At 41.8% G+C, this 144,179-nt stretch overlaps 3 protein-coding genes across 5 annotated transcripts; all 3 read left to right on the top strand.

Moving 5' to 3' along the window:
• The first annotated feature begins 78,599 nt into the window (after positions 1-78,599).
• LOC308301325 (deoxyribonuclease-1-like) lies at positions 78,600-98,601 on the top strand. Of its 3 annotated transcripts, none has more exons than XM_080745277.1 (10): positions 78,600-78,842; positions 81,502-81,601; positions 83,247-83,451; positions 84,757-84,857; positions 85,167-85,253; positions 91,131-91,246; positions 93,387-93,475; positions 94,253-94,428; positions 95,704-95,848; positions 98,295-98,601. In XM_080745277.1, exons 2-10 carry the CDS (start codon positions 81,591-81,593, stop codon positions 98,340-98,342), a joined length of 978 nt encoding a protein of 325 aa, XP_080601403.1. In that variant the 5' UTR covers positions 78,600-78,842; positions 81,502-81,590; the 3' UTR covers positions 98,343-98,601. The 3 variants fall into 3 exon arrangements, with proteins under 3 accessions (XP_080601403.1, XP_080601401.1, XP_080601402.1); XM_080745275.1 differs by having other exon boundaries at positions 78,601-78,842; positions 93,387-93,520; XM_080745276.1 differs by lacking the exon at positions 81,502-81,601 and having other exon boundaries at positions 78,602-78,842; positions 93,387-93,520.
• A 2,857-nt stretch (positions 98,602-101,458) lies between these two features.
• Positions 101,459-108,540, top strand: LOC308301326 (deoxyribonuclease-1-like). The gene is made up of 8 exons (XM_080745278.1): positions 101,459-101,629; positions 101,780-101,883; positions 103,454-103,513; positions 104,411-104,514; positions 104,988-105,121; positions 106,579-106,730; positions 106,979-107,075; positions 107,895-108,540. Exons 1-8 carry the CDS (start codon positions 101,471-101,473, stop codon positions 107,940-107,942), a joined length of 858 nt encoding a protein of 285 aa, XP_080601404.1. The 5' UTR covers positions 101,459-101,470; the 3' UTR covers positions 107,943-108,540.
• A 5,691-nt stretch (positions 108,541-114,231) lies between these two features.
• LOC308300810 (deoxyribonuclease-1-like) lies at positions 114,232-120,994 on the top strand (the record flags this gene model as incomplete). Its single annotated transcript, XM_080744709.1, has 4 exons — positions 114,232-114,435; positions 116,229-116,329; positions 116,662-116,748; positions 120,988-120,994. The coding sequence occupies 4 exons, from the start codon at positions 114,232-114,234 to the stop codon at positions 120,992-120,994; spliced, it is 399 nt and encodes a 132-aa protein (XP_080600835.1).
• Positions 120,995-144,179: the final 23,185 nt, after the last annotated feature.

Raw genomic sequence — 144,179 nt, 5'->3', positions numbered from 1 at the left:
CCCGTCTACTATATGACTGATAGATAAATAAATAATGACAATATCTAAAGTGTGCTCGCCTTATAGGCGAGCCCACAATGACAATATCTAGAGTGTGCTCGCCTTATAGGCGAGCCCACAACTAGAATTGACAGAGTCAATTTTGACAAGTGTGCCTGCAGCTCGCTAAATGCGCGAGTTTGGACGGTGAGGCAATCCACCAAGTCGTCTGTGTTAAGTTTTGAGAGGGTCGTTCCACCTGAAAAACGCATTCTGGCGCGAAACGGTTACGTTTGGCGCGTTTGTGACGCCCCCTACGGGTCGAAGTGGAAAATTGACAGAGTCAATTTTGACAAGTGTGCCTGCAGCTCGCTAAATGCGCGAGTTTGGACGGTGAGGCAATCCACCAAGTCGTCTGTGTTAAGTTTTGAGAGGGTCGTTCCACCTGAAAAACGCATTCTGGCGCGAAACGGTTACGTTTGGCGCGTTTGTGACGCCCCCTATGGGTCGAAGTGGAAATGCTTTTGGGTATCTGTTGAGTATGCCACCCACGACCTGTGGTTGAAATTCAGTGTTGACTCGACCTTTTGTTTGTGATTTATGGCTATCGTTTGCAAAACGGGCCCCTCCCGCTAACTCTGGAAGCCCGCTACGAACGAACGGTATGGACTATCGACATATCCCTTGACTATGTTCATTGCATGGGTTAGTAGATCATGTGTACCCATTTTTGTGACATTTGAAGAAAATATGTAGGAAAAGGAGCAAAAAGTGTGTTTTGGAGAAAACTCGAAATGGTGAAAAATCTCGCCCTGTTCAAATTCGCGTGGCCTATATGGAGAGATGCGTCGTGACCCAAGGAATCCAGGGAAAAAAGAATTATCATTTTACGATCTACGGTTAAAGAGTTAGGGGGCAAAACGTAAAGTGGGCAGTTATAGTGCCACCATGAGGCCGAGTGATGTAATTATTTATCGATTCATTCTTAAAATTATTATGAATCTCCTCTCTGAGTTTTAAAACTGTAGCCCATATGGTTTGCAAGAGAAAAATACTTGAATGTGAATTTTTGCATTCGGCCATTTTAATGATAAGCCGTGATAAGCCTTACCCTGGTCTAGTATTAGAACCAGTTTTTCACGTTTTTGCCGACTAATAAATTAATATCAATTAAACTATAGAACCTTTCTCTTAGCAAGTTAATAGCACACGATTCCCGAGTAAGCCGGTCGATTTGACATATGGCGCGAGTGTGTGGTGCCAAAACTCTGGGAGGAGTAGCGTGCCAAACTTTGGGGAAAAGTATGGACAGAAAGAAAGACTGACTTAAATAAATATGAGCGATAACAATAAGTTGCCCATGCTATGCATAGGCACACTTAATAATGACAATATCTAAAGTGTGCTCGCCTTACAGGCGAGCCCACAATAAATTATGTGGTTTTGCATAATCAGATTATAGCCTATACCCCTAAAATGGTATTCAGCCTTCTGAAACTGCTATCACACATTTTATCACTTTATCAAACAAAATTAGGCCTATATGTATGTTGCCTCTTATAATGGTACTGATATAGGAAAATGAGGGGTCTGGCCTATGGACTAGCTGCGTGGATGTTGGTGCCATAGGAGTGATAACAATTCTTCTACATTCACTAATTGTGTAGACTTCTTGTAAATTAAGTAATGCAGCCAGATGTTTAACAAACTCTCGAGAGCCCTCTCAACCCTCTCAAGAGTCAAAGATCTATGAGGGTCCATTTGTTACCAAGTCTCCATCATTCAGCTGGGGACCACCTGGAACCCCCTGGACCACTGGTGGTCCCTGGACCACTGGTTGAGAACCACTGGTCGAGAGAGAGAGAGAGAGAGAGAGAGAGAGAGAGAGAGAGAGAGAGAGAGAGAGAGAGAGAGAGAGACGCACGCACGCACGCACGCACGCACACACACACACACACACACACACACACACACAGTGTACTGCATGTACTTTCCTAAATCACCACTAGAGGGCAGCATTACCCCATTGGATTGATACACTGGGCTTGATCAGCCTGCCGTTAAAAACTAGGAACAGGGTTTTTCACTGACGAGAACTAAACTAAGATTAAATGCATTGATGATTTTTCAACAAATAAAAACTAGACTACAATGTTAGGGAGGGACTGGTGGAGAAGAGATCCAGTAGAACTAAAAGACAAGACACACTATTTTATTTTTGCTACAGGCTATTGTATTCTTTTCCTTTCTGATTTTGGACTGTTATTAGTGTTATATTTATTATTATTATTATTATTATGTTCATGTCTGTAACGTGAATCATGAATGAATTGAGCCTACAAAGAAAGGAAGAAAGGACCCCAATTCTTGGGTTTAAATCCTATTAGATCTTGTATCTGAACTGTACTGTACTGTCATGTGATGTGCTTTTTTAATGCAAACTGCTAATAAAATACTCAATCAATATAAAAAATAATACAAAAAACAAGACAAAAAAAAAAACAGCATTTTTGTTATTGCTGCGGGGCCGGAACTTGGAGTAGGCTAGTGTGTGTGCTTCCACACGGACAAGTTAGAGGGGAGAACGGGGACCTTTGCCGTCCCTCTCTCTCGTCCGAGTTGAAACACACCGTAAACAGAGCAGAGAGTAGTTTCTAAACAGTGGAGACTCACTAGAATCTTTACTTTAGAGCTGTGTTAAAGTGTGTTTCTACCAGGAGACATTCTTGGAGAAGGTATGTTTTTCTTTCTTTCTTTCTTTCTTGTTACTTTTGTTTATATAGGCCTACAACACAACACCAGAGGCAGCTCCACTAATATTGTTCAACGTAGATTTAACAGTAAACAAGGCTCTAATTCGTTCTCCACCAACACCACCAACACTGCAGGCCTTAAAGGAGTGCAAATCCCTAGCCTGCCTCCTTCAAAAGTGGTATGCAAAGCCACCTTCAGGCGGCTGCTACTAGTGGCTTGTAAATAGACTAGCCGCAAATTGCAACACTAGATTTTTTTTATAATCGGATGAATCTAGGGTTGCAATACCTCCCATAGGCAGCAAATGCATCAAAACAGTTTTTTTGCTATCTGATTGTATTAAACGACTTCAAACTCACCAATATTGTGGCTCTATGGAAAGCTTGGAATTTACTCTTGCTATCTGCAAAGTGTTTGTTTCTGAAAAATCCACCGTATAATTGTTATGATTTATTTTCTGTCAAGAAATCCGAGCAGACATGGTTTATTTTCTAAGTGTTGAACTTCGGAAGCGCTTGTCTTCTATAACGCCATGTCCCGCTGCCTCTTGCATAATGTGACATTTAGAACCAGGTGGTCACAGGACCGTTGAGGGATTTTCCACGAGCGCTTCCAAACTCCAGGACTTAGAACAAATAATCACTTGAACCAAATTTCTTGGATAGAAAGTAACTCATAACATGTTTACTGTGGATTTTTCTGAAACAAACACTTTGCAGATAGAAAAAGTAAATTCCAAGCTTTCCATAGAGCCACAATATTGGTGAGTTTGAAGTCGTTTAATACAATCAGATAGAAAAAAACTGTTTTGATGCATTGGCTGCCTATGGGAGGTCTTGCAACCCTAGATTCATCCGATTATAAAAGAATCTAGTGTTGCAATTTGTGGCTATACATAGACTATGGCCCCCATGCCCCCTCCCCCCTTTTCCTCTGCATTTCTGCTTTTGTAGTTGATGTTATCCTATGTTAAGTACTTTGTTCTATCCGTCTGTCTTTCAATGTTATATGGGATACATAAAGTGGTTCCTGTGTAAATTTAAAGCTCTAGGATCTCCTTTTAGTTGACCTTGTACTAGTGATTTGTGCTGTCATGAAACTGTACTTTTTTCTATTGCAAACTGCTAATAATCAATCAATCAATCAATCAATAGAATAAGAATGTAACTTGGAAGAAAAGGTTATTTCACTATTATGGTAGGCTACTATTAGTGAACCTGAACAACAGTATTATGGGGGGAAACACCTTAGTAATAATAGTAATATTAGTATTTCATTTGCCCAAATCATGACTAAATAATGTAGTTATATTTTTTCTTCTTCATTCTGCTTACCTTTTTTAAAGAGGGAACATTGTCTATTAGAGAGAGAATAACATTGATTGATTGATTGATTGATTGATTGAAGACTTCATTAGAAGTTTGCATAGGAAAAGGTACAGTTTCATGACAGTACAGTTCACTGGTACAAGGTAAACTAAAAGGAGATCCTAGTAAGCTTTTCGGCTTATTTACACAGGAAACCTTTATGTATCTAGGAGGCGGGGGGATGGCTAGTTAAATCATCATTATCTCGTTTCAATAGTTATAGCTGTGTCGTTGAATTATTTGGTATAATTGTTGCTGGGGTTAGGCATAAAAGACAGCATGGTCGCAGAAACATTAAAAGCAGATACTACTTTCACCTCATTCATGTCAGAGTTCTCAACGGGCCTGAAAATTAAAGCCCGGCCCTAACTGGGCAGGCCCGAGGCCCTACCCGGCCCTACTAGTTGCGACCGTAGGTCGCATTTACCACCAAAACCTCCACAGGCTGTCTGTGAGTGAGTGAGTCCGTCAGTCCGTCAGTCCGTCACACTTTTGCCCTGCTCATATCTCCACAACCGTTGCCCCCATCCATGCCACATTTTGCACACACACTCCTTGACTGCCAAACTACAACCTCCAAGGACCCCCGGAGCCCCAGGGACCCCCAGGTCCCTGGGGGACCCCCAGATGTAAAAAATGACCAAATGTGCAAAAATGACCACCCCAACGGGGCTGCTCACGGGGAATTCCCGGGGACCACCGACTCCTGGTGCTCCAGAACGGATGCAAAAGTGGTGGCGCCCCCAGTGGAGGACCCCCTGCCACTGCAGCGCACATAAAATGCCGTAACTCGGGCTAGGAGCGTCCGGGAGAGCCGGGGCCGGTACCTATTCGTCCGCCAAGGCAACGCGGAGACCCCACCCCTCATTTCTCACATGGCCCTAATACGAATATCACTACACAGCATGTCTACACTCATGTCATCAACATGGATCAGGAAGATTTTGGAAAAACACATTTTTGCCCTATTTGTGGAGATAAGCCACCTACGGTCGCTTATCTCCCGATTAGGGAGTCTTACTGGTTAGCATACATTCTAGGCCCTACCCGGCTCGAAAACATCGGGTATGGTCGGGTCTATCATATAGTAATAGTAATAAAATAAATAAAAACAAATATTTAATTTTTTCATTGAACCCGAGGCCCTAGCCGGCCCGACTAATTAGCATACATTTTAGGCCCTACCCTTCCCTAAATGTCGTTGGGGTTCGGGTATGGTCGGGTTTGGGCAGAATTTGAGACTCTAATTCATGTTAGACCATTGTTTGCATACTATTGACACCACTAGGTGTGAAGTTATTAAAGTCCTTGTTGAATTGCTTGAATTTGCTTCATTTCAGAGCGGTGTGTGGAGTCCAGACTGCAGGTGAAGATGAACTCTCCAGACTCTGCCAGGACCATTTCTATTAAACAGGAGGAACCTGAAGATCAGTCACACTTCAGTAAGTTCAACCACTTGAACCCTAGCCTCGCTATGCAGGGGGAACATGTGCTGAAGAGTCAATCTACAAGCTCACACCTTAACCATTTTATGGTTGAAATTAAATATTGCTGTAACATGTATAAACGAATCATCCTAAATGTGGTGTTACCTTGATTCAAGCAGTGCCAACTAAGCATTAGGGGACGTGCAGCGATGGTTAATGCCAGATGTATACTCTGTGCACGTCGTGCACAGAAAAGAGATGATCTACAAGCTCACAGCGCGGCAGGTCGCGTTGCCTTGTGATCTTGTAGGTTGGCTATTTTTGCTGTGCAACAGGCAGCTAACGTTAATGTGAAGTCGTGAGGATGAGCTTTATGAGGCTAAAGTTAGCAGCACCTCATTCACCTTCACAATAGAGGTCTGCAGCGGGAGCAAACGCCTGCGGGACTGCAAGGCCCGACGCAAATAGTTGCTGTGCACGCTGTATTTTAATCCCTGCGGGCGGGAGCATGCGGTCAAAATAAAGCCAGCCGACCCTGCACAATAAGCCAGCTTATATCTATACTTTAGCAAGATGTGAATATGTAGAGAACGTCATTTCCCCTGCTGAGGACAACGCACGCACCCACCTACAGTATGTGGAGTTAGTCGGGGAGCCACAGGCCCAAAAGCTCAAAGAATAGGGTTATACCTGTGACGTCATGACATACTTTTTATTTTTGTTTTTTCTATTCATTTGGTCATTAAGGTACACAGAATGAGAGGCCTGCTCTGCCGGAAAACATTGCGAAAAAAGGTTATGGACATTTGTATTCACTGTCCCATCGACTTCACTATACAGGAAGAATACAAAAAAGTAAATCTGCTTTAAGGAGCATGTGAGGCGTCAAACTAGGGGTTCTTCATGATTCTGAATTCATTGCAATCTAGCCTTTTTCATGCAAAACAAATGCTTGCAATGGATTCAGAATCATGATTCATGAAGAACCCCTAGTTTGACCCCTCACATGCTACTTAAAGCAGAATTCTTTTTTTATTGTTTTCCTGTATAGTGACGTCGATAGGACTTTGTTTTTCTCACAATGTTTCCTTCAGAGCAGGCCTCTCATTCTGTGTACCTTATTCACCAAATTAATAGAAAAAACTAAAATAAAATTAAAAAGTATGATATTACATCACAGGTCCTCTCAAATTTTGGTCTAAGTCTCTTTCTTTCTCTCTCTCTCTCGCTATCTCTCCCTCGCCCACTCCCTCTCCTTCTCTCTCTCTAACTCTCCCTCTCTCTCATTTGTTCTCACACTACCCTGTGCGCTGCTTGTCACAGCGGCATTGTCACTATAATATAGCTTTATGGCCATTCTTTTTTTTTGCGATATTACAGTACCCCGCAATATATCGCAATATACAATAATATTGTATATAATCCCATGCCCAATCTGAGTTCCCAGAGATCCCATGCCTAATTCTGTTAAGTGTGGTATGGCATATGTGGCCTCCATATATGGGTATTCCCATATGAAGTGCTGTTAGATATGGTGTAACGGCCCCCTTTGTCTAGGGGTAAGGACGTTGTGACACAATTCTTTACTGACACCAGGATTGCAACAATATATGGTTTATTACAACAATAGGCCTAGTTTAAAATAGTGAATTTACAAGTCATACAGTATGATGTTGTTCTTTTACTTAATTTACAATGATGTTAAATACTTGGCTTTTACCCAAAGGCAAGATATCTCTGGCTCAAAATGAACTAAGTAATAAACCAAAGAAAAATAAACAAACAAATGACTGACTAACGAACCAAAAGATTAACGGAACTGACAAACAAAAAGTGGGCTGTTAACTGAGCAAAATACTTAACTAACTCATTACAGAATACAACCTTTCTGAAGGGTTCAACTCATAGGACAAAACAACAGTATGGGTCAGCGGGAGAGACAGCAGACGTGGAAGGTGCTGCTCTGCTAACAGTCTGTCTCAGAATGGCTTTTATACGTAGCCTTGGTCTCAGTGAGTGGTGGCCACCCACTCTCCGTTGTGAGACTTCAATGAACTGGTTCGCTCAACTCGTTGTAGAATTTGACGTATTTCTGGGTTTCTTGGGTGCGGAATTCGGGATAACAGTAGAAGAGAAGCAACCCGCACTCACGTTTTCAATCATAAGAGTCTTTTTTAATAGTGGAACAGCAGCAGCAGTAGTCAGGAGGAGGACAGACGCGTTTCGGCCCTCAGGCCATCATCAGTGTTACTGAGTAACATGCAGCGGAAGTGACGTATATAGAATACAAGGTATTGTTGATTATACGTAATATATTACAGCTGTGTCTCATTATCAAATGACAATACTAAATAAGAAAATTAAAAACATTCATTGTTTAGAAATGTAGAAAATAGAAAATAACAAATCCCACAGAGAATATACACAATTACATTTATAGAAAACAGGTTAGTATTAATTCTTCATTTAAACCTTTAGGGAACTCTGTGTTCATGTAGTGGATCCAATAAGCCTCTCTTTGTAATAGCAACCGGTCTCTGTCTCCTCCTCTCTTAAGGGGTTTAACAAATTCTATACCTTGGAACTTCAATGTACAAATATCGTGTCCTGTGTCATTAAAATGTCGAGCTATAGGTGATTCTCTCCGTTGCAATGGTTGCTGGTGGCACGGTGACCAATCAGTGGGGGAAAAGGTGGGACGTTCGCTAACAAATCGAGTCTTTTGAATGGCTCTTTGAAATGAACGATGGCGATCCGGTTCGCAGCAGGGAGCTGTTCCTTTCTAATGAACAGTGGTGGGAAAAGAACAAAAAAAATCTTTACTTAAGTACTGCAATGTATAAATACTCTGCCACAAGTAGAAGTGCGGAATTTAAATGTACTTGAGTAAGAGTAAAAAGGTATTGGTATCAAAATGTACTTAATACTTAAAGTACCAAAGTACTCATTATGCAAAATGTCCCGTGTCACATGTTTTCCAATGAATAAAATGTAGGGAAAAAAAAATACAATGAAAACATTTCAAAATCTGCGACGCATTGTGAGCTTGTAGATTGTTTATTTTCAAATGGCGGAAAGGTATATGGCCAAAATGTATACAGGGTTGAATTGATTTGTAATTATAATAACAATCTACAAAGTAACTACATAATTAAAGTAACTAAATAACTGAAGTAACTAAAATTAGCCAGTCTTTTGAAAGGAACGGATCCCAGATATACTTCAAAGGGCATATGGGCATAAAAGGGATTTGGTTCCCCTGGCATCACAGGGATCTCCATATATCTCCATATATGAGCATAAAAGGGATTTGGTCCCCAGGTATCACAGGGATCTCCATACAGTATATGGTAGTGTTGTAGTCGAGTCCACCTAAAGCCTAAAGTCATATGAGGTTCGAGTCCGAGTCAAGAGCCCCTGGGAGGGGGTCGAGTCTGAGTCGAGTCCAAGACCAACAGGGATCGAGGCCGAGTCGAGTCCGAGACCAATGGGGGTCGAGACCGAGCATAGTCTTTTTTTTTCTTCTTTTTTTTAGGGAGGTAGGCCAAATTAATGGCTCGTCTTCAAATTAAAACAATAGATCTCCTTTGGTTGCTGTGGTTTAGGTTTGATGGAGTTTTACACTAAATAAATCAGTAGTAGTAGGCTACTCCATTGCTGAATGTGACGTTGTGAACCAAAATGCAATTGTAAATGGACTGAGTTCAGTGTGTTGTCTCCGTAATTGTTGTGGGGCTTGTTGGCTGCTGCTGCAGCAGGGCTGTGTGTGTGTGTGTGTGTGTGTGTGTGTGTGTGTGTGTGTGTGTGTGTGTGTGTGTGTGTGTGTGTGTGTGTGTGTGTGTGTGTGTGTGTGTGTGTGTGTGTGTGTGTGTGTGTGTGAAAGAGAGAGAAACTGTGAGTGTGTCTATGCGCGGTCAGATACACTCTGTTACTTTCAGCTCTCATATGGATATAATACATTTATTCCATTGCATTGTAGTGACTCGAGTGGACTCGGTGGGGGGGGCGAGTCCCGAGTCAATTGGTCCGAGACCGAGACGAGTCCAAGTCAAATTAAGGGCAAGACCGAGACGAGACCGAGTCAATGAAAATTTGGACTTGAGTCCTGACTCGAGACGAGTCAATGACTCGAGTCCTACAACACTAGTATATGGCAATAAAAGGGATTTGGTTCCCCTGACATAACCGTGTCAAAGTTGTTTTATGTGGTGCGGGCCTTTGAAAAAAACTAGTGAAAAGACTTGATTGTCAGTAAATGAGATAAGCAGCTGATACCTTATTTTGTACATGAAGGATAATGACGTACACTTAAGGAATCCAGTGTTATCTATCATGTTGTTGTTTTTTCTGCTCCTAGACATCCTGCGCATGGTTGTGGGTAAAGAGGAGGTTTCTCCTGAACAGGAGAGGAGCTCCAGTCAAAGACCAGAGGAGCCTGATGGGTCAACGTCGACATCAGCAGCAGTGAAAAGTGAAGACAATGATGAAGACATATCTAAACACTGTTCTGAAGTTGAAGTCCAGCTTGAATCTGACACTGAAGTCACTGAAGACAGTGATGAACGGGAGGAGACCAAAGGAGGTCAGTGCTAACACTATGGACTGCCATAGTTTTACCATAACTAATGTAGATTGGCTGCCAAGGCTTTTTCCTTTTGTATTTACCAGGATGTCGGTGACATCTGCGTGCACGTTGCGTAGGTGGGTGTTCTCGTCTGCAGTCTTTTCTTCCATGCAAAGAAGAATAAATAAAACCGCTATGTGTGTGTTTCTAACTTTTTATAGCGTAAATAGAGCACTTATGGCTCGAACACACTGCACGATTTTGCATGGTCAGCGAGGCATCAGATCATTAGAGTATTTCACAGTGAACGTTTGACTTTCTTGAAATCGTCTCGTTGTGGTTTTCGCCGACAAGCTTGATCACCGACAGATCACTGACAAGGGATCACACACTGCCAGATATTTCACCAGGATGCATCGCCGATCCATAGCCAATATTACATTTGTTTTTAATTCTAATTGTGCACGAGAGCGGGAACTAATGATTTTCCCCTCTCGCTGCACGCACGCACACACACACACACACACACACAACCACACTAGGTGCGCGATAGGCTCTGAGCGTCATCCAAATCCGCCCACAAAATTAATCAACCATTATCCTACCGCATTAATTATATGATTTATATCATCCAATTTACAGAACCAAACGCAACAGCCATAATGTCAAATTATTCATATTGTCTGGTAGGCTATTCTCAGTTTTCTTAGATCACAGAAATGGATTCAAGCCTAGAATGTCCGTTCGTCTTTTTTCCTTTTTTTTATGAATCGGTGATTCGCTGCGTTGCGAGAGGAGGACACTCTAATAAATGAACTTAAATATGCAATAGCAGCAGTAAACACAGTTGTCAACTAAGCCTATGCTACTTCAAACTTGTAGGCTACTGTAAGCATTTTTTATTTTATGAATGAATGAGTTCAACTTCTCACACAACAGACAGGCAGACGGGACGGGAGGAGGAAGGCAGGATTCAGAATGCACGCACATTCAGCGCGCGCGCGCACACACACACACACACACACACACACACACACACACACACACACACACACACACAGATAGAGACAGCACCGCAAGGCAGAGAGAACGAGAGAAAAAGAGAGAGAAATGGATCCCCACCGTACAGACTGTCGGCGAGCGCCAAAAATGGTCGGCGACAGCACAATCGGCTCAAAAATTCGGGCAGTGTGTTCGAGCCATTAGACGATTAATTATGCTGGACCTGAGACCTGACCAGTGCTGGACGGACAAGTTAAACCAGGGTTTCCACAGTGGAACGTCTGTTGAAGAGAGGTTAAAATAAATCCAAAGCCAAGACAACTCGGTCTGGAACTGGCAGGCAAGCTCACAAGCTAAGTAGCTAACTGCTAACTAATAAGCTAACCAACACTCTGATGTGCTTTCTCTTATTATGTTCGTTCATTGATTGTGCTCGTGCTCCCGTGCAAAGTCTGCCTTGCAGTGTTTGCAAGTAACTTGGTTTTGCTTGTTAACAGTGAAATCCTCCCAGCTTTTAGACGTTTTGGCACGTCAACGTTCGCGAGCCAGTGATGCACTGGACACCGCCAGTGTACTATGTTATGTTATGATGATGCGCGGTTGCTAGTGCGCATGCACAGCTCTCCTAGTAGCCTGCGGGAAGATAGCGGTCTCGTCTCCTGCTCGTCTCCCCCTTACCTTAGCAGCCATAAACTACATTTAATGTCTCAAAACATCCGCATTCATTGCCTATAAAATGTGCCTGCAGCTCGTTAAGTGTGTGCAAACTTGTGTAGCGGTTGTTGTTAGCATTAGCAATAGAATTTAACATTAGCATTTTTAGCATTAGCTTTAACATTAGCATTTTTAGCATTATCATTTTTATTAGCATTAGCTTTAGCATTTTTAACATTAGCATTAGCATGTTAACATTAGCATTTGTATCATTAGCTAGCATTAGCATTTGTTAGCATTAGTATTTTTTTGCATTATCATTTTAGCATTAGCATTTTTAGCATTAGCAATAAAATTAGCATTTTTAGCTTAGCATTAGCGGAAGTATCAGTTAGCATTAGCGGTTAGCCGTTGGGACTATGGGACAACCCACTGAGTTTGAAACCAGTAACGTGTTGGGAAGTGGAGTTATGGGTGTTTAAAGGACAATTTTAGTTTTTTACAACAAGGGTTCATATTTTAGATTCCAATTAAAAAATATAAAAGATTAGTGTTAAAATTATTTCATTTACTTCTTTCTATTGTTTTAGAGATTCTTATTTCAGTGGTTGGGGGCATGCGTACAAGTGGCTAAATATGTAATTTTGCATGTAATCATGAGCAGCATGTGTGTCCACTGCAGCCTGCTTGTTTAGCGTTCTGTGCTAAGATAAACACATCTCTGAATCTGATCACCCAATGTTGCCAGGTTTTGTTTTTGAGAGAGAAAAAAGCAACCAGGGGGGTTGCTTGTTGATACTGATGACAGTATAAAAACAGAAAGGATTACCAAGCCAATTTCACCAGCATATTAATAACAATGATAATAATAATAGTTAAATAATAATAATACATTTTATAATATTAAAAAAATATATATGTTAATTCATGAATTTATATATTTTTTTAATATCATTTTTGGGGACGGATTACATTCATTTGGGGACAGTTACATTTGAAGTTTGGGTATGGTCCTGGGACGTTGGTGAAAAAAGTTAGTCTGGAGCCCTGGCCTTTACAGTGTGACAATCTGTGGCTTTTGAATATGCACACTACCACAATATTTACTTTACAATTGCAATGCATGCCATGCACTCACTGTTACTGTGAAAGAAACACATTACTGTGAAAGAAAGTGTAGTTATTTCTTCCAGACAGTTGATAGCTAATTTTTTCATTTGTGTATTTTTCTTTAAATAAAAATACATTTTTTGCACTAAATTCTCTGTGGTTGCGTGGTATCGAAAATGGTATAGAGTATCGAAATGTTTCAAAATATCGTATCGAAGTTGAAAATCCAGTATCGTGACAACACTACAGGGAAGCCATAATTTCTCCTAATTTTTTATTAACAGGGAAGCCATAATTTCTCCTCATTTTATACTCACCAGTTTTAACCTGCCTCTCTTATTCTCTCCCCTCCCCTTCTCTCTCTCTCTCTCTCTCTCTCTCTCTCTCTCTCTCTCTCTCTCTCTCTCTCTCTCTTAGGAGACACTAAAGAAAAAACATACCACTGTGAACATTGTGACATGAGTTTCAGGTTCCCGGGTTCCCTGGAGACACACCAGCGTAGCCACACTGGAGAAAAACCTTTTCACTGTAAACATTGTGACAAGAGTTTCAGTGAGTCATCTAACCTGAAGAGACACCAACGTACCCACACTGGAGAAAAACCTTTTAGCTGTAAACATTGTGACAAGAGTTTCAGTGTGTCATCTAGCCTGAAGTCACACCAGCGTACTCACACTGGAGAAAAACCTTTTCACTGTAAACATTGTGACAAGAGTTTCAGTAACTCATCTAACCTGAACTCACACCAGCGTATCCACACTGGAGAAAAACCTTTTCACTGTAAACATTGTGACAAGAGTTACAGTGATTTATCTAACCTGAAGAGCCACCAGCGTGTCCACACTGGAGAAAAATCTTTTCACTGTAAACATTGTGACAAGAGTTTCAGTGATTCCTCTAACCTGAAGACACACCAGCGTGTCCACACTGGAGAAAAACCTTTTCACTGTCAACATTGTGACAAAAGTTTCAGTGTGTCATCTAGCCTGAGGAACCACCAGCGTATCCACACTGGAGAAAAACCTTTTCACTGTGAACATTGTGACAAGAGTTTCAATCAGTCAGGTCAACTGAAGAACCACCAGCGTATCCACACTGGAGAAAAACCTTTTCACTGTGAACATTGTGACAAGAGTTTCAATCAGTCAGGTCTACTGAAGAACCACCAGCGTACCCACACTGGAGAAAAACCTTTTCACTGTGAAGATTGTGACAAGAGTTTCAGTAGGTCCTCTGGCCTGAGGTACCACCAGTGTGTCCAGACTGGAGAAAAAGCTGATTGATGTCAGCAGTGTAACAAGTTTTTCAGTGGGCCAAGTAGTCTGAAGGCACCTTTCCAGCATTCACATTGTGACAATAGTTTCAGTAGTTGTTATAATTTAACTAATTTACTGTAAACATTGATTTTCGACTTACCACGCTTTCTAAGATATTTTCACTAACCTTTGAAAAACATATTCCACGTTGCTATAATCATAATGGATAATCATCCATTATGATTATATCTCCCCTCAAACACCTTTTCTACCATTCCCGACAAAAGTTGAGATTTCAAAAACCAGCCGTGTTGTGCTTATCCCGATGAAGGTCAGGATATCATATTATATTAAATAACACTAGCGTTGGGTCATTGGGACTAGAGGTGGGATCAGACCCATTGTTTCTGTCCGTTCCAAAACGTGTCCGTCAGTTTTCTGTCCGCCCCAAATCTACGACCCGTGCCGAGGCCCGAACCTTAGTTTTCACCGCTTTTTTCTCCTCATTTCTTTTTCTTTGAGAAAGCCACTGATTTACACTCGATAGCAAACTTGTTCTAATGTGCAGTGCGTGCCTGCTTGTTACCCTTAATGTGAATATTAAGCCACACTGTGGCTTGTGAAAGTGTTTAAATAGTAGGTGTAGAACTCTTTTCTGCTGTAAATAAGTGTTCAAATGTTTATCATAGTAAAAAATAGTGAATTGGTAAAATGGGCCAATTCTATGTGCTCTGTGGACTAAGTCATGAAACAAAAGGCAGCATGTGGCGGGTAGTTCCCTTCCTCCCTACGTCTGTGAGAGGGGGAAGAGGTCATAAAGCTTGTATGTCTCTACCAGATAACTTGAGGCAGATCAACCCCCACTACCCCCGCCTCCCCCTTTCTGGCTCCCAGACCACGCCCCCGACCGTCGAGATTGGCTGGCTGTACTTCCTGGCCGTGTCCTGTGTTTTCTGTTGCTCTCACATCGCTCTAGTCTAGTGTGTAGAAGGCTATGCATGCCCAAATACTGGCTACAATGCTATAGTACTCTAAAGAATGTATGAATACGCGGAGACCGCTGTCTTCTCCGTTTGTCCAAATGAAAATGCGCGTGTCTATTCTTACTGTTGATTTACAATTCGATTACTGTACCACATGAATAGCGTTGATATCGATTTGCAGTTTATAGCTTAATGTTTTGTAATATAGCTAGGCTAATAAATCCATCTTCAGACAACACAGTGTGACATAAACAATTAACCTATTACAAAAAGATATAGCTCTAGGAGAACAAGTTTCATCTCCCGGTCCCCATATTTTGGGAAGAGAGAGGGGAAAAAATGTAAAAAGTAGGTTACCAATAGCAGTTCATTCATAAGTCTGCACTAGTCCAACTTTGATCTGCTGGTCCAAATAGATCCAGGCTATTTTGTCGCTGTCTTTTTTGAGGGAGGGTCGCATTTTATCAGTTGATGGAAATAGAGATATTGTCATTTTCATGTATTAATCATAGACTTGGGGTGATGCTGATGTGGAAGAAGACTCTACTTTGCCAAATACCGTCGCAAAATACCCTCTAATGATGTATCAAAGTTGGACTAGTACAGACTTATGAATGAACTGCTAGTGTATTGGTAGCCAACCTTTACTTTTACTTTTTAGAAATACATTTAGGAGACTACTTTTCCCACGCTGGCTACTTAGAGCAGAGGCTCCAGTCTCCAGACATTTTTTTCCCCTCTCTCTCTCTTCCCAAAATTGGCCTTGCACTTGCTATGGGGAGTCGGGGACAGAGAGATTAAACTTGCTCTCCTATAGACCTATATCTTTTTATAGGTTAATTGTTTATGTCACGCCGTGTTGTCTGAAAAATAAACCCCAAACGATGGATTGTAACCTATTCGGAAGCAGAATCACCACGGCCCAACAACAACAACAACACCATCATCGGTCGGCCGCGTTGTAAATCAACAGTAAGAAAAGACACGCACATTTTCATTTTGACAAACGGAGAAGACGGCGGTCTCCGCGTATTCATACATTTGTTTTAGTACTATAGCATTGTAGCCAGTATTATGGCATGCGTAGCCTTCTACACTAGAGCGATGTGAGAGCAACAGAACACACACGGCACGGCCAGGAAGTACAGCCAGCCAATCGCGACGGTCGGGGGCGTGGTCTGGGAGCCAGAAAGGGGTGAAAAGTTAGTAATCAATGCCTTGGTGTCTGTGTGTAACTAATTGTACAGTACATGTTCCTTGTTCTTTTTCCTTTCCTATTGTATGATGTAGTGAAAAGAATTGTGTTGTGGGTGGAAGTTTATGGGACACTTACCAAATCCAGCTGTAGTGTTATTCCAAATGAGTTTAGAAGTCTAAACATTAATGAGTAAGCTTTACCTGGGTGTGAGCAAAAGAACCTTATATTTGATGTAAAGACTAAAGATTTTGTAGTAAGTGTTTGTTGTTTGTTATGTTTAAATAAAAGCATAAACAGACACACTAGTGACGTTATTAAGAGAATCAACTTTACAAAGCAAGCAGCACTGAGTATTTTCCAGATAAAGCTGTTCTTGGTCGCCCGCTCGTCGGTGAGCATATAGCTAGCCACAAAACGTGGACCAGCCAAAATAACCTAACAGTAGGCTATGTCGATTATTAAATACAAATAATAACGTGCGCTGCGCTGGACGTCTGCCTGCAGTGATTCTGACTGCTCATTATGCAAGTGTCTGTGCCTGGAAACAACAGTAGTCGAACTAGGAACACAAGCTAGGAGCTCCATTCACTTCCAACTAAACCACAACAACGCGTTTACCTCAGCGTGGGACTTTTCTCCATGCTCATCAGAGTTATGTCTCCGTGGCTGCAGCATTAGTGCGAGCAGCACACACACAGTGCTACACACAGGACTTGTACGCAGCGTTGCATCATCAGAGAGAGAGTGCATGATGCATGTCATAGGTAGGCAGAGGCTATATAAAAAATATGTCCGACCCGAATCGACATCCGACCATTAATTATGAAAATGCGTCCGCCCCTTGCCAGTCGGGCTTGTCGGGCCCCACGGGTTTTCGGTCGGGTATCCCAGCTCTAATTGTTTCGGTCGGGTATCCCAGCTCTAATTGGGACCCGTGGGTGAAAGAAAACTCAATCTCCCGTGATCCTTTGGGTGATGATGTCATCAGGAATGGAATAATCTCCATGGGCTTTAATACGTTGCAAGATCAGGGGTTCCCAAACTTTTTTGTCTCAGGGCACCCCATACATATTTTTTTAATCTGAGACACCCCTACATTATAATTTTCACTCCCAGCACCTAATATTTATAGCATATCGTCATTGTCGGGTGGAAATCTTGTATGTCCAAAACCGTTCGTTTTGTATTTATCATCTATAAAATGTAGCCTACTAAACTAGTGAAAACAGCCGATCTACAATCATCCGCTGTTTTCACTAGTTTTGTGCAACGGTCTTGTATGATGAAGCAGAGCTTTGCTTTACCAAAAGACGTACACATTTGAAACATGGAGATACAAGGTTTCTGCCCGACAGAGACGATATTTTAGTGATTATGTTACGAGGAAAACCTAGATAATAGCCTTTTTGGTTAGAACTGACTGAAAATAACTTTGTACTTCAAGTTTAATATTATACTAAATATTTTCTCAAGTGTCCATTGTCCAAATAAATTCCAAATATTATCAAATTATCTCGCGGCACCCCTGGACTGCCGTCACGGCACCCCAGGGTGCCCCGTCACCCACTTTGAAAACCCCTGCCTTAGATACCAACTCTGAGGGGCCTTTTCCCACCAAAAGAACCTTGGTTCCAGAACCAGTGCCGGTTCAACTTTCTTGGAACCTTGGTTCGTTCTTGCAAACCGGCTTGCGTTTCCACCAGTTTGAACCATGATTAAACCAGAGGAACCAAGGATTCCCGTTCGGAACTAACTTTTACGGTTCCGAACAAACTCTGGTTCTCGGTGGAAAAGCACACATCTGGTTCATCCCGAAGGCGGGAGAAAGAACCAGAACCGGTTCTTTGCCGGTGGAAAAGGCCTCTCAGAGAGTAGGCCTACATGGCTTCCACATTGTCTCTTCCAGTCCTGTGTCATGATATCTTTAAAGATCCTGTTCTCCTGTCATGTAGCCACAGCTTCTGCAATGCTTGTCTGCAATAAAGCAATTAGTAAGGGGACCATAAGAAAATCTGCAAAATATGTTGTTACCAAGACATTTCTTCACCAATTTGTTTCTAAAGTTTTGTAATAATATGTACTAAAAGGTTGAAATTCAACTCCCGGGGGAAACCTCGTAAAAAAAAGATTTGTGTTTGTGTCCATGCATGAACTTTACTATACAGGAAAAAATACAAAAAATAAATATGCTTTAAGTAGCATGTGAGGGGTCAAACTAGGGGTTTTTCATGATGCTGAATCCATTGCAAGCATTTGTTTTGCACAAAGAACATTCCGTGGGCTACAAATGGCCCCTACAAAACGGTGAAAAGTGATGATTCATCACTAAGCCATCGTTTTGTGGGGCCATTTGTAGCCCAAGGAATGAAAACGATGGTTTAGTGATGAAAAGTGATGTGTCATCATTTTTCATCAGTTTTCTGGGGCCATTTGTAGCCCAAGGAATGTTTTTCATGCAAAACAAATGCTTGCAATGGATTCAGCATCATGAAAAACCCCTAGTTTGACCCCTCACATGCTACGTAAAGCATATTTATTTTTTGTATTTTTTTCCTGAATAGTAAATTAATGGGACACAAACACAAATCAGTTTTCTCCCGGGAGTTGAATTTCAACCTTTTAGTACATATTATTACACACCTTTAGAAACACATTGGTGAAGAAATTTCTTGGTAACGATTTACTTCGCAGATTGGTCAAATATCTTATAAAATCCCCTTGTTTGTAAAGAAATACATCCAACAGATCATCTACTCTGTAACCTGGCTCTGAAGAACCTGTGTGAGCCCTTCATACATGAGAGACAGAGCTTCAAAACGTAAGAGAACGTCTTCAGGGTCTGAGGATCTCTGCAGTCTGCATGCTGAGAAACTCAAACTGTTCTGTCAGGAATGTCAACAGACAGTGTGTCTTGTGTGTCGAGATTCTAAAAAACACACCAACCACAGTTTCAGAGCCATCGATGAAGCTGCTCTGGAGCACAGGGAGGAAGTCCAGAAATGACTGAAGCCTCTAGAGGAGAAACTGAAGGTATTTAATGAATTCAAATAGAAAAGTGACCAAACAGCGAAATACGTTAAGGCCCAGGCCCGGCACACAGAGACACCGATTAAGGAACAGTTTAGGAAGAGGCATCAGTTTCTACATGAGGAGGCCAGCATCACTGCACTGAGGGAGGAAGAGCAGCAGAAGACTCAGATGATGAAGGAGAACATTGAGGTTCTGAACAGAGACATATGAACTCTTTCAAACATCAGAGCCATAAAGGATCGGAGCTGAGAGCTGAACACATCTCATTCCTGCAGAACTACAAGACCACAGTGGAAAGAGTCCAGTTCACACTGCAGGACCCACAGCCGGTCTCAGGACCACTGATAGACGTGAGCAAACACCTGGGCAACCTGACCTTCAGAGTCTGGAACAAGATGAAGGACATTGTCTCCTACACTCCTGTCATTCTGGACCACTTTCCATGGAGAATACACCCTGATCTGACCAGTGTGAGAGTTGTGGGATTGAATAAGCTTCCTGACAACCCAGAGAGATTTGACCTCTGGTCCGTTGTCCTGGGTTCTGAGGGCTTTAACTCAGGGACTCACAGCGTGGATGTTGAGGTTGGAAACAATGCATGCTGGGAAGTGGGTGTCTTAGCAGACTCTTGCCAGAGGAAGGGAGACAGAGATGGCCAACAATGGAGCATGAGGTTAGATAAAGGTGAATACAGTACATATGTGCATGTGACTTTTCAGGAGAGCTCTATGAAGGTGAATATGAAGGTGATTACACAGCTGGCTCCAGACTAGCGTCAGTCACTGATCTTTCCCTGGAGCAGAAACCTCAGAGGATCAGAGTCCAGCTGGACTGGGATGTAGGAACATTGTCATTCTCTGATCCTGATAATAACGCACCCTTTCTAATACATACCTTCACACACACTTTCACTGACACACTCTTTCCATACATTGGCATTGGCACTGGAGATTCTCTGAAGATGTTACCTGGAAAGATCAGCGTAACCGTGGATGATGATGATGACATTGAGAGTCTTTAAAGGGGGATATTCCTTTTTTTATATGATTGTGTCGTTAATGACACGTTAACTAGTGTTTCATGTAGTGGCTCTCAGTTTATTTTGCCGTGGACCCCATCTTAAAATATGTTGTGCCAAGGACCCCCGTTTCCTAGAAGATGTAAAGATGTTGCTAAAAGATGTAACATTTTTTTAATATATTTTTCAATAATCTTGATTAAACCTTGATGTGAACTTTGAATTCTTGCCTGATCATTTCTGTGTTGTACTGTCTGAGTCACTGAATGTTACATAGAGTTCACATTTACAACAAATATGTTGAATATCCAACTTTTTTATTGTGAGTAATATATCATGAGTCAATAATTCACTTGAGGTTTTCCCCCTGTTTTATCATAGTAGGTGTGACTCCCTTTTTTGCCGGTCTTTCAATCCGCTTATTAGGTTATGTATCAATTAATTAATTATTTGGACGCACCTGATTCCAATAACTATCTGTATTGATGTGATTACTATGGAGTGCATGCATAGCCGTGTGTAATGGTCACCGTTTGACAGGTAACACCTGTCACAATCAATATAGATTTAAATGACAAAGGGATAATATGCAACAGTCAGCAGAATTGAGCGTAGACATACAGATTAGAGCTTTGGAATCAGGTGCGTCCAAATAATAATTAATTAATTGATACGTGCACTGTGCATGTAGGTCATGAGTCATGATGTCCCGATATAGCCTAGGCCTACATCATAGCATTTGATTTTGAATATTATCATAGGCCTACTGCTGCTATGCTTTGTGGTGAAGAAGGTTTGTAAAATATAGATAGGATATGCAGCAAATGTTCTGGAGGGAGGCGCGCAGATCAACCCCGCAAGCATAAACTTTCTGTGTCTGGTTCTGGTGGTGCGCTCACCGCTCTCCTCTGCTCTGTGCCAAATTATGTCTGTCTGTCTGTCTGTCTGTCTGTCTGTCTGTCTGTCTGTGTGATTTTCTGCAGTACTTTTTATTTCTGTTTTATCTATTATTTTGGTCATTAAGGTCCACAGAATGAGAGGCCTGCTCTGCCGGAAAAATCGTGAGAAAAAGGTTATGGCCATTTGCATATTGACTCTCCCATTGACTCCACTACATTGTGACTACACAGGAAAAGAAAACTATTTAAAAAAGAAAAGAATCTGCTTTAAGTAGCATGTGAGGGGTCAAACTGGGGGTTCTTCATGATTCTGAATCCATTGCAAGCATTTGTTTTGCATGAAAAACGTTCCTTGGGCTACTTAAAGCCGATTTTTTCCTTTTTTAAATATTTTTCTTTTCCTGTGTAGTCACAGTGTAGGCCTAGTGAAGTCAATGGGAGAGAGAATGGCCATAACTTTTTTTCGCGATGTTTCCGGCAGAGCAGGCCTCTCATTCTGTGGACCTTAATGACCAAACTAATAGATAAAACAGAAATAAAAAGTACGGCAGAAAATCACAGGTCATCTCACATCCCCTAGGGGTGGGTCCCTGACGGTAGCCAGATAAGACGACCTCTTTTCAAGTCGACCTTAGTCGCGGAAAAGTCACTCGGAGTCGGGAAGTGTCGACCCCCATTCTAGGAAATCACGACCTAAAAAATTGGAAGTGTCAACCCCAGTAGGCTATAGGGAATCCCCGACCTCATGAAAATCACGAAAATTGGAAATCTCATCCCCCATTATATGAAATCCCGACCCGAATATTTTCTCCCAGCACGCAGCAGCTGTGTGAGACACAGAGGGGAGACTGAGAGGGAGAGAGAAGTTTAGGCGTTCTCTGTTTGAAAGAGAAAATATTATAACCTCTCTCTCTCCCCATCTTTCATTGCTGTGACTCATTTACAGCCAAAGCCTTATTTGAAAATAGCTGATCTATAAGCATCACACACTCAAAGTGGATATGACTTCTCTCTCCCTCACGCGTTATTGGAAATGACACCCGAGCTCCAGGCGGAGCCGCTCGATTGTCCACGACACTGCAAGCGGCGCGCAGGCCAGCGGACCTTGGTCCTGCTCTTCGCCCCCGAGCGCCGCAGGCGCGAGTGGCCGTGAAGAGCGGGCCAGGGAGTTACGAAGCCGTGGTGAATGCAAGGCAAGCCCACGACAAACGCCCTGTCCAAGCGACTACAATGGAGCGCTCCCTAGCTCAGGTAAAAGCTCATAGCTGCATGATTACGTTCGTAATACGTTGAATAAGCATCTGATCGTTTAGGTGGGAATGCGTTCTGCCCCCCCCCCCCCCCCCCCCCCCAGCGCGGACAGAGAGGGGAGAGAGAAGGGGAGAGAGAGAGGTTATAATATTTTCTCTTTCAAACAGAGAACGCCTAAACTTCTCTCTCCCTGTGTCTCTCTCCCCCTCTCTGTCTCCCCTCTGTGTCTCGAAAATATTCGGGTCGGGATTTCATATAATGGGTGATGAGATTTCCAATTTTCTCCTGGGTGGGTTTTCTCTGGTCCTGGGATGACTTCTCCCAACACTAGGTTGACTATTCCGTGCCCTGGGATGACATATCCAATTTAAAAAAGGTATGACTTTGAAAAGGGATGACTCTTCTGGCATTCGTCCCTGACTAGGCCTATATGCAAACTTCTAATCAATCATGTCATGTCCTTTGGTAAAACAAAACACATCAGAAATGTGCATACAGTACAAGTTAATATTTTTGGAGTTTAAACAACAATAAATTATGTGGTTTTGCATAATCAGATTATAGCCTATACCCCTAAAATGGTATTCAGCCTTCTGAAACTGCTATCACACATTTTATCAGTTTATCAAACAAAATTAGGCCTATATGTATGTTGCCTCTTATAATGGTACTGATATAGGACAATGAGGGGTCTGGCCTATGGACTAGCTGCGTGGATTTTGGTGCCATAGGAGTGATAACAATTCTTCTACATTCACTAATTGTGTAGACTTCTTGTAAATTAAGTAATGCAGCCAGATGTTTAACAAACTCTCGAGAGCCCTCTCAACCCTCTCAAGAGTCAAAGATCTATGAGGGTCCATTTGTTACCAAGTCTCCATCATTCAGCTGGGGACCACCTGGAACCCCCTGGACCACTGGTGGTCCCTGGACCACTGGTTGAGAACCACTGGTCGAGAGAGAGAGAGAGAGAGAGAGAGAGAGAGAGAGAGAGAGAGAGAGAGAGAGAGACGCACGCGCGCGCGCACACACACACACACACACACACACACACACACACACACACACACACACACACACACACACATACACACACACACACACACACACAGTGTACTGCATGTACTTTCCTAAATCACCACTAGAGGGCAGCATTGCCCCATTGATACACTGAGCTTGAGCAGCCTGCCGTTAAAAACTAGGAACAGGGTTTTTCACTAGCCTCGCAAGCCATCCTGAGTTACGTCATCACCAATGTGCTTCTGGCTGTTGCGAGGCTAGTTTTTCACTGACGAGAACTAAACTAAGATTAAATGCATTGATGATTTTTCAACAAATAAAAACTAGACTACAATGTTGGGGAGGGACTGGTGGAGAAGTGATCCAGTAAAACTAAAAGACAAGACACACTATTTTATTTTTGCTATAGGCTATTGTATTCTTTTCCTTTCTGATTTTGGACTGTTATTAGTGTTATATTTATTATTATTATTATTATGTTCATGTCTGTAACGTGAATCATGAATGAATTGAGCCTACAAAGAAAGGACCCCAATTCTTGGGTTTAAATCCTATTAGATCTTGTATCTGAATTGTACTGTACTGTACCTACTGTCATGTGATGTGCTTTTTTAATGTAAACTGCTAATAAAATACTCAATCAATATAAACTAGACCAGGTCAACCTGGTTGTGCCAGACCCCGGTTCTGCCAACCCCCTGTCTATCATCATCATTTATGACATCATGCCTTTTGTAGGCATGTCATCATCATGTCATCATCATATATACCCTTTATATAGAAAAGGGACAGACCGACATTTGCTTATGTAGGCCTACCCATTTCATGGGTCTGGCAAAAATAATACAAAAAACAAGACAAAAAAAACTGAATTTTTGTTATTGCTGCGGGGCCGGAACTTGGAGTAGGCTAGTGTGTGTGCTTCCACACGGACAAGTTAGAGGGGAGAACGGGGACCTTTGCCGTCCCTCTCTCTCGTCCGAGTTGAAACACACCGTAAACAGAGCAGAGAGTAGTTTCTAAACAGTGGAGACTCACTAGAATCTTTACTTTAGAGCTGTGTTAAAGTGTGTTTCTACCAGGAGACATTCTTGGAGAAGGTATGTTTTTCTTTCTTTCTTTCTTTCTTGTTACTTTTGTTTATATAAGCCTACAACACAACACCAGAGGCAGCTCCACTAATAATGTTCAACGTAGATTTAACACTAAACAAGGCTCTAATTCGTTCTCCACCAACACCACCAACACTGCAGGCCTTAAAGGAGTGCAAATCCCTAGCCTGCCTCCTTCAAAAGTGGTATGCAAAGCCACCTTCAGGCGGCTGCTACTAGTGGCTTGTAAATAGACTAGCCGCAAATTGCAACACTAGATTTTTTTTATAATCGGATGAATCTAGGGTTGCAATACCTCCCATAGGCAGCAAATGCATCAAAACAGTTTTTTTGCTATCTGATTGTATTAAACGACTTCAAACTCACCAATATTGTGGCTCTATGGAAAGCTTGGAATTTACTCTTGCTATCTGCAAAGTGTTTGTTTCTGAAAAATCCACCGTATAATTGTTATGATTTATTTTCTGTCAAGAAATCCGAGCAGACATGGTTTATTTTCTAAGTGTTGAACTTCGGAAGTGCTTTGTCTTCTAAAACGCCATGTCCCGCTGCCTCTTGCATAATGTGACATTTAGAACCAGGTGGTCACAGGACCGTTGAGGGATTTTCCAAACTCCAGGACTTAGAACAAATAATCACTTGAACCAAATTTCTTGGATAGAAAGTAACTCATAACATGTTTACTGTGGATTTTTCTGAAACAAACACTTTGCAGATAGAAAGAGTAAATTCCAAGCTTTCCATAGAGCCACAATATTGGTGAGTTTGAAGTCGTTTAATACAATCAGATAGAAAAAAAAATGTTTTGATGCATTGGCTGCCTATGGGAGGTATTGCAACCCTAGATTCATCCGATTATAAAAGAATCTAGTGTTGCAATTTATTTGTGGCTATACATAGACTATGGCCCCCATGCCCCCTCCCCCTTTTTCCTCTGCATTTCTGCTTTTGTAATTGATGTTATCCTATGTTAAGTACTTTGTTCTATCCGTCTGTCTTTCAATGTTATATGGGATACATAAAGTGGTTCCTGTGTACATTTAAAGCTCTAGGATCTCCTTTTAGTTGACCTTGTACTATTGATTTGTGCTGTCATGAAACTGTACTTTTTTCTATTGCAAACTACTAATAAACTCTTCAATCAATCAATCAATCAATCAATAGAATAAGAATGTAACTTGGAAGAAAAGGTTATTTCACTATTATGGTAGACTACTATTAGTGAACCTGAACAGGGTTATGGGGGGAAAGATCTTAGTAATAATAGTAATATTAGTATTTAATTTGCCCAAATCATGACTGAATAATTTTTCTTCTTCATTCTGCTTACCTTTTTTTAAAGAGGGAACATTGTCTATTAGAGAGAGAGAATAACATTGATTGATTGATTGATTGATTGATTGATTGAAGACTTCATTAGAAGTTTGCATAGGAAAAGGTACAGTTTCATGACAGTACAGTTCACTGGTACAAGGTAAACTAAAAGGAGATCCTAGTAAGCTTTTCGGCTTATTTACACAGGAAACCTTTATGTATCTAGGAGGCGGGGGGATGGCTAGTTAAATCATCATTATCTCGTTTCAATAGTTATAGCTGTGTCATTGAATTATTTGGTATAATTGTTGCTGGGGTTAGGCATAAAAGACAGCATGGTCGCAGAAACATTAAAAGCAGATACTACTTTCACCTCATTCACGTCAGAGTTCTCAACGGGCCTGAAAATTAAGGCCCGGCCCTAACTGGGCAGGCCCGAGGCCCTACCCGGCCCTACTAGTTAGCATACATTCTAGGCCCTACCCGGCTCGAAAACATCGGGTATGGTCGGGTCTATCATATAGTAATAGTAATAAAATAAATAAAAACAAATATTTAATGTTTTCATTGAACCCGAGGCCCTAGCCGGCCCGACTAATTAGCATACATTTTAGGCCCTACCCTTCCCTAAATGTCGTTGGGGTTCGGGTATGGTCGGGTTTGGGCAGAATTTGAGACTCTAATTCACGTTAGACCATTGTTTGCATACTATTGACACCACTAGGTGTGAAGTTATTAAAGTCCTTGTTGAATTGCTTGAATTTGCTTCATTTCAGAGCGGTGTGTGGAGTCCAGACTGCAGGTGAAGATGAACTCTCCAGACTCTGCCAGGACCATTTCTATTAAACAGGAGAAACCTGAAGATCCGTCACACTTCAGTAAGTTCAACCACTTGAACCATAGCCTCGCTATGCAGGGGGAACATGTGCTGAAGAGTCAATCTACAAGCTCACACCTTAACCATTTTATGGTTGAAATTAAATATTGCTGTAACATGTATAAACAAATCATCTTAAAATGTGGTGTTACCTTGATTCAAGCAGTGCCAACTAAGCGTTAGGGGACGTGCAGCGATGGTTAATGCCAGATGTATACTCTGTGCACGTCGTGCACAGAAAAGAGACGATCTATAAGTTCACAGCACATCAGGTCACGTTGCCTTGTGATCTTGTAGGTTGGCTATTTTTGTTGTGCAACAGGCAGCTAACGTTAACTTGAAGTCGTGAGGATGAGCTTTATGAGGCTAAAGTTAGCAGCACCTCATTCACGTTCACAATAGAGGTCTGCAGCGGGAGCAAACTCCTGCGGGACCTGCAAGGCCCAACGCAAATAGTTGCTGTGCAGGCTGTATTTTAATCCCTGCGGGCGGGAGATAAAGCCAGCCGACCCCGCACAATAAGCCAGCTTATATCTATACTTTAGCAAGATGTGAATATGTAGAGAACGTCATTTCCCCTGCTGAGGACAACGCACGCACCCACCTACAGTATGTGGAGTTAGTCGGGGAGCCACAGGCCCAAAAGCTCAAAGAATAGGGTTATACCTGTGACGTCATGACATACTTTTTATTTTTGTTTTTTCTATTCATTTGGTCATCAAGGTACACAGAATGAGAGGCCTGCTCTGCCGGAAAACATTGCGAAAAAAGGTTATGGACATTTGTATTCACTGTCCCATCGACTTCACTATACAGGAAGAATACAAAAAAGTAAATCTGCTTTAAGGAGCATGTGAGGCGTCAAACTAGGGGTTCTTCATGATTCTGAATTCATTGCAATCTAGCCTAAGGAATGTTTTTCATGCAAAACAAATGCTTGCAATGGATTCAGAATCATGAAGAACCCCTAGTTTGACCCCTCACATGAATTCTTTTTTTATTGTTTTCCTGTATAGTGACGTCGATAGGACTTTGTTTTTCTCACAATGTTTCCTTCAGAGCAGGCCTCTCATTCTGTGTACCTTATTCACCAAATTAATAGAAAAAACTAAAATAAAATTAAAAAGTATGATATTACATCACAGGCCCTCTCAAATTTTGGTCTAAGTCTCTTTCTCTTTCTCTCTCTCTCTCGCTATCTCTCCCTCGCCCACTCCCTCTCCTTCTCTCTCTCTCACTCTCCCTCTCTCTCTCATTTGTTCTCACGCTACCCTGTGCGCTGCTTGTCACAGCGGCATTGTGCCCCCCCCCCCCCCCCCCAGCCCGCCCGCCCACCCGCCTGCACACACACCCGCCTGCCTGCACACACACACACACACACACACACACACACACACACACACACACACACAGAGCTGGTTAAACATTTTGCCTCAAGCTAGATGCAGAATAGATGTGCCTCATGCTAGATGCAGAATAGATAGTAGATACACCATAAAAATGCTAATATACAGCATACGATTTGTGAAAGTGACAAACGGGCTTCACAGTTATGTCAGGTGTGTTCATATGCTTATGGTGATGCGATTTCAGATCAATTGCTCCAGCCACTGAGGAGAAACGCTGTGACAGACAGACACTCACTCACTCACTCACTCACTCACTCACTCACTCACTCACTCACTCAGACATTCGCAAAATTATAGTATAGATATTGTATATAATCCCATGCCCAATCTGAGTTCCCAGAGATCCCATGCCTAATTCTGTTAAGTGTGGTATGTGGCATATGTGGCCTCCATATATGGGTATTCCCATACTAGTAAGACACCTCAGGGTGACATGCGACCTCGCCCAATTCTTGACTATCTGGCCAACCACAGTGTTTCTCTGACGATTCTAGTTGTTATCATTCTGGGGGGAGTTTGTTCATGTTTTTGTGAGGGTATCAACCCTAGGAGACACGGGGAAACATGCAAACTCCACACAGAAAGGCCCTATCGCCAACCCCATCGAGGGTGTGAGCGATGGGGCCTAAACATGGAAATGTGGAGAACACTATATATGGAGATAGTCCAGTCCATCATGTCATAATGGGACTACCGTCATAGACAGTAGCCATTGTTAGGCCAGAGTCAATGGCTGTGTCTATGACGGTAGTTCCATATGACATATTGGACTAGACTATCTCCATATATAGTGTTATCCACATCTCCATGTTAGGACTCATATATGGGCATAAAAAGTATGTCATATGACATCACTTCCTGTACAGACAGTCAGCCATTGACTCCGGATTAACAATGGCTACTGTCTATGACGGTAGTCCCATATGACATATTGGACTAGACTATCTCCATATATAGTGTTATCCACATCTCCATGTTTAGACAGCCAATGACTCCGGCCTAACAATGGCTACTTTCTATGACGGTAGTCCCATATGACATGATGGACTGGACTATCTCCATATATAGTGTTATCCACATTTCGTGTAGCCGCCCTGTACAGGAAGTGATGTCACAACTCGCTGACATCACACTGACATCACAGAGGATACGGAAGGACGGTCACGAGGATACGGAAGGAAGGAAGGAAGGAAGGACACTCAAGCGACACGATTCTTCAGAGTATATGCGACCTTCGGTCGCAATGAAGTGCTGTTAGATATGGTGTAACGGCCCCCTTTGTCTAGGGGTAAGGACGTTGTGACACAATTCTATACTGACACCAGGATTGCAACAATATATGATTTATTACAACAATAGGCCTAGTTTAAAATAGTGAATTTACAAGTCATATGATGTTGTTCTTTTACTTAATTTACAATGATGTTAAATACTTGGCTTTTACCCAAAGGCAAGATATCTCTGGCTCAAAATGAACTAAGTAATAAACCAAAGAAAAATAAACAAACAAATGACTGACTAACGAACCAAAAAGTGGGCTGTTAACTGAGCAAAATACTTAACTAACTCATTACAGAATACAACCTTTCTGAAGGGTTCAACTCATAGGACAAAACAACAGTATGGGTCAGCGGGAGAGACAGCAGACGTGGAAGGTGCTGCTCTGCTAACAGTCTGTCTCAGAATGGCTTTTATACGTAGCCTTGGTCTCAGTGAGTGGTGGCCACCCACTCTCCGTTGCAATGGTTGCTGGTGGCGCGGTGACCAATCAGTGGGGGAAAAGGTGGGACGTTCGCTAACAAATCGAGTCTTTTGAATGGCTCTTTGAAATGAACGATGGCGATCTAGTTCGCAGTAGGGAGCTGTTCCTTTCTAATGAACAGTGGTGGTAAAAGAACAAAAAAAATCTTTACTTAAGTACTGCAATGTATAAATACTCTGCCACAAGTAGAAGTGCGGAATTTAAATGTACTTGAGTAAAAGTAAAAAGGTATTGGTATCAAATAGTACCAAAGTACTCATTATGCAAAATGTGTCACAAGTTTTCCAATTAATAAAATGTAGGAAAAATAAATAAATACAATGAAAACATTTCGAAATATGCGACGCATTGTGAGCTTGTAGATTGTTTATTTTCAAATGGCGGAAAGGTATATGGCCAAAATGTATACCGGGTTGAATTGATTTGTAATTATAATAACAATCTACAAAGTAACTACATAATTAAAGTAACTAAATAACTGAAGTAACTAAAATTAGCCAGTCTTTTGAAAGGAACGGATCCCAGATATACTTCAAAGGGCATATGGGCATAAAAGGGATTTGGTTCCCCTGGCATCACAGGGATCTCCATATATCTCCATATGAGCATAAAAAGGATTTGGTCCCCTGGTATCACAGGGATCTCCATACAGTATATGGTAGTGTTGTAGTCGAGTCCACCTAAAGCCTAAAGTCATATGAGGTTCGAGTCCGAGTCAAGAGCCCCTGGGAGGGGGTCGAGTCTTGAGTCGAGTCCAAGACCAACAGGGATCGAGGCGGAGTCGAGTCCGCATAGTCTTTTTTTTTCTTCTTTTTTTTAGGGAGGTAGGCCAAATTAATGGCTTGTCTTCAAATTAATAATAATAATAATAATAATAAAGCTTTATTTGTATAGCACCTTTCATGACATGAAATGCAGCTCAAAGTGCTTTACAGAGCAGAAAATGAAGCACAGTTACTTAACAGAAAAAATAAAATACACATGAATACAATAAAGCAGAACAATAAAAACATAAAACATTGAAGAACAATTTCAGAACAGTGTGGACGTCAATAGCATCAAAGAGATAAAAAAATAATTCAGCTAAAAGCAAGAGTAAAGAAATAGGTCTTGAGCTGTGCTTTAAAGCTATCCACAGAGGCTGCCTGTCTTAGGTGTAGTGGGAGTTTATTCCAAACTGTCGGTCCGTAGAAGCAGAAAGCTGCTTCACCATATTTTTTATATTTCATTTTAGGCACATCGAGTAGGTCAGCACTAGAAGACCTGAGTGGGCGGTTTGGAACGTATCTATGCAGGCAGTCATAGAGGTACGAAGGTGCCAGACCATTTAGAGCTTTATAAACAAGTAAAATAATTTTAAAATCAATCCTAAAAACAACCGGGAGCCAGTGTAGCGACGCTAAGACTGGAGTAATATGTTCTCTCATCTTAGCTTTAGTTAAAACTCTGGCTGCCGCATTTTGAACAAGTTGCAAACTGTCAGTTGTTTTCTTTGGCAGACCAGAGAGAAGTGCGTTGCAGTAATCAAGCCGAGAGAAAACAAAAGCGTGGATCAGCGTTTTTGCATCGTCCAATGTTAGATAGGCTCTAATTCGCGCAATATTTCTAAGGTGAAAGAAGGCAATCTTGGTGACATGATTAATGTGTGTATTAAAATTCAATTCAGCGTCAATGATCACTCCCAGGTTCTTTACAGAAGTGTTACTTTCTTTAGACAGGTTACCAAGTCTACTTATTATTGATTCTCTCTGCGCAGTAGAACCAATTATGAGAACTTCTGTCTTGTCCTCATTTAGTTTGAGAAAGTTCTCACTCATCCAGCATTTTATGCTAGACACACACGTCAGCAATGGGTCTAGAGCACAGGGGTCGTCCGGAGCTACCGAAAGGTACAGCTGGGTGTCATCAGCATAGAAATGGAAATTCACACCGTGAGCGGAAATAAGTTCTCCCAGCGGCAGTATATAGAGGGAGAATAATAAAGGACCAAGAATTGAGCCCTGTGGAATACCAGAGCAGATGTTGTGTTTGTTTGACTCAAAGTCAGCTAGATTAACAAAGTAGCTTCTGCCTGTTAGGTAGGAGTAAAACCAGGACAAAGCTGTGCCTGACAGCCCTACCCAGTGTTCAAGACGTTGTATTAGAATTGTATGGTCAATTGTGTCAAAAGCCGCCGTTTGATCCAGCAGTAGGAGAACGGATACATTTTTGTTATCAGCAGACACCCTAAGATCATTAATTACTTTTAAAAGTGCAGTTTCTGTGCTGTGTCCTTTCCTGAAGCCGGATTGGAATTTGTTGTGCACCTTATTGTTCTGCAGAAATACATCCAATTGATGAAAGATATTTTTTTCTAGGACCTTGCCCAGAAAAGGCAAATTGGAAATGGGTCTATAATTACACAGCATGGACGGGTCGAGGTTGTGTTTCTTGAGTAAGGGCTTAACTACGGCCGTTTTCAGTGTTTCTGGAAAGACACCTGATTGTATAGAGTTATTTACTATTTTTAGGATATCTCCAATCACACAGTCTACAACCTCTTTGAGAAATGGCGTGGGTATTGCATCCAGCGAGCAAGAAGACGATGTCATTTGCGATATGGTTTTACGAAGTTCCTCTTCATCAATTTCACAAAATGATACTAGGCTGCCCCTAGATTTATCTACACTTTTACACATGGCACCATTAACCGCATTTGCATTTGTGACAGTATTATTCATAATACCAGCTCGAATGTTCACAATTTTGTTGTCAAAGAAGGATGCAAACTCATTACACTTTGCTTTAGAGGCAAGGAGTGACTGCTTGTAGGACTGGGGGGGGTTTAAGAGGCGTTCAATAGTGGAGAATAAGACCCTAGCATTGTTCTTGTTCTCATTAATAATTCCGGAAAAATAGGCCTGCCTAGCCAGACGCATGGTTTTATTGTACGTGGCTGTTAATGACTTAAAAATCTGTAGATGGATAGTTAGTTTATTTTTTCTCCAAGCTCGCTCTGCTTTGCGGCATTGTTTCTTGAGTGAGCGTATATGATCGTTTATCCAGGGTGTTTCTTTTACTTTATGTTTCTTTTTAGTTTTCATAGGAGCCACTATATCCAGAGCTGACTCTAATTTAAGATTAAAATGTTGAACCATATCATTTACTGAGGGAATATCAGGAAGGGGGGGTGCACATGCAAGATGGCGAGCAAACTCTTCTGCTGCCGATGCCCTGAAAAATCTCTTTTTTATAGTATATTCTCTATTGTATTTTTCTAGATCAGAGACAGTCATATTAAAACACAGTAAATAGTGGTCCGATAAGTCAGGCTTAGCGATGATCCTGTCCATAGAAATACTTAGCCCTTTAGAGATCACCAGGTCTAGGGTGTGGCCCTGATTGTGGGTTGGCCCGGTAACATGCTGAACAAAATCAAGGGAATGTAATATCTGTAAGAAACTCATAGCAGTAACATCTGTAACAATATCCACATGTAAATTTGCATCGCCAGCAATCAAGGTTCTCTCATAGTCAGTGGAACAGATAGATAAAAGTTCTGATATTTCTGTAAGAAATAAGGCTTTGCTACATTTTGGTGGGCGATATATGGTAATCATTAGAACAGAGGATTTACTCTCAAATAAGTTAGCTTGGTATTCAAAGGATGAAAAACTTCCAAAAGACAGGTTCTTGAATTTAAAGATGTCAGAGAAAATGTACGCCAAACCTCCACCTCTTTTTCCTTCGCGCACTGATTGAATAAAATGATAGTTTGGTGGGCAGGCGGCGCCAAGTGCAACAGCTCCATCTGTGCCCAGCCAAGTCTCTGTTAAAAAGATTATATCTAGCTTCTCTTCACAGATTAGATCATTTACAGAGGAGGGCTTGTTTAAAAGTGACCTGATGTTAAAGAGGGCCAGATTTATTTTTTGACATTCTACTGTACTATAGTCCCTACAGGGTATGTAAGTTAAATTTGCTAGATTAGCAGAGCCACTGCTTGTCCTGGACACTCTATTTGAAATTACAGTAGAAATATTGTGAGCCTGCTTAGTAAAAGCGCCTAGAGGAGCATCGGGTCCAGATACGGTTGTTGCTGGGTATAATATCGGACCCAACTGATATCAGTGGCTGAATGTATTGTTCAGCTGGGAGGCCATGTATTGGCCCAGTATTGTCCCAGCTCGTTGAGGTCGTGGAGCCATGTTCAGCTGGGAGGCCATGTTTTGGCCCAGTATTGTCCCAGCTCGTTGGGAGGCCAGGTTCTTCTTTCGTTTGGGTCGTGGAGGGATGGGTGGGGGTGAAAGAACCCAGGCCACAGATTTCTGGGGCATGGCAGGGTCAGTTTCGTCCGTTTTCAAAGATGGTGGTTGTGGAGCCGGGCATTTGGCCGGTGGCGGTTGTGGAGCCGGGCGTTTGGCCTGGCGTCTGGCCGGGGTCATTTTAATCCCTTTGTTAATTAATTTATTCATCCCATTCGTGAAATCTAGGAGGGGCATTGGCGATAGGGAGAAAGAGAAAGATTGGGAAGATGGGGCTTGTTCTTCCACGGTTGACTCTCCAGCCCCTTCCTCTACCTCTGTCGACTCATCGGTTGACTCTCCAGCCCCTTCCTCTTCCTCTGTCGACTCTCCGTTGTCTGTTGACAGTTCACTCTCATGGTTCGAGCCAGCCACGGCTGAGGCAGGGAAACCATAGAACGTTTCTTCGTTACTCTCCTCTTCCTCTGTCGACTCTCTGTTGTCTGTTGACAGTTCACTCTGCTCATGGTTCGGGCCAGCCACGGCTGGGGTAGGGAAACCAGAGAACGTTTCTTTGTTACTCTCCTCTTCAAATATTTCCCTGATCAACCCAATCTCTGCATTGACGTCATCTGCTTCTTCTGTGGAGTCTTCCACATTCTCGTCTTTGGCAGAGAGGGCTTTGGCAGGGACAACGGTGTCTGTTGTTGTTTTGAAATCTCCTCCGTTCGCCAAGGCCGTTCCCCCCTCGGCCGGGGGGGGCACTTCGGTAGCCAAAACACCATCTTTTGCAGCTTCAGCAGGGGCAGCTGTGACTTCAAGGGTAGCAGATAAAGGTTGCTCATCACTATCTGTTGTTTTGGATTCTTGTGTTCTGGCCGAGGCTAGAGCATGGAAAACATTTTGAGTGAATAGTTTCACCCCTTTTTTGTTTAGTTGTTTCGCATCAGCGAAAAGGTGTCTTCTGTCATAGAAAAAGCTGAAATTGTCAATAAAATGCACATTTTTGTTGGTGCATACAGCTAAAAGCCATTTGCTCAGAGAAAACAGTCTGCTGAAGTTCTCATCTGTGCCTCTCATAGGCGGTAGGGGGCCGCTGATGCATATCTCTATGTCGCTGAGGGAGCTCAGTGTGTCGAATAGAGCCCTGAATCTCTCCCTTAGGATTTCCGACTGGTTTTCTTCTGTGTCACATGTGCCAGTATGTAGAATCAGCGTTCTACAATAGATCTACAATAGATCTATTGTTTTCTACAATAGAAAACAATAGATCTCCTTTGGTTGCTGTGGTTTAGGTTTGATGGAGTTTTACACTAAATAAATCAGTAGTAGTAGGCTACTCCATTGCTGAATGTGACGTTGTGAACCAAAATGCAATTGTAAATGGACTGAGTTCAGTGTGTTGTCTCCGTAATTGTTGTGGGGCTTGTTGGCTGCTGCTGCAGCAGGGCCGTGTGTGTGTGTGTGTGTGTGTGTGTGTGTGTGTGTGTGTGTGTGTGTGTGTGTGTGTGTGTGTGTGTGTGTGTGTGTGTGTGTGTGTGTGTGTGTGTGTGTGCGTGTGTGTGAAAGAGAGAGAGACTGTGTGTGTGTGTGTGTGGGGGGGGGGGGGGGTGCACTGTGCATTTCAGATGCGCGGTCAGATACACTCCGTTACTTTCAGCTCTCATATGGATAATAATACATGTATTCCATTGCATTGTACTGACTCGAGTGGACTCGGTGGGGGGGCGAGTCCCGAGTCAATTGGTCCGAGACCGAGACGATTCCAAGTCAAATTAAGGGCAAGACCGAGACGAGACCGAGTCAATGAAAATTTGGACTCGAGTCCTGACTCGAGTCCTGACTCGAGACGAGTCAATGACTCGAGTCCTACAACACTAATATATGGCAATAAAAGGGATTTGGTTCCCCTGACATAACCGTGTCAAAGTTGTTTTATGTGGTGCGGGCCTTTGAAAAAAACTAGTGAAAAGACTTGATTGTCAGTAAATGAGATAAGCAGCTGATACCTTATTTTGTACATGAAGGATAATGATGTACACTTAAGGAATCCAGTGTTATCTATCATGTTGTTGTTTTTTCTGCTCCTAGACATCCTGCGCATGGTTGTGGGTAAAGAGGAGGTTTCTCCTGAACAGGAGAGGAGCTCCAGTCAAAGACCAGAGGAGCCTGATGGGTCAACGTCGACATCAGCAGCAGTGAAAAGTGAAGATAATGATGAAGACATATCTAAACACTGTTCTGAAGTTGAAGTCCAGCTTGAATCTGACACTGAAGACAGTGATGAACGGGAGGAGACCAAAGGAGGTCAGTGCTAACACTATGGACTGCCATAGTTTTACCATAACTAATGTAGATTGGCTGCCAAGGCTTTTTCCTTTTGTATTTACCAGGATGTCGGTGACATCTACGTGCACGTTGCGTAGGTGGGGGTTCTCGTCTGCGGTCTTTTCTTCCATGCAGAGAAGAATAAATAAAACCGCTATATGTGTAAGTTATGGTCCATAGAAAACAGGCAGTTTTGACCAAACCCGCGATATTGAAAAAGAAGAAGAGACATATCCTTGTTTCTGCAGCCAGGATGAATACAATTAAATGGGCACCAGAAGTCGCCGGATGTAGTACTCCGCGAGGGATCAAGGGAAACTGATATATATGTGTATATATAGGCCCATATATATATATACTGTATATATATTCTTTTTTTTCCCGAAGTATCTGGTAATTTCACACAAACCTACACGCATGCAGTGGTTCTGCCCCAGACCGGAATAGAATTGGTACCGTCCTAGGGTTTGTGTGTTCTAACTTTTTATAGCGTAAATAGAGCACTTATGGCTCGAACACACTGTACGATTTTGCATGGTCGGCGAGGCATCAGATCATTAGAGTATTTCACACTGAACGATTGACTTTCTTGAAATCGTCTCGTTGTGGTTTTCGCCGACAAGCTTGATCACCGACAGATCACCGACAAGGGATCACACACTGCCAGATATTTCACCAGGATGCATCGCCGATCCATAGCCAATATTACATTTGTTTTTAATTCTAATTGTGCACGAGAGCGGGAACTAATGATTTTCCCCTCTCGCTGCACGCACGCACGCACACACACACACACAACCACACTAGGTGTGCGATAGGCTCGTCATCCAAATCCGCCCACAAAATTAATCAACCATTATCCTACCGCATTAATTATATGATTTATATCATCCAATTTACAGAACCAAACGCAACAGCCACATTATTCATATTGCCTGGTAGGCTATTCTCAGTTTTCTTAGATCACAGAAATGGATTCAAGCCTAGAATGTCCGTTCGTCTTTTTTCCTTTTTTTAATGAATCGGTGATTCGCTGCGTTGCGAGAGGAGGACGCTCTAATAAATTAACTTAAATATGCAATAGCAGCAGTAAACACAGTTGTCAACCAAGCCTATGCTACTTCAAACTTGTAGGCTACTGTAAGCATTTTTTATTTTATGAATGAATGAGTTCAACTTCTCACACAACAGACAGGCAGACGGGACAGGAGGAGGAAGGCAGGATTCGGAATGCACGCACATTCAGCGCGCGCGCCGCGCGCCACACACACACACACACACACACACACACACACACACACACACACACACACACACACACACACACACACACACACACACACACAGATAGAGACAGCACCGCAAGGCAGAGAGAACGAGAGAAAAAGAGAGAGAAATGGATCCCCACCGTACAGACTGTCGGCGAGCGCCAAAAATGGTCTGCGACAGCACAATCAGCTCAAAAATTCGGGCAGTGTGTTTGAGCCATTAGGCGATTAATAATGCTGGACCTGAGACCTGACCAGTACTGGACGGACAAGTTAAACCAGGGTTTCCACAGTGGAACGTCTGTTGAAGAGAGGTTAAAATTAATCCAAAGCCAAGACAACTCGGTCTGGAACTGGCAGGCAAGCTCACAAGCTAAGTAGCTAACTGCTAACTAATAAGCTAACCAACACTCTGATGTGCTTTCTCTTATTATGTTCGTTCATTGATTGTGCTCGTGCTCCTGTGCAAAGTCTGCCTTGCAGTGTTTGTAAGTAACTTGGTTTTGCTTGTTAACAGTGAAATCCTCCCAGCTTTTAGACGTTTTGGGACGTCAACGTTCGCGAGCCAGTGATGCACTGGACACCGCCATTGTACTATGTTATGTTATGATGATGCACGGTTGTTAGTGCACATGCACAGCTCTCCTAGTAGCCTGCGGGAAGATAGCGGTCTCGTCTCCTGCTCGTCTCCCCCTTACCTTAGCAGCCATAAACTACATTTAATGTCCCAAAACATCCGCATTCATTGCCTATAAAAAGTGCCTGCAGCTCGTTAAGTGTGTGCAAACTTGTGTAGCTGTTGTTGTTAGCATTAGCATTAGCAATAGAATTTAACATTAGCATTTTTAGCATTAGCTTTAACATTAGCATTTTTAGCATTATCATTTTTATTAGCATTAGCTTTAACATTTTTAACATTAGCATTAGCATGTTAACATTAGCATTTGTATCATTAGCTAGCATTAGCATTTGTTAGCATTAGCATTTGTTAGCATTATCATTTTAACATTATCATTTTTAGCATTAGCAATAACATTAGCATTTTTAGCTTAGCATTAGCGGAAGTATCAGTTAGCATTAGCGGTTAGCCGTTGGGACTATGGGACCACCCACTGAGTTTGAAACCAGTAACGTGTTGGGAAGTGGAGTTATGGGTGTTTAAAGGACAATTTTAGTTTTTTACAACAAGGGTTCATATTTTAGATTCCAATTAAAAAATATAAAAGATTAGTGTTAAAATGATTTCATTTACTTCTTTCTATTGTTTTAGAGATTCTTATTTCAGTGGTTGGGGGCATGCGTACAAGTGGCTAAATATGTAATTTTACACAGAATAAGCCCATTCCCAAGATACAACGCAACCTTTCATGGTTGGATGTGACTTATGGGGGATTAGGGGTGTGAAAGAATATTCGTTATTCGAAGATTCGTTCGAATGTTAACAATAAAAGAATATTCGAAGGTAAAAAAATTAGCTTCGAATTAATTTATATTTAATTAAAACAAATCTACCGCACATTGGGCGATATTCTGGGCGCATGGAACGTTAAAAGGTGGCTGGTCTCGCAAGGCAGAAGTCTCCATTCGCTGCTGCAAAAGTGGGCTGATCTACAAGTCCACAATGCGTCGCTGATCCAATACGTTGTGGGCTTGTAGATTAAGGGTGCCTATTTAGCGAGACCGTCATACAGCGAAGCATAAACCTCCAGCTGCTTAACTTTCCCTTCGCACTGTCACTGGCCGTCGTCCGCCTCGCAGGACATGTCTGAGTGGAGAGATGCACTCCTCGCAGTGCACTGCACAGTAGTGCTTTTAAACGTGCTTACGTTGATTCAGAATGATTAACGAGTCAAGCTGAAACGGGCGACTAATTTGGTAGTGACGGGAACGAGCCTTCTCCACCGAAAACACAATATAAAAAAGCATGGATTTCTTCTCTCACCGAGTCATTCTCCCCGCACAGCCACGGTAACGGTAAAACTCCCTCCGTCACTCGCACTGCTCTTGTAGACTACCTAATTTGGTTCAAACCAAAACATAATCCATTGGTGTGATTATAATTGCTCGTTTCACGTTGTGGTTGTGCTCCACTTCCAACTTCCATCACAGCTGCTGTGACGCTTCGCATAGACGATGCGAAGCCAGGCACGTGCACACAGACATCAAACAGGGCTTGAGCCCCTGCCCTTTTAAGAGAGTATTGTCCACCAAAATGCCCTTTTAGAAATGTCAGCCCCTGCCTCTCTTAACATTCTTTGCACGTCCCTGACCAACGCGGACCTGCACGACCGCCAGTAAAGCGATAGAAGCGACTGTCTGCTCTACAGTTTACATTTTAGGCATTTAGCAGATGCTTTTAATCCAAAGCGATTTACAATAAGCAGATAATAATAAACAATAATAAACAAGATAATATGTCAGTACACCAACAGCAATATAACAATACAAATAAAATAAATAATTAAAGAAAAATGTTTCTTAAAAAAAAAAAAAAAAAAAAAGATTAGAATAAACAGCTTCGAAGTGCGAATGCCTCGAAGTATTCGTTATTTTCGAATATTCGAATTTATTCGAATCAAAGGTGGATTTTAGAGGGAATATTCGAATGCTATTTTTGGCAAATTTTGACAGCCCTATGGGGGATAGAAGTGTTACTGTAAATAGCAATAAAAAAACTGCTGGCTTACTGTGCCCCCATGCGTACGCATGCCCCAGATTTTAGCACGGTAAACGTGATAAAACAATAGAACAAAGCAAATGAAAACATTTTAACACTCACTTTTTCTTTTCTCTAATTACGATCTAAAATATGAACCCTTGTTGTAAAAAAACAAAGTTGTCCTTTAAAGCCCAGACAATAGGAAGGCAGAGGGGCGGGGCTTAATCAATTACAGATCATTCCTAGCCTCGTACTCGCCCCTCTTCCAGAAACCATTTCATTTGTTTGGAGAACGGAAGTTGGTCGTTTACTAGGCTAGATCATTCCTATTGGACGTGTAAGTACACCCACCAAATTCCAAGACAGTACAATGCTGCAAACTGGAGTTATTAATTTATGTGTTACACTTAATTAAGTGTGCCTGCCATGCGTGTGATATTGAAACGTAACGGCAATGGCGCAAGCCACGCCCCTGCCTGCTCTTGATCACGCCCATACCTTCCTCTGATTGGGCAGAGTTCGTTGCCATGTGAACTGCCTTGACAACAAGATGGCGGCCCCCTGTCTTTAGCTATTTGTCTTTTAAACGAGTAAACCGACGTTTAAACTAAGTGCTTGCTTAGCGTCACACCAATGAAGGTTTAATACAAACCTCTGCTGCTCGTCCACCTCCCCATTGTAATCAAGGCATTTTCACTCACTGCCGCTGGTAAATAGACTAATTAAATCACGTTTTTTTTCTGCAATAAGGCTAAGCTGCTTTGCATTCACCAGTGCAGTTACATTTACCTCTCAAATTAATGCAGTCATTGGTGTGATGTGAGTTCATAAAATCATGAAAGTCACTCAGTGGTTCTCAACTCAAGCCTTTTAATGTCAAGGACCCCCAAATAAATTGCCACATAGGCTTATCAGCCCACGGACCACCTCCATTTGAAAAGATAAGCCAGGGACCCCCCATAAGAGAAGATTTCTTAAGGCTCTAGCAGCATTCGGCTACGGACCCCCATTTAATGGCATTTCTATCTCTGAGACCCAAATCTATATTGTAAAATCAATGTTACTCATTGAGTGTAAACATCTAAACTCTGAGTTACATAGCCATAAGGGTCCGTTTGGTTCCTAACTATCATTTAGTTGGGAACCCCCTGGAACTCCCCCAAGGACCTCCGGGGGTCCCCGGACCCCACTTTTCTGGTTCAATTTGTACTCACCCCGAGTTACATACCCATAAGGGTCCATTTGGTTCCTAACTATCATTTTGCTGGGGAACCAGAAAACCAATAATGATGTAAGTCAAAATTATTATAGTTTCCCCTGATTCACTCTGGAACATACATGGGTTTTCAATCATAATTGATTCCAAAAGCTATACTTTAGTTTAGGCTATAATGTTGCATACATAAAAACAATAAATAATTAGCGTGTAGAGCCTTAAGAAATCTTCTCTTATGGGGGGTCCCAGGCTTATCTTTTCAAATGGAGGGGGTCCGTGAGCTGATATGTGGCAATTTATTTGGGGGTCCTTGACATTAAAAGGCTTGAGTTGAGAACCACTGAGTGACTTTCATGATTTCATGAACTCACATCACACCAATAACTGCATTAATTTAAGGTAAATGTAACGTTTAGCTGCACTGGTTAATGCAAAGCAGCTTATTGCAGAAAAAAACGTGATTTAATTAGTCTATTTACCAGCGGCAGTGAGTGAAAATGCCTTGAATACAATGGGGAGGTGGACGAGCAGCAGAGGTTTGTATTAAACCTTCATTGGTGTGACGCTAAGCAAGCACTTAGTTTAAACGTTGGTTTACTCGTTTAAAAGACTGAATATTAGCGTGTAGCGCCGCAAATAGCTAAAGACAGGGGGCCGCCATCTTGTTGTCAAGGCAGTTCACATGGCAACGGACTCTGCCCAATCAGAGGAAGGTATGGGCGTGATCAAGAGCAGGCAGGGGCGTGGCTTGCGCCATTGCCGTTACGTTTCAATATCACGCCTGCCATGCAATGGCAAAACACTTATTTCTGCACATAATAACTGCCGCACGATTTACGCCACCCCCGCAATGTATACATTGTCAAAACTTGCGGCTCAGCCGGAAATGGGGTGCTATTACGTTTCTTTCCGATCCGGGTTACCATGGCGACGTAATTAGCAAAAAACTACGCCCAAAAACCCCATTGACTTTGAATGGGGGACTTCGAAAAAAAATAATAACTTTGGGGCCACATAACTCTGGCATACTTTTGCCTAGCAATGTGATTTCAACCAGGGGTGAGATGCCATGGGCTTGCGTGGGCTCGGCGAGCCCACACCTATTTTGCTGCACGCACGCGTGCCTCATATGCACACACTAATTAACAATAAAAAACACTAATTGCGACCGTAGGTCGCACTTACTACAGAAAGCTCCACCAGGTGTCCGTGCGTCGGTCCGTCACACGTCACACGTCACACTTTTGCCCTGCTCATATCTCCGCAACCGTTGCCCCGATCCATGCCAGATTTTGCACACACACTCCTTACCTGCCAAACTAAAACCTCCAAGGACCCCCGGAGCTCCAGGGACCCCCAGGTCCCTGGGGGACCCCCAGATGTAAAACATTTCCAAATGTGCAAAAATGACCAAATGACCACCCCAACGGGGCTGCTCACGGGGAATTCCCGGGGACCACCGACTCCTTGTGCTCCAGAACGGATGCAAAAGTGGTGGCGCCCCCAGTGGAGGACCCCCTGCCACTGCAGCGCACATAAAATGCCGTAACTTGGGCAAGGAGCGACCGGGAGAGCCGGGGCCGGTACCTATTCGTCCGCCTCGGCGGCGCGGAGACCCCACCCCTCATTTCTCACATGGCCCTCTTCTAGCGCCACCTTCAGGCCGATTTTTTAAAGCACATTTTTGGACACTGCTCCTCCAATTTTTGCCCTAAAATCACGCAAATCGCTACACAGTATGTCTACACTCATGTCATCAACATGGATCCGTCCACATTTTTTGGGGACACTGCTCCCTACTCTTTGTGTATACATGTGACCTACGGTCGCTTATCTCCCGATTAGGGAGTCTTATGAGTGCCAATCCCGAACTAGTTCGGCTTTATTAGCGTATCGTAGAGTGCCGATCCCGAACAAGTTCGGCTTTAAAAAAAAAAAAAAATGAAAATTTTTTTTTTGATTTTTTTTTTTTTTTTTTTTGGACCCCATCAAATCTGGTGAACATGATTTCAATCGCGATTTTGCATGTTCCACCCCCATACAACCCCATCTAACATACAGGGCAGCCATTTTTGTTTACATAACATGTAAAACATAATGGCGATTATCTCAAGAATGCCTGAACGGATTTCCAATCGGATTTTTTTGTTTGAAAGCTGTGAACAAACTGCACAAATGCACTCCAATGCAATCCAGGATTGCATTGGATTTTTTAGAGCTCATTCTTCTCTGTTTTTTTCCCATGCATGAGGTGTGCAAGGTTTAATCATGGCTAAGTTTACGAAAATAAGGCTTCTAAAATGCTTGGTAGCCAATAGCTAACTTCAAGCTAACTTCATCCTCTTCCTGTACATGCACAAAGGAAAGTGTTCAGGCAAGTCATGGCTCCAGGGCTTGGGCATGCATTACCAGCATATCTCTATTATTCTCTGGTCACTGGGCGCCCTCTAGTGGTGATAGGCTGGCACTCAATGAGTTAATAATAAAACAGCGTGTGCACATGACGTCATGAATTTAGAGGACCCACACTTCTAAAATCCATATCACACCACTGATTTCAACTTTAAAACGCTCACACAACTTTGGATTTTTCCCGGCCAATAGGAATGAGCCCTGCACCCGTTGTATTCCAATTGGTGGGGCTTTAAACATCCATAACTCCAGTTCACAGCATGGTACCATCATGAAACTTGGTGTCTGGACTTAAACGCCAATAGGGACTTTTTACTTAAGCCCCGCCCCTATATTCCTATTGGCTAAGCTTTAAACAGCTATAACTCCAGTTTGCAGCATGGTACAGTCTCGAAACTTGGCGTGAGTATTTAGATGGCCAATAGGGACGATAAGCCACGCCCCCCTCTCTGCCTTCCTATTGGCTGGGCTTTAAACATCCATAACTCCAGTTCCCAACATGTTACTGTTCTCAAACTCGGTGGGTGGTCCAACAGACCTAACGGCTAACCGATAATGTTAACCGCTACTTCCGCTATTGCTAACGCTAAAGTAAAAAATGCTAATGCTGAAGCTAAAATGCTAATGCTATTGTTAAAAATGCTAATGCTAATGCTACACATGCTAATATAAAAAATGTGAATGCGTACACCTAGCGAGCTGCAGGCACACTTAAAATTTAGTAGGAATTGTCTTTTCTAGTTATTAATATTAACAGGGAACGTAGTGTTGTCAAAAATATCGGTATATCGATAAATATCGATACTGAAAAAATCCAATTCGGTACAATACGACTTTTTCGTAGTATCGATAGTATCGATACTACGTTTTACAGTTTGGTGCGGCCATGCAATAAGCTGGAGCGCTCCCGAGCTGTGGCGGCTTATTTTCTCTTTCTTTTATTTAACTCTCGACAACAACAGGTCCGCTCGCTCAAATAAATAACTCCTTCTCATTACAGTTCATCTGAACAAAAGCAACGATGCGAGCTGAACGGGGCTATTGTGTTCCGTCTATCTCTCTCGCTCTCTCTCTCCCCGTCCCCCCCCTCCCTCCCCCCTCCACGCACACTCTGACTCTCACACACACACAATGAACAGCAGCTAGTGGTGGCTGGCTGCATGAGTTTAGTCGAAAACAGCTGATCTACTGTACAAGGCGTACAAACTCACATCCTGCTAAAGAATGGCCAGATTAATGCACACGCTTTACGTGCTGAAGCACAGGGCACCATGCTATTCCTGCAAAAGTGCTGAAATCTATAGCAAAGGCTGCTGAAGAAGCGCTAAAAATGTCTGTGAAGCGTCTATTTTATTTTCTGTGCAAATCGTCTATTTTCCGTGTCATCAACAGTGCTTTTCCGATGTTTCCTCCCTGTTGGTAGCAAGCCACAAATATCCACAATATTGCACTACATAAATGCATGTAATCATGAGCAGCATGTGTGTCCACTGCAGCCTGCTTGTTTAGCGTTCTGTGCTAAGATAAACACATCTCTGAATCTGATCACCCAATGTTGCCAGGTTTTGTTTTTGAGAGAGAAACAGGCAACCAGGGGGGTTGCTTGTTGATACTGATGACAGTGTAAAAACAGAAAGGATTGCCAAGCCAATTTCACCAGCATATTAATAACAATGATAATAATAATAGTTAAATAATAATAATACATTTTATAATATTAAAAATATTTTTTTTTACAATAATATGTTAATTAATGAATTTATATATTTTTTTAATATAATTTTTGGGGACGGATTACATTCATTTGGGGACGGTTACATTTGAAGTTTGGGTATGGTCCTGGGACGTTGGTGAAAAAAGTTAGTCTGGAGCCCTGGCCTTTACAGTGTGACAATCTGTGGCTTTTGAATATGCACACTACCACAATATTTACTTTACAATTGCAATGCATGCCATGCACTCACTGTTACTGTGAAAGAAAAATATTACTGTGAAAGAAAGTGTAGTTATTTCTTCCAGACAGTTGATAGCAACTTTTTTCATTTGTGTATTTTTCTTGAAATAAAAATACATTTTTTTGCACTAAATTCTCTGTGGTTGCGTGGTATCGAAAATGGTATAGAGTATCGACATTTTTTAAAATATCGTATCGAAGTTGAAAATCCAGTATCGTGACAACACTACAGGGAAGCCATAATTTCTCCTAATTTTTTATTAACAGGGAAGCCATAATTTCTCCTCATTTTATACTCACCAGTTTTAACCTGCCTCTCCTATTCTCTCCCCTCCCCTTCTCTCTCTCTCTCTCTCTCTCTCTCTCTCTCTCTCTCTCTCTCTCTCTCTCTCTCAGGAGACACTAAAGAAAAAACATACCACTGTGAACATTGTGACATGAGTTTCAGGTTCCCGGGTTCCCTGGAGACACACCAGCGTAGCCACACTGGAGAAAAACCTTTTCACTGTAAACATTGTGACAAGAGTTTCAGTGTGTCATCTAGCCTGAAGTCACACCAGCGTACTCACACTGGAGAAAAACCTTTTAGCTGTAAACATTGTGACAAGAGTTTCAGTAACGCATCTAACCTGAACTCACACCAGCGTATCCACACTGGAGAAAAACCTTTTCACTGTAAACATTGTGACAAGAGTTACAGTGATTTATCTAACCTGAAGAGCCACCAGCGTGTCCACACTGGAGAAAAATCTTTTCACTGTAAACATTGTGACAAGAGTTTCAGTGATTCATCTAACCTGAAGACACACCAGCGTGTCCACACTGGAGAAAAACCTTTTCACTGTCAACATTGTGACAAAAGTTTCAGTGTGTCATCTAGCCTGAGGAACCACCAGCGTATCCACACTGGAGAAAAACCTTTTCACTGTAAACATTGTGACAAGAGTTTCAGTGATTCATCTAGCCTGAAGACACACCAGCGTGTCCACACTGGAGAAAAATCTTTTCACTGTCAACATTGTGACAAAAGTTTCAGTGTGTCATCTAGCCTGAGGAACCACCAGCGTATCCACACTGGAGAAAAACCTTTTCACTGTGAACATTGTGACAAGAGTTTCAATCAGTCAGGTCAACTGAAGAACCACCAGCGTATCCACACTGGAGAAAAACCTTTTCACTGTGAACATTGTGACAAGAGTTTCAATCAGTCAGGTCTACTGAAGAACCACCAGCGTACCCACACTGGAGAAAAACCTTTTCACTGTGAAGATTGTGACAAGAGTTTCAGTAGGTCCTCTGGCCTGAGGTACCACCAGTGTGTCCAGACTGGAGAAAAAGCTGATTGATGTCAGCAGTGTAACAAGTTTTTCAGTGGGCCAAGTAGTCTGAAGGCACCTTTCCAGCGTTCACATTGTGACAATAGTTTCAGTAGTTGTTATAATTTAACTAATTTACTGTAAACATTGATTTTCGACTTACCACGCTTTCTAAGATATTTTCACTAACCTTTGAAAAACATATTCCACGTTGCTATAATCATAATGGATAATCATCCATTATGATTATATCTCTACTCAAACACCTTTTCTACCATTCCCGACAAAAGTTGAGATTTCAAAACCAGCCGTGTTGTGCTTATCCCGATGAAGGTCAGGATATCATATTATATTAAATAACACTAGCGTTGGGTCATTGGGACTAGAGGTGGGATCAGACCCATTGTTTCTGTCCGTTCCGAAACGTGTCCGTCAGTTTTCTGTCCGCCCCGAATCTACGACCCGTGCCGAGGCCTGAACCTTAGTTTTCACCGCTTTTTTCTCCTCATTTCTTTTTCTTTGAGAACGCCACTGATTTACACTCGATAGCAAACTTGTTCTAATGTGCAGTGCGTGCCTGCTTGTTACCCTTAATGTGAATATTAAGCCACACTGTGGCTTGTGAAAGTGTTTAAATAGTAGGTGTAGAACTCTTTTCTGCTGTAAATAAGTGTTCAAATGTTTATCATAGTAAAAAATAGTGAATTGGTAAAATGGGCCAATTCTATGTGCTCTGTGGACTAAGTCATGAAACAAAAGGCAGCATGTGCCGGGTAGTTCCCTTCCTCCCTACGTCTGTGAGAGGGGGAAGAGGTCATAAAGCTTGTATGTCTCTACCAGATAACTTGAGGCAGATCAACCCCCACTACCCCCGCCTCCCCCTTTCTGGCTCCCAGACCACGCCCCCGACCGTCGAGATTGGCTGGCTGTACTTCCTGGCCGTGTCCTGTGTTTTCTGTTGCTCTCACATCGCTCTAGTCTAGTGTGTAGAAGGCTATGCATGCCCACATACTGGCTACAATGCTATAGTACTCTAAAGAATGTATGAATACGCGGAGACCGCTGTCTTCTCCGTTTGTCCAAATGAAAATGCGCGTGTCTATTCTTACTGTTGATTTACAATTCGATTACTGTACCATGAATAGCGTGGCAGAAAAGCATGATATCGATTTGCAGTTTATAGCTTAATGTTTTGTAATATAGCTAGGCTAATAAATCCATCTTCAGACAACACAGTGTGACATAAACAATTAACCTATTACAAAAAGATATAGCTCTAGGAGAACAAGTTTCATCTCCCGGTCCCCATATTTTGGGGACCGCTCTACACTAGAGCGTAAGAGCGATGTGAGAGCAACAGAACACACACGGCACGGCCTAGGACTAATAAGAGAAGGATATCACACTGGGCGTGTCCCAGCCGTGGTACCGGGGTATGGCACATGCAGTATAATCTGGCCTGCACCTACACTTTGGCTCAGTAGATGGCGGCGTGTAAACATTAAATGGTAGTGTTTGTTTTGTGTCACTTCAATGTCCGTGGAGACTTGCTGAAGATCTTTAATTGCTGAAATTAAAAGTTCATATGACCAAAACAAGTAGGCCTATTTAGTGCCCTAATAGGCACAATTGTGTTGCGTATCCCTGAATGAATATTAGCCCAAAGTTATAAAATCCATAGAATTCTCATCCACTGATGTTTTACTGTCAAGTATTTTGTGCAAATTGAAGTGCTCCAGATTCAGATGTGCAGCCAGATGTGCTGTAGTGTGGTAAACAGCATTGTTTTTATTTACACAATAACCACATGTATAGAATCACTGTCTTAAATTGGAAATCAGTGCCCAGAAATTGCATTTAAAACTAGTTACAAGGTATGACAACTTAGTGTATTTGTAGCCCACATCTTAAGACTGCATTGTATTCGGAGTTGCCGCATAGAATAGCTGAGCAGCAAATTGAGCTTAATAGGTAAATAAATGATCTATATAGGCTATACATGTTTAGATATGCACACAGTATAAAACATGTTAGTCTTCAAAATGTATTTTTATTCATCAATTTGTCAATTGTGAAGACCACTTGTTTGTCACAGAGGTGTCTTTTGTAAGTCTAACTCAGTAAACATATTTGAGAATGAATAAACAAGGCATGAAATGCAAGATAGAAACAAGATTTTTATTCATAAAGCATATTTAACAACTCACTGACCAAGGTTAAATTCAGACAAACAGTGGGTCAACAACAATGAAAGCAAAACAATAAGAAACAAAAACAGTAGAGACAAATAAACACAATAGATAGGCATAATAATAACTTGGATATGGGTGTTTGTGTGACTTTCATTGTTCTTTATAACTATGTCAGTCAATTAGTCCACTGTTGTGGATAAGAATTACAAACCTGTAGCTGTTTAGGTGCTGAGTGGAGACTGGAGAGAACACCAAACACACACCTCGCTCTACTGAGAACGGATCATGATCTTTTTTATCTAGTGCCTCTGCTGGAACACTCCACCATGGCAGTTCCTGTTAACACTGCGCATGTGCCATACCCCGGTACCACGCTGGGACACGCCCAGTGTGATATCCTTCTCTTATTAGTCCTAGGGCACGGCCAGGAAGTACAGCCAGCCAATCGCGACGGTCGGGGGCGTGGTCTGGGAGCCAGCAAGGGGTGAAAAGTTAGTAATCAATGCCTTGGTGTCTGTGTGTAACTAATTGTACAGTACATGTTCCTTGTTCTTTTTCCTTTCCTATTGTAGTGAAAAACAACCTATTGTGTTGTGGGTGGAAGTTTATGGGACACTTACCAAATCCAGCTGTAGAGTTATTCCAAATGAGTTTAGAAGTCTAAACATTAATGAGTGAGCTTTACCTGGATGTGAGCAAAATAACCTTATATTTGATGTAAAGGCTAAAGATTTTGTAGTAAGTGTTTGTTGTTTGTTATGTTTAAATAAAAGCATAAACAGACACACTAGTGACGTTATTAAGAGAAACAACTTTACAAAGCAAGCAGCACTGAGTATTTTCCAGATAAAGCTGTTCTTGGTCGCCCGCTCGTCGGTGAGCATAGCTAGCCACAAAACGTGGACCAGCCAAAATAACCTAACAGTAGGCTATGTCGATTATTAAATACAAATAATAACGTGCGCTGCGCTGGACGTCTGCCTGCAGTGATTCTGACTGCTCATTATGCAAGTGTCTGTGCCTGGAAACAACAGTAGTCGAACTAGGAACACAAGCTAGGAGCTCCATTCACTTCCAACTAAACCACAACAACGCGTTTACCTCAGCGTGGGACTTTTCTCCATGCTCAGAGTTATGTCTCCGTGGCTGCAGCATTAGTGCGAGCAGCACACACACAGTGCCACACACAGGACTTGTACGCAGCGTTGCATCATCAGAGAGAGAGTGCATGATGCATGTCATAGGTAGGCAGAGGCTATATAAAAAATATGTCCGACCCGAATCGACATCCGACCATTAATTATGAAAATGCGTCCGCCCCTTGCCAGTCGGGCTTGTCGGGCCCCACGGGTTTTCGGTCGGGTATCCCAGCTCTAATTGTTTCGGTCGGGTATCCCAGCTCTAATTGGGACCCGTGGGTGAAAGAAAACTCAATCTCCCGTGATCCTTTGGGTGATGATGTCATCAGGAATGGAATAATCTCCATGGGCTTTAATACGTTGCAAGATCAGGGGTTCCCAAACTTTTTTGTCTCAGGGCACCCCATACATATTTTTTTAATCTGAGACACCCCTACATTATAATTTTCACTCCCAGCACCTAATATTTATAGCATATCGTCATTGTCGGGTGGAAATCTTGTATGTCCAAAACCGTTCGTTTTGTATTTATCATCTATAAAATGTTCAAGGTTCAAGGAGTTTATTTGTCATTTTTGTCACAAAAACGAAATTTGTTACCCAGGTCCTGGACATGGCAAAATAAATATAAATATAAAAACACTATAGAAAACTACATAATACCTAAAAACGCTAAAAAGACAATAATAAGAGCAGCAGCATTAAAACAGCATAGTTCATAGTGCAGAGTTCATGAGTAATCTCCCAGTGCAAGATCACAGTTTTCAAAGTTCAGAGTTCATCATTCTCACAGCTACAGGGAAGAAACTATTCTTTAGCCTGGTGGTACTGGCCGCAATACTACGCAGCCTCCTGCCCGAGGGGAGGAGGTCCTACTAAACTAGCCTACTAAACTAGTGAAAACAGCCGATCTACAATCATCCGCTGTTTTCACTAGTTTTGTGCAACGGTCTTGTATGATGAAGCAGAGCTTTGCTTTACCAAAAGACGTACACATTTGAAACATGGAGATACAAGGTTTCTGCCCGACAGAGACGATATTTTAGTGATTATGTTACGAGGAAAACCTAGATAATAGCCTTTTTGGTTAGAACTGACTGAAAATAACTTTGTACTTCAAGTTTAATATTATACTAAATATTTTCTCAAGTGTCCATTGTCCAAATAAATTCCAAATATTATCAAATTATCTCGCGGCACCCCTGGACTGCCGTCACGGCACCCCAGGGTGCCCCGTCACCCACTTTGAAAACCCCTGCCTTAGATACCAACTCTGAGGGGCCTTTTCCCACCAAAAGAACCTTGGTTCCAGAACCAGTGCCGGTTCAACTTTCTTGGAACCTTGGTTCGTTCTTGCAAACCGGCTTGCGTTTCCACCAGTTTGAACCATGGTTAAACCAGAGGAACCAAGGATTCCCGTTCGGAACTAACTTTTACGGTTCCGAACAAACTCTGGTTCTCGGTGGAAAAGCACACATCTGGTTCATCCCGAAGGCGGGAGAAAGAACCAGAACCGGTTCTTTGCCGGTGGAAAAGGCCTCTCAGAGAGTAGGCCTACATGGCTTCCACATTGTCTCTTCCAGTCCTGTGTCATGATATCTTTAAAGATCCTGTTCTCCTGTCATGTAGCCACAGCTTCTGCAATGCTTGTCTGCAATAAAGCAATTAGTAAGGGGACCATAAGAAAATCTGCAAAATATGTTGTTACCAAGACATTTCTTCACCAATTTGTTTCTAAAGTTTTGTAATAATATGTACTAAAAGGTTGAAATTCAACTCCCGGGGGAAACCTCGTAAAAAAAAGATTTGTGTTTGTGTCCATGCATGAACTTTACTATACAGGAAAAAATACAAAAAATAAATATGCTTTAAAGGGGTCCTGCCACGCCCCGAAATTATAATAGTATGATACAGTAGGATACAGTAGGTCACGTGGTCTTTTTTAAAACGGTCTGAAATCTCTGAATCAAATGATCCCATCCCCCGTAGCGCAGCCCCCTCCACTCGGAGGAGTAGAGATACAGACAGGAGACAGCCTGGCCAGCAGATATGGGATTTATGGCTATTTGAAGTGAGCTGGATCTCTGAAATTGAGTACTTTTCCCACCACTGTTCATTAGAAAGGAACGGCTCCCTACTGTGAACCGAATCATATCGTTCATTTCAAAGAGCCGTTCAAAAGACTTGATTCGTTCGCGAACGTCACATCTATACTGGCCAGCCGCATGCAGTTCGAGGATGAGTTCGAGCGCAGCTGCCCAACTCAGTGAAAACATCGTGTTTTCCATTTCAATGAATAAACATAAACAAGCATATTCCCATGAACAATGGGGAAGTAACAACCAGTAACCACCGGAAATATAATTTTTATAGCCACAGATTCATATATAAATGTGTGTCTTTAGCTGGTTAGCTTTAGTGCTAGCCCTGTGGGAGCAGAGAAGTTGTGAGGGCTGTGACTGTGAGAGCGAGCCTGCGGGCGATGGGAAGAAAATGTACATTGTGCAGACATACAGTAAGTAACAGTCAATTAATTAATTTGATTGGCTTATCGTGCATTCCCACAATGACATCAAACAAATATTAACTTGTTTTTAATATAATTTCTTAAGGTGACAGTAACCCTTAAGGTGGCATAACCCCTTTAAGTAGCATGTGAGGGGTCAAACTAGGGGTTTTTCATGATGCTGAATCCATTGCAAGCATTTGTTTTGCACAAAGAACATTCCGTGGGCTACAAATGGCCCCTACAAAACGGTGAAAAGTGATGATTCATCACTAAGCCATCGTTTTGTGGGGCCATTTGTAGCCCAAGGAATGAAAACGATGGTTTAGTGATGAAAAGTGATGTGTCATCATTTTTCATCAGTTTTCTGGGGCCATTTGTAGCCCAAGGAATGTTTTTCATGCAAAACAAATGCTTGCAATGGATTCAGCATCATGAAAAACCCCTAGTTTGACCCCTCACATGCTACGTAAAGCATATTTATTTTTTGTATTTTTTTCCTGAATAGTAAATTAATGGGACACAAACACAAATCAGTTTTCTCCCGGGAGTTGAATTTCAACCTTTTAGTACATATTATTACACACCTTTAGAAACACATTGGTGAAGAAATTTCTTGGTAACGATTTACTTCGCAGATTGGTCAAATATCTTATAAAATCCCCTTGTTTGTAAAGAAATACATCCAACAGATCATCTACTCTGTAACCTGGCTCTGAAGAACCTGTGTGAGCCCTTCATACATGAGAGACAGAGCTTCAAAACGTAAGAGAACGTCTTCAGGGTCTGAGGATCTCTGCAGTCTGCATGCTGAGAAACTCAAACTGTTCTGTCAGGAATGTCAACAGACAGTGTGTCTTGTGTGTCGAGATTCTAAAAAACACACCAACCACAGTTTCAGAGCCATCGATGAAGCTGCTCTGGAGCACAGGGAGGAAGTCCAGAAATGACTGAAGCCTCTAGAGGAGAAACTGAAGGTATTTAATGAATTCAAATAGAAAAGTGACCAAACAGCGAAATACGTTAAGGCCCAGGCCCGGCACACAGAGACACCGATTAAGGAACAGTTTAGGAAGAGGCATCAGTTTCTACATGAGGAGGCCAGCATCACTGCACTGAGGGAGGAAGAGCAGCAGAAGACTCAGATGATGAAGGAGAACATTGAGGTTCTGAACAGAGACATATGAACTCTTTCAAACATCAGAGCCATAAAGGATCGGAGCTGAGAGCTGAACACATCTCATTCCTGCAGAACTACAAGACCACAGTGGAAAGAGTCCAGTTCACACTGCAGGACCCACAGCCGGTCTCAGGACCACTGATAGACGTGAGCAAACACCTGGGCAACCTGACCTTCAGAGTCTGGAACAAGATGAAGGACATTGTCTCCTACACTCCTGTCATTCTGGACCACTTTCCATGGAGAATACACCCTGATCTGACCAGTGTGAGAGTTGTGGGATTGAATAAGCTTCCTGACAACCCAGAGAGATTTGACCTCTGGTCCGTTGTCCTGGGTTCTGAGGGCTTTAACTCAGGGACTCACAGCGTGGATGTTGAGGTTGGAAACAATGCATGCTGGGAAGTGGGTGTCTTAGCAGACTCTTGCCAGAGGAAGGGAGACAGAGATGGCCAACAATGGAGCATGAGGTTAGATAAAGGTGAATACAGTACATATGTGCATGTGACTTTTCAGGAGAGCTCTATGAAGGTGAATATGAAGGTGATTACACAGCTGGCTCCAGACTAGCGTCAGTCACTGATCTTTCCCTGGAGCAGAAACCTCAGAGGATCAGAGTCCAGCTGGACTGGGATGTAGGAACATTGTCATTCTCTGATCCTGATAATAACGCACCCTTTCTAATACATACCTTCACACACACTTTCACTGACACACTCTTTCCATACATTGGCATTGGCACTGGAGATTCTCTGAAGATGTTACCTGGAAAGATCAGCGTAACTGTGGATGATGATGATGACATTGAGAGTCTTTAAAGGGGGATATTCCTTTTTTTATATGATTGTGTCGTTAATGACACGTTAACTAGTGTTTCATGTAGTGGCTCTCAGTTTATTTTGCCGTGGACCCCATCTTAAAATATGTTGTGCCAAGGACCCCCGTTTCCTAGAAGATGTAAAGATGTTGCTAAAAGATGTAACATTTTTTTAATATATTTTTCAAGAATCTCGATTAAACCTTGATGTGAACTTTGAATTCTTGCCTGATCGTTTCTGTGTTGTACTGTCTGAGTCACTGAATGTTACATAGAGTTCACATTTACAACAAATATGTTGAATATCCAACTTTTTTATTGTGAGTAATATATCATGAGTCAATAATTCACTTGAGGTTTTCCCCCCTGTTTTATCATAGTAGGCCTAGCTAAGCGCACGCACGCACGCACGCACGCACGCACGCACGCACACACACACACACACACACACACACACACACACACACAGGGTTAGGGTTAGGGAATGCAGTTTGGAGTGTTTGTGTTTTGTATTAGTGTTAATTTTATGAGACATATTTTATTTAAAGGAGTAGTTCACCCCCAATTACTTTTTTGTATTTGTTGCATTCCTAATAATACAAAATAAATGTGATTAGGCCTATAGTAAATCTAACCCAATTGTTTCCGGATGGGGACCTGAATGCATTTGGGTCCTCATCCGGAATCAACAGGGGTAAGTTTATTGCAATCAAATGTTGGGGGTCTTAGGAATGTGACAAAAAACACACTATATTATTGAATTCCAGTCTGGCGTGAGTAATCAATAGAAAAAAAGTCATTTTAAGGGTGAACAAGGCCTACTCCTTTAATGTCAGTCTTAGTCCAGTTTCAATCACCCGTGTTAGTTTTTATCACATTTAGTCAACCTCATGCTGTTAATTATTTAGTAAAGTTTTAGTCGACTAAAAGCCAGGCATTTTAGTTTTTATCTTAGTCCAAGGCAATTCGTAGGTTTAGTTAGTTTAGTTTTAGTCGACAAAAACTGAATTTAATCTAGTTTTAGTCAGGCATTATTTTACCCTTTTACATTTTTTGTCAGCTTTATAATATAGGACATATCCATCCAATAGGCCTATATGTAATTATTTCACGCAGCATTTGTTCCTCATACCTTTGATGAAACACACACACACACACACACACACTTTCATGCAGTGATAATGCAGAGCATTTAACTTTGACATTTTGTTACAAATAGGCCTATTCACTTTTCCAAAATATTCTGTATTTATGACTGCCTAGTGACAGCCAATTAAGACTTGGGCTGTGTCCGAAATCCACCCTATTCACTAATGTAGTGTACTAAAATGGGGCTCCGCCATTTTGAACTAGTGTCCGAATGTATAGTGAGCATTTTTGTACCCTAATATAGTGTACTGAAGTATCCCACAATGCATTTGGATTTGTAGTGAGGATTCGATGGTCACTATTCAAGCGCTATTCAAGCCCTGCCGCCCCACAATGCACTGCGCTACGGCCGCTGTCTCGCGCTTTGAGCACGCACATGCGGTGTGCACGCGCACACGCACACTGCATGTTCGTCTCTGCGTCTCTGCATGGCAGGAGGCGTAGCCACCTGTTGCTGAGCAAACGCAACAGAACCGCTCGTAGCAGAACCATCGGCTAAAGAAAACAACTGTCCACAGCATTGTCACCAGAGAACAAAATTTGCTTTTCATCATTTAATGATGAAAACAGCTCTAAAGTTGTTTATGAAGAGAACATACGAGAATAGACGCTGGAGGCTTTTGTTTTTCGATCTTTTCTTCCCAACCTTCCACAGCTGATAATAATCATGATAAAATAATGTTATTTAAATTAGCAAGAATAACCTATTTTATCACAAACATGGGTGTATGTCTGCATGTGAGACAAATGAATGTGGCATAAACATTATTCATTCATTGATTCACCAATGAATGAATACAATTAAAATATACATTTTTTAACATTATTTTATTGAATTGTGATGAATAAAAACATAATTATATTTGGCCTATTTCTCATAATAACAACGCAAAATGTTGGTATGTTATTTCCAATCCACATTGGGGAGTTGATGTACAAGCTCACAACGTGTCGCTTCGCCCCCTGTTGAGAGCTTGTAGATCGGCTATTAGGTGGGTTTAGGAATCACGCATTATTTATTGCTCCAAAAGCCAGCGCTAGAGTGTTTTAACTGTGCGACAGCGATGACGCAACCAGATGGCGACGGGGTAGTGTCCGAAATGCGCTGATTTGTTCACTACCGTAGTACACTACATCTGGATCCCTCATTTAGGGTTAGGGAGTAGGGAACGTGTTCCGCATTTCGGACACAGCCTTGGTGTCAACTTGACCAAAACCTCTGCCGAGTGACGAATTAGCTCCTCGCGTTTGTGTATAGCCAACTCATTTAAGTATGTCTGTGGCAAAAATAAAATGTTGCCAAAAATGTCCACCACAAGCCAGCATGACGTCACCTAAACCAGCATTTCTGCTACTTCCGGGGGGAACTCTTGAGTAGTGTACTGTGTTTCAACCCGGACAAGATAGAGGGAAGGACCGGGACCGTTTCCTCTCTCTCTCTCTCTCTCTCTCTCTCTCTCGTGCGGGTTGAAACCAAACACACCGTTAAACAACAACAGCACCTTAGCTTACTAGCTTCATAGAGTGCGTCGCTCATACTAGAGTTGTTTCATAGCACTAGCTTTCGATAGCCATGGTGTCTGTAACTGTAGACCTAAATGATTTTTGCCGTCTGTGTAAAGCCAACTGCAGGGTAAAGGGCACAATAGTAAACACGAAACAAATTTGGAATGTTTCTGGAAAGAGCGTAATTTGTGAACGTCTCTCTAAATTAGGACTTACTTTGGAACGGTCGGACAGTAAATCGTGTCGTGTTTGCATGGTGTGTGTACGTAAACTTCAGAGGATCGAAGACGCTCTTGCCATTCTAGACAAGTGGAAACATGAACAGGCTGATCCAGAAGAAGTGAATAACGTTAGCTCTTCAGAAACACGTGAAAGACAGACTCCGAGGAAGACAAAAAAAGCAGAGACATCTTCCCCCGACCCCCAATCGTCCCTCGAGACAAACTGTGACCGAGGTGAGTTGTAATAGTTGCTTTGATTGATTGAAGACTTTATTAGAAGTTTGCATAGGAAAAGGTACAGTTTCATGACGGTACAGTTCACTGGTACAAGGTCTACTAAAAGGAGATCCTAGAAAAGACTAAGCTTATTTCCATAGGAAACCATTGAAGTATCTCATTTAACATTAGGGTTAGGGTAAAGCCTCTATCAGAGTCCAGGGTGAAGAGCTATAGAGCATCGCAGTTGAAGCCCCACCCCGTCCTCACTCTGGTGTCGGAAGCGTTTTCTCCATTCATTTCTTGCATAGACATTTCATAAAGTATTTATTTAAACGTTTTTAAGCCTTGGACAAAGCCACCTCGGCTGGAGAGGAATCATGACAATATTCACATTTTTTTGAATGCAAAGATTAATTCGAAAGCTGAAAAAAAGGGCAGGGTACAAGACTGTGTACATCATTATTTTTAAAATTGCGGAAACTACACTCCCAGAATGCATAGCGAATGTTGTTGTTGTTTCCTGAAATGCAGCCCTTAAATCACGCTCAGTTTAGTTATCCAGGCCAGCATATGGCCTGAAATGTAGTGATTATCATCTCTGTGGACTCTCTTATCGTCATCTTTAACACAGTGCATCATATTTGTAAAAGAAAGTATTCGCTCACGGAGTTCTGTTGATGTGCAATAATCTGCCGGGCAGACAGGGGGCAGTAAGCTACTTCCGCGGTAACCGTAAGATATGTGAAAGAAGAAGAAGCTAGACCAATCACAGACGTCGTTTTTTCGTTTAGCATGTATGGGAAATGCAGTTCTTCTCCGTGCGATCTTGATTAAAACGTGTTTTTACTAAAACTAGAGTGATTGCATACATACTCGGGAGTTCTACAGGAGCATATGGAACCATTTTACAACCACCAGCTTAGTGGTAAGTGTACATTGAATTGCTACGACTTTGTGGCTGATAATGAAAAACCCTATGGTAAATATGAATGGCCAGCTTGCTTCCGACACCTCACTGCGATGCTCTATACACCAACACGGCGTTCTGTCATCAGCGCGTCATAGCTGGGGGCGGAGTCAAGCGTGGGGGAAAACAGAACGCTCTGATTACACCTACCCCCATTAGAAGAATGGATATTTCTGTGTTTATCAGTGTTTTTTCAAATCCGATTTTGTAATAGTATAGCGATGTTTTAATTAATTGCAATGTCTTACATTGATTCCTTGGTTGCCAATGGACAAAAAATGATGCATTTAAAATTAAAGTTATACTATGTAACTTTTTTTATAAAACATATCTTAAAATTGTCCTAACTATTAAATCGCTAAAGTTTTAGAACCCCCACTCTGTTAATTTCAGCTCCCAAAGCCTTTTCTTTATATGTGTTCTACTGAGCCCTGGTGGCCGTGACCGGGGCTGTTTTTCCCGGCAAAATTACATCATATGCATCATTCTGTACACGTGTCTCCCTACCGGCCAATCAAAGCCCAGATCATACACTGCTGAGCTCTTCAGGAAATACACTGCAGTGTTTACACTGGGCTAGGAGTCTAGCATGTAACTCCCCAACCGAGGCTCGTAGAGGGACACGAAAGACCTCTATGGATAGGTAGGCGAGGCGGGGCGGACGTGGTGATCTGAATGCCCGGTCCGCGGCGAAAAACGGCCGAAAACAGCAGACGCGACCGCGGTTTGCTCTACTGCTACTGACCACTAGTTGAGCAACTTACACAGTATAGCTTTAAACAGCATTGGGATTAAATATTGTCTGATATTATTAAGGACTGGTCGCATCATCAAAGACCATGGGTTATCTAGACTATCCGTCTGGTATTAGACACTGTTACATTTTCTATATGATAAATTAAACAGTCTTAGTCCAGTTTCAATCACCCGTGTTAGTTTTTATCACATTTAGTCAACCTCATGCTGTTAATTATTTAGTAAAGTTTTAGTCGACTAAAAGCCAGGCATTTTAGTTTTTATCTTAGTCCAAGGCAATTCGTAGGTTTAGTTAGTTTAGTTTTAGTCGACAAAAACTGAATTTAATCTAGTTTTAGTCAGGCATTATTTTACCCTTTTACATTTTTTGTCAGCTTTATAATATAGGACATATCCATCCAATAGGCCTATATGTAATTATTTCACGCAGCATTTGTTCCTCATACCTTTGATGAAACACACACACACACACACACACACTTTCATGCAGTGATAATGCAGAGCATTTAACTTTGACATTTTGTTACAAATAGGCCTATTCACTTTTCCAAAATATTCTGTATTTATGACTGCCTAGTGACAGCCAATTAAGACTTGGGCTGTGTCCGAAATCCACCCTATTCACTAATGTAGTGTACTAAAATGGGGCTCCGCCATTTTGAACTAGTGTCCGAATGTATAGTGAGCATTTTTGTACCCTAATATAGTGTACTGAAGTATCCCACAATGCATTTGGATTTGTAGTGAGGATTCGATGGTCACTATTCAAGCGCTATTCAAGCCCTGCCGCCCCACAATGCACTGCGCTACGGCCGCTGTCTCGCGCTTTGAGCACGCACATGCGGTGTGCACGCGCACACGCACACTGCATGTTCGTCTCTGCGTCTCTGCATGGCAGGAGGCGTAGCCACCTGTTGCTGAGCAAACGCAACAGAACCGCTCGTAGCAGAACCATCGGCTAAAGAAAACAACTGTCCACAGCATTGTCACCAGAGAACAAAATTTGCTTTTCATCATTTAATGATGAAAACAGCTCTAAAGTTGTTTATGAAGAGAACATACGAGAATAGACGCTGGAGGCTTTTGTTTTTCGATCTTTTCTTCCCAACCTTCCACAGCTGATAATAATCATGATAAAATAATGTTATTTAAATTAGCAAGAATAACCTATTTTATCACAAACATGGGTGTATGTCTGCATGTGAGACAAATGAATGTGGCATAAACATTATTCATTCATTGATTCACCAATGAATGAATACAATTAAAATATACATTTTTTAACATTATTTTATTGAATTGTGATGAATAAAAACATAATTATATTTGGCCTATTTCTCATAATAACAACGCAAAATGTTGGTATGTTATTTCCAATCCACATTGGGGAGTTGATGTACAAGCTCACAACGTGTCGCTTCGCCCCCTGTTGAGAGCTTGTAGATCGGCTATTAGGTGGGTTTAGGAATCACGCATTATTTATTGCTCCAAAAGCCAGCGCTAGAGTGTTTTAACTGTGCGACAGCGATGACGCAACCAGATGGCGACGGGGTAGTGTCCGAAATGCGCTGATTTGTTCACTACCGTAGTACACTACATCTGGATCCCTCATTTAGGGTTAGGGAGTAGGGAACGTGTTCCGCATTTCGGACACAGCCTTGGTGTCAACTTGACCAAAACCTCTGCCGAGTGACGAATTAGCTCCTCGCGTTTGTGTATAGCCAACTCATTTAAGTATGTCTGTGGCAAAAATAAAATGTTGCCAAAAATGTCCACCACAAGCCAGCATGACGTCACCTAAACCAGCATTTCTGCTACTTCCGGGGGGAACTCTTGAGTAGTGTACTGTGTTTCAACCCGGACAAGATAGAGGGAAGGACCGGGACCGTTTCCTCTCTCTCTCTCTCTCTCTCTCTCTCTCTCGTGCGGGTTGAAACCAAACACACCGTTAAACAACAACAGCACCTTAGCTTACTAGCTTCATAGAGTGCGTCGCTCATACTAGAGTTGTTTCATAGCACTAGCTTTCGATAGCCATGGTGTCTGTAACTGTAGACCTAAATGATTTTTGCCGTCTGTGTAAAGCCAACTGCAGGGTAAAGGGCACAATAGTAAACACGAAACAAATTTGGAATGTTTCTGGAAAGAGCGTAATTTGTGAACGTCTCTCTAAATTAGGACTTACTTTGGAACGGTCGGACAGTAAATCGTGTCGTGTTTGCATGGTGTGTGTACGTAAACTTCAGAGGATCGAAGACGCTCTTGCCATTCTAGACAAGTGGAAACATGAACAGGCTGATCCAGAAGAAGTGAATAACGTTAGCTCTTCAGAAACACGTGAAAGACAGACTCCGAGGAAGACAAAAAAAGCAGAGACATCTTCCCCCGACCCCCAATCGTCCCTCGAGACAAACTGTGACCGAGGTGAGTTGTAATAGTTGCTTTGATTGATTGAAGACTTTATTAGAAGTTTGCATAGGAAAAGGTACAGTTTCATGACGGTACAGTTCACTGGTACAAGGTCTACTAAAAGGAGATCCTAGAAAAGACTAAGCTTATTTCCATAGGAAACCATTGAAGTATCTCATTTAACATTAGGGTTAGGGTAAAGCCTCTATCAGAGTCCAGGGTGAAGAGCTATAGAGCATCGCAGTTGAAGCCCCACCCCGTCCTCACTCTGGTGTCGGAAGCGTTTTCTCCATTCATTTCTTGCATAGACATTTCATAAAGTATTTATTTAAACGTTTTTAAGCCTTGGACAAAGCCACCTCGGCTGGAGAGGAATCATGACAATATTCACATTTTTTTGAATGCAAAGATTAATTCGAAAGCTGAAAAAAAGGGCAGGGTACAAGACTGTGTACATCATTATTTTTAAAATTGCGGAAACTACACTCCCAGAATGCATAGCGAATGTTGTTGTTGTTTCCTGAAATGCAGCCCTTAAATCACGCTCAGTTTAGTTATCCAGGCCAGCATATGGCCTGAAATGTAGTGATTATCATCTCTGTGGACTCTCTTATCGTCATCTTTAACACAGTGCATCATATTTGTAAAAGAAAGTATTCGCTCACGGAGTTCTGTTGATGTGCAATAATCTGCCGGGCAGACAGGGGGCAGTAAGCTACTTCCGCGGTAACCGTAAGATATGTGAAAGAAGAAGAAGCTAGACCAATCACAGACGTCGTTTTTTCGTTTAGCATGTATGGGAAATGCAGTTCTTCTCCGTGCGATCTTGATTAAAACGTGTTTTTACTAAAACTAGAGTGATTGCATACATACTCGGGAGTTCTACAGGAGCATATGGAACCATTTTACAACCACCAGCTTAGTGGTAAGTGTACATTGAATTGCTACGACTTTGTGGCTGATAATGAAAAACCCTATGGTAAATATGAATGGCCAGCTTGCTTCCGACACCTCACTGCGATGCTCTATACACCAACACGGCGTTCTGTCATCAGCGCGTCATAGCTGGGGGCGGAGTCAAGCGTGGGGGAAAACAGAACGCTCTGATTACACCTACCCCCATTAGAAGAATGGATATTTCTGTGTTTATCAGTGTTTTTTCAAATCCGATTTTGTAATAGTATAGCGATGTTTTAATTAATTGCAATGTCTTACATTGATTCCTTGGTTGCCAATGGACAAAAAATGATGCATTTAAAATTAAAGTTATACTATGTAACTTTTTTTATAAAACATATCTTAAAATTGTCCTAACTATTAAATCGCTAAAGTTTTAGAACCCCCACTCTGTTAATTTCAGCTCCCAAAGCCTTTTCTTTATATGTGTTCTACTGAGCCCTGGTGGCCGTGACCGGGGCTGTTTTTCCCGGCAAAATTACATCATATGCATCATTCTGTACACGTGTCTCCCTACCGGCCAATCAAAGCCCAGATCATACACTGCTGAGCTCTTCAGGAAATACACTGCAGTGTTTACACTGGGCTAGGAGTCTAGCATGTAACTCCCCAACCGAGGCTCGTAGAGGGACACGAAAGACCTCTATGGATAGGTAGGCGAGGCGGGGCGGACGTGGTGATCTGAATGCCCGGTCCGCGGCGAAAAACGGCCGAAAACAGCAGACGCGACCGCGGTTTGCTCTACTGCTACTGACCACTAGTTGAGCAACTTACACAGTATAGCTTTAAACAGCATTGGGATTAAATATTGTCTGATATTATTAAGGACTGGTCGCATCATCAAAGACCATGGGTTATCTAGACTATCCGTCTGGTATTAGACACTGTTACATTTTCTATATGATAAATTAAACTTAAAAAAAAAAAAAAAAAAAAAAGCATTAATTAATCAATGATGGTTAGGCTATAGAGCACATTAAATGAATTCCAGTTGTCTACAGCCATTAACGGCTTGTTATCACGCAAGGATTTACACACTGACACAACACAACACAATCCTACCCTAGTTTCAAACCTGCAGAAAACACTTTTAAACTGGCGTCGATCCTGCGATATAGACTATTCAAAGACGTGTTCTATAAACATCATTGACGACTTAACGACTGTTGTTTTTTGATATTATAGTAAGTTTAATTGATCATATATTGTAATTGTCTCTACCAGGTGATTAAAGACATAATGTAAACAGGTTTTGTAGCATAGAGGGAAGAGGGGGACCCACGGGTGCTTATTGTGCAGCTTTGACGCATGCACGGCAGCACGGGGGATAATCTGAGTCTGATTATAAACCACATAATTACATTGATTCCTTACTGCAAATGGACAAAAAACTATCTGCAGTAGCATCGGGATTAATTATTGTCCTTATAGGACTGGTTGGATCAATGCCATGGACATGGTTATCTGACTGATTTAATCACCTGGTAAGAGACACACTTTCACATTTTCATGAACATGATCAATTACACTTATCACATTAATTCAGCAATGATGTTCATGGAACACGGGAAGGACACAGGAGGAGGATGCCATTGTAAGTGTATTAGGCAATGGGAATGGATTTACACATAGCACAGGCAAACCCATATCCACGTTTCAAATTGACGACTAATGGACCTGGCTGTTGGTTTTATATTGTGGCACGTTTAATTGATCATATCTCATATTAATATTTATTTTAATCATTCTAACTGTGTTTTAGGAGTGCATGTCTTTACTGTTTCATACAAGTACGATTCCACAAACAAGTGGATGGATATGTAAAGATATTTTATTGAAAGAACATTATGCAGCATGAATGACAAAGGGAGCCCCGCCCCCTTCTTCCTGAAACAACATCTGCGAGCCAATAGGACTACAAGAAGCCAGATAATCCAGGAAGCCATTTAACACAACACACAGGTCTTCATCGAGTCTTTACAACTATAGCGACGTGGCCAAACTACACAAAGAAGTATGCTAGAATGAAGAGGCTAGTTGCGCTAGCATACTTGCTAGCGCAGCTATAGTACAAATACAAACAGGAGACATCTCACTGAGAAGATCTGTATAAAGATCTATATAAAATAACGGATGGCCGACGCATTTGCCGCTGTTTATTTTGACTTGTGGCGTTAGATATATGTCCGCTGTTTGTGTTGGTTATGTTCTTGGTGCTTCATGGAATCTCAACTGCAGGGCTGGGGAACACAATTCTGCTTGTAATCGACCTCTTTATAAACAGATATATAAAACAAACAGGCATTGCTTTTATATTTGATTTGCAGCCGTGAATGCAAACTAAAATCTGTCTCAAGTTGTGTTGAAAGACACAGCTCAGCCAGTGAGCCAGATTCTCCGACCAATCAGTATCAGCAGCACGTATACGTCACTTTTAAGGCACCGCTTGGCCGAGCTCGGAACCACTCTAGAGTGGATAGGGTTAAAACTGGTATAGAAAACCGGCTTAGTAGCCGGATAGGGTATGGAAAACCGGCTTAGTAGCCGGTTTCCCATACCAGTTATGGTTCGGAGAGAGTTGTCAACCTTTTTGACATGTTGGCTCCCACACCAAGCTGGGGCACTTCATTAAGCTGCAGAGAAGACCAGGGCTTGGGTGGTAATTCGTAGTGTGTTGGCGGAAGCTCGCCAAGCCAGGGACTCTCCCCAGGTTGGCAGAGGGAGAGCAGAGCCCAGGATTAGCTTAGGCAATTGGCACTGGGTGAAAAATGGGTTACAACATCGTGGGATAAAAATGCGATCACATGATCTCCTGGTCCTCTTTGTGTTAGAGAATGAAATGGTGACTCATGTTAGTAATGAGTGCCATCTGCTTTGCAAGCCTTTGAAAAAACAAGTGAAAAGACTTCAGAATTAAGTGAGAAGTAAATGAGATACGCAGCTGATAACTTATTTTGTACATGAAGGAGGATGAAGTACACTTAAGGATTCCAGTGTTAGCTATCAAGTTGTTGTTGTTGTTTTTTTCTGCTCCTAGACATCTTGCACGTGGTTGTGTGTAAAGAGGAGGTTTCTCCTGAACAGGAGAGGAGCTCCTGTCTGCTCCAGGAGGAACCAGAGCCTCAACACATTAAGGAGGAACCAGAGCCTCCACACATCATGGAGGAACAGGAGGAGCTACGTCAAAGACCAGAGGAGCCTGATGGGTCAACGTCAACATCAGCAGCAGTAAAAACTGAAGACAATGATGAAGACATATCTAAACACTGTTCTGAAGTTGAAGTCCAGCTTGAATCTGACTCTGAAGTCACTGAAGACAGTGATGATTGGGAGGAGACGAGAGGAGGTCAGTGCTAACACTATGGACTGCCATAGTTTTACCATAACTAATGTAGATTAGCTGCCAAGGCTTTTTCCTATTGTATTTACCAGAATGTCGGTGACTGCCGCGTGCACGTTGTGTGAGCGGGTGTTCTCGTCTACGCCGCCGAAAGTTTTTTTCTTTCACACAGAGAAGAAAAAATACATCCGCTATGATCCGTGTGTAAGTTATGATCCATAGAAAACAGGCTGTTTTGAACAAACTCGCGAAATGGGAAAAGAAGCAGAGATATATCCTTGTTTCTGCAGCCAGGATGAATACAATTCAATGGCGTCGCCGGATGTAGTACTCTGCAAGGCATCGAGGGAAACTTTTTTTTATTTTTATTTTTATTTTTATCAGTTACCATGTTAACCAGTTAACACGTCAGGTAAGATAACGGGGCTGCGTCACTTCACATGGGGGAATCGTTAACACTTGTGGGAACGTGGGAATTATCCCATGTGTTAACACCCAAGGGGCCAAACTCGTTCAGTAACGAGATAAGGCCACTAGGGGTCACTCTGCCAAAAGAAGTCGTCTCGTTCCTCAACGAGACAACAAAGGGTTAACTGTACAGCTCTGCGCGCATGCTGTGTGCCCTGTGAATGACCCTAGTCCATACGTCACACCGTGGCTCGCAGAGAGAGAGAAAATGGCGCGACTAGGCTGCATTGATTTCCATTCTAGGCTGAAACATAAAAAGGGCTTTATCTATGAATGAGGTGCAAAGAACGCCAGGGAAGCAGAGATCTGATTGTTTTCACGGCGACACTTTACCGCGATGGTCGGCCCCGGTTTGGATTTTAGTTTCGCGAGCGTTTGTAAACAAATGGATTATCTTCCTCAATCGTCAGTGGACACTCACGTGCACACGCACGAAGCTTCCGAGGCTCTTCAAAATAAAGCGTGAGTGAACGGCGGCAGCTAGAAATGTTAGAAACCTTGGCTTCCCATGTGTTAAACACAGGGACAGGACGTATATGTGTGGGGAAAGGAAACTGAGTTGGATTAAAATAGGTAGATGACAAATATAATTAAATCAGAAATATTAACAGGGAAGCTATAATTGCTCCTCATTTTATACTCACCAGTTTTAACATGCCTCTCCCATTTTCTCCTCCTCCCTCTCCCCCCTCTGTCCCTACTCCCCCTGGCCCTCTCTCTCTCTCTCTCTCTCTCTCTCTCTCTCTCTCTCTCTTTCTCTCTTTCTCTCTCAGAAGACACTGGAGAAAAACCTTTTCACTGTAAACATTGTGACAAGAGTTTCAGTAGGTCATCTAGCCTGAAGAAACACCAGCGTACCCACACTGGAGAAAAACCTTTTCACTGTAAACATTGTGACAAGAGTTTCAATCAGTCATCTAGCCTGAAGTCACATCAGTGTGTCCACACTGGAGAAAAACCTTTTCACTGTAAACATTGTGACAAGAGTTTCAATCAGTCATCTAGCCTGAACTCACACCAGCGTACCCACAGTGAAGAAAAACCTTTTCACTGTAAACGGTGTTACAAGAGTTTCAATCAGTCAGGTCAACTGAAGTCACACCAACGTGTCCACACTGGAGAAAAACCTTTTCACTCTAAATATTGTGACAAGAGTTTCAGTAGGTCATCTAGCCTGAAGAACAACCAGCGTACCCACACTGGAGAAAGACCTTTTCACTGTAAACTTTGTTTCAAAAGTTTCACTCGGTTAGCTAACCTCAAGTCAGACGAGAGATGTAAAGCTTGCCTCTTCATTCCTGTACCTCACTGCCAAAGGAATAAAGAGGGTAGCTTTACTTCTCTCGTTACCCATCTCCATGACCCTTAGCCTTCTGGACAAGTTGGGATGTCTGGCCTTACAGTCCAGATATCTCTGCATTATACAGGGATCCTCAGATCCATTATCCATAAGCATGATGGCTTACATCTCGGTTAAGTTCTTACCGGACACCACTGTGACAGGTCCTAATCCTGGACAACCAGTCCCTGAGTAGTACTACTTGAGTAGTATTTAAACCTTTTCACAGTAAACATTGTGACAAGAGATTCCATCAGTTAGCTCACCTGAAGTTACACCAGCGTGTCCACACTGGAGAAAAACCTTTTCACTGTAAACATTGTGACAAGAGTTTCAGTGTGTCATCTAACCTGAAATCACACCTGCGTGTCCACACTGGGGAAAACCTTTTCACTGTGAACAGTTTCAGTGATTCATCTAGCCTGATGAACCACCAGCGTGTCCACACTGGAGAAAAACCTGATTGATGTCAGCAGTGTAACAAGTTTTTCAGTGTGTCAAGTAGTCTGAAGGCACCTTTCCAGTGTTCACATTGTGACAATAGTTCCAGTTGTTATAATTTAACTCATTTACTGTCAACATTGATTTTCAGCTTGCCACAATTTCGGAGAGATTTTTGAAAAACATATTCTACGTTGCCACGATATGCTCGCGAGAGGGCTCAAAAGATGTTTGTCCTTTAGGATTATATTTCCCCTTAACCCTCTAAGGCCCGCATTAAGAAATACTTGAAATAAAAAATTGAAAAAAATCAGATGGTGTTGTAGGAGTCCTATTAACTCATTTAGTGCCACCCCTTTCACCACTAGAGGGCGCCCAGTGGCCATAGAAAATCCCATAGAGATATGCTGGTATATGCAGAAGCCCTGCAGCCATGACTTGCCTGAACACTTTCCTTTGTGCATGTACAGGAAGAGGATGAAGTTAGCTTGAAGTTAGCTATTGGCTACCAAGCATTTTAGAAGCCTTATTTTCGTCAACTTAGCCATGATTAAACCTTGCACACCTCATGCATGGGAAAAAAACAGAGAAGAATGAGCTCTAAAAAATCCAATGCAATCCTGGATTGCATTGTTGTGGATTTGTGCAGTTTGTTCACAGCTTTCAAACAAAAAAATCCGATTGGAAATCCGTTAAGGCATTCTTGAGATAATCGCCATTATGTTTTACATGTTATGTAAACAAACATGGCTGCCCTGTATGTTAGATGGGGTTGTATGGGGGTGGAACATGCAAAATCGCGATTGAAATCATGTTCACCAGATTTGATGGGGTCCAAAAAAAAAAAAAAAAAATTCAAAAAACATTTTTTCCAAAAAAAAAAAAACATTTTTTTTTTTTTTTTTTTTTAAAGCCGAACTTGTTCGGGATCGGCACTCTGCGATACGATAATAAAGCCGAACTAGTTCGGGATTGGCACTCAATGAGTTAAGAGGAAAATGTAATGTTTTTTTTTAAAAAATGTTTTTGTAAGATTTTATAGCCATAAATCAAAAATCATAAATCATGCTCTAATTTACATATGGGGGATATTTTTCAAAATAATAACATATGTACATGTTCTAGACATTCTAATGATCACCAAAAAGAATAGTACAGGCATTTTACTTATGTTTTTTTGAGGTATAGCTTCCATGAAAAAGTGAGATGTTGTTCGTCAAAACTCTGGAATTTCAGCGGGTGTGGCGGGTGTGAATGTCAGCCCCTGTGGGGGGTATTTATATGCAAATATTGTGGCCAATGGCATTGTAATACTAAACAATAGAATCCAATGGTGGTGTTTAGGTGGTAGGGGGAGCTAAAATAAAATGATTTAAACCTTTTTTTGGATAAAATACAAACGTTGTAATATTACAACCGTGGGCCTTAGAGGGTTAAACACCTTTATGTAACCTGACTGCGCCAGATGATGGCAGCAGTGCGTATGCCTGGCTGCATACATAGAAACGGACTCCTTTACCCGAGTAAATGCTGTTATGTTGAGGCAAGCTACACGGGCGCCTACAAATATGGCCGCCGTATTGTGATAGCGACCCCACTTCAAGATGCGCTGTGATTGGCCGGCAGTGTATAACCCTCGCTGTGATTGGCCGGTAGTGTATGATGACGTAATTTTGCCGGGAAATCCCGTCCCTGTCACGGCTAAGTAGAAAACATATAAAGAGAAGGCTTCAGAAGCTGAAAATAACGGAGTGGGGGTTCTAAAACTTTAGCGATTTAACAGTTAGGACAATTTTAAGATTTGTTTTATAAAAAAAGTTACATGGTATAACTTTAAACAAGTTTTTCTAAAGCAGTGCTTCTGAAATGTTTGCATATCAAGGACCCCATAAATTGAAATGTATTTGGCCGCAGAACCTCATCTGTAAATAGTTTGTGCCAGGGACCCCTTCAACATTTTTCAAAATGTTTTGTGTGTATATACTCTATTATCAGGCGATAGCCTTGTGTTTCCCAACGCCTCTCAGCTGGTGTATACTACCCCCGAATACCCCGGTAACCACTCGCCTCGTGTGGCTTATTGCTTTAATAATCTGGATTAAACCTTGATGTGAACTTTGAATTCTTGCCTGATGGTTTCTGTGTTGTACTGACTGAGTCACTGAACGTTATATAAAGAGTTCATATTTACAACACATAATATGTTGAATATCCAATTTAAATATGTTGTATTGTGAGATAATATATAAGAGTCAAACTGATTTCCACAAGCACGCGCGCACACACACACACACACACACACACACACACACACAATTGTTGTCTTATTGTCACTTTAAATGCAGATGGCCCACTCAGCAGAGATGATTTATACAGTATGTCTCCCAGTATCCCCCAATTTACACATATAAAGGGCAAGGTCGCTTCTCGCCCTTAGGGCGTCGGACCAGTATCTACAGTATAGATACTATAGGATAGGTCGTACCAGTTTCTATAGATACTATAAGTCATCGAGCTACACCAGCCAACCTCAACGCAACTCAATTTACATGAGTGATATCTCTGCATGCATGATTCTGTCTATTTAATGTTGGTAAAGAGTAACAAGTGAAATTCCCTTCAAATAGCAATTATTGTACAAGTGGAGATGTAAAATAATGCCTGTCAACATTGGACTGTCAGAATCCAGGAGATTTTTTTTTTTTTTTGGAGGTGCGTGGAACTCCCCAACCCGGGTCTGGGGGTCCTCCCCCCAAAACCTCTTAACAGATATATATTTTCCTGTGTTCTGATGAATGTTGTGCATGTTTGATACATTCATCAGGCTTGCTTTACTAGCATGGGTACACTTTCAGCCTTAAAATGCCAAATGTACAGAGGTGATGACTGAAGCAAAGTAAGACATCTTTAATAATGACTTCTCATCTTTAAGTCATTCCTTAAGTGAATATCTATTGCATGCATTGCCCCCACCACTAAAGCGGGGGGTCCTGGGGTCCTCCCCCAGAACAAAAATGAACATAGTATATGTAATTTCCTGTGTTCTGGTGAATTTGGGGAGTTTGATACCAAATCCAGGAGAAATCCAGGAGATTTGCCAATCCAGGAGATTCCCAGGAGATGGGGTTAAAATCCAGGAGACTCCTGGGAAATCCAGGAGCATTGACAGGCATTGTATTTACACACTCACACACATGGGCGTGCACACTCACAGCGATGCTTGAAAGTTCTAAACTGTTTTGTGTTGTTGAACATGTGAACTAAAACATGATAACATGAGAAACGAGACAAATGCGCTGTAGGCCTACAAGTATTTATTGGATTATTAATTATACAATAGTCCATACCGTATGTGCGAGAAACCCATTCAAACCTCTAGGATTACTAATTTGAAGGTTAAATTATAGAGTCGGACATTTTCAAATCACACAAACAACCCAGTTAGTTTGACAACAGACGAAAAGCAACAAAATTGACAAATGAAACAAATCAATAAGGATCAAAAGGAATTCAGCTGTAAGTACAAAGGGAGAACAGGAGTTCCAACACGTCATACCAGGTCTGACTCCTGTGTCATGTTGTGAGCTTGAATATCAGCTATTTTCACTACATTTGTGAAACACTCTTGTATGATGAAGTGGGGCATTCATTTATGAATAAATAAAATAAATAAAATAAAACAACATTTCAAACATGGATGTACATGTTTCTTTTTACCTCACAGCAGCGATAGTGACCAGTGTGTCAGTGAACATGTGTGTGAAGGTGTGTAGGTGTGTGTTAGAATCAGGGTCAGAGAAGGACAGCTCTCCTCTGTTCCAGTCCAGCTGGACTCTGACCCTCCGGGGTCCCTGCTTCACCGGGAGGACAGTGTTGCTCACGGTATGTCCTGCCGAGTAGAACGCCTTTAAGGGCTCAGCCTCGCTCAGCTCTCCCTGACTGAACACCAGCATCCAGATCTTACCCCCCGTTTCTTCCATCACACCCACTTCCCACTCTCTGCTGCCTCCAACCTCAACCTCCCAGCTGTGAGATATGGGGTCTTCAGCTCTCGGCTGGTCCTCTGTGGCTTGGATTGCATCTGGGAGGGTCACCATGTCTCCGTTCAGCTCCTCAATCCTCTCCTTTATCTCCTGACTCTTCCGTGTCTCTTCCTCCCTCAGAGCAGAGATCCTGGCCTCCTCTTCCTCTCGTAGGAACTGATGAAGGATCTTAAACTGTTCCTTGATCTGCATCTCTGTGTCCTGGGCCTGAACCTTGACGTACTTTTCTGATAATTCGTAATTTGTTTTAACGTCATCAAAGTCCTCCCGTTCCTCCTTTAAAGCATTCAACGATTCCTCGACATTCTGTTTCCAACGCCCCAACGCTTCGTCTATGGGTAAGATCTTGTGTCCGGTGTGTTTTTCTGAGTACAGACACACAAGACACGCCGGCTGTTCATCGTCCATACAGAAGAGCTTGAGCTTCTCCCCGTGCGCAGCACAGAAGACCTCTGAGCTCACCGATGAGGCGCGCCAGCGTTTCTCCTCTAATAAGTTCTCACTCAGGTTCTTCACTACCAAGTTTGTAGGAGGATGGTCACTGGAGGATCTTGTTTTACAAACAGGACATTCATTTGAAGATCTTTCCATCCACCATTCCTGCACACAGTCTTTGCAGAAGCTGTGGCTGCATGACAGCACCACAGGGTGTTTAAAGATGTCACGGCACACGGGACAAGAGAGCTGCTCTCCCAGACGAGTCAAACGTGAAGCCATTTTGTCTGCAGTTCCTTTCTGCTTTCTGCTACACCAGGAATACTAGAAGAGAAAACAACAGCAAACTTATGAGTAACAATTACTAGTAGTAATACTAGTATAGCAGTAATCATTATTGTAGTACAACTATAGTAGTAGTTGCAGCAATATTACAAATACATACAACTACAACTAAAAATGTGTTCCAAGTCTCACAAAACTATACAGAATTCAAGCTTAGTGAGTTAGCCATCTTTGTGGACAAATCCCTGGGTGACTAAATATGAATAATAGTGCTATTCATACACAAAATAATATATACCATTAGGATTTACAGTATCGGCCACATGTGATGGGGGAATGGTAAATGGTTCCATAAACCCATAATGGTTGAGGTTATATGTAATAACAACTTGAACCTTTTTTTGACAAAGTGATTCAAACAAAACTTGATTCTCAAGAAATGATGCCTCATATGTCTTAATTAACGTGTGTTAACACATGCAATGTGTGTGTTAGTTAATTAATTAACTTTCAATATGTCTCTGGTGGTTCAACATGACTTCAAAACTTGGCAGTCCTACATCAGTAACATATAACTTAAAGTCACATCAGCTTTTTTTTTTAATTTTTGAATAAATGATTTAACAATTTATTTTATTCTGTTATTTCTTTACATAAGAAAAAAAAGTTCTTCTTCCACCACTGAACAAACTTCATGGTAAGTAAAATGCTAACCAGTTACAATTACTGACATTTGAATGGCCTTGTTACTAATATACAGTTACTTTATGTGAGTAAATCACATTATCATTCTCTTACCTGTATCTTGGGATCCGACTCAAGCAGTGTTTTCTCAGAAGGTCACGTTGAAGAAGAGTGCAGCCTGGAAGTTGAACTGAAATAATAATAGTTGCTGTGTGTCTCTGTGGTCTGTCTGTGACTCTGAGCAGTGACTGAACAGGACAGTGGAGAGTAGGAGTTTAAGTAGCAGAACCGCCTTTTGTCTTGGGGTGTAGAAACACCTCCTCCAGTTAACTACAGTCATGGGTTCTTCTTTAGTGTGAAAGCCTCATGACTAAAGACACCTTGATGATGATGATGAGTCAGCTGCATTTGAATAGATGACAGGTGATTGACTCTTAATGAAGGCAATCCAATCATGTGTAAATCTCTACTCTCCGTTAAGCCTGTTCTGAAAAGTCACCTACAGCGAACCAAAACTGCAACCCGAAACTGGTAAAAAAAAGAAAGCAAAAGACAAAGCCAAAGCCTACCCATACACGCCCCCTGACCTGTTTACTTCAGGGGTCTTCAATGTTTTCAGGCCAAGTACCCCTTAGTTGAGGGAGAGATGAAGCAAGGACCCCCACAATCTGATCATAGAGTCCATATTGTTTCATTGTTTGACAGCACAATTATCAGTGTGCCGTATTTTGGATTCATGTCAATTTGTGTTTTTTTTTCTTAGATTTAACCACTTGAACCGTCAATACTTAATAAATGTGATCTTTCAGTCTGTACTTAGTCTGCTCTTTTCCCCCTCTACACCAAACCTCTTTGCCGAAAATAGTCGATCTGAGCTAGTAGATCTGCTATTTTAGGCTACAGTTCTCAGAATATGGACACTAGGGTTCAAGTTGTTAATATAAAAAGGATTGGCAGATTTGGAGGACCCCCTGTAGTAACTCTGAGGACCCCCTAGGGGTCCCAGACCACCTGTTGAAGACCCCCGCTGTAAAATATGTATTTTATTTGTGATTTCTGATTGTTATCTGTCTATATTTGTCAATCATGAATTGAGTAAAAGGACCCCAATGTAAACAAGCCATAGTGTTTTATTTGGTTTAAATCCTATTAGTAGACCTTGTATCTGAACTGTACTGTCCTGTGCAGTGCCTTTCCTATTAGGCTAATAGGGTTGAACCTGTGATGAACCTGTGATGTCATGCCATACTTTTTATTTCAGTTTTATCTGGTCATTAAGGTCCACAGAATGAGAGACCTGCTCTGCCGGAAACATTGTGAAGAACCCCTCGTTTGACCCCTCACATGCTACTTAAAGCAAAAAATGTTTCTTCTTTTCCTGTATAGTGAAGTCGATGGGATAGTGAATATACAAATGGCCATAACTTTGTTTTCGCGATGTTTCCAGCAGAGCAGGCCTCTCATTCTGTGGACCTTAATGACCTAACTAATAGGCATTTCAGGCAGTATGTTGATGGAATCGTGCACTTAATGAAAGAAGCATGACATTTGGCACACAGTCACATGCCATATGGAACATTTTTGGCTATAGGGACGTTGCAGATTTGTCTTGGGAAACTTGTGGGAGCCAATCAAAGTTGGGCTCTCATCACTCTAACCTAGCGTGGGGTACACATTGCCATTCCTAAACCCTGCCATTCCTACACACTGCCATTCCTACTGCCATCCCTAACCCTAACCCTAACCCTAACCCAAACCCTAACCCTTACCCTAACCCTAACCCAAACCCTAACCCTAACCCTAACCCAAACCCTAACCCTAACCCTAACCTCAGTAGGAATGGCAGTGGGTAGGAATGGCACTAGCGTGGATCAGTTTGTGTATGCAGATGGGCGGGCGCGGCGAATCTCTCCGCGAGTCTCTGGTCAATAGCATGTGTTCTCCTTCCCCCTCTGCTCCTCTGCTCAGCACAGAGAACGCTGCTGTGTCATGACGTCAACACATTCGGTGCGACGCTCTCTGCACATGATTGGTTAGGGAAATGCTACACTTCCTCCAACAGTGATCATAACGCGATCGCCCAGGCTGCTTTTTCTTCCTATCGCCAAAAGAAGCCTGGGTTTCCGAGGCTAGGCTCTCATAGACTTTACTATACAGTAAAATAATACAAAAAATAAATATGCTTTAAGTAGTAGCATGTGAGCTATAGGTCAAACTAGGGTTTTTTCATGATTCTGAATCCAATGCAAGCATTTGCTTTGCACGAAAAACTTTCCTTGGGCTAAAAACAGCCCCCATAAAACCATGGTTTAGTGATGAGTTGTCACTTTTCACAATTTTGTGGGGGCCGTGTTTCGGAAAGGAATGGTTTTCATGCAAAACAAATGCTTGCATTGGATTCAGAATCATGAAAAACCCATAGTTTGACCCCTCACATGCTACTTAAAGCATATTTATTTGTTGTATTATTTTACTGTATAGTAAAGTCTACGCGAGCCCAACTTTGATTGGCTCCCACAAGTTTCCCAAGACAAATCTGCGACGTCCCAATAGCCACAGATGTTCCATATGGCATGTTCTAACTGTGCCAAATTTCACGCTTCTTTCATAAAGTGCACGATTTGTGCACGGAACGCTCGGACTATAATAGATAAAACAGAAATAAAAAAGTATGGCATGACATGCAGGTCATCTCACATTTTGGGGGACTGGTTCCCCGGCTATATGCAAACTAATAGAGTATTCAGTCAATCAAATTTCACAGTTTATTTTAGTAGTCATGGATGTTTTCGGGCTAACAAAATTATCCAGTCTAGGGGGTCTGCATAGATACTGCAAATAAAAACGATTTTTACTTTAAAAAAGAAAGGGGGGAAAAGTAACTATATAAAAACATGATTATGTCTCGTTTGAATAGCTTGTATGCATGATTATTGTGCAATTTACAGATTGTTATTGATAGATTGATAGTACTGACAATCGTTCTCAGTTAATAAGGTAACTTTGTAAATGGCAGTGGTACGGCCGCACTTGTACATGTATGTTTAAAATAAAAGCATAAATACATTAATCTATCATTTTAATAGCATATTATTGAATGCACAATAGCATGGTATGTTTATTGTTTATACACATGAAACACAATTTTATACATTACTATAATGTATAGGTAGGGGTCCCTGCTCCATCTCCCCATCAGTTTGGGGGTCCCTGCCTGAAAACGTTGAAGACCCCTTGGTCTAGACTCTAGATACTAGAAAGTGTAATTTGGGGGAGTACATACTCATGTACGGTACTTACGGTAAGTCACATTTTGAGGTAATACTTTACTGGGGTATTTCCAGTTTCAAGTACTTTTGGAGTACTTCTACTCCACTACATTTCAGAGACAAATGTTGTACTTTTACTTCACTATAATGATTTGAATTATTTGATTTGATTATTATTGCAAAACACACCAACCATGCACTTCAACCCTATATACATTTCAGCCATTTGAAATTGGTAGATCTATACAAGCTCAGCTTGTAGATCGGCTAATTTCAAATGGTTTTATACACACTTGAAACCCTGTAGAAATGGAACATGCACACGTGAGCTTGTAGATCTGTTATTTTCAAAAGATGTGTACACACAATTGAAAACTTCTGCATAATGAGTACTTTCTACTTTACTTTAAGTATATTTTGATACACCAATACTTTTGTACTTTTACTCAATTACATTTTGATTTCCGTACTTTTACTTGTAACATAGTATTTCTAGCGTCGATACCTTTACTTAAGTAAATAAGTACTTTTTCCACCATGGTATTGGCAGCAAATATGTCACGTATTTTGTGACCTAACTTGTGTGTGTTGTGGATTTTATGTTTGCTAATGAGATTGTGTTGTTTATTCTGTTATGCTCAGGGGTCATTTGACCCGGCCAGTCAACATAGTGAGGAAAGAAAGATCGATCGATCATTAGAGTGATGAAACTCTCACAAAGCGATGCGGGAGGGAGAGAGGGAGGGGAGGGCATTCTCTGGAAAGTGTCTTTTCAGGTCAAAGCTCTTGGGTGGGCATAGAAAAAAACAAACATTTCCCGTATTCCCCTCCCCTTATTTCCCCTAAGGGGAGAGAACCGTACTAGGATAGGTCGAGGAGTTAGAGGGAGGTACAAAAAAGGGGGAGACTGTGAAAAAGCAGGTTTTTGCACACTGACAGAGGACAGCTGGATATCCATTACAAGCATAACCTTAGATATAATACTTAAAATAGGAATTGAAGTGCCAGAGTTGTAACACACTTAGGTGATAGAGCTCCTTGGGACTTTATTAATTTCTAGAGAGGGTTTAGAAACCCTGAATTTGTATTCAGGCAAGGAGAGAAGACTGCTCAACTTAACATCATCTGCTCAACAAAGACAACGGGTAAAAGAACAAGGTGAGCATTTATTTTTTGAATAACTTTTATTTTAATCCATTATTGGAATTTTGATATTTTCCACTGAGACTTCAAACCTTTCAGTGGGACTGAACTTAAAAAAGGACGACTTCACCACTTTTCAACCTATCTTCATATAATTGGTCCTCACTAATGTTCATGATAAAATAGCATCATTTTTTCTACTCGGTCTGTGTCTCAGAGGAGGGCTGTGGGCAGTTCAGAAACCCATCGTCTTGTGACATCATCGATGGAGAGAGAAAATGCAGCCAAAATGTTTTTTTTTTCTTTTTTCTTTCAAAAATATTGTTTTAAAAAAATCTGTCAAACGATGATTTCACAAGACTATGGATTTCTGAACTTCCCACAGCTCTCCACACTTGGACAGAGTAGGTTCTTTTTTTGCTATTTTTTTATGAACATTAGTGAGGACCTATTATATGAAGATAGATTGAAAAGTGGCAAAGTCGTCCTTTCATTGAAATAATTGTTACTGTTTTGCTATTATATATATTATATTTTTGTATTGTTATTCATTTTTTGTATTATCCCTACATCCTCTGGTTTAGGCAACAAAAGTTGTATGTTAACTAGAAAAGAACATTTCTAAGAGATTTTAAGTGTGCCTGCAGCTCGCTAAGTGTGTGCAACCTTGTGTAGCTCTGAAACATGTCAAACTAGAAGAAGTGCTCTTCCGAGCACAGGTCTCCACCAGCCACGTACACGTCCTGGTGGTGTTATAATAGGCCAATGTAAAAAGGGTGGCATGTGTTCTTCACCAATCTTAGACCTTTCATGGTGCCACCATGAGGCTGATCTGAACATTTTGTAGTGTAATTTCTTCCTTGGCCTTTTGCGAATGTGCGTGCACAATTTCATTACAATTGCACGCTGTGTTTGATTTGAGGCATTTTGTTGGAAACGGATCAATCCTGCAAAGTTTGGAGGCCAATCTTAGCCAATCAGGATTGAATATTTAATACGGGACAGATCCGTCTTGATCATATGACTGTAGAGATACTGTGTACTGATTTGTGTTAATTTTGGGTAAAATCTGGAGGAGTAATATCCAAAAATGTGTCTTACATAAGTCGGCCTCCTGGTGGCGCTATAAAAGGCTGATGTGAAAAATACAAGGAAAGGGTTTTTTCTTGGCCTATAGGGAGTGCGCTTACAAAGTTTGAAACTGATCACCATGAGGCTGATTTAAAAAAAAAATTGAAGTGGCATTTCTTCCTCGGCCAAGTGGGAACGTGTGTGCGCGATTTCATGTTAATGGCACTCTGCGTTTGTGATTTGAAGCATTTTGTCCAAAACGGACCAATCTCACAAACTTTGAAAGCCAATCTCAGCCAATCAGGATGGAATATGGACAATCAGACAGATCCATGTCGATCACATGACTGTAGAGATACTGTCTACCGATTTGCGTGATTTTTGGACAAAATCTGTACCATGAGGCTGATTTCAAAAATTTGAAGTGGCATTTCTTCCTCGGCCTAGTGGGAACATGTGTGCGAACATGTGTTGATATACAAAACGAGTGCTCTTACCCCAATCTAACTGAGTTACCCAAACTAACTGTATCATATATATTGCGGGGGTGACGTAAATCATGCGGCAGTTATTACGTGCCGAAATATGTGGCGAAATTACTTCATTACTTAAGTATGGCGGATTACAATAACTGTTTTGCCATTGCATGGCAGGCACACTTAATAAGTATGGCGGATTACAATAAGTGTTTTTCATGGCAGGCACAGCACACTTAATTAAGGTAAAATACAATGAAAATACAAATATCTTTGGAGCATCTAAAAGTGAGCTATGAGGCCCGCTTTGTGTTACATGTTAATGTTCAAGGTTCAATTGGCTCTATGCACAGAAGCCATTTTGGCTAGAAGTTGGATGGTCTTCTCACTTCCTTCAGAGGTGTTACCAATAATACTAATGAAGGCTCTGTTCCATTCTGCTCAAACAGAGTCAGGGTGCTGATATTGTGCATGTTGGCTCACTAGAAACACTCTGCTACACCAGGGGGTGTCAAAGTGTGGCCCAGGGACCCTCGTGCTTCCTTGGGGGTTTCAAATGACCCCTTAAAAGGTGTTACTCTGAGAGTGTTCAAATGGAACCAAATGCAGGCGTAAAAGGTTTGAGAACCACTGTGCAACATGAAATGGAACAGAGCCTTCATTATTATCATTGTTAACACCTTTGAAGGAAGTGAGAAGACCATCCAACTTCTCTCCAAAATGGCTGCTGTGCATAGGGCCTATTGTATTGTCAACAATACCATTTGCAAGTAAAAGGCATGTAAGATTCATTGTGCGCTAAAAACCAACACAGCAGCCACAGTCTCAAGAGTAAAGCTCCTTACACACCGGGCGAATTAACGAATAGCGAATTTGAGAAAAAGCGAAAAGGCGTCTGTTTTTTATTCGCTCTTGCAGGCAAACTCTTCTCTCTCTCTCTCTCTTGGACAGTAGGCTACTCAAGTAAATGTACTTTTTAGGGTCGTTTCACACTCTAATAAGGAGCCTAACTAATTTCGGTTCGGGAGGGCTCCCCGACCCGAAATTATTTAGGGTCGGGGGGAGTTCATCCATACTTTCTTAACGGCTGGTGCCGAAGTCGCTTGTAAATATTTGAGGTCCCGCAGGTCCGTGGCATGACAACGTTTGTGGCCGATGAATGAGCGTTGCAGGGTGGATACATATCTGACTGGCCCTCGCGCTGCACGCTGAATGAATGGAGGTCCAGTGAGTAGCAGCTCCAGCAGCAGCACCAGTTACGGGGTCTCTTCTCTCTCTCTCTCTCACTCACACTCACAAACGCTCAAGGTCTGTCAAAAACATTTAATCTACAAGCTCACATTATAGACGTACCGCCTCTCTTGCTGCATGCATGTCATCACAGTCACAACTCGTTGTGGAAAACCTATCAACACGGAACACTAACAAAGTTGTGTTTAAGCTCTTTTCTCTTTAAAACGGTCGGTGACGTGTTAGCGATATGTGTGTGTGTGTGTGTGTGTGTGTGTGTGTGTGTGTGTGTGTGTGTGTGTGTCTGTCGTGTGTCTCACGTGCGCGCCTCCCTGTCCTGTCCATCACTCTCGTCTCCAGCCAGAGAACCAGCTGACAATGTATCCGCTCTGCGACGCTCAATACATGGCTGCAAGCATTGGAAGTCGGCGTGTCTCCCTCCCAAACGACCGCTATGTCCTTGGCTTCACAGCCGAGCATATGAACTTGGAGCCGGGCTGAATGAATGAGAAGACACCGCTGAGTACCGAAATTAAGTCGGGAGGTCACAACATTTCGGCAGTACCGTGGAGCCGAGTTTAGTCGGTTGAGATTGGACATTGCCGAACTGAAATTAGTGTGAATTACAGTGTGAATCGACCCTTAGTTACTTTACACCACTGCTGCTTCTGTCTGCTGCTGGGGAACGGTGAAGCGGGTGAACCATCTTTGTTTTGTTGAGATCACGTGATTTTGGCTGTGTTCTTCTTCGGTGATGCTGGGATCATTCACAGACTGCAGACAAGTGCTCTCTATCATAAACCACCTAAATTAGGCTTAGACGAGTGACTCGTCTTTGGCACTGAGGTGGAATTCAGATCAATCAATAATCAATGAGAAAATGAGGAGACAAGACAATGTATTAGGTGGTGGTGGAGGTGGTGGTGGTCAAGTTTATGTAACATGATATCATGGACAGAAGTACGGTTTAACACTCTGGACAGTGGTAAAGTAGTTCTGCCAAGAGACATCTAGATGTGAGACATCTAGACTATTACAAGCTATCCAGTATCAATGACGTATCATAAGAGCTAAATATTAACAGTTCTACTGCCATATTTATTATTTATTTATTTGTGCTGGTGCCATCAAAAAGTAGCTTACCTTTGCGATGTTATAGAAAATTATCTATGCATGATTTCCAAACATAATCGTTTTCAATGGACATATATATATGTACTGTAGCCAAACTGATGGCAGGGGGAAGCCTTATAAGCAAGGAATGAATGTGAAATGGCACTCCTCACTTTCCTAGTTCAGAGTGTAGAAATCGTTTTCTAGATCAGGTCCACAGAATACAGCCAGGAAGTGATTTGGGACTCCATTGATGTTTACGTGTGGTGGAAATTTGAGAGCAGCGTTACGGGAGCTGTTCTTACTGTACACACCCGTGTGACCCCTCATCAGCTTACAGTGCTCAAACAAGGTAAAAGAGCAAGCGATGCGCCGCGTTCAGAATTGGGACGAGCGCTAACGTTCGAAGCAGTAAACGAGTTTCAATGAACACATGATTTACTCTATAACGTCACACATACTCGTATTTGGCAGTAAAAGAGTTTTAAGATTCCTTAAATTCACTGTCACCTGACCTTTCCCTCCCCAGGATGCGTTTGGTGTGTTGTCTGGTCCTGGTGCTGGGAGGGTTGCAGCTGACCTGTGCTCAGCAGCTCAGGGTGGGAGCCTGGAACGTCCGGACGTTTGGCCCGTTGAAGGCCAATCTTCCGGGTGCTCTAGCAGCTAAGCTAAATAGACCACCGACAGCTCAAGAAACCCAAAAGGCAGTCGACATCCTGGAGTACATCGCCATGGTATGACTGCAGGCAGGGGTGTCGCACCAAATTCCGGGCTCTCGCGGGCCCCCCATGAATGTTCTTCATGAGGGGAGGGGGTTTGAGCCATTTAGACTGGGAACGCATTATTACGTACATATTAGACTGAATTCTTAAGTACGAAGTTGCTGTGCATAATTCTCAGCCTTGTGCAGGAGAAGAGATGAGAGAAGCAAGCAGGTGTTCCTCCGTTCAGTTTATTAGACACAGACAAACAGAGAACAGCGATTCCTGGAGCATTGGACACCCGGCGAGCCGGTGGGACACACACACAAACATACCGTACATGTTCAGGGTAGCTTATATTAGCCATTCTGTAAATTATTGCAGGCCTGCAGGACTTATCTTTAACCCAAACCTCGAAAAGAGACACACATAGGGTGAGAGTGACCCCAGCTGTTGTTCAGTCACTTACATAAAAAAAATGCTGGCTCAGCTTAACCTAATACTAAGAATATGGAGTTCTTAAGATACTAAAAGGGGACACGGGGAGAACATGCAAACTCCACACAGAAAGGCCTGTTCGCCAACCCCACCTTAGGGTATGGGCACTGACTGATGATGACTGATACTGCACTATGTTACATTGAAACTTTAAAGAGGTGGTGCCATAGTTTTGTTCTTTTTCTGGTTTGCATGTGATAGGAGATTGACAGTACTTCATTAGCCCCACTGGTGTGGTTGTTATGAGCAATTATGTAGTCCTTTTGTATTTTGTATTTCTTCCTGGAGGCTGACACTTTGCGGGTCAAAAGTGGCAATCCAAAAACACATAAAATGGCATCATATAATCATCCCCTCCCCTTTTACCATTCACCAAACACTGTGGGTGTGGCTAACTTCAGCTGGGTCACCACCCACCATGATAACCAGGCATACTTAATGAACTGATGGGTGTGGCCACATAAAAAACATTTTTTTTTAACTCTTTCTGTGCAATCTTTTGGAAAACGTCCTCCTCCTAGTATAATCATAATACCTGATAATCATGTTTTAGGGGGGAAATAAATCATGGAACTGCATCTTTAAGCGCACACTTACATTGGGAAATCTATAACTATACAGTTATTGTGAAGAAGCAGAGGCCATATTGTAGTTTTTCCTTTAAATAACCCTAAAATCTCCTAAGCCCACAGTAACGGTGTACACTTTCAGTAGACATTAAATTCTATGAAAACATGAAAATAAGTTCAACTGATGTTACAAGTACATTTAAAAAGCAATGAACAGTCAACAAACGGGTAAAAAGTAATGTCATTGTTTCCTTCTAATTGTGTTTTGTAGGTTATCCGTCAATATGATGTCATTCTGATCCAGGAGGTGATAGACAATCCAGCTAATGTGCCTGTAATCACTGCACTGATGAACAAGGTCAACAGCGGCCCGTAAGACCATCTCTGTGTTCCAGTGATTTTACATTGTTTTCAATCAATGTCCAGGTTGTATTAGTAGCACTGAGAGGACATGGTGGTCTCCTGGTCAGTTGCGCTCAGGGCCACATGGACAGAATAATGAGCTGGGATGAATTTAAAACATTATGTTTAGGCAGTGGTGGAAAGTAATTAAGTATGTTTACTCATTTTTTACATACCTTTACTCAAGTAATTCTATTTCTTAATACTGTTATAGTTCTGCTCCGATACATGTGTCAGAGGCAAGGTGTGTGTAAATGTGTTTGTGTTTATTCATCTCAGAGGACGTCCACAATATAACTGCATCTTCAGTGATCCACTCTGTCACGGGGACTGCAGTCACAAGGAGCGATACCTCTACATCTACAAGTACAGTAAAACACATGATATCTCTACATCTACAAGTACAGTAAACACATGATACCTCTACATTAGAGATGCGCGGATAGGCTTTTGAGGCCATCCGAATCCATCCATGCAAATTAATTATCCGCCCATTATCCAACCGCATTAATTATATTATCCAATTTATATATCCGCATCCATCCTCATCCGCAACTTCCATAATGTCAAATTATTATTATTTTCTGGTATTCTCAGAAATGCATTCATTGATTTAAGCCCTTTGCACACAGACGCGTTTAACCGCACGGATAAAACGGACAATATAATTTTTTGAAAAGAAAACAATGATTCTCTATGACCTCATACGCACCGGCTCCAAATTATCCGTGCGACGAGTGGCTGCCGCCGTGCGTTTTTTTCTCGATCGAACCCAGTTCGATTCGTGCGTCTTGTCGCATGCGGTAAAAAACTCATCACTCCTTTTATGACTCCTTTTTGGATCCGCAGCGCCGATTCCGCACAGCCTTGCACACCAAATCCAATGCGTTTTATTCATGCCGCAAACAAAAAAAACGCAACTACAGACAGGCAGGCAGGCACGTACACACATAGACATTAAAGGGGGCTTGAGCCCTGCCAGATCAGTCTGTAAAAAGTGCACATGAATACATTTTTTTACTATGGTAAAAAATGCAAATGTCCCCGGGCCCTTTCCATACCATACTGAAGGCTGCATTCAAGAGAATTGTCCACCAAAAGGCCCTTTTAGAAATATCAGCCCCTGCCTCTCTAAAATTTCTCTGCACGTCCCTGCAGACAGGCACACACTTACACACCGAAGAGAGTGAGCGAAACAAGAGCGACAGAGAGAGAGGAACAAACAAACAAACAAACACACACACAGCTTTTTAGTGGGAAGTTTAACTTACCTACAGTAGCCTATACTTTGCAATTTGCGTGAGGTGGTGAAGGATCTATGAAAGAGATTCAACTTTTTACATAGAGGTAAGTTTAGCGCAACAAGGCATGCCGTGATGCTGATGCCTTTAAGTGGTCGCAGCTGTATCGTTGGAGCACTGGTGCCTCGTTATGAAAAATGTACAAATTACACAAAATAACACATACTCACACAGACATTCAGAGATTTAGCTTTTTTACTGTTAGATATATTATGTCATAATTTATTTCCTGCGTTATTTCATCCGCGGTTATCCGAAATGAATTAATAATTATATTTGATTGATCCAAATCCTCCCTCACCGCGGATCACCGTGGTGCACCGCGGCTAAAACCGCCATCTGTGCATCTCTACTCTACATCTACAAGTACAGTAAAACACATGATACCTCTACTGGGGAAATCTCACTCTTTCAAACGACCGCCAGTTCAACAAAGGAGCGTCGGGAGGGTTAGCGACCAGAGTTGGGGTCCGTTACTTAAAAAAGTAGTGGACTACATATTACATATTACTTTTGAAAAAAGTAGTGCCTTACACTACTTTATTACTCCCTGGAGAAAGTAACTAGTTATACTACTCGTTACACTACTTTTGCGTTACTCCATAAAAAAGCCTGAGATGCATTGCCAACATATATTAGATGTATTAAATATTTATTATATATTATTATAATATCTAATACAATACAGTTATGTTGTTCAGTGAAGTGAGTCCCAGGGCTCACTGGTGGTCATTTGAATGAGTCTAATAATAATAATATTAAAGCTGCAAGCAGCGATGACCGGGCCCTCGCAGCTCTACCCACGTCACAAGGGGCAGCGGTTACACTATTACACTTATTGCCCTTTTACACTTATTGCCCTATTACACTTATTTCACTATTACACTTATTGCGCTATTACACTATTATACTTATTACACTATTACACTTATTGCGCTATTACACTATTACAGTTATTACACCTAGACAGTTACACTATTGCACTTATTACAAACCATTGAAAAGACATAGCAAATAGGAACTATCAATAATCGACCAATCATAAGAGGGGGCGGGGCTAATTTAAACCAATTAAGAACAAGGACTTTGAATCAAGTAAAATGACATCACCCACAAGTTTGTGCGACGAACGGTTGATGAGTTCTAGCCAAAAAAAGGAACAATCAAGTATCGACCTAGTCTCGCGTGGCCAGACTGTTGCCTCCGCGATTTGGCCAAATGCTCCCGGCATACAGTCTGGCAAACCGGAATAGAAATGATGAGTGCGAGATAAAGCGGATGTGACGCAACCGCTCCCTTGGTGCAGTAGCAATAACATATCCTACTAGAAGCGTTATGTCTCCTTTCTTTATTTTTTGGGGCATTATTTCATCGTGTTGTTGGTGTTACTTCCATGATGTTTTCAAACGTTTTCTTAAACTATACACCCATAACAAGAATAGGCCGCTCGAATGACTTCGTCTGAGCTATTGTGTTTCTGTTATGTTTCCAATGGGACTACAGTTCAGTGCAGCAGCGGCTACTTCCGATACTCGCCGTTCGGGAGCTGCCGTTCCAGACTCTATATAGCATTCGGAGATTGTGGAATAGTTGTCTGGCTACGCGAGACTAAAGAGTCCTTAACCTTAATTGGCGCTTCCTTCGCCAAACAGGAAGTGCCCTTTGCCAAACAGGAAGTGCCTCTAAATCTCATGAACCGTTTGTCGTACAGACTCTGTACGACTGCTGGTGTCATATCACTTGATTGTCTTTAGGGTCTCAATTAAAATACATGTGTGCACACGCATGGCGTTTGGAACGTATCAATATTATATGAAGTCAGCGTGTGTGATTGTGTAAGCTACAGGCTAGTGTCATATAGCCTTGATGTACAGATTGATGTTTTGATTGTTTTGAAATGTATTGAATAGGTTCTCGATCTATGACTACTATAGAGTAACGAAGTCATGATGTGACTCGCTCATCCCCCGGTTCACAGAATTAATTGCTCTATGAAAAATAACATTGGGTCATCTTAAAATTGTCTCATATAAGCATTGTGGTCCAAAAATAAACAAACTGTCTTGGCGATATTTGATAAAGTCTGTTTCTAGCGAAGATTTCACTAATTTGGCAACAGTAACATTAGCGTTTTCTCAACATCAGTTGATTCTCCATATCCATATGAGTCAAACCGCTGAGATTATTTGTTTATGTTTGGAACACAGTTCTTGTTCTTATATGACGCGATATGAAAAAAAGTCTATGGGAATTCAGAATGGGGGTGGGGGGGAGGGTAAATGACGTCAGACTTCGTTGCTCTATTAGTGATGTAGCTTAGGGCCAGATTTTAGCAAAAAACAGACACGGCTGACAAAAAACTAATTATTTCCACGTGTTCTCCATCACCATAAGTTTCATTTCGGATGTTGGGCCATGTCATCGATGGCAGATGACGTCTTCATGATTCTGAATCCATTGCAAGCATTTTTTTTTGCATAAAAAACATTGCTTGGGTTAACCGATAACTAGCCCAAGGAATGTTTTTCATGCAAAACAAATGCTTGCAATGGATTCAGAATCACGAAGAACCCCTAGTTTGACCCCTCACATGCTAATTAAAGCAGACTTTTTTTCTTTTTTTAATATTTCTAGTGGAGTCAATGGGACAGTGAATATACAAATGGCCATAACTTTTTTTCGCGATGTTTCCAGCAGAGCAGGCCTCTCATTCTGTGGACCTTAATGACCAAATTAATAGAAAAAACAGAACTAAAAAGCACAGCAGAAAATCACAGGTCCCCTCCCATTTTGGTGGCTGGGTCCCCGGCTATTTCCCATTCATTTCTCAGGAACACTGCTCTCAATTAGGACATTATCACCTTTACAGTAAAAGCCAGGTTACAGGTCCTTCCCACCAAACTCAACCTTCCCCTCCACCCATGCACCTCATTGTTTGCATCACACCACAGGGCTTGTTACAGAAACCATGTCACACATTCTGAATGGCTGCTATGCCTATAAAGGACTTTTCATAGCATGCCACCACAGTTGATCTCATAACAAAGGACATATCTAAACCTTTTGCACCGTCTGTGAGAATGTACAAACATTCCTGTGTCAAACCTTCCATGTTTCATCTCTGTACAGAAAATCCAGAAATATTTGCACATCTCTCTGCTAATACACCAGATGTTGTTGTTGTCAATGAAGGAGACAAATCAGTTTCCATTCTTGAAATGGCCTGTACCTTTGATTCTAGCTTAGAGGAAGCCTTTATGACCAAAGTCATTAAATACCAGCCGCTCCTACAAACCATCACAGAGCTAGGCTAATAGGTGGAATCTATTTGTGTTCATCTTTGGCAGCCTTGGACATGTACATAGGTTGGTTCTAAGAGGCTTCCAACAACTTGGGATGCCAAAAAAAGCAGCTAAACGGCTTGCAAAGTTCTGTGCAATCTCTTCTACTATCGGTAGTCACCAAATATGGCGAAGGTGTTGTTACATGTACCCTTGAATGTGTGTGGTTATTGGATATTTGTCCAGGATTTGCTGAATGTACATTATTTACAGCACCTTGTAATATTTGTGTCCTTGTACTTGTATCTCTTATGTGGACATGGTACCACCGATTTCCTCCACTTCTCCTCTCATACAGTACTGCACATTTAATATCTTTAACTTCCAGGCCTGACCATTCTAGAAATGCATCAGTCTTGGTGAGCATGTTTTTAATTTCACTCTCTTCCCTGGAAGCCAACTGGACATCATCAGCAAAGCCCTGTACTGGGTTTGGGGAAATCACACCACGGGGTGCGCATAGACATAGCCACTTTAACCATTGATTGATGGCAATTATGAAGTTAACTGCACTCCATGGGCAGCCAGTCTTAATACCTGTCTGAAGTGGTATAGGTTGAGTCAGATTTTTTCCACAGATAACCTGGATGAATGATTCACTGTAAACATCCTTCACAATATCTATACACCTGAGGTAGTTTTATTTCCTTGAGTGATTGAATCATGACATTGTGAGAAAGAGTCCCAAAAGCATCTCGAAAATCACAGTCGTTGAGAATGATCTGGATCGCTTTGGATCTTTTATGCAGCCAGAGGTGAGCCAGTTTGTTTTGACTCACTTTTTTCCGCCTCCCGCTGCGACTCGCTCCTGTCTCCAGGGACGGCAGAACGGTGTCCAATAGGAAGCGAAGCTGACCGCGGATCCATTCCGTCGATGTTAAAACTTCAGGCTGGGGATGTTCCAACGGCAACTTTTTCAGGACACGCGCCACATATTTAAGCAGTCTCAGCTCAAAGGCTCTGCCACTGTGGCTTTCTGGTGTAAAAACACCGTTCCTGAAAAATATCCCACTTAGCAGCGTGACGAGACGTCTCCACTTCTCCGGATCCCCGGAGGCAAGGTAGTTGGTTTCACACTGCCGCTGAGTGTTGAGGCTGTCTCTGTAGCCGTTCTCCTGCTTCTGGAAGGCCATCCATTGTGGTTCTGACAGCGGTTTGACGTACTGCTCGAACGACAGGTCTGGCGGCTCTCTTCCTGGTAGTCCCTCCTGGGGGGTCCATAAGACTTGCAACTGCATCTTATTAGCACCTTATTACATTAACAGTGGTAATTACAACGGGTGTTTTTCAGGTTTCTTCAAACCATTGTGTGTGGCGTTCTCCTGCACCTAGCCTCCGGCTTCCCTCCAAAAATGCGCGTCTGCGCGCACACACACACACACACACACACACACACACACACACACACACACACACACACACACACACACGAGCACACACACACACACACACACACACACACACACACACACACACACACACACACACAGTGAACCTAGCATCTAAATAACAATCAAACAATTTAATAAATAGTATTCTTTGTTTTTTCTTTTTCATTTAACCATGAACCTAACCTAATTTGGTTTCATTCTTGTTGTTAGAATGAGCACAGTGAGCATAGTACCGGCAACTGATACCCTCCAGTACCGACCTGTTCCTCTACGCAACACTTTCACCCGACCACCTTTCATTGCCAGGTTCCAATCCATCGTTCATGGTAAGCTGCATCAATTACTTAGTACAGAATACAAAAACTATTATTGAACTCAAGTCTCCATAGTTTGAGTAATCAATAGAAAAAAAGGTCATTTTGGGGGTGAACTACTCCTTTAACACAAATTCTTAAAACAATAACGGCTTTCTCAAAACTGAACACACAAAAGTGAAAACCTCACACACAAAATGATAAACCCTTCGCAAGATGACTCTTGGCCATCAAATCTCTTGGCCATCAAATCTCTTAACTGCTCATAACATGGAACTATTGTTTTCATTTGGTACACAGAAAAAAAAATCAGATGGTGTTGTAGGAGTCCTAATCACAGGAAAATGTAATGTTTTGTAAGGTTTTATAGTCATAAAGGCCCTTTTCCACCGGCAGCGATAACGATGCACGATAGCCATAAAATATCACAGCGATAATTATGCCTTCACATTGATGTCCGATAAAGTTATCGGACATCAATGTGAAGAGGCGCTAATTAACAGCCGCTCGCTCAGAGCGTACCTCGAGCTGTTTGTCAGAGACCCAGTTCCATATATCACTGTGATCTTAACCACATCGTTGTTGATCCTAACGATGTAGTTGTCGGGCTATCGTTGTCTTTATCGGTGTTTGGTGGATGCTGCCGATCCACTTAAATTGAAAACCCACTTTTTTTAATCGTTATCGTCATTGTTATCGCTGCCGGTGGAAAAGAGCCTTAACTCATACATCATAAATCATGCTCTAATTTGCATTTTGGAGATATTTTTCACAATAACAACATATGGGGAGAGCGGGGTAAACTGAGACACCGAGTTAACTGAGACACCCCCTGTATCTAGGCAATGGAACACATTTGTGGTCATGTGACCATATATTTTCAAGCCCCTTGAATTTCCCACTTGTCATGAAAAGAGAGACCTGATAGTGCTTAACATGCTTTTTTCATAAAAAAATGTTTTTTGCATGTAAAAGTAAATTTTCTTGCTGTCAACATAATCAGCTGTTGTGTCAAAGCAAATTGATGCAGGGAGAACATTTTACATCATACATGTTGATGAACTACCAACTTATAAATCCATGTGATAGATGCTAGCTGAAGATTACCCTGAATTGATAAAAATATCCCTTTTCCCAAAATGTGGCTGTGGGGTAAAGTGAGACAATTGCTTCGGGGTAAAGTGAGACACTATCTCACATTATCCCAACATGATAGACTGGGAGAAAGCTGTAAAAACCTGATTAGAGGGTGTACCAAACTAGTCTCAGTTGATTCTTATGTATTTTCCCCTGTAGAATCCATTTCTGGTATATATATTTCTTTGTATTGTGCATAATTAATGAGATGAAAAATGTTGCCAAAAAGCAACGCTGGGCCTTGCAGGGTTAAGCATCCCAGAATACTGTCTGCATTGCCACAAGTATTTTGTTGCAAGCGTACCTCGCATTTAATATGTAAACCAACGGATCACTTCCATGCGTCACACCTCATGTCACGTCAAGATCCCTGATGTCATCAATATTAAGCCCATATCTGGGAATGCCCTTATATGGACATATTGGGCTCTATTTTAATTGTCTTAAGTACCAGCTCTTATGACTTAACTTAAGACTTGGAGGCGTGGCCAATGCTGTTTGACTGTTTTGAGTGGCCAAACAGCATTGGCCACACCTCCAGGTCTTAAGTTAAGTCATAAGAGCTGTTACTTAAGACAATCAAAATAGAGCCCAATGTGTCAGTCTCATGATAACCAGTGGTTGTGGTTGTCGCGACACGACGCCAGTCACACTTGAAAATGTATTCCGTCCTTGTCCCTTTTATGCCCATACATGGAGATCCTTGATGTCATCAATATTTAGACGATGATACACAAAAGATGAAGAAGAAGCCCATTTCTGGGAATGCCCATATATGGACATATTGTGTTAGTCTCTGTTGTTTCAGCCCCAAGGGACGAGGTCGCTTCTCGCCCCTTAGGGCGTCTTACAGGTGTGTGAGGTTTTCAGTTTTGCGTGTGCAGTTTTGAGAAAGCCGTTTTTGTATTGAGAAACTTGTGTTAGTAAAGGTGAAAAAACTGTATTACTGTAACACTTCACTATGTCCTCCTCCCTCCCTCTCCTGTATCTCTCCTGTATCTCTGACTCTCCACAGTTATTCAGCCCTTGCAGTTTGTGTTGATCCCCCAGCACACCAAACCCGGGAGGGCCGGATACGGAGAGATTGATGCTCTGGTTGATGTGGTGAGATATATCACCTACCCCCCACCCATCAGTTTGGGACCCCAGGTAAAACACGGATCTTACAGTCTTACAGCCCCAAATAAAAATCTTTAACACCATTTTATGATAATTACAGTATTTTTTAGGCTGGGCGGCCACTAAGTGGAGAGGTCCAATCCTTCTGTAGCACCAGCTCACAGAGCAGAGAGACATCACATGATTGGCCCACTGACTTGCTTATCATCTGAATACCAGCCTAGGGGGAGGGGGTTTAACCCATTTAGACTGGGGACGCAATATTTATTACGCATTGTTTTGTGCTTTAACTATTGAACAATAGCAGATATCTGCTATTTTTGAAAAATCTTGAAAATGTGTGCAAGTCTTATGTTTCTATGTCAGTGGTGCTCAAACCTTTAATGTGAAGGACCCCCACATTGATATGATATGTATTTGGCCATGGACCCCTATCTCAAAATATTTAGTTCCAGAACCCCCCCTGAAGTAAAATTTTAGTTACAAATGTAGGCTTAAAAAATGTTTACACAACTTTTCAAGTATAAAATAAAAATAAAAATCAATAGCTAAAGTATAAAATAATACTTTGGGCCCTAGTAACTCAGTTCCACTCAGGATCAATATTTATTTGTTTCATTGTATACATAAACTTTATGTATACAATGTGGTGTTCCTGTAGTCGGTGTATGTCCTATCGGGCTCTCTCTCTCTCTCTCTCTCTCTCTCTCTCTCTCTCTCTCTCTCTCTCTCTCTCTCTCTCTCTCTCTCTCTTCATAACAGAACATACTGCTGCTGGGTGACTTCAATGCAGACGGCACCTATGTCACTAAGATAGACTGGAATGACATCCGTCTCCGCACGCAAACAAACGAGTTCCATTGGCTGATCGACGACACTATGAACACTGCTTTGTCTCGCAGGGGCCCCCCCGTCCAGACACCCTATGCCTATGATAGGTAGACAGACTCGTACACACACACACACACACACACACACACACACACACACACACACACACACACACACACACACACACACACACACACACACACACACACACACAGGCATGGATGCACAAATAAACGCATGCACACTCAGACACGCACTCACGTACGTACACAAGTAAAATGAAAATAATAAAAATCAAACCAAGTTTGAAGTGAGTGGTGGATTTGGGAACACACACACACACACACACACACACACACACACACACACACACACACACTAGGGCATTAACCACTCAAATTCTTTTCAAGCCGATTCGACTTGCAGTAAAGTCGAAGTTGAATCTATCCGTCATTTTATGACGTCATCATATGGGGGGGGGGGGGGGGGGGGGACCACACAGATACATTGCTGTTCAACTTTAGCAACTTGTATTAAAGATCTGTGTCTTGACAACTGACATTCAATATAAATTATTATATTATAAAACATAGTAGGCCTACCTTTAGCCCTATAGCCAGGCTATTTGAAAATAGACGATCTACAAGCTCTGAAGCTCACAGCATGTTGCGCTGCGACCCATCTATGATCACAGCAGCTGCAGTCCATGATCAAGCAAGCCTAATTAGCCTAATTTATTCTCCGTCCCGCGACGGTTTTGCATGCAGAGAATAGCAGACCTTCAAGCTCTCATAACGGGCACATCCGCGATGCAATGTGAGTGACTTGTAGGCTACTGTATGAGTGAAGCAGTGAAGCTTGTAGCCTCCAGTCAGCTGTTCTTAGCGCAATGCCGTCCATCGCGGTGGCTGGGTGAAGTTAAATGACTCGCTATAGGAGCGTACCACACGTCTCTCCAGCCAACAAAGAAGAGGTACGAATGAACTGAAACATGCTGTCCCCAAAATAACACATTTGGGGAATTGATTACATGAAACAGGCACCAAGGCATGCATCTCAAATGTCTCTTTTTCTTCTTTTTTTTTCAACTTTCCCTGATGGGAGTCGACTTATGTAATCAAGTCGATTGAGTCGATTTTTTTTTTTTTGGTTAATGCCCTAACACACACACACACACACACACACACACACACACACACACACACACACACACACACACACACACACACACACACACACACACTCACACACACACACACACACACACACACACACACACACACACACACACACACACACACACAGAGAGAGACACACATAGATAATATAACATTGAAAAGAACATAAAGGCCACATCTCCTGTCACCTCTCTTTATTTCTAGGATTGTGGCCAACACCCTCATGTTGCAACGTGTTAAGGTTATCCCTAACTCTAACCCTACACGCTACGATGCGGGACCCGCGGAGTTTGATGTACTTTGGCCACCCCCCATTGACCCCACCAGCCCCACTGGTGCACGAATACCAGTAAGTGGATCTGTAAAAAAAAAAAGAAAAAAAAAGAAAAAAGGCCAACTTTTTTTCTTCTTCGGGTAATAATAATTTAGATAATTAGAGAAAAGAAAAGTTAACTGTTAAAATGTTTTCATTCACTGCTTTCTAGTTTTAGCGATTTCAATGATTTTGATTTCAGTGGGTGGGTATGGGCATGTGTACAAGTGGATAAATATGTATTTTTAGACACAATGGACTCATAATTAGCTACTTGTATGCTTGCCCCCACCCATCCCTAAACTCCATTTATGCCATGTTTTACTATTTAGAAAATCATCTTTAAATATTTCAAATAGCTGATTTCCAAGCTCACTACGTGTCGATGTACCGATCGGCTATTTGAAGTATTTTAAAATGTTTTTCAAAATAAAAATGAAATTAAATTAAAAAAAGGCAAAGATGTTTATGGATAAGGGTTAGGGTTAGGGTTAGGGCATGCACGAAAGTAGAGTTGAATAGGGTTAGGGTTAAGCCCATTCCCAAGATGCACCACAATCTTAGCCTGCTTCCAGACCATAGACACCGCCCATTCTCAGAGTGGACTCTTTCTCTGGTCTGGAGCTGATACACATGAATCTGGATTTATTTTCGGCTCGCCAATGAGCGCGGGGGGTGGGGGTGGGTCTAATGAATATCCAATCCGCGCAGCAGTTGAAACGATTCAAACAAAGTTCACACACACACACAGACAGGCTGAGGAAGGCGCGCGCACGCTGATTTCACCAAGCTGTTAATGTTGATTACATGTTTCTGGTCGCAGTTCTGTGTGGAAGCAGTCACTGGCACAGACAGAGACACACACACACTCCGCGAATAAATTCAAACCATAAAACACAAAAAACATTCAAAACCTTCAGTAAGACCCTAAGAACGGAACAATCCAAAACAATGATGAATAAATAGCTGCCTCACCATATGTTTTATATGTCATATCCGGTACGTCCAGCAGGTTAGCGCTGGAAGACCTGAGGGAGCGGTTAGGGACGTATCTAGACTTTTTTTGTATCTAGAATTTTAAAATCGATCCTAAAAACAAGAGGGAGCCAGTGCAGTGAGGCTAAAACTGGAGTAATATGATCTCTCCACCTAGTTTTAGTTAAAAGTCTGGCATTTTGTACTAGTTGTAGCCTATCAGTAGATTTCTTTGGGAGGCCAGATAAAAGTGTGTTACAGTAATCCAGACGTGAAAACACGAAGGCGTGGATCAGCGTTTTTGCGTCGTCAAGCGACAGATAGGCTCTAATATGTGCAATATTTCGAAGGTGAAAGAATGCTCTCTTAGTGACATGACTAATATGTGTATTAAAATTCAATTCTGCATCGATAATCACTCCCAGGTTCTTTACTGAGGTGTTGCTTTGTTTAGCTAGGTTACCGAGTCTACTTAAAATCAATTTATCATAATTGGCTCATTTGACCCAATTATGAGGACTTCTGTCTTGTCCTCATTTAACTTCAGAAAGTTGTCGTTCATCCAGCATTTTATGCTGGACAGGTAGGTCAACAGTGGTTCGAGGGCACAGGGGTCGTCTGGAGCTACAGACAGGTATAGTTGGGTGTCGTCGGCATAAGAATGGAAATTGACACCATGAGCGGTAATGAGTTCTCCCAGTGGCAGCATATATAGGGAGAATAATAGGGGACCGAGAATTGAGCCCTGTGGTACGCCGGAGATGGATATGCTGCGTTTGTCTGACTCAAAGCCATCTAAGCTGACACGTGGCTTCTGCCTGTTAAATATGACTGAAACCAGGACAGGGGCGTGCCTGTGTGCCCTACCCAGTTCTCCAATCGTTGGAGAAGAATTTAATGGTCCAACGTGTCGAATGCCGTTGTGAGGTCCAGGAGTAGGAGGACGGTTACCTTTTTATTATCAGCGGATTTATTATTCATGGGCAGATGTGACTTATGGGGGCTAGTAGTGTTACTGTAAATAGTAATACAGAAATCACCCGCTTATTGGGTCTAAAAATACATATTTAGCCACTTGTATGCATGCTTTTTTTTTACATTTTACAAGGTGCTGTTTTAGTTTGATATTTTGCTAAGCATGCACAGCAGAAAATGAGTCAAGTGTAACTCCATAAGGTGCATTTGTTTTACATGCTGCTAAGAATACACCATGGAAAAGTGGTAAAGTATGTGTCTTCTTTTTTTTTTTTTTTTTTTCTTTCTTCTTTTTTTTTTTATATATATATCAAAATAGTATTGAACTGAATCGAACCGTGAATTGTGTGAATCGTTGCACCCTTTAGCATGCTGTTAGGTATGGGCATAAGGTTTTAAAAAAACAGTGCAAATGATTTGGGCTTACCACCTGGTGGACTGTTGCAATAACTCAATTGTTGGGGCATTAAACCATATTGACCGCTTTATATGTATATGTTTTATATAATGTTGTCAATTCTCTTTTCCACAGGCAAGCGCTATCAGTGACCATTTCATTGTGGAGGTGTATCTGCAATAAGGCCTGCTGCATGAGCCCTGCTACAAGAAAACCAATCAACACCCTGAGCCCTGCTACAACAACCAATCAAACCCTGAACACCCTGAGCCCTGCTACAACAACCAATCAACACCCTGAGCCCTGCTACAACAACCAATCAACACTCTGAGCCCTGCTACAACAACCAATCAAAACCCTTCACTGAATAATTTGATTGATTTTGGTCTTCAGTGAAGAAATTATCATGCTCTTTTCGAGAATAAATAAAGAATTCAATCAATCAATGTCACAATGAATTATAATGACAATAAAATTACAGCAAATTACACCTGTCAGATCTGGATTATTTTGGCGTCTTCACTTGGGTTTCGTTGGCCATCAAGGCACAATACTTCTCAACACACGGCATGACTGAACGTGAGATTTAGAAATGGAATTAGATTTATCAGCAAACACTCAAACATATTTATCTCAAAATTTATAAAACGTCTCAAATGGTAGAAAAAAAATCAAGACTTGGCTTGTATGTTAGGGAAAAGTCATGAAAGGGCAAATATCTGAGTTTCCGGAGCAAACCCAAACCACCTCAAAATCCCAAAATCAGGCTCAGTCATACGAGTGTTAAAAACACACACGTTTGCTTACACACACACACACACACACACACACACACACACACACACACACACACACACACACACACACACACACACACACTCAACCAATCTCTTTCACTGATTTATTATAAATTATTGGTACTTTTTTTTAAGCGTGGGAATACTCACAGAGGTATTCTGATTGATTGATTGATTGATTGATTGATTGATTGATAAATTCATGACAGAATTATCCGGACAGCACAAAAAGTCATATGGTAACTAATATCATGTCATTCTAAAATCACTATAGCCTACTAAAACATTCGATAAAAACAAAATGAGACCAGTTACAGAAAACAAATAAAATAAAGAAATAAATAAAACATTACATTTAAAACACCCAATAGGAACCATACCAACAAGGTCATTTTAGGCCCACCCTGCTCTATAGCTTGCTGTGGCCAAATACTGTACATATCATTTTGGGGTATTCAATAGACTTGCACAAATCTTCAAGATTTTTCAAAAATAGCATAAGCTTGCTGTTGTTGTTGTTGTTGTTGTTTAGGCCTTGCTGTCCTGGCATTTGGCTTGTGTGTTTTCAGAAGGCTGACAACATCAACGTCAAAATGATGAAATACCAGGCCTGGTGTGAGATACGATCTACCGGACGACACGCTTCAACGTGACGTTGGCGATAAAGTCGACCACTTCTGGATCTTAGTCACTTCTTCTCTCTTTTTAATCAGTCATCAGTGACCTCCCATAGAGGGGGAAGGAAAGGGATCACGATTTCAACATGTATCCGTTCCATCAGCTTGTGCAGACACTAGTTTGGTCTGGTATACAGTAGAATGCAGTGGCTTAAAGTAACTAAGTAGATGTACTTGAGCACTACTTAACCAGCTCAGTGCCCTTGTGGTTAGAGTGTCAGTCCTAAGACTGTGAGGTCGGGTTCGATTCCTGGTTGGGTCATACTAAAGAATCTGAAAAATGGGACCCAGTGCCTCCCTGCTTGGCACTCAGCATCAAGGGTTGGATTGGGGGTCCCTGTGACATACTAGCATTATGTCCAGGGGGTGTAATTGTACTAATAAAATGCCTCACGCTACAGAAACAGGAGATAGGCTCCTGTCATGGCTCGGCAAGGCTTACTTACTGTACTTAAGTACACTTTTGAGTTGTTTGTACTTGACTTGAGTAATTCATTTCCAATGCTTTTACTTCTTCTCTACTACATGTCGGATCCAAATTACTTACTCCACTATCATTTAGCTTTAACTTTAGTTACTAGTTACTAGTTACTACAGTATAATATAATAAAACATACATAAACCACTATTTTATACCTTGGATATTTGAAAATAGACGATCTACAAGCTCAAAAGGCGTTGCTAGCTATGCGACACGTTGTAGGCTTGTAGATTTGCTATTTTCAAACATTACATACTTTTACTTTTGGTACTTTAAGTACATTTTGATGCCAACACGTTCATACTTTTACTGAAGTACATTTGTAATTCAGCACTTTTACTTGTAACAGAGTATGTCTACATAGCTGTAATGATACTAAACATTTTAGTACTTTTTCCACCACTGGTAGAATGTCTTGTTGGGGCTCGGATCTTTGTTCCGTGCTGTGTGTCAGTAGTGTACTTATGTTCATGTACACTGACATGGTTATGGGCTAAGTCTAAGATATGACCTCGTCAATCCCCGGCCACTGACGACCCCGGAGCAGCTGAGTGACCTTGCTATGAGCCACGCGCTCTGCTGAAGAAGAGAACCAAGCAGGGTGGATGACAACGCAGGCGCTGGAAAGGAAGTCAACAACCTGCTGCCGATGCTATCTCTGCTCCCTGATGCCATGGACCACCACAACTTCCCTCTGAGCAATGACTTGCTGCTAGTCTAGCTGTTTGGCTTTTTGTCATGTCTAAAGTGGTGGGAAAAGTACTCATATTTCTTACCTAAGTAAAAGTTTCAATATTGCAATAAATACCAGCTGTTACAAGTAAACTTCCAGTATTCAAAAATGTACTTGAGTAAAAGTAGAAAAAGTATTGGCATCAAAATGTACTTTAAGTATGTACTGCCAAAAGTAAAAGTATTTGTTATGCAGAATGCTCCATTTCAAGTTTTCAAACGTATGCAAATCTTTAGAAAATAGCAGATCTACAAGCTCTACATGTATATAATGTATATAAGCTCACATGTATGTAGGGCTGAATTGGTGGATTTGGAGGTTGGATACTTATATCAGGCTTTACAATAGGATTAAAACAAGATTACATTAAAAACCTCAAAGTAGGTCAACAGAAATTGATTTGATGACTAAAGCAAAAGTTGAATTTAATAATAGCCTAACATTAATTACTTAAACGTTAATATCTCGTCATAATTGGATTCAATTAGGACCGGAGTTTATCCAGACATAATATACATAAAGCGACAGTAAAAGAGTAACATTCCCACATTTAACTATAATGGCTGTGGCTGCATACTATCACACAACAAGTGTGAAATCCCCGTATCCCTCCCAACCCCAGGATGCGTTTAGTGTGTTGTCTGGTCCTGGTGCTGGGAGGGTTGCAGCTGGCCTGTGCTCTGCGGGTGGCAGCCTGGAACATCCAGACCTTTGGTCAGAGCAAGGCCAACCTCGACAACCCCAATCAGAGAAAAGCAGCCATCCTGGAGTACATTGCCATGGTATGAAACAGGCTTTCACACTGTTTATATATATATATATATATATATATATATATATATATATAATGTAAATGAAAAAAATATATATATATTATATATAATGTAAATGGAAAAATAGTGTCAATGTTTCCTTCTAATTGTGTTTTGCAGGTTATCCGTCACTATGACATCATTGTGATCCAAGAGGTCAAAGACACTAGCGCGAACTGTGTTGTATGCGCTGAAGTGTTGAGAGTGGTCAACCTGAACCAGCCGTAAGAGCATCTCTGTATTCCAGTTATTTTAGATTAGTTTTTAAGTCATTTCTGGGTTGAATTATCAGCACTGAGAGGACATAATCAAATTAAATCAAATTTATAAAGCAAATTTAACACAACTGAAATCGACCAAGGTGCTGTACAGAGGAGGAGCAAAACAATAAAAGCAAAGCAAAAGCATAAACATGTAAACAAGTGTCAACATGAGCACAAAACATACTGTAGGCTTATTAACACTAACATAAACACCAGTAAGACTCCCTAATCGGGAGATAAGCGACCGTAGGTGGCTTATCTCCACAAATAGGGCAAAAATGTGTTTTGCCCAAATCTTCCTGATCCTTGTTGATGACATGAGTGTAGACATGCTGTGTAGTGATATTCGTGATTTTAGGGCAAAAACTGTAGGAGCAGTGTCCAAAAATGTGTTTTAAAAATCGGCCTGAAGGTGGCGCTAGAATAGGGCCATGTGAGAAATGAGGGGTGGGGTCTCCGCGTTGCCTTGGCGGACGAATAGGTACCGGCCCCGGCTCTCCCGGACGCTCCTAGCCCGAGGTACGGCATTTTATGTGCGCTGCAGTGGCAGGGGGTCCTCCACTGGGGGCGCCACCACTTTTGCATCCGTTCTGGAGCACCAGGAGTCGGTGGTCCCCGGGAATTCCCCGTGAGCAGCCCCGTTGGGGTGGTCATTTGGTCATTATTGCACATTTGGTCATTTTTTACATCTGGGGGTCCCCCAGGGACCTGGGGGTCCCTGGGGCTCCGGGGGTCCTTGGAGGTTGTAGTTTGGCAGGCAAGGAGTGTGTGTGTAAAATCTGGCATGGATCGGGTCAACGGTTGCGGAGATAAGCAGGGAAAAAGTGTGACGTGTGACGTGTGAGCACATTTGGTCATTTTTTACATCTGGGGGTCCCCCAGGGACCCCCAGGTCCCTGGGGCTCCGGGGGTCCTTGGAGGTTGTAGTTTGGCAGTCAAGGAGTGTGTGTGCAAAATTTGGCATGGATGGAGGCAACGGTTGTGGAGATATGAGCAGGGCAAAAGTGTGACTCACTGACTCACTCACTGACAGACAGACAGCCCGGGGAGGTTTTGGTAGTAATAATATGAGCTCAGGTGAGACTAAAGGCCAACGAAAATAAAAAAAGAAATGATGGCCTCTCTGTTGCTCTCAGTGCTGCTGATTAAAATAACAGAACAATGAGCTGGATTTGATTGTAAGACTGTGTTTTGGGCAGTGGTGGAAAGTAACTAAGTACATTTAATTGAGTACTGAATTTACTGTAATTTAAATATTGACGTAGGCTGCTATAACTTAACTTGAGCATTTCTATTTATTCAATGATAATTCCACTACATCTCAGAGTGAAAATTTTAGCTATTTAGATAAATAATAATATAAATGAACCACTTACTATACAAATACTTTGGGCGATTTTTGTGTGTGTGTGTGTGTGTGTGTGTGTGTGTGTGCGTGCGTGCGTGCGTGCGTGCGTGCGTGCGTGTGTGTGTGCGTGCGTGTGTTCATGTGTGTGTGTGTGTGTGTGTGTGTGTGTTTATGTATCTCCAGGGTAGTGTATGCTAGTGACTCCATGGGTGGAAACCATGAACGATACCTCTACCTGTACAGGTACGGTACATTACTCTGCACACTACCTACAGTAGTACAAGTACACCCTTATAAATAGACCTGCATGATGTTTTCACAGCTCACAACTGTAATTGTTTCGTTGGAGCAAAACAATAATAATCTATGAGAACTTCAGTGTATTACATAACACACAATTCCTCCATTCATCATATTCTCATGGGGTCATGGCAGCCATTTTTGCTCTTACTTGAGGGGTGGGGTAGGGGTATGAAGTAAGGGGAGAGTGTTTTTTGCAGGTGAATGCTAACCTGTTAAATGCTAACCTGCTGAATCTGGTGAATGCTAACCTGGTGAATGTTAAACTGGTCGGACCAACGGTGCTTAACCCAGTTGCTTTTTTGATACACTCGGACTTAAAGACCTGCAAAAAATACTCTCCCATGAAGTAAGAGATAAACATGCATGTTTAAAACTAGCTTTTCAGCAAATAAAAATTCACTAAAACGTACTCCTTCTGCACTCGTGGCCATGTATGGTGCCCTACTTGTCCAGTGCGCTGTGTTATAAATAACAGGGTGCCAGCAGAGCGCGGCCTGTTATTTATATCAGGTCGCACTTGTTGATGGTGATGTCACGAAAAATTCTCGTTCCTCATTGGCTGTTGATGGTGACGTCACCGCGAATGCTGCTCCCTGATTGGCTACGGACATAAACACATCATTTCACTATCATAATTTTGAAATGATGTTGAATCCATGGGGGTACATTTACTATATTATACCCAAATCAATTGTTTGAATGCGACAAATACAAAACAATATTATTGAATATTATTGAAGTCTCCATGGTGTGAGTAATCAATAGGAACAAAATGTCATTTTGGGGGTGAACTACTCCTTTACGGGGTTAATTTGTGCTTCTTTTCCATGTTGTTAGAACGGCCACCGTGCAGGTAACTGGCACACACCAGTTCATTAACCCAGTGGCAAATCCACCTACCTTCGACAGACCACCTTATGTTGCCCGCTTCCAGAACCTGGGTAAGCTGTCTGAGGTGCCCACTGGAAAGAAATAGGTCACCATAAGAATTAATCTCATAAACTCTTTTGCGTTGAATGCTTCTCTTTTCTCACCCTGACAACCCTGGCTCGATTGCACCTCATTGGCTAAGGGCCCTGCCTGCCTTTGTACTGTCTGCGATGGAACTCACTCTATAAATAATGAAGACTTGGTGTGATAACATAGTGTTCTCGCTTTCAGCGAGCCCACAATTACAAAGCCTCAATTTCTTTCTTTAATCGAGTCCCATCCCTTTGAAAGAAAGACGAAAATCTCACTTCAGTAGTACTTGATTAAATGTGGTGGTGCTTTCCACCAGAGGACATCTCAATAGTAAAATCATCAGTCATAATCATGTCCAATATGAAATAAAAGATCCTCCAATATTATAATATAACCTAATATATTACACATACATTCTTTCAACACATATACCCATTCCTGTCTCCTACAGTAGCTGGGCAGCAGCGGTCCTTTGACTTTGTGATGATTCCTCTGCACGCCAAACCAGGAGCTGGCAAGACTCTACAAGAAATTAATTCTCTGGTTGATGTGGTGAGGGCTGTCCATGCTCAATGGAACACCCAGGTAATTTAACTACTCTTTATTACTATCTAATAACTATTATAACTATTAATTTAGGGAATGTCTGTCCATCCACCATCTCTGCATGCTGAGTAACAGCCACACTGCCTAGGGTGACCATATTCTGAAAATCCAAAAAGAGGACACTCTACCCGGCACATATATATATATATATATATATATATATATATATATATATATATATATATATATATATATATATATATAATTTTTCCCCCAATTTTCTTTTTTCTATTACTAGTTTACCGCTCAATTATGCCCTATACCACTAATAGCCTATTATGTATTCAATTTTGAGGGGGTTCCAATTGGACCCTTTACAAATCTATTAATAGGCTAGAGATCCACTGATAAAGTATGCCTTTTGGCTCCTGTATGAACGTTCAGCTTTGTAACTAAATAAAAGAGAGGTAACCCATTATTCAAACCGCCGTATCTTCTGCTTTACAAGGTTGTAGAAAAGATTCTGTCAATTTAGTTAGCAGAATAGCTCTCACCTCGCACAGACTGTCTTGTAAGCTACTTTGCAGTGTTATGGGCTTGAAGCAGAACTTTTATAATTGTAAATGCCTAAATGGACACAGAAGACTACCAGCTTTGCTGACAGAACGCTCTGCTTCTCAATGTTGGTCACTCGCACTTTTTGTGCATTTCATCAGTGATTGAAAGCCGCGGTCGTCGCGAGCACCTTCGCCTCGCCGATACGCATCCGTAGAGCCGTCTCCCGTCATTTTTAGACCAGGATTGAGGGAGTAGCAGGCAAGATTCCTTCACCAATGTAAACACAGTTGCTGACATGCTGAGGGAGTGAGCATTAATAGCGTTTGCAGTTCGTTTGGCCCTGCGCTGCGCGATCTGCTGCAGAGCTCTGCTCTGCTCTGCCTATGATCTGAAAGCGAGACAGGCTGAGGGAGGGAGGGATCGCAGGCAGAGAGTAGTATGAATAATACACGTTCCGGGGTTAGCGCCTCTCACAGTGTGTTTCCAAAAGAACCATTGAACGTGCATTGTAAATGTCCGTGCTTAAACTGTGATATGCGCGAAACCCCGGACATTTGAAGGAATTTATAAAACCCCCCCGGACCGGCCGGACAGCCCCCTAAAAGAGGACATGTCCGGGCAAAAGAGGACGTATGGTCACCCTAACACTGCCCGCACAGGACACTGAACACCATTTATGGGCATAAACGGGTGAAGATTTCTGACATCACTGATACCACCACCTGTACTGCGCATATATATATATATATATATGCACTCACACACTCACACACCACTCTGAACAACAATGTAGAGAAGGAATTTATTCATACATTCATTTACTTTAGTGAGATCCTATTATGTTCTCTCTCTCTCTCTCTCTCTCTCTCTCTCTCTCTCTCTCTCTCTCTCTCGCTCTCTCTCTCTCTCTCTCTCTCCCCCCGTCTTCTTCACAACAGGAAATGCTGCTCCTGGGTGACTTCAACGCAGGCGGACGGTATCTCCGAAAGAAGGACAAACCAACAATCGCCCTCATACCCCCGAACTACTACCCGCTGATTCCTGACAGTGCGGCCACTAGTATGGGCAAAAAGCCACAGCCATATGACAGGTACCACGCACGCACGCACGCACGTACGCACGCACGCACGCACGCACGCACGCACACGCACACGCACACACACACACACGCACACACACGCACATACACACACACACACACACACACACACACAGGGCAAAATCTTTGCACAATCCATGCAGAAAAAGGCCTGTTTTCATTATACATACATAGGTTGCATATCGGTTATCGGTCGGACACTAAAAGCCACATCTCCTGTCATCTCTCTGTACTTCTAGGATTGTGGCAACCGCCGCCATGATGCAATATGTTGTGCCTAACAGTGCTCAAGTCATTGACTTCCAACAACAATGGGGCCTCCCTGTGAGCGTACAAGTAAGTGGATCTGAAAAAGAGAAAAGAAAAAAAGTAATAATTCATTCATTCATCCGCCTCTGCCAAGGGTTTTCAGCGGTTTTACCTAGTCTCCAACGGTAACTTGAACGCACCATGTGTCCATATTAGTCCATGGGCCATACGAGATGTCGCTCTCCGAAAGCTGGCAAAGGTTACCATGCATTTTTGAGAAGCTCTGTATCTGTAGATAATATTTTGGTATGATAACCCTTTCTGAGACACAGCTAAATTGGTGTTATCAGCCGCTAGAGTTGGTGTCCCATTAACTTTAATATACAGGAAAAAAGTTAAAGAATTAATCTGCTTTAAGTAGCATATGATGGGTCAAACTATGATTTGTCCATGATTCTGAATTCTGACATTTTGTTCCCTTAATTTCTTTGAGCAGTATATTAGGCTCCTACATGCACAATGTAGTCAAGTAATCCAGGACAGGTTTACCTGACCACTCTGCAAGTTATTTGCTCTTGTGAAGTTTGGTAGCAAATTCAGTTAGTAAAGATGAGAAATTGTATCTTATTGTTTGTTTATTTTGATTTGGATTGTTACGAGGGAATCTGTGCACTTTTCCACCAAAGAGGACAGCCAATGGCCTAAGTCTAAGGTCATCAGTCAAATCACCTCTGTGCTCCATTTTGTGAGGGGAATTCAGTTTTCGCTTCATCTTTTCTCAAGGACACCTTTTACAACCTTATGGAAAGCAGGCCTTTTAACACCACAAATATGTTTTACGTAATGGGACATCACTTAGTACAATAAATGTTTTCTCTGAATGTCTCTGAATTATCTTTCCCACAGCCAACGGAGATCACTGACCATCTCATTGTGGAGTTGGAGCTACAGTAAGGTCTGCTGAATTAGCCCTGCTACAACAACCAATCAACACCCTGAGCCCTGCTACAACAACCAATCAAGACCCTGAGCCCTGCTACAACAACCAATCAACACCCTGAGCCCTGCTACAACAACCAATCAACACCCTGAGCCCTGCTACAACAGCCAATCAACACCCTGAGCCCTGCTACAACAACCAATCAAAACACTTCAGTGAAGAAATTATCATGCTCTTTTCGAGAATAAATAAAGAATTCAATCAATCAGTGTCACAATGAATTATAATGACAATAAAATTACAGCAAATTACACCTGCCAGACCTGGATTATTACACTGACCTGTTCTGTTGGTATTTTCACTCCAGTGGTACGGCACTGCCATCTAGTGGTGATGTAAAAAATGAATTCCAATAGAGTCTGTCTGAAGTATGCAGAAACCCAGGCTTCGCTTGGGTTTGAAATCGTTGGCCATGAATTGCATGAATTCAACTTGATTTTTTTTTTTTTTTTAAAGAAGACTGATATAATGGGGTGGCCCTATCATGGGGGGGAAATCGCTGTAAAATGTGGGTATTGTTTTAAAAATATTCTTAAAAAAGCTGAGAACTCCTTTGACTCACCCATTGGGACTAGTGAGAATGGTCCAGTGAAGGCACAGTCTAATTGCCATTGTGTACATGACTGTGTGCAGCAAATTTGCCAGTAACACACTCTGACCTCGTGCACTTCTACCAAGAACAGTGGATCCAGGATGCAGCACAACCAGCATGGAGTTTGAATGATCCAAAAGCTTTGAAATACCGTCTTATTTCACTTTGCAGAGGCACCCTGCACCCCAGATACTGTGTCATATGGGTCACACTATATGACGTCTTCTGAAGATAAGCTCCGCCATGGAACCCTTGCTGTCCAAACCAAACTATGTTTGCATAGTGTCCTTCTTTGCTTCACCTGATATGCAAATGCATGTGTAAGCTAATGTTACTGTTATCCACACAGTACAGTAGCCTACAGTACAGTATTTTACATTGTCATTTCACTATCAGAATTCACCTTCAAGATTACAAGCTCATCAGTAGCTGAGTGGGTGGAAAGGACACTGAATTTCTTTATGTCTGCATAGATAGTAAATGGTGCATTCATAGAGCGCCTTTATCCGGAATGCTTTACAACGTGCACTAGGCTACGTGCATTACATTCACACGCCGATGGTGGAGGAAAAAGAAACCACGCAAGGTACCAAATAACTGCTCATCGGGAGCATTTAGGGGTTCAGTGTCTTGCTCAAGGACACCTCGATACACACTCGGGGGGAGCCGGGAACTGAACTGGGAACCTTCCGATTACCACGCGGCTGATCTGGCTCCTGAGCTACTGCTGCCCCCAAGATTATGGGACCACTTAAAGGACAACTTTCGTTTTTTACAACAGTGCGTATTTCAGTGGTTGGGGGCATGCGTACAAGTGGCTAAATATGTCATTTTACACAGAATAAGCCCGTTCCCAAGATACAACGCAACCTTTCATGGTTGGATGTGACTTAAGGGGGCTAGAAGTGTTACTGTAAACAGCAATAAAGAAAATGCTGGCTTATTGTGTCTAAAAAGACATATTTAGCCACTTGTACGCATGCCCCCATGCGTACGCATGCCCCACATTTTAGCACAGTAAACACGATAAAACAATAGAACGACGCAAATGAAAACATTTTAACACTCACTTTTTCTTTTCTCTAATTCTAAAATATGAAACCTTGTTGTAAAAAAACTAAATTGTCCTTTAAACCAAAACAGAGTTACAACTGTCTAAGACACATCTCAGCCAAAAATACAGATGACTTGGCAACGATGCCTTGTGAGCTTGTAATTGGCATTTTTGGTAAACATTACCCCTGAAAAGGCATGTTGTACTGTACAAGTGGTTAAAAGCTACTATGATAGGTATCCAAGTACTACATCTATTCATCATTGTGAAATAACAGCTCATCAAACTCTCCAGGCATCAGGCCAATCATGACAAAGGTTCCACTGTATATTGGATGTTGTTTTAGGGCCTCTGGGTGCTCCTATAAGGGGCCTCTGTGGACTGTTTCAGGGAGACTGGGTGCTGGTGAGGTGTCAGTGTGTCAGCTCAGGATAAGGACAGTAATGCTGCATTCACACTACGAAAAGCCAAGCTAATGGTTTGCTTGGTAATTCAATGTATTCTCTATGCAAACCAGCTTTAAACATTTCCAAGCTTTTTTTTCAGCTTGGAAATGTTTAAAGCTGGTTTGCATAGAGAATACATTGTATTACCAAGCAAACCATTAGCTTGGCCTTTTGTAGTGTGAATGAATGAGGCATAAGGTTTATTACTCACAGCGCTCCAGTCTATCTGCTGTACCACTGCTGGCAGTCAGCCAAGCAGGGAGGAGAGTTACATGTCATCAGCTCTGACTCTAAACGCCTAGTTGCTCCCCGGTGAGCAGGTTTGTTCCTTGCATGGTTTCATCTGCCATCAGTGTGTGAATGGGTGACTGTATTGCACAATCTATGTAAAGCGTCTTGGATAAAGGCGTTATATAAATTCACTATTTATCACCTTAATAATGGTAATTTTTTTTTAAGGTTTTCAGGAAAAATGTAAAACTGATCCAAAATATTTCTTAATCATTACACCCAAAAAGTTAATGAATAATTATGAATATTAATGTAAAGAATAACACTGTCTGTCATGCATGTAACATAAGAGGATTAAATAGGATTAATCCTTGATTTAGGAAATGGCAACAAAAAAAGGCCTATTTTGGCCCTCTTTGACTTTAAAGGGCCCTATTTTCATCCATGCTAAACCCTAAACCCCTAAACTTCTTTGAGTTTTTAAACTATTTTGTTTCATAGAACAAAGTCATGATGTATTTGGTATTTTATAGAACACAGTCATGTCATGTATGTATTTCTATTTGGTATTTTATAGAACAACTCAGTCGTGTCATGTATTTGGTAGAAGCCCCAGGCTGTGGCTCAGGAGATAGAGCATCCGTTTATGGTCACCTCCATAACTGATGTATGAATGTGTATGAGTACATTCAAATTAAGCCTAATCACTGGAACGTTCGAAAGAAAGTTACTGTGAGATAACAGTATGGAAATGTTTTATCATGTGGCCTATGAAATTAAAATTCAGTTGAAGGGAGGTGAATGAGACGATTTGAATTTGGGGAGAATTTGAATGAACAGAAGGTGAAGGTAAGGAGGAGAGGAGCATAAAAGGCAGACTCTGCTCAGGCTCTGCTGTGGAGCAAGGTGTGACTGCAGGTGAGTAGACTACACACACACACACACACACACACACACACACACACACACACACACACACACACACACACACACACACACACACACACACACACACACACACTGTGGATATTACTACTGATACTTTATTGTATAAACATCACTGGCCAGATGGCCAAGAATTGGCGGCGCAGGTCACCCTGAGGTGTCTTACTAGGTTATATTATATATTTTTTTATTGTCATTCATTTTTTGTATTATCCCAACATCCTCTGGTTTAGGCTACAGAAGTTGTATGTTAATTAAGGTAAAATACAATAATACACATATCTTTGGAGCATCTAAAAGTGAGCTGCGAGGCTTTGCTTTGTGTTACATGTTAATGTTCAAGGGTTCAAGGTTCAACTGTATTGTCAACAATACCACTTGCAAGTAAAAGGCATGTAAAATTCATTGTGCGCTAAAAACCAACACAGCAGCCACAGTCTCAAGAGTAAAACCGTACACACCGGGGCGAATTAGCGAATAGCGAATTTGTGTAAAATTCGCTTTTTATTTAAAACCTTATACTGTAATGTCAATGCAAGCTTCCACACCGACGCAAATTTCGAAAAAGCGAAAAGGCGTCTGTTTCTGTCTCTTGTGTTGAATTTATCGAACGTTTGCAGGCGAACTCAAGTAAATGTACTTTTTAGTTACTTTACACCACTGCTGCTTCTGCGGGCTGCCTATCTGCTGCTGGGGAACGGTGAAGCGGGTGAACCATCTTTGTTTTGTTGAGATCACGTGATTTTGGCTGTGTTCTTCTTCGGTGATGCTGGGATCATTCACAGACTGCAGACAAGTGCTCTCTATCATAAACAGTGTTGGGCAATATTACTTGGGAGAGTAATCGTTACTTATTATTTATTACACCTTGGAAAAAGTAATAATATTATATTACTTATTACTTGGAAGTTGGAATCAAGAGTAATATCTAATATATTAAGTTATATTACTTTTTTTTTTTTTACCCCGCAAAAGAAAATAGATGTAGGCCTACAACAGAATCTGTTTAGCCAGCTCCTTTTAGAACTGAATCAAATTTATTGGAACAATAAGAGTCTCTGGGATGCAATTAAAAATATATATAATTAATGACAGGCTTTGTAATTAATTAATCGCAAATAATCACATTTTAATCGCACATCAATATTTGACCTGGGAACAGTGATAAACCTTTCTAATGGATTTTGGTACACAAGCGAATCAATTAATTATTAATATATATATAAGCTAAGCAACAACACATTGCTTATTTTTATTACATTTAAACACCCCAGTACTTTAGTATTTTGATCCTAGGCTCTGTACTTGGACTGCTCTTTCCCCTCTACACTCTACTCCTCAGAATAAATAAATATTAGGGTTTAGTCAGTGGTGATGTAAATAAAAGAAAGGGGTCCTATCAGCTATTAGACAAGGATATATGGAGACCCCTGTTGTAACTCTGAGGACCCTAGGGGTCCCGGACGACATGTTGAAGACCCCTGCCTATATTATCCTTATAATAAATATTTTCTTTTCTGGCTTAAAAGTGTATTTTATAAGTGATGTGGAGGGCTCTGGCGGGTTCCCACTAAGGAAAGTAGGCTTTCAACTCCCTAAAACCGTCTCTTTCGGTGAGTAGTGAAACTATGTGTATTTCTTATGTTTACATTTTACAACAGGCGAGATGCTAGCAGTTAGCACAAGGGCTCAGTCTATTGGAGGGCTGGAGGCTAAGCTAACGGCTAAACAGCAACATCGCATTGCGTTGCTTGAGGCTTGATGTGCTGTGGTGATATGCAAAGCATAATTTGCGAAGCCGTGCTTTTGTCCACGCTCCCGATTGCTTTTTAAATGTAAATGTCCCAGCCATCCACTTAGCGTTTTCGAGCTTGGGGATCCGCTATAGATGCGGTGGACGGGCCGCTTTTGGCCGTTTTGGCCTAGTTTTTTCGGGCTGCGAGGGGGTCCGCGGGGGTCCCCAAGGGTGGGGGACCCCTCGGGGACCCCCTGGGAGCCGGCCCCGTCCCTCCAGGTGGCTCTGGGGCCGAGCTGTGTCGCGCACCGTACACTGTGGACGACAGAATGTTGTGCTGCTGTTCAGCCTGTCTTCTATGACTGTTTGACAGCAGCCGAGCAGCGCTCACCCATAGCGCTCACCCCTCTCACATAAGCTACGTCATAACTGTGCGCAAGCTGCGGCAGATCTACAAGCTAGACAGCATCTCTGTTGATATGTGTTATAGTTTGTAGGTCTGTTCTATTTTTGCATGATGCGGCAACTTCAAGTAACGGGTAACGAGGGCTTTTTTTTGCGGAGTAAAGCGTTACATATTACCAGTTTTGACAGAGTAATACCTTATATTACTCGTTACTGGATAAAGTAATAATATTACAGTAATATATTATTAGTAATTCGTTACTGCCCAACACTGATCATAAACCACCTAAATTAGGCTTAGACGAGTGACTCGTCTTTGGCACTGAGGTGGAATTCAGATCAATCAATAATCAATGAGAAAATGAGGAGACAAGACATTATATTAGGTGGTGGTGGTGAAGTTTATGTAACATGATATCATGGACAGAAGTACAGTTTAACACTCTGGACAGTGGTAAAGTAGTTCTGCCAAGAATAATGGTCAGACACTAAAGTATATACTGTACGTGTGGCTTCAAGGCCTCTGGGACAAGCTGTACCATAACAAGATAGGCTTTACCAAAACAATAGCTACTCAGTCCTAGTGAGACATCTAGACTATTACAAGCTATCCAGTATCAATGATGTATCATAAGAGCTAGATATTATTAATATAATCAATGAACACATGATCTACTCTATAACGTCACACATAATCAATCATGATAATATTGTAAAAAACTACTACAGCACTATATGTGGACCTCGGACGAATTGACCAGTATACTTGTATTTGGCAGTAAAAGAGTTTTAAAATTCCTTAAATTCACTGTCACCTGACCTTTCCCTCCCCAGGATGCGTTTGGTGTGTTGTCTGGTCCTGGTGCTGGGAGGGTTGCAGCTGACCTGTGCTCAGCAGCTCAGGGTGGGAGCCTGGAACGTCCAGAGGTTTGGCCCGTTGAAGGCCAATCTTCCGGGTGCTCTAGCTACTGCTCTAAATAGACAACCGACACCTCAAGAAACCCAAAAGGCAGACGACATCCTGGAGTACATCGCCATGGTACGACACATGCACTGCAGGCAGGGGTGTCGCACCAAATTCCGGGCCCTCGCGGGCCCCCCATGAATGTTCTTCATGAGGGGAGGGGGTTTGAGCCATTTAGACTGGGAACGCATTATTACATACATATCAGACTGAATTCTTAAGTACGAAGTTGCTGTGCATAATTCTTAGCCTTGTGCAGGAGAAGAGACGAGAGAAGCAAGAAGGTGTTCCTCCGTTCAGTTTATTAGACACAGACAAACAGAGAGCAGCGATTCCTGGAGCATTGGACATCCGGTGAGCCTGTCGGCTCTCCGGTGGGACACACACACACTAACATACCGTACGTGTTCAGGGTAGCTTATATTAGCCATTCTGTCAATTATTGCAGGCCTGCAGCCTGGCTTATCTTTAACCCAAACCTTGAAAAGAGACACACATAGGGTGAGAGTGACCCCAGCTGTTGTTCAGTCACTTACATTAAAAAAATGCTGGCTCAGCTTAACCTATAATACTAAGAATATGGAGTTCTTACGATACTACAAGGGGACACAGGGAGAACATGCAAACTCCACACAGAAAGGCCCTTTCGCCAACCCCACCTTAGGGTATGGGCACTGACTGATGATGACTGATGCTGCACTATTCCAATGTTACATTGAAACTTTAAAGAGGTGGTGCCATAGTTTTGTTCTTTTTCTGGTTTGCATGTGATAGGAGGTTGACAGTACTTCATTAGACCCCCTGGTGTGGTTGTTATGAGCAATTATGTAGTCCATTTGTATTTTGTATTTCTTCCTGGAGGCTGACACCTTGCGGGTCAAAAATGCCAATCCAAAAACACATAAAATGGCATCATATAATCATCCCCTCCCCTTTTACCAATGATTGGCAATCACCCAACACTGTGGGTGTGGCTAACTTCAGCTGGGTCACCACCCACCATGACAACCAGGCATACTTAATGAACTGGTGAGTGTGTGGCCACATAAAAAAAAAAATTGTAACTCTTACTGTGCAATCTTTTGGAAAACGTCCTCCTCCTAGTATAATCATAATACCTGATAATCATGTTTTAGGGGGGAAACAAATCATGGAACTGCATCTTTAAGCGCACTATACTGTTATTGTGAAGAAGCAGAGGCCATATTGCAGTTTTTCCTTTAAATAACCCTAAGATCTCCTAAGCCTACAGTAACGGTGTACACTTTCAGTAGAATTAACACATTTGTTGTTACAGGAAACAGTTGGTTTGCATTTTACATTCTATCAAAACATGAAAATAAGTTTAAAGAGGTGGTGCCATAGTTTTGTACTCTGTTCTGTTTTTCATGTGTCTAGGAGGTTGAAAGTACTTCATTAGACCCCCTGGTGTGTGTTTTTTTTTTAGAAATGATGTATTCTCTTAGTATTTGTTTGTTTTCTCTTGGAGGCTGCCACCTTGTGGTCAAAAGTGTCAGTTAAAAAACACAGATACTAAGTATGTCACAGTATCAACTCCTCCCCAATTACCATTCACCCAACACTGTGGGGTGTGGCTATCAGCTGGGTCACCACCCACAAAGGCATCCTTGCATACTTAATGAACTGGGGGTGTGGCCACATAAAAACCCAATTTTAACTCTTTCTGTATACTTTTTTGGAAAAAATCTTCCTCCTAGTTGACCTAGTATAATCATAATACCTGATAATCATGTTTTAGAGGGGCGGGAAATCATGGCACCACCTCTTTAACTGCTGTTACAACTGATGAAAAGTCAACAAACAGGTAAAAAGTAATGTCATTGTTTCCTTCTAATTGTGTTTTGTAGGTTATCCGTGAATATGACGTCATTCTGATCCAGGAGGTGATAGACAATCCAGCTAATGTGCCTGTGATCACTGCACTGATGAACAAGGTCAACAGCGGCCTGTAAGACCACCTCTGTGTTCCAGTGATTTTACATTGTTTTCAGTCAATGTCCAGGTTGTATTAGTAGCACTGAGAAGTCATGGTGGTCTCCTGGTCAGTTGCGCTCAGGGCCACATGGACAGAATAATGAGCTGGGTTGAATTTAAAACGTTATGTTTAGGCAGTGGTGGAAAGTAATTAAGTACATGGGTTAGGGTTAGGGTTAGGGTTAGGGTCAATTTTGACATACATTTACTCAAGTAATTCTATTTTTCAATACTTTTATAGTTCTGGACCACTACATGTGTCAGAGGCAAGGTGTGTGTAAATGTGTTTGTGTTTATTCATCTCAGACTACCTCCACAATACGATAAAGTCTTCAGTGATCCACTGTGTCACGGGGTCTGCAGTCACAAGGAGCGATACCTCTACATCTACAAGTACAGTAAAACACATGATACCTCTACATCTACAAGTACAGTAAAACACATGATACCTCTACAGGGGAAATCTCGCTCTTTCCAACGACCGCCAGTTCGACAAAGGAGCGTCGGGAGGGTTAGCGACTCACCAGAAGGAGGTTAGGTTAAGGGTAAGGGCTAGAGTCGGGTGTCGAACAGATGACATGTTGTAACAGCGAAGCTATCCCCCTCTACATCTACAAGTACAGTAAAACACATGATACCTCTACATCTACAAGTACAGAAAAACACATGCATTTTTACAGGAAATGGAAAGTGGCTCTCACTTCACAGTGTGAAAATAGCTAATCTACAAGCTCACAATGTGTCATGATGTGACACAATGTGAGCTTGTAGATCAGATCAGCTATTTTCACTAGTTTGGGTCCCGTGAAGACAAACAATTTGTCTTTTGGGTCTCAATTAAAATACGTGTGTGCACACGCATGGCGTTTGGAACGTATCAATATTATATGAAGTCAGCGTGTGTGAGTGTGTAAGCTAGGCTAGTGTCATATAGCCTTGATGTACAGATTGATGTTTTGATTGTTTTGAAATGTATTGAATAGGTTCTCGATCTATGACTACTATAGAGTCATAGAGTCATGTGACTCGCTCATCCCCCAGTGCACGGAAGTAATTTCTCTATGGAAAATAACATTGGGTCATCTTAAAATTGTCTCATAGGCATTGTGGTCCAAAAATAAACAAACTGTCTTCGCGATATTTGATAAAGTCTGTTTCTAGCGAAAATTTCACTAATTCGGCGACAGTAACATTAGCGTTTTCTAAGTTGATTCTCCATATCCATATCAAGTCAAACCGTTGAGATTATTTGTTTATATCAGTTCTTATATGACGCGATATGAAAAAAATCTATGGGAATTCAGAATGGGGGTTGGGGGGAGGGCGTGAACCAGGTAGGATGGGTAAATGACGTCAAACTTCGTTGCTCTATTAGTGATGTAGCTTAGGGCCAGATTTTAGCAAAAAACAGACGCGGCTGACAAAAAAACAAATTATTTCCACGTGTTCTCCATCAAGATAAGTTTCATTTTGGATGGGGGGGGCCACGTCATCGATGGCAGAAGGCGGCCATCTTGGACCCTGGTGCCAATATCTCAGCATCCAAGCAGGGAACACGAGCGGAGTGGAGCGGTGACAAAAGCCGTTCCGCACTCCAGAGGGCTCTTGTCCCACTCGCTCGTCACTCTGGTTGGCCACCGGGCCGCTCCGCTCCCCACCGCTCCGTCGCTCAACTTGATTTTCGCATCTCTTGCTCTGCGCTTGCTCCACGCTCCGCTCAGGGTCGTCAATCAGAGTCAAAAAAGTAGTTTGCTACCATGTCCGAAACACTTTCTCCTTTGCCAGTGTGTTCCCAACACAAATGCCTGTGTTAATGTGAGCCTAGGCTTTGATGGAGACTTGGAGAGCTGTCCACTCGGCACTGTTTTGTTGGAAACATGCAGCGCGCGGCCCCAACAGGAACGGCTCGGAGCGGAGGAGGGTCGGCGCTCAGACCCATTATAAAAGTCGCTTGCTCACGCTCCACTAAAAAACGGCTCGCTCTGCTCCCCGCACCGCTCGCGCTCCACTCCGCTCGTATGCCCTGCTTCCAAGCCACTTAATAAGGTCAATCTTGGTGTCAAAATATACATGTATTGGGACATGGAATACAATAAAACTATAGTGATTATCAATGAGTGACTAATTCTGCCAATAGTGGATAATTTGGTTCATTCTGGAAACAAATGGACGTGCAAAACTATGTATCTCCACCTCTGTCCTGTTAGTCCCTCTAGGCCCTAGGGTTAGTGCAAAACAAATGCTTGCAATGGATTCAGCATCATGACAAACCCCTAGTTAGACCCCTCACATCCTACTTAAAGCAGATTTTTTTCTGGGTATTTACCTCCTGTATAGAAAGTCGATGGGAGCCCAACTTGATTTGGCCACTGTGGGTATTTGCAGTGAGCAGATTATGGTAGATTTTTTATCCTGGCTAGTAGACCTAATTTCCTGTCAGAATCAGTTGAGAAACTAAATAACACAATTTTTTCCAACCTGAGTGGATTTTTTTCCTAGAATTACTAGACTAATTTAATAAATAGTATTCTTTGTTTTTTCTTTTTCATTTAACCATGAACCTAACCTAATTTGGTTTCATTCTTGTTGTTAGAATGAGAACAGTGAGAAGTGGAAATCCCTATCAGTACCAACCTGTTCCTCTACGCAACACTTTCACCAGACCACCCTTCATTGCCGTGTTCAAATCCATCCTTCATGGTAAGCTGCATCAATTACTTAGTACAGAATACAAAAAAACTATTATTGAACTCAAGTCTCCATAGTGTGAGTAATCAATAGAAAAAGGGTCATTTTGGGGGTGAACTACTCCTTTAACACAAATTCTTAAAACAATAACTGCTTTCTCAAAACTGCACACACAAAAGTGAAAACCTCACACACAAAATGATAAACCCTGACACTCCCTTCGCAAGATGACTCTTGGCCATCAAATCTCTTACCCCTTAAGTGCTGTTCGGGTCATTTTGACCCGTTTTACATTTTCATTTGGAAAAAAAAGGTAGAAGTTAAAAATGTTTCCACCTGAAACTCACTGGCCTTAAAGATTCTTCTGAGATGAACATGTAAAAAAAATATTTTTGCACTACACCCATGCTACACCCCCCTCATATTTTTTGAACCTTAAGTGCTGTTCGGGTCATTTTGACCCGGAAGCACAGAAATACACAGTATTATGCCAAAACACAGACACACAGTCACCCCCACTTCTAACACCCCCCTTCCGAAGCCCCATTCCGAACCCTCCCCCCCTTCCTATAAGCATGAGCAATATTGCCCAGTATTAAATGAAGTCTTTTTTTTTACATGGATTTCAGCTAAATCAGTAAAAACGCCTAGCTCTTTCAGTGTTTAATGTGATATAGCAAAGCAGAAATGCAAACATTTACCAAATATATCATATGAATTGTTTGGTATTGAGTCAAAGTCAATGTATCATGATGATTTGTTAAGTTAAAATGTATATTAGTGTTGTTTTTTTTAAACCAAATATCCACCGGGTCAAAATGACCCGAACAGAACGAAGGTGTAGTGAATCTGAACAGAACTTAAGGGTTAACTGCTCATAACATGGAACTCTTGTTTTCATTTGGTACACACAGAAATATTTTCAAATTACACACACATAGCATTCATTGAGTAGCCTACATAGTAATTGCTGCGCACTACCAAGCATCTACAGCACACTGAAATGCAAAATCTAAAACACAATCATAGAATTGGAACACACCATATGAACGACAATGACTCTGGAGAGTGAGCCATTTCTCCTTTTGTAAAATAAAAAAAAAAACATGTAGGCCTACTGTTTTCATAGTCAAATGTAAAACAGCACACAAATATGCAGACAAAATGTTTTGGTACATGATTTAAGCATCCCGTTCCTGTCTGCATTGCCACAAGTATTTTGTTGCAAGCTTACCTCGCATTTAGTATGTAAACCCGCGGATCATTTCCATGCGCCACGCCTCATGTCACATCAAGATCCCTGATGTCATCAATATTAAGCCCATATCTGGGAATGCCCTTATATGGACATATTGGGCTCTATTTTAATTGTCTTAAGTACCAGCTCTTATGACTTAACTTAAGACTTGGAGGCGTGGCCAATGCTGTTTGACTGTTTTGAGTGGCCAAACAGCATTGGCCACACCTCCAGGTCTTAAGTTAAGTCATAAGAGCTGTTACTTAAGACAATCAAAATAGAGCCCATTGTGTCAGTCTCATGATAACCAGTGGTTGTGGTTGTCGCGATGCGACACAAGTCACACTTGAAAATGTATTCCGTCCTTGTCCCTTTTATGCCCATATGGAGATCCTTGATGTCATCAATATTTAGACGATGATACACAAAAGAAAAAGAAGAAGAAGCCCATTTCTGGGAATGCCCATATATGGACATATTGTGTCAGTCTGTTGTTTCAGCCCCAAGGGGCGAGGTCACTTCTCGCCCCTTAGGGCGTCTTACTGGTGTGTGAGGTTTTCAGTTTTGCGTGTGCAGTTTTGAGAAAGCCGTTTTTGTATTGAGAAACTTGTGTTAGCAAAGGTGAAAAAACTGTATTACTGTAACACTTCACTATGTCCTCCTCCCTCCCTCTCCTGTATCTCTCCTGTATCTCTGACTCTCCACAGTTATTAAGCCCTTGGAGTTTGTGTTGATCCCCCAGCACACCAAACCCGAGAGGGCCGGATACGGAGAGATTGATGCTCTGGTTGATGTGGTGAGATATATCACCTACCCCCCACCCATCGGTTGGGGACCCCAGGTAAAACCTCAACCAGCTTGTGGATCTTACAGTTGGACCAGGAGGCAGAGCGGCCCCAAATAAAAATCTTTAACACCATTTTATGATAATTACAGTAATTTTTAAGCTGGGCGGCCACTAAGTGGAGAGGTCCAATCCTTCTGTAGCATAGGCTCACAGAGCAGAGAGACATCACATGATGATTGGCCCACTGACTTGCCTATCATCTGAATACCAGCCTAGTAGCCCAATGACAGGCTACTGTGGCCCAGGAATCCCACCCAAACATAAAACATGCACTTCTTCATGAGAAGAAAATACTTGGAACAGTTGAAACGGCACATCCAGGGGTGTCACACCAAATTCCCCCCCATGAATGTTCTTCATAGGGGAGGGGGTTTAGACTGGGAACCCATTTAGACTGGGAACGCATTATTTATTACGCATTATTTTGTGCAGTCAAGAGCACAGCAACACACACATCACATCTCATGCCCCATGCACACGAGGTGGTTTCTACGAGACAACGCCAAAATTAAAAGTCAGATATGCGTTCCGTTCAGACGACAACAGCATTTTTGAGACAAACCCTTGTCTCATTGTAGCCAGCTCATTGGCTAATTTAATCATCACACGGCCAGTGAGAGTTCGCGCTTTCAGTGTTGCTATCGATACGTGAGAGAACCCATAGCCTAGGGTGCTGCCTCCCACACACCCCCTCCATTCTAGCTGCGCACATATTGAGACATCATGCTCTAGGGTGAAATTCACAGTGCAAACTGTTCAGAGCATGGCTGGGGCTGGGCTGGGCCAGATTCTCTGGATCAATATAACTATTATGTATTTGTTACATTATATACATAAACTTTATGTATACAATGTGGTGTTCCTGTAGTCAGTGTATGTCCTATCGGTCTCTCTCTCTCTCTCTCTCTCTCTCTCTCTCTCTCTTTCTCTCTCCCCATAACAGAACATACTGCTGCTGGGTGACTTCAACGCAGCCGGCACCTATGTCACTAAGACAGACTGGAATGACATCCGTCTCCGCACGCAAACAAACGAGTTCCATTGGCTCATCCAAGATAACATGAACACTGCTGTGTCTCACAGTGGCCCCGGCAAGACACCCTATGCCTATGATAGGTAGACAAACTCGTATACACACACACACACACACACACACACACACACACACACACACACACACACACACACACACACACACACACACACACACACAGGCATGCATGCACAAGTAAACGCATGCACGCTCAGACACGCACTCACGTACGTACACAAGTAAAATGAAAATAATAAAAATCAAAACAAGTTTGAAGTGAGCGGTGGATTTGGGAACACGTGCACACACACACACACACACACACACACACACACACACACACACACACACACACACACACACTAGGGCATTAACGACTCAATTCCCCTTTTTTCAACTTTCAACTTTCCCTGATGGGAGTCGACTTACCGGTATGTAATCAAGTCGATTGAGTGGATTTGTTGATTTTTTGGTTATCTAGGTCGTTAATGCCGTAACACACACACACACACACACACACACACACACACACACACACACACACACACACACACACACACACAGATAATATAACATTGAAAAGGACATAAAGGCCACATCTCCTGTCACCTCTCGTTATTTCTAGGATTGTGGCAAACACCCTCATGTTGCAACGTGTTGCGGTTATCCCTAACCCTAACCCTCCTCCTCCTACATTCTACCATGCTGGACCCGTGCGGTTTGATCTACAATGGCAACTCCCCATTGACCCCACCAGCATCCCACCAGCACGAATACCAGTAAGTGGATCTTGAAAAAAAAAAAAAAAAAAAAAAAAAAAGCTTTCCAGCCTTAAAGGACAACTTTTTTTTTACAACAAGGGTTCATATAATAATAATTTTATAATTTAGATAATTAGATAACTTGTATGCACGCCCCCACCCATCCCTAAACTCCATTGATGCCATGTTTTACTATTTAAATATTTCAAATAGCTGATTTACAAGCTCACTACGTGTCGATGTACCGGATCGGCTATTTGAAGTATTTTAAAATGTTTTTCAAAATAAAAATTAAATGAAATTGAAAAAAGGCCAAAAGGGTTAGGGTTAGGGCATGCACAAAAGTAGAGTTGAATAAGCCCATTCCCAAGATTCACCACAATCTTTCATAAGGGTAATAATAATAATAATAATAAGTGTAATAAGGGTAACAATAATAATAATGATAATCTTTATTTATATAGCACCTTTCATGACAAGGAATGCAGCTCAAAGTGCTTTACAGTGCAAAAGAGATTGTATACATGATAAAAACAAAATAAATTCAAACCATAAAACACACAAAAAAAAACATTCAAAACCTTCAGTAAAGGCTGTAAAGCCCTAAGAACGGAACAATCCAAAACAATGAAGTTTAAATAGGAGTAAAAGAAAACATAGAGAATTAAAAATCAACTAAAAGCAAGAGTGAAGAAATAGGTCTTGAGTTGTGCTTTGAAGCTATCCACAGAGGAAGTCTGTCTTAGGTGAGCTGGGAGCTTATTCCAGGCAGTTGGGCCGTAAAAACAAAAAGCTGCCTCACCATATTTTTTATATGTCATATCCGGTACGTCAAGCAGGTTAGCGCAGGTTAAGACCTGAGGGAGCGGTTAGGGACGTATCTAGACAGGCAATCCTTGAGATATGGCGGAGCCAGGCCATTGAGTGCTTTAAAAACAAGTAGAAGAATTTTAACATTTAAACAAGAGGGAGCCAATGCAGTGAGGCTAAAACTGGAGTAATTATGATCTCTCATCCTAGTTTTAGTTCAAAGTCTGGCTGCCACATTTTGTACTAGTTGTAGCCTATCAGTAGATTTCTTTGGGAGACCAGATAAAAGTGCGTTACAGTAATCCAGATGAGAAAAAAAGAAGGCGTGGATGAGCGTTTTTGCGTCGTCAAGCGACAGATAGGCTCTAATAAAGTCAAGGGAAAAAAGGGTGATTTTTGTCTGAACGTGGTTTCGTCGGTAAAAGTTTTTTTCTCAACTGATTCTTGTAGCTTGGGGTCACCTCTTAAGGATTCAAGATGATGACCAGTGATATCCATTGAGCATTTATTATTATTATTATTATTATTTGGCTCCCATCAACTTTTTATAGGAAAATACCCAGAAAAAGATTATTTAAATCAAGTTGGGCTCCCATCGACTTTAGTGATGAAAAGTGATGAGTCATCACTTTTCAGAGTTTTGTGGGTGTTGTGGTGACCCCGAAGGTCGCCGACTCGGGCGCCCTAGCTAAATCATAAGAGCATGCCCTGGGCTACTTCTGTGCAAAATTTTGCACTTTTAGACTGATTAGCACGAGAAAAAAAACCCTAAGGCCTCCTCCTCCGACTAACATGAATACTCACCCTTACGTGTATTGTTTTCTGAGGCTATTTCTAGCCCACGGAATGTTTTTTGTGCAAAACAAACGCCTGCAATGGATTCAGCATCATGACAAACCCCTAGTTAGACCCCTCAGATCCTCCTTAAATACCCAGAAAAATAATCTTTTTCTGGGTATTTTCCTCCTGTATAGAAAGTCAATGGGAGCCCATGTTTCAGGCATTAAGGGGTTAATAATAAAAAATGCTCAATGGATATCACTGGTCATCCTCTTGAATCCTTAAGAGGTGACCCCAAGCTACAAGAATCAGTTGAGAAAAAAAAAATTACAGGCGAATCCACGTTCACCCCCACGGCTCCCAGACTCTAATATGTATTAAAATTCAATTCTGCATCGATAATCACTCCCAGGTTCTTTACTGAGGTGTTGCTTTGTTTAGCTAGGTTACAGAGTCTACTTAAAATCGATTCTCTCTGCTCATTTGACCCAATTATGAGGACTTCTGTCTTGTCCTCATTTAACTTCAGAAAGTTGTCGTTCATCCAGCATTTTATATGCTAACCCCTACCCCTAACCCTAACCTAAGTATGCGTCTCCTTTTTTTTTTTTTTTTTTCGTATCAAAATAGTATCGAACTGAACCAAACCTTGAATTGTGTGAACCGTTGCACCTTTTAGAACTTTAGCATGGTGTTAGGTATGGGCATAAGAAAAAACAGTGCAAATGATTTGGGCTTACCACCTGGTGGACTGTTGCGATAACTCAGTTGTTGGGGCATTAAACCATATTGACCGCTTTATATGTATATATTTTATATAATGTTGTCAATTCTCTTTTCCACAAGGCAAGCGATATCAGTGACCATTTCATTGTGGAGGTGTATCTGCAATAAGGCCTGCTGCATGGGCCCTGCTACAACAACCAATCAACACCCTGATCCCTGCTACAACAACCAATCAACACCCTGAGCCCTGCTACAACAACCAATCAACACTCTGAGCCCTGCTACAACAACCAATCAAAACCCTTCACTGAATAATTTGATTGATTTTGGTCTTCAGTGAAGAAATTATCACGCTCTTTTCGAGAATAAATAAAGAATTCAATCAATCGATGTCACAATGAATTATAATGACAATAAAAATTACAGCAAATTACACCTGTCCAGATCTGGATTATCAAACTGATCTCTGTTGGTATTTTCACTCCAGTGGTACGGCACTGCCATCTAGTGGTGATGTCAAAAATGAATTTTGGCGTCTTCACTTGGGTTTGTTGGCCATCAAGGCACAATACTTCTCAACACACGCATGACTGAACGTGAGATTTAGAAATGGAATTAGATTGCTCAGGAAACACTCAAAAATATTTATCTCATATTTACAAAACGTCTCAAATGGTAGGGAAAAAAAACAAAAAAACAAGACTTGGCTTGTATGTTAGGGAAAAGTCATGAAAGGGCAAATTTCTGAGTATCCGGAGCAAACCCAAACCACCTCAAAATCCCAAAATCAGGCTCAGTCATGCGAGTGTTAAAAACACACACATTTGCTTTCGAGTGGCACAACCCTGAAACAGTGGTAAATCAGCCAACAACCCACTCCCTCTCATGGTAAAAATGGCTTATATTTCGTTTGTTTTGCCAGCAAAGTGAACCTGTGTTTTGTAAACCTTTTGAGTGATGTTATCCTGGTCGTAGGCTGGACATCTTGAACAATATTAATGTCCAATCAGACACGATTGGTCATCAGGCACGTGCACACACATAGACATCAAAGGGGGCTTGAGCCCCTAACCTTTTATCTGTCTGTAAAAAAGTGCCCTCTCCAGACCATGAATGCAGTTTTTACTGTGGTGAAAGAAATGAAAATTCCCTCTTTCCATGCCATACCTGAAGGCAGCATTCAAGAGAATTGCCTTGTCAAAACTCTCCTGAACTTGAATGCGGCATCTTATGTTGAAAGAATTGCCCTCGCTGTGTAGAAAGCCATGCCGTTATACGCCACATCTCCAGTATTCACTTGCTTATGGTTAGTTCACTGTGGTATCAAGCACTGAATATCCGAAATAGCAGACATCCAAGCTCACGCGACGTGCATTGTGAGCTTGGAGGTCTGCTATTTTCGATATTTCCACCAAAAGGCCCTTTTAGAAATTTCAGCCCCTGCCTCTCTAACATTCTCTGCAAGTCCCTGTCGGTCATGCTTCGCTTGACACAATATATCATTTGTTGTTGACCTTTTTTGACCTCTGATTGGACATTATATCGTCCATAATATCCTGTCTTACCACCCTGACAACATCAGTCAAAAGGTTCACAAGTTTACAAGCTTCTTGTGACATCACAATACAGTATAAATAGGCAAACACACTTCTAATTTAACATAGTGATCATTATGATCATTCATGTTTACTTAAAATCATTTGTTGTTGTTGTTGATTGATTGATTGATTGATTGATTGATTGATTGATTGATTGATTGATTGATTGATTGATTGATTGATTGGTTGGTTGGTTGGTTGATTGATTGATTTTATTTGATGAATTCATGACAGAATTATCCGGACAGCACAGACTTAATTCCGTTGCAATCCAAAACAACAAATCATATATGGTAACTAATATCATGTCATTCTAAAATCTCTATACTAAAACATTCTGATAAAAACAAAATGAGACCAGTTACAGAAAACAAATAAAATTAAGAAATAAATAAAACATTACATTTAAAACACCCAATAGTAACCGTACCAACAATGTCATTTTAGGCCCACCCTGCTCTATAGCTTGCTGTGGCCAAATACATATCATTTTGGGGTATTCAATAGACTTGCACAAATTTTCAAGATTTTTCAAAAAATAGCAGATCTACAAGCTTTCTGTTGTTGTTGTTGTTGTTGTTGTTGTTGTTGTTGTTGTTTAGGCCTTGCTGTCCTGGCATTTGGCTTGTGTGTTTTCAAAAGGCTGACAACATCAACGTCAAAATGATGAAATGCCAGGCCTGGTGTGAGATATGATCTACCGGACGACACGCTTCAATGTGACATTGGCGATAAAGTCGACCACTTCTGTATCTTAGTCACTTCTCTCTTTTTAATCTTTTTGTCATCAGTGTCCTCCCACAGAGGGAGAAGGAAACGGATCACGATTTCAACATGTATCCGTTCCATCAGCTTGGGCAGACACTAGTTTGGTCTGGTATACAGTAGAATGCAGTGGTGTAAAGTAACTAAGTAGATGTACTTAAGCCAGCTCAGTGGCCTTGTGGTTAGAGTGTCAGTCCTGAGACTGTGAGGTCTGGGTTCGATTCCTGGTTGAGTCATACCAAAGACTCTGAAAAATGGGACCCAGTGCCTCCCTGCTCGGCACTCAGCATCAAGGGTTGGATTGGGACATACTAGCATTATGTCCAGGGGGTGTAATTGTACTAATAAAATGCCTCACGCTACAGAAACAGGAGAATGGCTCGGCAAGGCTTACTTACTGTCCTTAAGTACACTTTTGAGTTGTTTGTATTACTTGAGTAATTCCTATTTCAAAAACTTCTACTCCACTACATGTATCCAAATTACTTACTCCACTATCATTATTTGAAAACTTAAGTTACTAGTTACTAGTTACAGTATAATATAATAAAACATACATAAACCACTATTTTATACCTTGGATATTTGAAATACTTGCTAGCTATGCGACACGTTGTAGGCTTGTAGATTTGATATTTTCAAACATTACATACTTTTACTTTTGGTACTTTAAGTACATTTTGATGCCAACACGTTCATACTTTTACTGAAGTACATTTTGTAATTCAGCACTTTTACTTGTAACAGAGTATGTCTACATAGCTGTAATGATACTTTTACTAAGTAAAACATTTTAGTACTTTTTCCACCACTGGTAGAATGTCATGTTGGGGCTCGGATCTTTGTTCTGTGCTGTGTGTCAGTAGTGTACTTATGTTCATGTACGCTGACATGGTTATGGGCTAAGATATGACCTCGTCAATCCCCGGCCACTGACGACCCCGGAGCAGCTGAGTGACCTTGCTATGAGCCACCCGGGCCGCTCTGCTGAAGAAGAGAACCAAGCAAGGTGGATGACAACGCAGGCGTTGGAAAGGACGTCAACAACCTGCTGCTGATGCTATCTCTGCTCCCTGATGCCCTGGGCCACCACAACTTCCCTCTGAGCAATGACTTGCTACTGTCTAGCTGTTTGGCTTTTTGTCATGTCTAAAGTGATGAAAAAAGTACTCACATTTCGTACTTAAGTAAAAGTATCAATACTGTGATGCAGTTGTTAGGGTGCCCTCACACCAAAATACCTATGAGAAGTGGAATCCGCGTTCCGCCAATGCATTCCAATGGGAAGGGAGCGTTTTTTGCAGAAATCCTCTGCTGGCATGAAACCACTTCACTCTCATTGAAATGCATTGGCAGAATGCGGATTCCACTCTCATAGGTATTTTGGTGTGAGGGCACCCTTACAAGTAAAAGTCCAGAATTCAAAATATACTTGAGTAAAAGTACAAAAGTATTGGCATCAAAATGTACTTTAAGTACCAAGAGTAAAAGTATTCTTCATGCAGAATGCCCCATTTCAAGTTTTCAAACATATGCATATCTTTAGAAAATAGTAGATCTACTAGCTCACATAATGTACATAAGCTCACACCGTAGGGCTGAATTGGTATATTGGTCGAAAAATCTCCGGTTTTGGGGGACATTCTGTAAGGCTGCACCCCCACACCAAAGAATGAATTCCCCATTCCACCACTGCATTTCAATGAGAACGAGCGTTTTTTTTTTTTTTTTGCTGAAATCCTCTACTGGCATGAAACCGCACCAGTCTCATTGGAATGCATTGGCAGAATGGGGAAACCAATATCATAGGTACTTTGGTGTGTGTGCACCCCAACAGGAGACATGATCAAATAACAGGAGACTTCTTCCAAAAACAGGAGGGTTGGTAGGTATGCCTTTCCTCTGCACAAATTATTTGTGCATTCTTATACACAGACTATTCTTAATATCGGATCTTTGTTCTGTGCTGCGTGTCAGTAGTGTACTTGTGTTCATGTACGCTGACATGGTTATGGGCTAAGTCAAGATATGACCTTGTCAATCCCCGGCCACTGACGACCCCGGAGCAGCTGAGTGACCTTACTATGAGCCACGCGCTCTGCTGAAGAAGAGAACCAAGCAGGGTGGATGACAACGCAGGCGCTGGAAAGGAAGTCAACAACCTGCTGCCGATGCCATCTCTGCTCCTTTCATCTCTCTCAAATAAGGGGTCCTTGGCCTGAAAACGTTGAAGACCCCTGCAATATATCATTCGTTGTTAACCGTTTTCTGACCGCTGATTGTGGACCTTATATTGTCCATAATATACAGCCTTACAACCCAGAAAACATCAGTCAAAAGGTTCACAAGTTTACAAGCTTCTCGTGACATCACAAATGTATAAACTATAAATATAGGCAACCACTATTTTAATTTAACATTGTGATCATTATGATTATTTCTGTGAACTTAAAATGATTTGTTGTTGTTGTTTAGGCCTTGCTGTCCTGGCATTTGGGTTGTGTGTTTTCAGAAGGCTGACAACATCAACGTCAAAATGATGAAATACCAGGCCTGGTGTGAGATACGATCTACCGGACGACACGCTTCAATGTGACGTTGGCGATAAAGTCGACCACTTCTGTATCTTAGTCACTTCTTCTCTCTTTTTAATCTTTTTGTCATCAGTGTCCTCCCATAGAGAGTGAAGGAAATGGATCACGATTTCAACATGTATCCGTTCCATCAGCTTGGGCAGATACTATAGTTTGGTCTGGTATACAGTAGAATGCAGTGGTGTAGTAACGAAGTAGATGTACTTAAGCAGTACTTAACCACCTCAGTGGCCTTGTGGTTAAAGTGTCAGTCCTGAGACTGGGAGGTTGGGGTTCGATTCCTGGTTGGGTCATACCTAAGTGGGACCCAGTGCCTCCCTGCTTGGCACTCAGCATCAAGGGTTGGATTGGGGGTCCCTGTGGCATACTAGCATTATGTCCAGGGGGTGTAATTGTACTAATAAAATGCCTCACGCTACAGAAACAAACTTCTACTCTACTACATGTCGGATCCAAATTACTTACTCCACTATCATTATTTGAAAACTTTAGTTACTAGTTACTAGTTACTACAGTATAATATAATAAAACATACAAAAAACACTATTTTATACCTTGGATATTTGAAAATAGACGATCTACAAGCTCAAAAAGCGTTGCTAGCTATGCGACACGAGTCACACGACACGTTGTAGGCTTGTAGATTTGCTATTTTCAAACATTACATACTTTTACTTTTGGTACTTTAAGTACATTTTGATGCCAACACGTTCATACTTTTACTGAAGTACATTTTGTAATTCAGCACTTTTACTTCTAACAGAGTATGTCTACATAGCTGTAATGATACTTTTACTAAGTAAAACATTTTAGTACTTTTTCCACCACTGGTAGAATGTCATGTTGGGGCTCGGATCTTTGTTCTGTGCTGTGTGTCAGTAGTGTACTTATGTTCATGTACGCTGACATGGTTATGGGCTAAGATATGACCTCGTCAATCCCCGGCCACTGACGACCCTGGAGCAGCTGAGTGACCTTGCTATGAGCCACACGCTCTGCTGAAGAAGAGAACCAAGCAGGGTGGATGACAACGCAGGCGCTGGAAAGGACGTCAACAACCTGCTGCTGATGCTATCTCTGCTCCCTGATGCCCTGGGCCACCACAACTTCCCTCTGAGCAATGACTTGCTGCTAGTCGAGCTGTTTGGCTTTTTGTCATGTCTAAAGTGGTGGAAAAAGTACTCATATTTCTTACTTAAGTAAAAGTTTCAATATTGCGATAAATACCAGCTGTTACAAGTAAACGTCCAGTATTCAAAAATGTACTTGAGTAACAGTAAAAAAGTATTGGCATCAAAATGTACTTTAAGTACCAAAAGTAAAAGTATTCGTTATGCAGAATGCCCCATTTCAAGTTTTCAAATGTATGCAAATCTTTAGAAAATAGCAGATCTACAAGCTCTACATGTATATAATGTACATAAGCTCACATGTATATAGGGCTGAATTGGTGGATTTGGAGGTTGGATACTTACCGGTATATCAGGCTTTACAATAGGATACATTAAAAAAGATTACATTAAAAACCCCAAAGTAGGCCAACAGAAATTGATTTGATGACTAAAGCAAGTTGAATTTAATAACAGCCTAACATGAATTACTTAAAAGTTAATATCTCTATTAGCCGGGCAGATAACAGAAATAATCGTTCACTTGCGGATACAAGCACCAAAATTGGCACACATACTCCTTAGGGATTGCTCTTTTCATAAAACCATCTGGCCAAATCAAATTTCAAGATGGTGGCCATTTTTCAAGATGGCCGCCATAAAATACCATAGACCTGTCCTATTTGAATGATCTTGGTGTCAAATCATACATTTTTCACTATGTAGAATCCAAATTTGGACCCATGGACTTACTCACTGGCTTCCTTGTACCATATATCAGTCCCGGAATCCTAATATTCTGCTAAATTAGAGGTTTGTGTTATGTCTGACTCGGATAAAATGGGTGGTAGTGTATATCTTAGTATTGTTAGAGGTTTATAGTGTGTATGTGTGTGTGTGTGTGTGTGTGTGTGTGTGTGTGTGTGTGTGTGTGTGTGTGTGTGTGTGTGTGTGTGTGTGTGTGTGTGTGGGGGGGGGGGGGTAATGTAGTAATGTAGTAACTCAACAGAGCGGATTTCAATGCACAGCGGCTGACGCGGCTAAAATGCATGGTAGATATAATAGCGCCGTGGGATCACTCTTTGTCTAGTCTCTATTCTTCGACCTTTTCGACTTGGGTAACCCTGCCAGGAGTACAGGAGTACAAGACTCCTGCCGACATAGCTCTGGGGGTCATGGAGACACGCAAACTGCCTCACCACGATAAGGTGATGATCCCGTCGAGGCAGGAGGTAGTTTTTTTTTTGTCTTTTTTTTTTTTTTTTTTTTTTTTTCTAGGGCCTAGGCAGTATAGTACAATAGTATAGTAGGCCTATACTACAACGCTTCTAAACCTCGCACCTGCAGCTGCACAGTGCCGTGCAGGTCAGACCAAAGTGGTAGCATTTGCATCGACTGCAGCATTCCAACTTGCATCCACACTTGGTCAGCTGCTGGCAACTCTCTGCAATGGGTGGGAGCTCAGTCCAATCAATCTGCCACAGATCTCCTTTCTTGGTCCAGCCCCAGTTGTCAGGAGTCTGCATTTCTGGTTGACATACTGTTGACTGACTCCAGATGCAGGCCGCTTGATAGGAAGCGCGCTTCACATGTTGCTTCAGTGCTGCTTGCGTTGGAGGAATGGCTTCGTATGGCCTCTGCTTCCGAGCAAACAAGTCCAACCTCGCATCATTGACACCTTCAGCTGTGCTGGATCGGTCGTACATCATGACCACAAACCTCTCCAAGGTTTTCAGGTCTTCATCATCCACTACAGGTGGGTAATGGCTGAGTTTGCTGAAGACACCAGAAGCCTCATCACAAACATTCCAGGTTTGCCACGCAGACTTCTTCCCCTTTACGCGGAATGCTGAAACAACATCGCAGCCAGTGAAGGCATGGAAGAAGAGCATCCCTTTGCTCTTTTCTGCAAGAGTGCAACACAGGTCATGAACAGAATCCACTTTAAGTTCTGTCTTTGGCCAAAGGCAACCCACTGCCCAGCCCTGAGGTTCATAGGGCAGGAGTCTATGTCCTGTTTCTGTGAGGCTGCTTGATGTACATTAAGTACCCCTAGTGGACATGATAATAGTTTGTCACAGGGACATACCCCAATCCAGCCTTTGATGCTGAGGTCATAGATTCAAGATGTATGACAAGGTCCATATATGGAGTTCCCTGATGTCTTCAATATTAAGCCCATATCTAACAGGACTTCATATGGGAATGCCCATATATGGAGGACACATTGGCCACATACCACACTAACAGAATCCATATATGGCCAAGACAGATGGCCAAGACAGCCCATATCTGTGTGACTGGTTCTACAGACAGGGATCTCCATGTATGGGCATAAAAGGGTATGTTGTCAGTTGTCATGGACATCATAGTACTTTCACATAACAAATAACTGAGTAAGCATGTTTGGGCTCTCACAGCATATCTCCATATACAGTACATGGACCTCCATATATGGGTACCAGGGGGTCTCCATATATGGGTAAACAGCCGTTTGGATGGCCCCCTGTAGTAACGCTGAGGACACCTGGGGGTCCCGGACCCTGTGGAAGACCCCTGGTATTAGCTACAGAGCCCAGGTACAGGTACAAAAGCTTTTATGCTTCAAGTATGATCTAATTGTTCTGGAGCAGGAGCAGAGCAAGGACTGTACTGAGATAGGCTCAGGGGTCATTCCGGGGGTCCCAGGTGAGGAGAGACCCCCACCAAAAGTCATAAAGGTTATTCTGGCTGCTTCAAAAGTGCAATATATGAACTTAGAATGTTTTAAAACCTTCAAAACAACTCTAATATTATGAGAATTGGACATTAACTGGCTGACATACTGTTCTGCGAGGTCCTAACATAGATGACCCCCCAGAAAGGGGGCTGGGGTCAGGAAAATCTGACACCCATCATTTTCTGACAGTTTGGTCCCTATAAATGCCAAAGCAGTAAAAAAATACATTTTAGCAAAGAAATCCTTAGAAGTACACTTCTTATCACACTAGGTAGTAACTCCGAGGACCCCCAGGGGTCCCGAAGCCCCTGTGGAAGACCCCTGGTATTTGTTACTACTTTTTTTTTGTTTTCAGAAAAAAAGTTTATGCTTCAATTATGATCTAATATGACATTGTTCTGGAGCAGGAGCAGAGCGAGTACTGAGATAGGCTCAGGGGTCCATCTGGGGGGGTCCCAGGTGAGGAAAGACCCCAACCAAAAGTCAGAAAGCTTATTCTGGCTGCTTCAAAAGTGTAATAAATGGACTCAGAATGTTTTAAAACCTACAAAACAACCCTAATATTAAGAAAATTGGACATTAACTGGCTGGCGTACTGTTCTGGCATGCAGGTCCCAAACTAGATGACCCCCAGAAAGGGGGTGGGGGTCCGGAAAAGTTGACACCCATCATTTTCTCATAGTTTGGACTCTATAGAACCAGGATCTGCAAAAAGATCAATTTTAGCACAAAAATCCTACGGGAGCTGTTTTTTGGACGCATCGCACCACACTATTAGCAGAATATTAAGATTCCGGGACTGATATGGTACAAGGAAGCCATTGAGTAAGTCCATGGGTCCAAATTTGGATTCTACATAGTGATAAATGTATGATTTGACACCAAAATTATTCAAATAGGACAAATAGGATTTTATTGCGGAATGCAAGATTACTGTATATTCAATGGCGGCCATCATGAAAATTGGCCGCCATCTTGATTTTTTTTTTGGCCAGATGGTTTTCTGAAAAGAGCAATGCCTAAGGAGTATGTGTGCCAATTTTGGTGCTTGTATCCGCAAGTGAACGATTCACCTGTAATATGCACTTTATCTGCCTCGCTATATATAATTGGATTAAAAAAGGACTGGAGTTTATCCAGACATAATATACATAAATCGACAGTAAACAAGTAACATTCCCACATTTAACTATAATGGCTGTGGCCGCATATCACACAACAAGTGTGAAATCCCCCCAAAACAGGGGAAATGAACTATTTCCAAATCCAGGAGGGTTGGCAGGTATGAAAAAGGGTGAAAATCCCCCAAAACAGGAGGAAAAATCTCCTGTTTTGGGGGACATTCTGTAAGGCTGCACCCCCACCAAATTACCAATGTCCATTCCACCAATGCATTTCAATGAGAATGGAGCTTTTTTTGTTTTTGCAGAAATCCTCTATTGGCATGAAACCGCACCAGTCTCATTGGAATGCATTGGCAGAATTGGGAATCCACTCTCATAGGTACTTTGGTGTGTGTGCACCCTAACAGGAGACATGATCAAATAACTGGAGACTTCTTCCAAAACATGAGGGTTGGCAGGTATGCCTTTCCTCTGCACACATTATTTGTGCATTCTTATACACAGACTATTCTTAATATCGGATCTTTGTTCTGTGCTGTGTGTCAGTAGTGTGCTTTTGTTCATGTACGCTGACATGGTTATGGGTTAAGTCAAGATATGACCTTGTCAATCCCCGGCCAGTGACGACCCCGGAGCAGCTGAGTGACCTTGCTATGAGCCACGTGCTCTGCTGAAGAAGAGAACCAAGCAGGGTGGATGACAATGCAGGTGCTGGAAACTGGAAAGGACATCAACAACCTGCTGCCGATGCTATCTCTGCTCCCTGATGCCCTGGGCCACCACAACTTCCCTCTGAGCAATGACTTGCTGCTAGTCTAGCTGTTTGGCTTTTTGTCATGTCTAAAGTGGTGGAAAAAGTACTCACATTTCGTACTTAAGTAAAAGTTGCAATACTGCGATGTAGAAATACCAGCTGTTACAAGTAAACGTCCAGAATTAAAAAATGTACTTGAGTAAAAGTACAAAAAGTAATGGCATCAAAATGTACTTTAAGTACCAAAAGTAAAAGTATTCATCCTGAGGACACTCTGGAAGACAAGATGCTGCATCTCAAGTGTTTGATCCTCCAATACATTTCCAAATCAAAATCAAATCCTGTAGATCTACAAGCTCTACATGTATATAATGTATATAAGCTCACATGTATAGGGCAGAATTTGTGGATTTGGAGGTTGGATACTTATATCAGGCTTTACAATGGATACATTAAAAACCTTAAAGTAGGCCAACAGAAATTAATTTGATGACTAAAGAAAAAGTTGAATTTAATAATAGCCTAATATTAATTAGTTAAAAGTTAATATCTCTTTATAATTGTAATCAATTACGACTGGAGTTTATCCAGACATAATATACATAAATCGACAGTAAAAGAGTAACATTCCCACATTTAACTATAATGGCTGTGGCTGCATACTATCACACAACAAGTGTGAAATCCCCCCAAAACAGGGGAAATTAACTACTTCCAAATCCAGGAGGGTTGGCAGGTATAAAAAAGGGTAAAAATCCCCCAAAACAGGAGAAAAAAAATCTCCTGTTTTGGGGGACATTCTGTAAGGCTGCACCCCCACCAAATTACCAATGTCCATTCCACCAATTTCAATGAGAATGGAGCTCTTTTTTTTTTTTTTTTTGCAGAAATCCTCTATTGGCATGAAATCGCACCAGTCTCATTGGAATGCATTGGCAGAATTGGGAATCCACTCTCATAGGTACTTTGGTGTGTGAGCACCCTAACAGGAGACATGGTCAAATAACTGGAGACTTCTTCCAAAAACAGGAGGGTTGGCAGGTATGCCTTTCCTCTGCACACATTATTTGTGCATTCTTATACACAGACTATTCTTAATATCGGATCTTTGTTCTGTGATGTGTGTCAGTAGTGTGCTTTTGTTCATGTACGCTGACATGGTTATGGGTTAAGTCAAGATATGACCTCGTCAATCCCCGGCCACTGACGACCCCGGAGCAGCTGAGTGACCTTGCTATGAGCCACGCGCTCTGCTGAGGAAGAGAACCAAGCAGGGTGGATGACAATGCAGGCGCTGGAAAGGACGTCAACAACCTGCTGCTGATGCTATCTCTGCTCCCTGATGCCCTGGGCCACCACAACTTCCCTCTGAGCAATGACTTGCTACTAGTCTAGCTGTTTGGCTTTTTGTCACGTATAAAGTGTTTGAAAAAGTACTCATATTTCTTACTTAAGTAAAAGTATCAATACTGCGATAAATACCAGTTGTTAGGGTGCCCTCACACCAAAATACCTAGAGTGGAATCCGCCAATGCATTTCAATGAGAATGGAGCGTTTTTTTGCCAGTAGAGGATTTCTGCAAAAAAAAAAAAAAAAAAAACGCTCCATTCTCAATGAAATGCATTGGTGGATTCCACTCTAGGTATTTTGGTGTGAGGGCACCCTTACAAGTAAACGTCCAGAATTCAAAAATGTACTTGAGTAACGGTACAAAAGTATTGGCATCAAAATTTACTTTAAGTACCAAAAGTAAAAGTATTTGTTATGCAGAAGGCCCCTTTTCAAATTTCCAAACGTATGCAAATCTTTAGAAAATAGCAGATCTACAAGCTCTACTTGTATATAATCTATATAAGCTCACATGTAGGGCTGAATTGGTGGATTTGGATACTTATATCAGGCTTTACAATAGGATACATAAAAAAAAAGATTACATTAAAAACCTCAAAGGAGGCCAACAGAAATTGATTTGATGACTAAAGCAAGTTGAATTTAATAACAGCCTAACATTAATTACTTAAAAGTTAATATCTCTTTATAATTGGATTAAAAAAAGGACTGGAGTTTATCCAGACATAATATACATACATCGACAGTAAACAAGTAACATTCCCACATTTAACTATAATGGCTGTGGCCGCATATACTATCACACAACAAGTGTGAAATCCCCCCAAAACAGGAGAAATGAACTACTTCCAAATCCAGGAGGGTTGGCAGGTATGAAGAAGGGTGAAATCCCCCAAAACAGGAGGAAAACATCTCCTGTTTTGGTGGACATTCTGTAAGGCTGCACCCCCACCAAATTACCAATGTCCATTCCACCAATGCATTTCAATGAGAATGGAGCTTTTTTTGTTTTTGCAGAAATCCTCTATTGGCATGAAACCGCACCAGTCTCATTGGAATGCATTGGCAGAATTGGGAATCCACTCTCATAGGTACTTTGGTGTGTGTGCACCCTAACAGGAGACATGATCAAATAACTGGAGACTTCTTCCAAAACAGGAGGGTTGGCAGGTATGCCTTTCCTCTGCACACATTATTTGTGCATTCTTATACACAGACTATTCTTAATATCGGATCTTTGTTCTGTGCTGTGTGTCAGTAGTGTGCTTTTGTTCATGTACGCTGACATGGTTATGGGTTAAGTCAAGATATGACCTCGTCAATCCCCGGCCAGTGACGACCCGGAGCAACTGAGTGACCTTGCTATGAGCCACGTGCTCTGCTGAAGAAGAGAACCAAGCAGGGTGGATGACAACGCAGGTGCTGGAAAGGACATCAACAACCTGCTGCCGATGCTATCTCTGCTCCCTGATGCCCTGGGCCACCACAACTTCCCTCTGAGCAATGACTTGCTGCTAGTCTAGCTGTTTGGCTTTTTGTCATGTCTAAAGTGGTGGAAAAAGTACTCACATTTCGTACTTAAGTAAAAGTATCAATACTGCGATGTAGAAATACCAGCTGTTACAAGTAAACGACCAGAATTAAAAAATGTACTTGAGTAAAAGTACAAAAAGTAATGGCATCAAAATGTACTTTAAGTACCAAAAGTGAAAGTATTCATCCTGAGGACACTCTGGAAGACAAGATGCTGCATCTCAAGTGTTTGATCCTCCAATACATTTCCAAATCAAAATCAAATCCTGTAGATCTACAAGCTCTACATGTATATAATGTATATAAGCTCACATGTATATAGGGCTGAATTTGTGGATTTGGAGGTTGGATACTTATATCAGGCTTTACAATGGATACATTAAAAACCTTAAAGTAGGCCAACAGAAATTAATTTGATGACTAAAGAAAAAGTTGAATTTAATAATAGCCTAATATTAATTAGTTAAAAGTTAATATCTCTTTATAATTGGATTCAATTAGGACTGGAGTTTATCCAGACATAATATACATAAATCGACAGTAAAAGAGTAACATTCCCACATTTAACTACCAGTAAGGCTCCCTAATCGGGAGATAAGCGACCGTAGGTCGCTTATCTCCACAAATAGGGCAAAAATGTGTTTTGCCAAAATCTTCCTGATCCATGTTGATGACATGAGTGTAGACATACTGTGTAGTGATCTTTGTGATTTTAGGGCAAAATCTGTAGGAGCAGTGTCCAAAAATGTGTTTTTAAAAATCGGCCTGGAGGTGGCGCTATATGGGAGAGATTCATGTTGATGGGATGAGTGTAGACATACTGTGTACCGATGTGCGTGATTTTAGGGCAAAAATTGTAGGAGCAGTGTCCAAAAATGTGTTTTGCAAGAATCGGCCTCATGGTGGCGCTAGAAGAGGGCCATGTGAGAAATGAGGGGTGGGGTCTCCGCGCCGGCAAGGCGGACGAATAGGTACCGGCCCCGGCTGTCCCGGTCGCTCCTAGCCGTAGTTACGGCATTTTATGTGAGCTGCAGTGTAGGGGGTCCTCCACTGGGGGCGCCACCACTTTTGCATCCGTTCTGGAGCACCAGGAGTCGGTGGTCCCCGGGAATTCCCCGTGAGCAGCCCCGTTGGGGTGGTCATTTGGTCAGTTTAGCACATTTGGTCATTTTTTACATCTGGGGGTCCCCCAGGGACCTGGAGCTCCGGGGGTCCTTGGAGGTTGTAGTTTGGCAGGTAAGGAGTGTGTGTGCAAAATTTGGCATGGATCGGGGCAACGGTTGCGGAGATATGAGCAGGGCAAGAGTGTGACGTGTGAGGTGTGACAGACAGACTGACAGACAGACTGACGGACGGACTGACTTGTACACTTTGTGCAGGGTTTGATAGTAAATGCGACCTACGGTCGCAATAATGGCTGTGGCTGCATACTATCACACAACAAGTGTGAAATCCCCCCAAAACAGGGGAAATTAACTACTTCAAAATCCAGGAGGGTTGGCAGGTATAAAAAAGGGTAAAAATCCCCCAAAACAGGAGAAAAAAAATCTCCTGTTTTGGGGGACATTCTGTAAGGCTGCACCCCCACCAAATTACCAATGTCCATTCCACCAATGCATTTCAATGAGAATGGAGTGTTTTTTTTTTATTTTTTTAACAGAAATCCTCTATTGGCATGAAACCGCACCAGTCTCATTGGAATGCATTGGCAGAATGGGGAATCCACTCTCATAGGTACTTTGGTGTGTGTGCACCCTAACATGAGACATGGTCAAATAACAGGAGACTTATTCCAAAAACAGGAGGGTTGGCAGGTATGCCTTTCCTACAGACTATTCTTAATATGGGATCTTTGTTTTGTGCTGTGTGTCATTGTGTTCACGTACGCTGACATGGTTATGGGCTAAGATATGACCTCGTCAATCCCCGGCCACTGACGACCCCGGAGCAGCTGAGTGACCTTGCTATGAGCCACGTGTTCTGCTGAAGAAGAGAACCAAGCAGGGTGGATGACAACGCAGGCGCTGGAAAGGACGTCAACAACCTGCTGCTGATGCTATCTCTGCTCCCTGATGCCATGGGCCACCACAACTTCCCTCTGAGCAATGACTTGCAACTAGTCTAGCTGTTTGGCTTTTTTGTCACATGTCCGATAGGCATCAGCTGTAATGTAATGTAATTTTTTCAACCATAATGCCAGCAAAACCATATTAGGTTTGTCAGACGAAAATGTTTCAACTTTTGAGGAAGTAATCCCATATTAGGTTTGACGGATGTAATCGACATGGCATAAATACTGCTGTATTTCAGCTAGAGTCGGGGTGATTGGTAGAGAAGCTTTTTTGTCTGCTTTAGCCGGACGACGGACATAGCCTTGTAGCCCTCTCCCATTTGTCCCTTGGTGAACTGACTGCAGCCAAGTTGCGGGAAGCGCTATTGAATTTTGCTGTATTTGGCTAGAATCTTGGCATGCCCATAATCTAGTTAAATAAACAGAGAATTCTGTCTAGCCTATGGCATGGTAATGACTGATATTTTCCAGATTTAACATTCAACCAAAAATTCTGGCAAGCCCGTCTTTTGGTTGAATAATTGTCTGGGGATATTTTGTCTATAACCTGCAGTTGAGAAATATTGCCCGATTTAACATTCAACCAAGAAATCTGGCAAGCCCGTTTTTAATAATTCTGCCTTTTCATAATATTTCTTTGAATTATTGCTAAAAGCCTGCATTAGCATTAATTGGCCTGCATTAGTTAAATAAAAATCCTTTTCTACGAAAGAAGTCACGAGAGGATTCGTTCATTTCATCAAACGGACCTTCACGTCTGACCACATCACCGGACAACTTGGTGAGTGAAAGAGAATGCAACAGTTTGTTACTATAAATAGCCCAGCGTTAATTCCTGCACATATTGGGTTTACATTTTTAGGGTTTTAGGACGTGGCTGAGACTATGGAGTGTAGCAGAAATGATTGGTGGTTTTCATTTCTTCTCAATTCGTCAGGCCATCATTACGACGCTGCTGTGCTGCCGTCTGGAGACTGCATTTCCCCCGAAGGATCGATAAAGGTCTGTCTGTTCTCCAAACCAACCGCCATCGAGACCTTTGGGTGCTGCGCCTCTGAGAGCTGCCTGGATTCACATTGAGTGCTTTCTGTTCAGCAGCAGGTAACTATGGTTGAGCTCATGTTGAGGACAAATGACAGAGTAACACATAGAGAAATTGAAGACATTTCACTTTTTAACCCATTTAGGCCTAGAATTATTGAATGCTTTAACTATTGAAAAATAGCAGATCTACAAGCTTGCAGCGCGGCACAGAGTGCCATGCGGCAAGCTTGTAGATCTGCTATTTTTGTGCCGCGTTGCAAGCTTGTAGATCTGCTATTTTTCCAAAATCATGACTCTTTTGGCAAATCTTTTAATATATATTTTTTAAAAGCGAACATTTGTAACACAAATATTTGCTTCTGGGGGGTCCCCTGGGTCCTTGACATGAAAATGCTGAGGCATCGTCCCTTTGGATAAAAAGCGCCCCTTATGCCTTATATGCCCCCCATATGACCTTATATGCCCCCCCAATGGCCCATATGACCTTATATGCCCCCCAATGGCCCATATGACCTTATATGCCCCCCAATGGCCCATATGACCTTATATGCCCCCCAATGTCCCATATGACCTTATATGCCCCCCAATGGCCCATATGACCTTATATGCCCCCCATATGAGTGTACTTACATTCTTTACTTAAAGGGATATTTCACTTTCAAAAAACGTTTGGTCATTTTATCGTCTAATCAGGCTTTTATGAACACCCTGAACAGTTTTGTATTTGCTAGATTCGATATTTAGATATTTGATGTAAATGCCATCAGTCCTCCTCCTCCAGGAGGAGGGCCCATACACACCCATTGTAACTTCAAACTCCATTCTAACCATGATAGATTCATCAAAAACACCCATTATTGTTTCTCGTGACTCATAATACCATCCTAATACGTGAGCAGGACTTTTTTTTTTCATTTATTTTTAATAATTATTTGGGAAAATGGGAAAAAAACAATAAAAAGGTATATTAAAAATAAATGAAAATGGTTATTAAAAAAAACATGGTCTGCTCACGTATTAGTAGGGTATTATGAGCCACCATAAAAAAATATGGGTGTTTTTAATGAATCTATCATGGTTAAAATAGAGTTTGAAGTTACAATGGGTGTTTATCAAATATGTTTTACATCAAATATCTAAATATTGAATAAATACAAAATCTGTCCAGGGTGTTCATAAAAGCCTGATTAGATGATAAAATACTTTTTTAATATCCCTTTAACTAAAAGTATCAATACTGCAATGTAGATACATGTCCGGTATTCACCAGTTACTTGAGTAAAAATGTTCAAATGGCCAAAATGTACGGCTGAAGTGGTTAATGTATGTTTTGTTATAATAGTAAAAATCTATAAAGTAACTAGTAACTAAAGTTTTGAAATAAATATAGTGGAGTAAAAGTACAATATTTGGATCCGAGATGTTGTGGAGAACAAGTAAAAGTATTGGAAATTGGAATTGCTCAATTAAAGTACAAATAACTCAAAAGTGTACTTAAGTACAGTACTTAAGTAAATGTACTTAGTTACTTTACACCACTGCCTTTCAGTGGTGTAAAGTAACTATGTAAATTTACTCAACTACTGTACTTAAGTACAAATACTATTTGTATTGTTTTATTACTTTTTACTTTTTGATTGTTATTACAAAACATACCACTCCAGCCGTATTTACATTATGGCCATTTGAAAATATCCGATCTACAGGCCCACAATGCAGTGTGAGCTTTTATACATGTGAAAACTTGTGAAATTGGACATTCTGCATAATGGGTACTTTCTACTTTTGGTTCTTTAAGTACATACCAATTTTGACACCAATAGGCAACTTTTGTACTTTTACTCAAGTATTTGTTTTATTTCAATACCAGACTTTTATTAACAGAGTATTTCTGCATTGCAGTATTGATACATTTACTTAAAGCTGTTGATGACACGCAACTAAGTTTAACATTATACTACAGTAGGTCATGTGGTCTTTCTACAAACGCTCTGAAAACAGGGGGAGTGACTGCGTAGTATTCTTCGTCCGTTGTACGGGACTGCACACAAAATAGACGATCCACACACACACACACACACACACACACACACACACACACACACACACACACACACACACACACACACACACACACACACACACACACACAGACAGTAGAGTACAGTAGAGGCACGGCGTGACGTCATCAACAATATTAGCCTGATTTAACCTTGTTTTTGCCGTTTGCGTGTCATAACCAATTTCGCCATTTTAGGGACAAGGCCACTTGGCCTTTGG

Source organism: Nannobrachium achirus (genome assembly GCF_963921795.1).
Source record: "Nannobrachium achirus genome assembly, chromosome: 16".
Classification (NCBI taxonomy): Eukaryota; Metazoa; Chordata; class Actinopteri; order Myctophiformes; family Myctophidae; genus Nannobrachium; species Nannobrachium achirus.
The sequence above is the reverse complement of the archived record's forward strand: the minus strand, read 5'-3'. Positions and strand labels throughout refer to the sequence as shown.

Coding starts and splice junctions, on each gene's coding strand:
- LOC308301325 (XM_080745275.1), top strand. Junction 84,858..85,166: donor AACAAGGTCAACAGCGGCCC/GTAAGACCATCT, acceptor TATTCATCTCAG/AGGACGTCCACAATATAACT. Junction 91,247..93,386: donor GTTCCAATCCATCGTTCATG/GTAAGCTGCATC, acceptor GACTCTCCACAG/TTATTCAGCCCTTGCAGTTT.
- LOC308301326 (XM_080745278.1), top strand. CDS start 101,471: ATGCGTTTAGTGTGTTGTCTGGTCCTGGTGCTGGGAGGGTTGCAGCTG. Junction 103,514..104,410: donor CGATACCTCTACCTGTACAG/GTACGGTACATT, acceptor CCATGTTGTTAG/AACGGCCACCGTGCAGGTAA. Junction 106,731..106,978: donor AAGCCACAGCCATATGACAG/GTACCACGCACG, acceptor CTGTACTTCTAG/GATTGTGGCAACCGCCGCCA.